Raw genomic sequence first — 114,918 nt, forward strand, 5'->3', positions numbered from 1 at the left:
GCCTGCTCACACAACAACCACAGTATGTCTTAAATGAGGCTCTTTTTAAGGCAGCTTTGCTAATCATTAACTAAATGAGGATGTAGATCAAAGAATGTTGCTTCAAAAGACAACAGATTTTATGATCACGGCAGAGGAACGCCGCAATAAAATAAAATCCTGCATCCCATGATGGACAATGGAAGTAGAAACTGGATCTTTTAATCATTTGAATTTACATTCCCATAGTATTTTTACACCCAAAGGTCGAGTTTATCTGGGCGATTATGCATATCTCTGTGTTTCAACCTGGGAGTGGAGCCCTCAAAATGATTGATAAGCTAAAGTGCCAAGCTGCTGGATCGCCCACCCTCAGACTGCAGCCTCTTGCTGCAGCCTGCTGCACTGAACCTTTCATGAGATGAAATTCTGTGCTTTGAACGGTCCTTCGTGCCAGCCAATAGCTGACAGGCATACTCTACGCAGCCACCAATCCCGTTCCTGTTGCTAGGGCTATAATAAGTATCCCACTGTTAGCACGGCTCCTTGCTGCACTGCTCAGACACCTATTGCATCCTGTAAAAAAATGAAAGCTCAAAGCACACAGGAGGCATTAGGATTCAGCACCAACCTGTCTTCCAGCCTGTGTTTTAATGCACTGCTACATTTTCAGGGACATTGGTGTCATCTTTATGAGTAAATGGTGACATTAAACATCCCCAAAAAACACTGGGGCCTGACATGCAATTGAAGCCCCAGCAGCTACAAATTCAAATTAGCACTTTTCATGTCAAATTAAACTAAAACTAAATAGATAATTCTCACGAAATAACGTAAAAATTCACGCTGTTTACATTAAACATACATATCCAGTCAAACCAGTTTATTTAATGGATGTAATCTACAAAGGCTGCATCTACAGGATATGTACAAAACAGAAAACCGCTCTGCCATGCTTCACTTCCACTTGTACAATACCGCCTCTGTCTGATCACTTTCATCACATGAAGCATTGAGTCCCTGAGTGGAGGCCAGGATGACAAGGCACAAGTGATCATCAGGCCATAATTACTGTATGTCAGCGGAAAGCGAATGCCCTCTCAATCCCTGCATCGAATGCCTCGTTAGCATCAGTGGACGGCCACTGTGATGCCACTGTTCAACAGCTTCTTGTTGAAAAGGTCCTGATGAAATAAAAGAAACTATTAAAAATAAACTGTGGAAGCCAGGTATATCTTGAAGATGAAACAGGTAGGTTATTTTTGTCCTCTGTCTCTGAATTTCATGAGCTTTTTATTTTTGTTGAAGAATAGTTGTGTACACCCCCCCACACACACACACCGCGCTCTTTTTAGGTAAGGTAGAGGATAAAGGATTCACTGTAGGAAAAATGAAGAGTCTATATGCACTGGATTTAAAAAAATAATTTGACATTTTGTCATATATGCTTATTTGCTTTCTTGCTCAGACTTAGATGAGAATATCGATACCAATTTCATGTCTGTCTGGTAGATAAGAGGCCACTGCCATCAGCCGGATAGCCTAGCTTAGCATAAAGACTCGAAACAAAGGGAAATAGCTAGCCAGGTTCAGTCCGACAGTAACAAAACCCACCTAGTAACACCTCAAGTGTTTGTTGTGTCTTTAAGGGACTAAGTGATTTTCTTGCCTTCTGGAAATAGTTAACAGTATTTAGTTGACAGCATGTCCAATTAGCGAGCTTTAGATGTGCTTGCACTCACATTTTGTTAGCCCTCCATTTCCAGTTTTTATGCTAAGCCTAGGCTAAGCGGCTGCGGGCTTTAGCTTTGTATTTATCATATAGACATGAGTGGTGTCAATCTTCTCAGGAAACTAGTGGCAAGAGAGCAAATGAGGGTTTTATAAAATGTCGAACTATTCCTTTAAGATGCATTGTGCTAGTCGGCAAACATCTAACCATCTGCTGAGCTAAGATGGTGAACATGGTAACCAACCTGCTAAACATCAACATGTTAGCATGCTGGTATTAGCTCAAAGCACCGCTGTGCCTAACAGCCTCACAGATCTGCTAACATGGCTATAGACTCTTAGTCTAGTTTGAATCCGATAAAGGCCTTAAGGACCTTTTTTCTTCTATCTTGGTTACCTCAGACTTAACATCATATTACCCGTTTTCATAAGTCCCGGGTTTGCTGGACTTCACTCAGACGACATGAGGTCAGTGACTTCTGTCAGAAGGACATCACATGGACTGAGCTTTGTTGTAGTCTGTTGGTTTTCTTTGTTAAATCCACACTGAATGCAGCATTTCTTGCTGTCTACAAATTCTGGCAAAAAAAGGGCATTCCAACTCCAGGAGTCAAAGCTGGATCACTGTAGGCAACTGCCCAGGGGCCATAATTTGGTTCTGCATAAATTGTTTAATTGCAAATTTGTAGGAAATTTGCACCATTGACGTACAATATCAACCGCGTTGGGTCCTCCATTGTCCATCTTTTGGCTCTTGTAGAGGGACTCTACCTAGTTTTAAGACTTTGAAGTTTTGTTTTATCAAATTGCTTCACTGTCAAGTAATTAACACACAGGAAACCTCATGCAAGGTAATAATAATTCCATCATAGAAGTACTGTAAGGCAATTATTTTCATTCCCAATATGTCTGACACTTGTTTTCCTTAATAATCGATTGATTGTTCAGTCGATTAAATATCAGAACATTGTGAAAAATGCTCATGATTATGCCCCGAAGCTCAAAGTGAACATATTCTAAGTGCCGGCTTTATCTAACTGGCTGTCAAAGCTGGATTTCTGGCATTTTTGATTAAAAATGATTCAAACAATAAATCAATTATCAAAAGTGTTTCCAGTTAGTTTTCTGTCAATCAACTATCGATTTAATCAACCAATCATTTCAGTCCCAGTTGGTTTCTGGTTGCCTGAAGCTGCCGTGCACTGGGGCTCAACAGGGGCTCAACAGCATATTTTTGCCCTGGGGCCCCTAAGAGGTTAATCCGACCGTGCCTGTGGTTCAAGCTTTTCACACTCATTGCCGACCCATTCATCATCAACCAAACCTCAAGGCTGTTGTGGCTAGCTTTGGGGCTCAGGGGCAGAAGTGGAAGCTGGATGGACTGGACACTGGATGGCAGCACCATGAGAACAAACACCCTGAAGTTTGACTTCACACGTTCCCCAAAAGAATATTTTGTCTAATTTCAAAACAGGATGAATAAAGATTGACCACTTTGTGAGTTCGGGCTCCTGGGGGTGAAACATGGCTGCTCACGACCGATCAGATGTTAGAAATAAAACCTTGGATTAACGCTTGATTCAATCCCTACTCTTCACTGCTGAGACCGGACATGATGTGATTATATTTCCACACAGCACACCACACAGATGAAACAGACAAACACGTCGGCTTTTGAAAAGTTTATGATCTGACTCAACGTGATCCGCACCTCAAAGATGCAAAGAAGATAATAGCTGCACAGCTCCAGAAATATCAACCCATTAGACGGAGGGAAAGAGGGAGAAAAGAGAGATGGACAGAAAGAGGGGACCGATGTAGAAGCAGAGAACAGAGACAGATCTATAAATAGGCCTCCCTGCAGCCTGTGAGTAGACAGTGAGTAGACCAGAGACATCAATGTGACAGCCTCTCCACTTTAGAGACTATCAGCTTCTGTATGGACCGTGAGAGTTCATATCTTCAGTTAAGAGAGGCTGATTCATCAGTTATACCTCCAGCTGATCAAACACACAAGATGACACGAAATTACACAGACAATACAAATATTCAACTCCGGTATCGACTGTTTTCCCAAAGTCCATGCTTATTTATATATATATTTTCTTCCCCGTTTTAAGTTATGATAAGACAAAGAGCGCTGCTGACTCTTTAAGGCACAAAGACAGCCGTTATGCATGACTGCTGCAAAATGAATTATTCAGACTAACATTTAGACTTTGTATTATTCATCAGAAAGTGCCACGACGTTCAGCTGAAGGTTTTAAGAGACTATTTTGGGGAACACTTGTCCCAAAACATTGCAGGATACGTTGCATCTGACAGAAAAGCTCTCCATCTGGCTGCAACATTACACTGCTGTCCTTTCTCTTAATTATTTGGTTACATCCTTTTTGCCCGATTACAGACTGTAGGTGAATATTCATAACTACAGAGGCTTATGTGATGAACAGAACTTTGTAATAGGTGAGTCTAAAATTAAGCCCACCCCCGGTCTCGCAGTCAAGTCACGTCACGCTGCATGTCCTTCCAAGGCCTCCCATTGCTGGAGAATCACCGTCACACCACATCCCCTGACAAAATACCACAAGAACGCTCAAACTCCATTATTTAAACTCTTATTTGATGTGTTTATTTAAAATCTTGGAATACATGAATCAATTCAGTATCAATCTCCTCCAAAATACACTTTCAGAGGATTTTTCCTCCCACAATACTTCTGTAAAATAAAGATCCACCTTCTAATTGATAAGCAGGCACAGAATTTCCACTCTAAATGGTTACGGGACAAAAACTATATATAATAAAGGCCAGGACAGGATGTAATTTTCCCTTTTTCCAGTGGTGGAATGTAACTAAGTACATTTATTTAAGTACTGCACTTGAGTACAACTTTGAGGTTCTTGTACTTTACTTGAGTATTTTCTGTTCATGCCACTTTATACTTCCTACTACACTACATTTATTTGAGCTTAAGTTACTCGTTACTTTGCAAATTAAGATTCTTGCATCCGAAAAAAGGAAGAGTTTACAAAGTATGATGCTTTGTTGTAGATTAAAGTTTTGTACCTTACAGTATATGTGAGCAGAGCTAAACTTATTCCTTGATTAACTGAAAATGAATGGCAACTATTTTGCTCATTAAGCAAAAATGACAAACATTTCATCGTTCCAGCCTCTCAAATGTGATGATTTGCTGCTTTTCCTTAAAATTATTTATGATAATTTTAATTTAGTTTTTAATAATTTTGAGGTATGGACAATTGGTTGGGGGGGGGCAGTTTGAAAGTGTCACTTTTTTATTAAATCTTAATAACAAAACAATCAATTGAATCGATTAATCAAGAAAATAATCAGAAGATTGATCCATAGGGAAAATAATCAGTTGCAGTCCTATATGCATTACCATATAGACATTAATGCATAATCGAATGATATACTGATATAACATTCACTGGATACGTTTTTCTCCATGTTGAGTGTTTTTACTTTTGATACTGTAAGTAATAGAATATTTAAGGGTGTCATTAAAGCTGTACAGATTGCTAAGCCCCTTTGAGGCAAATTTGTGATTTGTGGTATTGGGCTACATAAGTAAAATTTGAGTTGACTTGACTTGAGTACTTTTACTTAAGTAAAGGATGTAAAAACTTCCTCTAGCCTTTGTGAGTTCTTTCTAAAAGTCTGTGACATTTTAGATACTGAGACATAAACAAAACTACTTTTACTAAAGAAAAAATCCTAAAAATGTCGTTCAACACTGAATGTCATGGTAATAATGCTGTTCTTGGTATACAAAACTAGATGTGTTGAGCTTTATTACAACAAATCTGCATTGGACCTGCCCCTTCCGTTATTCTAACATTAACAGGAGGTACTGATGTTTGGTAAGTGACTTCTTGGAGCCCGTATTAAAGTGTCCAAAGCCTCCCTGGATACTCGTACAATCGGAGGATCCTCCACAGTCAGCTCACTGTCAGAGGAGGTGACCTATGTTTCCGACCTCCTCTGACAGAGAGCTGACCGCCACGGGGGGGGGTGTCTGCAGTGAGGAGACCTCACACAGTGAAACAGATATAATGTTGTGCTAAATTTAGCTGCATCTGTATTAGAAAGTGATTTTTTTTTTTTCAGCTGACCTGTTTTTACTCACAGTCGTGCTTGTCATGGATGTTTTTACACAGAGAAAAATTTAGGTGAGAACGAAATGATATCACTTGAATGACATGAAATGTAATATAGAGACTTTTGGGATTTTGAACTCGTCTGTTCATGCTGGGTTTGATAAAAGACTTCTGCATATCATCCTTAAGCAGCTGAATGCCTTTCTTGTTCTTCATTTCCAGTGTATACACTCCGGACAGAGTTACCGGTCTGCGTTGTGTGTTTCTTCTCCTGGTTGTGAGGTGTCTGTGTATTCTTTTACCTTGACAGTGTCAAGCCTGTCATGCCTTGTTTTACAATTATCTCCTCAGGTGCCAGCTGGTTGTCAAATTGCACCTTCCAGTGTTTGTGGGTCTGTCTGAGGTATGAGCTGGTGACTCATTATGTACAGTATGTGGGTACAGGGGATTCCTAACAGTGCAGTCAAAGAAGAAGATGGAGAAGAAGAAAAAAAGAAAAGCTTTCCTCCACTTTGCAGCCTTGAGGGGATGTACAGTTGAGTTGACAGAGGGTCAGTGGGGTCAGCTGTGGTGAATAGCAGGCACGGAAACGAAGAAGAGCGAGAGGGGATGGTGACGCGGAGCCAGCTCAGGCTAAAGGGGTGAAACGTGGCGTGGTGACAGCAACAGAGGGGTTAACAGTGAGATCCAAAGGTCAGTGTTTAGCTAAATATCTGAGGCTGAACTGCAGCTGGCGCTGGGTGTGGAAACTGAAGGGAGCCTGGGTGTGGAACCAGACGCTGAGGCAAAGTTTCCCCTGCCCATCGATGAAACAATGACACCACAGTTGCAGCCCAAAGAGAAAGACCTTATTATGCATTTGAACATACAGAAAATAGACTGGAATAGACTGGAATAGAATAGAATAGAATAGAATAGAATAGAATAGAATAAAATAGAATAGAATAGAATAGAATAGGACATTGCATTACTACTCAGGCACTGTGAGCCCAGGAAAAAGAGCAGTCATACAGTGAACTTACTACTCTCTATGATCGCAGTATTGTGCTGTTGCATGGCAACAGTTTCCACAGAAATCTTTGCTCAGAAACACTCCTCTTCGGTCTTCACATAACTGCAACGAGCAGAAAAATGGGCTGACTGCAGGAATACCAATGGTCTCCCCAACGATTTCAGCTTGCCGGGGCTAATGCGTGGTTTTTATTTTCGATGTAAATACAGCTACGGGGAAGCCGACACAGAAGATGTAACGTGCGGGTTCATGTAGTTCATTATATGTCAAAATCGAAACCTTTTTGTTTCGGGGCTGTCACAAGCTACAGGCCACCTCAGGATGCAGGAGATTTATCTGCGATAGAAAATGTGTACTCTTACAGCTTTTATACTGCCTTACAAGGTCAGAGGGCAGTAAGAGTGAAGTAGAGAAAAAGGGTTTGAAGATTGAAGGCTCTTAGTCAAACTGTATGACAGATATACAGTATAACCCGTGAAACCACAATATTATGCCTTTCACGCTGATTGTGAATTATCTGTCACAGACCCTACATTGAACCTCCAAAAGCATTTAGATACTGAAGTTACGCTTTATGTTTGGACAATCGAAAGGGAAAACGCACAACACTACGCAACAATGTGTTACGGTACATTTGAACTAATAAGCTAAATGAATCCAAAGCTCTTGAGTTCTGCCTTTTGTAGCGCAATATACAACAGGACTCCAAATGATGAGATTATAAAGGTAGTTTAGTACCAGCCCTGAAAGATACATATCAAACCTTGTGTACAGCTTTCCTCTGTATAACGCTATGTCATTCCTGCCACTTTGTGAATATGAAGCCAAAGCCTGTTAGCTTAGCTTAGCTTACTGCAAAGACCGAAAACAAAGAGAAACAGCCTGGCTGCGTTCAAATGTAACAATGTCCGACTACCAGCACTTTAGCGCTTTATATGTTGTATGTTTAACTGGTACAAAAGCCAGAGTGTAAAACGACGACGAGTCACTCGTATAGAGCTACCATTAGCTTAAAACCACAGCATGTTTGTTTGTTTGTTTGTTTGTTTACTTTCTGTTTTTTGTAAAAACTAAACAAACTAGATGGAGCTTGTCAATTTGTGAGCTTGAGGTCCTGGTGGCCACATTTCGTAACCTTCAGACAGAGCCTGTGAGCATGTGATGGTCTAACGTTTCAAACTGCTGCCACCAGGTAAGTGTCACATCGGTAAGTTTACATTGGCCTGGATCGGCTGTTCACCTGTAACCTCCAGAATTTTACTCTTCCACTGTTCTGCTAACTTCTCTTCCTCCCAAACGTCTATTACACTCAGAGCTTTGTGTTTTTCTCTTCACCAGCAACGGCACAGTATCATTCTGCTGTACCTGTGGAAAAAACAAACAAACAAACAAAAAAACAAAACCAAAACTCAGTGCTTGTTTCTCTTCCATATTGTACCATTGTCTCAGAGCATCAGAGATATCGTTCCACCCATAAACCTGAAATTTGTGCCGGTCAGGACACTGTGCGGACCGCGATGCTGTGACGGTGACTGGCAGCGGCAGCCTTGCTCAGGGATTTTACATTTTGCAGCATCATGCCTCCTCCTCATCCTCTGAACTGAAACATCTATTTTTGCAGCACAATCAAAGCAGAGACGAGAGCCGCATTGGGATACGGTTTGTATTGGGATAAAATATCCAGTACTACTACTTTGAGTATTTCCAATTTATGCCTTTATGCTTCTACTCCACTGCATTTCAGAGGCAAACACCTTTTACTCCATTACATTTATCTGACAGCAATAGTTGCTAGTTACTGCAGATTCAGCTTATTAATACAAAATACACTCTACGATACAACTGCAATTTAGATACCAGCCAGTATATGAAGTAGTTAAAATTAGCCCCACCTTTTCCAGCTGCATAATTAATGTGATGCTTACACATTAAGGCATCGGTAATTATAGTACAATTATAGTGTATATTACTGTGAAAGTATTCGTTCTGCGTAATGAGTATTTTTCCTTTTAGTACTTATATATATTTTGATGCTAAGACTGTACTTTTACTTACATAAGAATTTTGAATACAAGATTTGTACTTGTAACCGAGTATTTTTCTACATCGTGGTATTGCTACTTTTACTTAAGTTAAAGATCGGAGTACTTTTTCCTCCACTGTGAACGACTCTCTCGCTTAAAAAAAACACAAGAAAAAATAAAAAACTTTCAAAAATGAAACAATTTTCAAATTCGTAGCTTTGTCATGAAGAAAAAAACCTGCTAGGTATCAAAAAAAAATTTAAGAAAATGATACAATAAAGGGAAATCCAATTTCTCTGATACCTTACCCCTATAATACAGTGACATTTTATCATTTGACACATTTCCTTAGCTTTTTGTTAGTGTAGCTGTTTTGAATTGCCCCAATCTATTTTAAAGGTTCAAACACTGTGTACAAATAATAAATTACTGAATGATTATCGTTTTGAAAGAGCAACACGAGTCCTTCATATTTATTAAGGTGTTTGCATGAATAACTGTCAACAAATAAATAACCTGGAGCCGTTTGCACCGGCTGTTCGTAAATCCATTACTAAGTTTGAACGTTAAGTCCCTCAGTAAGTGCTTATAAACGACAAACAGGGAGACCGAGAGTGAAGCATTTCCCTTTTGTGAATCCAGTTTCCTTGTTACCGTACTGACTCATTTTTGCAATAACTTTTGGTCTAACTCTTGCTCATGGAACGTCATTGTTTTCCGATTTGTAATTTTGTAAACTCAATCGTTGAACTTGTTGTCCAGCGCTGTTTTCACAGTTTCACGTTTTCCAGCAATCCGTCGCCCTCAACCTTTATTCAGAGTGTGTTTAGCTCGCCTAGCATGGCCTAGCACCTTCAGTACAATCATGTCCAAAATGTAATGGACCATCAATGTGAGCATGTGCTGCAGTATGATGTTTATAATACTGAATTTCATCATAAATACAACAGGAAATCTAATTTAAAAGTGTGAAAGTTTTGTATGTCTTTTTTTTTTAACATTTTTGAACAGTTGTAAAAGAGAGAATTGTCAGAGGAGTGTGGGTCACTGCTGCTAACAAGGGCTCATACGCAGGGCCTCCTGGTAAACGGTTGATCTCTTTACTTGAGACACAATGCTGTCCTCTGCTGGTCTAGAGAATGAAGTGCATTTGATACTAAAACAGGCCTTAAAAATAAAATCAGGCCGCAGTTTCGGTGTTTCAGAGTGTGTTTAGAGACGTGAGTTGCTTGGAGTGGCCCCCGAGCATTTTTGTAGGCTCGAGAAGAATGAATGGTGATGCAGGAGTGTGTATTTATATGTGGATTAAGATAGCATTTTCAAGAAAGATTTACATGCTACCGATGGTAAAAATGCCACGAACCCCCTGGAAAGCAAAGCAGGAAGACTGTTGCTGAATGGGTAACTAACAGAGAGGCAATCCAAGGGAAGAACAAAGGGACAACAATACAGGGGTTGTCACAAGGCTGCCATCTAGTGTTTCAGCAATACCGCTGTGGTGCCGCATGTAATAGAAATCACGGTTACACAAACACATCAGTGGCCTTTTCTGCAATCATTCAAAGTCACTGTTTCAAATTCGACCTTTTATTATCTTCAACCGCTGTAGGAAAATGTAAAAATATCTTCTGTATGGAGCACATTTACATTTTAAAGAACAATCCAAAGTAAATAAATGACGGTACATTCATGAACAACATATGCCCTCAATCGTGCCATATGTAATGTAAATTTGAACAGAACAGCCAACAGACAGAGTGGACAGAATAAAATCTAATTTTACATGCTATCACTGTATGTGTTTAATGCACTAGCCACCTTTTTAATAATCAATATATCCCAGAGCTGTTTTTTTGCACTAAAGTGAGCAAAAGCGTGATGCAAGAGCAGGAGAAAAACTTTAAAACTTTAATTTAATCTGTGTCAGCGCATGTGTGAATTTAATCTGTACACTCTGTAAATGTGTCAACTTCATAGAGGTCCTCCAACTCTCCTTCTCTGCTCCCCTCGTTGCTGACTTTCCTGTGGGCAAAAACGCTCGATCATGTTGTTGAAGGCAGGAGGAAAAGGGGTGAGGGGTGGGGGTAACATCCAGACTGAAAATGTCAATGAGCACATGTCCTCCACAGCAAAGCTCATCGCTTTTTATCCACAACAACTCAAGAGGACACGAGACAAACAGGAAACACCAAGCGCCCGACAACAACCCTGTGTGTGTGTGTGTGTGTGTCCGTGTGTCTCCATTTATTTTAGGTACAGCTCGTTGTTGAGGGCTTGGCGCTGTCTCGTCTCTCTCTTAAATCCTCTTAAGGTTGAACGAATAACTGATGAGCTGTGCTGGGCGCGGAGCATGCGAGCTCAGCCTAAACACTTTTTAAAAAATTTACCTCAAGGAAGGATGAAGGTGAGGCGAAGACCCCAATAAGCCCCAAGAACCACTGCAAGAAGGAGATGTAATGTAAGAGGCCAGAATGTTTACTCCGTTGGCTGTCAACACGGTTAATGATAAGCACAGATTCGATCGGAGCAGGACTGTAGCACTTTAAAGGAATAGTCAGACATTTAGGGAAATAAGCTTATTCCCACTTCTTTGCAGAGTTAGATAAGAAAATTGTTTACCGTTTTTACAGTAAATATCCAGCTATAATATATCCAGCTATCTTAGCTTAGCATAGAAACTGTAAACAGGTGGGAAACGGCCAGCCTCGCTCTGTTTAAAGGTGATTAAATCCACCCACCAGCACCTCATAAGCTGGCTGGTTAACACTAAAGGCTACAGTATATCTCATTTCTTTAATCTGTGCAATCTGTGATTATACCCTATGTTTTTTTTTGCAGGAAATAAAAAAACAAAACAAAAACCAAAAGAGATAAACCATGTTAATTAGTGAGCTTTAGATTTTGTTGCCTTTGGACAGAGCCGGGCTAAGCTGTTTCCGGTCCTTATGCTAAGCTAAGCTAACAGGCCGCTGGCCGCTTTTGCTTCATATTCACTGCGCAGATATAAAAAGTGGCGTCAATCTTCTCATCCGAGTCTCGGGAAAGAAAGCGAATAAACGTATTTCCAAAGTGCCAGTTCCTTTAAGCTTCAGCATGTGAAACTTTACCGATGGTGCCTCCATCAGGAAATCTGTCATTTTTATTGTGGTGCCCTCATCGGGCCAATTGAACATATGGAGGGTCAAAGTGCTTGATATTAAATAATTTAAAAAGACTATGAAGTAAATAATTGTGAAAATATACAATATTTTTTTAAAACTCGGCTAAATATTGTGAAATGTTATTTCAACCTGCTTGTTTTCACAATAACAATGTTTACTGTATTATATATTGTATTTACTGTAGATTATTTTTATCTAATTCCAGTTTTTATTTGAAAACGATCTCTTCTAAATTTCACAATGCCACTGTCGACCAGTGACCATTTTATTACATAATGCCTTCTTTTCATCACAAGGTTTTGTCTGTTGATCAGGACAAACAGGGCTGAGCCAGTTGTGTAATTGGCTGTTGCTTGAACAGTTTTGCTTTGATGTTGAAATAAAAACTGCTAATAAACCTGCAATAAACTCCGAGGAATATATTTCATAATAATAATAATAATCATGAGCTGAGTTTAAAACAAATATCTGATATAACACATTTTTACTGTTGTATTCAATATTATGTCTCTATTTATTCACATCCACATTATTTCATGATGTCATGTTTAAGTATTCATTCGCTGAACACTTTGGGTCTCCGTACATAACGACCCCCAACTTCTGTCAAACTCAGGACGGAGATCCGATTTCGATACGAAGTCTAATCTTGAATCTAATTCTCCCTACTACTCTGGGCGGAAACGTCTATGTAATATGTCATCACTGGCACGCAATGCCACAATGCATCCTCCCTCCAAGAAGATCGAATCTAAACACTTCGATCACCTTCTTCAAGCCAGCTGCGCCCAGCTGCGCCTCTCAAATTGTGAAAAAAATCGTAACTCCGACTTTATTTTTTTTAGCGCCAAATACAACGTCGACATACCCATTGGTCAGCGACAGTTTTTTTTCCAGTGCCACCTGCTGTTGTCTCAGATCTCACCGTTTACATACAGCATCGCACGTGTCAGGTGGACGGACAGCCGGATCCCATCCGATTTCATCGTGTGGGAGACCGCGGCGCCGTGCACGGTGGCACCGGTGGTGGGTGTTTGTGTGGAGGAGGATGTAGCTGCGGCTCCACGTCCCTTCACAGGGAGGTGTAATTAGCTGTGCCTGCCCCCCCCCCCACACACACACAGACAGGAACCGGCTTGTTAATGGAAAACGAAAGCAGTGCAGCCATTATTACTGCTGCCGCGGGGGGGTTCCATTTATCTTAGCAGGGGAGGACAAATGGTTTTATCCGCCTGAGTGTGCAACTAATACAAGGACCAAAACAAAACAAACACCGTATAGGAGCTAGTCAGTATTCAAAGATTCATGGTCTAGATACGTTTAACGTGTTTTACAGGTGAGAGACGCACCACGCGTATAAGGTCAGTAACCGACTGATCTATTTTTATCCAAGCGTCTGCTCGCCGCTTTGTGTTGTTGGAGGCCTAATCGCAGAGCTGGCAGTTCAGCGGAGCGGAGCAGGCAGGATTTACAGGACAGGCTACTTACGTAAGTAGACCTCCAGGGGCAGACATGGACCTCTCAGCCCGTCTGACCTGACACTCAAAGGGATTACTGAAAGACCGCTTCCTCAGCATGGACTTCACAAGAATCTGCAACGGACATCAGAGAGAGTCTCAGCGAAAAGACATTTTCACGTTGCCAAAATATACACTTTAAAATCTCAAAATCTGTTTTGTTTTTCATTATTATTTTGAAATCCCATCGAAAATCCTGTTTATTTCAATTTCTGGTGAACTGAACTGTTGAGTGGTTGACCTTCATAGTTTTCATTTATCTAATACCATCATAGATTGTTTATTAATGTCCCCTTCACCCATCCTGTCATATAAATATTGCAGTGCCACAACTTCACAGGCAGCATGGTCAACAAAATGGTATTTTTTGTGTCCTCTACGAAGCACTCTTACGTCTGTTTCTGTCCTGCCTGCCAAGATTTAACGGTACCTCACCGATTTCTTGTGACTTTGAATTATATTTTCAAACGTTAAGCACCCCTATATGTTTTGAGATTCAAGGGCAAGAGTTTTGCAGATGTAAACGACAAAAAACAATCTTGTCCCAGTTTGTTAGTAGGACATTCACTGACTCATAAGGCGACAGAGGGAAAGGGGATCGTAAGGGAAGCCTTCACGCAGTCAGCTGAACGGAGCAAATTGTGAATGTTGCACCTGAGATATTTCCATTGGAACGCTCAAACCAGCAGCCAGTTTGGGGCAGTGCGGCCTTTGAAATGCTAACTAACGGCAACACAAGGGACGGTTTTGGACTCACCACGGCGGAAAGGCTGGGGATGAGTGTGACGCTGTTCTGCACCTCCTCCTCGGTGACCTCCACCGCCGTGCAGTGCTCCTCCTCCAGCGGGAGAGGGTTCGAGCCGTTCTGTGTCACCCACGGATGCAGCTGTAACGACACACTCAATTACACCTTCGATATGAAAAACGAACACAGATTGGTGTTATTTAACCCAATGTAGTAATTTGTCTTTTCTGTGACCTTAATTACTGGGATGGTGATTCTTGTTTCAGGGTTTTTATCCAGCATCCGTCCAATGAGCTCCTTCAGGTCATTAGTAATAAATGGCCTGTGAAAAAAGAAAAATGGCAAAATCATTTTACATTTTTACAGATACATATGTTTTGGGCTGCGGTTACATAACCTGGGTGTGGGTACATTTTTCATCCTGGGACAGGATCAGGAGGAAAAATGTGGAATGAAACTTTTTCACAGCAGACACTTTTACTTCAAACAGACATTTTTAATGTCAAACACTGATGCAACTGATAGCATTATTTATTTATTCTATTTGTTTTCTTGTGCATTGCATTGCAACGATTTCTGGTTTTCGAAGCTATTGTGAACGTGCTTTACCAGACGCCAGTAGCCACGTCGAGTAGGCTTGTTTTCAGAGGTAGAAGCCAAGGTTGAAAAAAGTGAAATCGCACTTTGAAATATGGCCAATGCAAAGAATGGCGAGGTTGATGGTGAAAACGTGCACTTAAAGATGAGTAGACTCAGGAACACTCATTCACACTGCATCCGAGCAAAGCCAGGACCGGTCTCCACACTTTTCAGAGACTCAGCCGACCATTATGAAGCATGCAGACAAGCTCGGCTCATTTTCCACCAAACTGTTTCTCCACAGTGTCAGAACCACAAAACTGAACCAGCCGAGTTATCATATCAAGCTACCTGCACAATAGTTGTAAAATCAATAACACAAGACCAGGCGGTGGAATCATTGTGAATCAACTATGTATACAGAACAAAAAAAGGAAACTCTGGACATCTAGGATTTGGAAACACAGTGAAGTTGCCACTTGCCACTAGTTCAAGAGCTTAAATATCACTTGCTTAATCCAACCTTCCTGGACCCATGGCACCATGGACATTTTGCAAGTGGATGCCTGCGACTAGTACCGCTGATATATAGTATATTACAGTGGCTATCACCATAGGACATGGAACAGAAATACAAAATCAGCGGATAGGGAACAGAAACTGCAAGTTCGTTTGCTGCTTTTATTACAATTACCATTATAACTCTCCACTTCCACCAACAATATATGTGGGTATTTCATCATTTTTTTTCCTTTCAAATTAAGAAAGATCTTTTTTAAAGCTAGTCTGTAAAGAATATTGTAATATTCGCGTCTACTTTAACACCTTTGCAAAGTCGCTTGGTGCCAGATGCTGTCATCTGCCCTCTGGAGACCTACTTAGACTACAGTAGTCTTAGAGTCTATGGTTTGAACCCAGGCTGATATTATGTTGTAGCTACACGAATCCTATTACATAACAAGTGATAATTATTAGCTATTCTGTTCTCTAAATGTTTCCTGATGTTTGCTTACGTCTCTGGAAAGTCCACGGGTTTGTTCTTGATTTTGTTGTGCAGAGAGATGATGTATTCATCATAAAAAGGGCACTGGAACAGGACAAACCAAAATTAAAATAACTGAAATGTTAAAAAATGAAATGTTGATCTGGCTTCTTACTCTACATGCGTTTTGCTGCGAACTTGCTTACCTTCCCAAAGACAAAACAGTACAGTGTGACTCCCATTGCCCACACGTCTAATGCCTGGTAAACAAACACACCAATTATGTGTCATTACTGAAAAGCTCTCAGTGGGAGGTTGGACGAAATTTCTTGATAATTTCTCTGATAGGATGAGTCACAGCTAAAACACGTGTGATTCAGCGATTGGCACTGTGTGTTCTCCACCGCACCGGCGGAAGACGCCTTGTCTCACCTTCCCGCTGAAGCTCTGCTCGTGTTCAGACATCATCTCGGGGGCCATGAAGGCCGGTGTCCCCGCCGTGCTCGACAGGAGGGCGTCCGTCCCCTCAAACTCGTTGCTCACACCGAAGTCGGCGATCTTGACGTGACCGTCGTCGCCCAGCAGCAGGTTGGACGGTTTGATGTCTCTGTGGATGATCTTGTGGTAGTGTACTGGACAAAGCAAGTGTTACGACAAGAGATGTCAGCTCGGCAGCGGTTTTAAGAGCAGCCACGAGGAACTGCGGTGCACTTTGGTGGAACTGTGGCAGTACATTGTTGCAATGAAAAGGAACAGTGAAGTTTCTTCGTCCTTAATGGTACAACATGTTCAACATGCCTGGAACTGTATATAAATAAAGCAGTCATTAAGCGATGTAGAATTAGACGTAACTTTCAGCTGGTTCAAGGCATCAAATTTTGGTGTCTTTAACAAAATAAATGTGTAGAACGAATTAAAATAGCATTATCAAAACTTTTTACTCTATCACTTCACGCTAAGTTCCCCTGTTTAGAATTTACAAGAAGGATATAAATATCTAATAAATGGTTTATAACACACTATAATGTAGTTGTACACAGCTATGAAAACATTTTAAGCCTTTATTAATATAGAGTATTTGCCAGTAATTATATCTTCTCTTATTGAGACATATTTCATATAATTATAGCTGTGTTTCTCTATATTGTCACTCTTTTTCTGTTTATACAGCAGCTTTCACTTATGTGTGTCCACAGAAGGAGTCAGAGTTGCTGACAACAAGCACATTATTTGACATTTATATCTGCTCACAACTACATTATAGTGTAATAATCATTTATTAAATGTTGTACATGTTGCTTATAAATGTTAAAATAGGGGATCTTCCAGTAAATTGATGCCATTTTACAAAGTGATATTTGTAAGTAAATCCTAACTCCAAACTTACAGTACTCTATGCCCAGGACGACGTCTCTGAAGTAAAAGCAAGCCTGCTCCTCTGTGAAAGGGTCGTCTTTAGGCACCTCCATCACCGGGCTGATCGACATGAGCGGCGGAGGAAGGCAGAAAAGCGATTGATTATTTATGCTGTATCTCATGGTGGCATTGCCAGCTCGTCAAACGCCCAACCGGCTACGCCGCTCGGAGTTTGACAGAATACACGAAGGCACAAAAAACATACCCTTTTGTCATCAGTTCGAAGGCTTGGAGAAAAAAATAACCACATTTTAATGACTTCTCTCCTGTGCACTGATATTGTATTGATACACGAGGAGCTAAATTCAGCTACTGCAAAATGGATAAATGAGTCCCTTACCCATATGAAGTCCATCTTCATCGGGATCATCAAGCACCTGAAAGACATGTTAATTCAGGGGTCTCATATTCTGTCCTTTTTTTTTTTTTTTTTTTTACACTATTCCAGTAATTTATCTGTACTAAAGGAATAATAATTATAGTGCTTTTGCAGGTTTTAAAGGGCCCTGCAAACCCGTGGTACACAAACCCAGGTGATTTCACTTGTTTTGGTTAATTAGAGCTCTTCTCAGCTCACTACACACAGTGTGGTGACAACATATAATTCCCAGTATAGCTTCACCACCATTAACCTAGGCAGAGGACTTATTAGCCACAACAATAATTAAAAGAAAAAAAAAAACTTGTGGGGGTTTTCAAGAGCTTTAATTCATTTTCTTTTCACATCTCTTTGGTTGTACTCTTCTGCTTTTGTTCAATTCCAGGTATAGATTAGAAACATGAATCTATGAAAACCACCCTTTTTTTTAATTTGCAGAATTTGTTTATTCACAAAAAAACTTGAGCATCTACCGTATTTTACCTACATCCCATCACCATATCATATTTCTTACAGAAACATGCCAAACCATCGCTAAAAATAAATCATTTAAATTAAACAAATTAGATAAAACATGCCGGTTGCATGTTTACATGCTTGTCAAACATGCTGTTATACAGAGCTGTCTGTTGAGCGCTGAGGCGTCTCACTGACCTCCACCAGTTTAACAACATTAGGATGGTCCAGTTTCTTCAGGATGGCGATCTCCTTGTAGACTCTGTCCAGAGGCAACATGGCTTTGGGGAAGGGATCCTGCTGCTGCGAGTTGGATCCCTGAGGAGGCAGGCGGCCTGAAAGCACACACACACACACACACACACACACACACACACACACACACACACACGCACACACACGCATGCACACACACACAGTATCACCAGTGGAATGACGAAAACTCATTACACATTTAGAAGGCTACTGGATATGGAGATTTTCACTCACGCAAAAATCCACACTGCCTCATCAGCTTCTTCTTTGAAACAACTTTCATTGCCTGAACAAATCAGACAGAGAAAATAATGGTTGGACAAACTGACGTGTGAATACTTTTAAGATAAATGCACAATCTATGACCTTCAACTTACATAGTACTGTTCAGAATCTTCATTATAAGCTAGCCTAACCACTCCATATGAACCCTGGGGAGTAAGACCAACAAACGTGAATGTCTTTATTAAAATCCTTGGTCATCACGTCTGTGTCATCTGGATTATTGGCTGATTACACGTTTATTAATCACCTTTCCAATCTCCTTCTTCAGCTTATACTGGTTGAGCTGGACACAGTCCTGCAGAGAGTGAAGGGAGAACTCAATCAGTGAGACATCTTAGGGGTAACATGTTGAATTACGCTTCTGTCAGCGCAGGACTCCTCACATCAGCGTCTGTGATGGACACACGCTTGGTCTCAATGGTGGGCTGTCGGGCCATGCGGCTCCCTCTCTCCTGCAGAGACAGCTTTCTGTCCAAGAGTCGAGCTCTGTGAGAGCCGGTGGTCCTCGGAGCCCCGGACCGGTAGCCGTTCGGCGGGGTCATGCGGTTCGCCGACACGTCCATGGCTGCGACCAAGTCGGCCAGCTCGCCTTGGTGCTCCGAGTCCACCTCTGCCCTGCCGACCGTGTCAGCGCTCATGGCGGTTTTGTCCTTGTTCACTCACAGCTGAAGGGTAGGAGTACCAGAGGGTGCATCACTTCACTGAAAGACACGGAAAGACACGAAATCACACACGCTGACCAGTAAGGAACCATACAGCTGGTTTTGCAGGGGTTAAAAACTTGTCCCACTAAGCTGGCTTTCTTTTTTTTTTTCCACATATATGAGGACACAAAATCCAGACTCCCAAGCCTGAGAGTCACCTACCAAATAGTGACCTTTTTTCATGCAAGAAAACAAACTCATAATATGAGTTGAGTTTCCACGTTGACTTGGGAGATTCCTCTGTCAAGTCTCAGCCCTCTGCGAACACAATCCTCACACCATACCGCATGAATGAAAACCACTGGCTGGCTGAAAGACAGGGAGTCAGTCTGAAAGACGTAGGGGTTACTAACAATATGTCCAGGGGCTCCGTTCTGTTAAGTGTCCCGGACATTCAGGTGTCCTATACAGTCGAGCTTTTCCTACCAAGTCAAATTTCTGCTGTAGAAAGGTCCGTTCCACCCAACAGAGCCACATAACAAATTGCGTAGGTGCTAAACCTCATGATGAAGAAGAAGAAAACAAAAGCTGTTCGGGCTATAAATAACTAGCCTAGCTTAGCGGCACTAACTGCCGTCCGAGCTTTTGACTCTTTGTGGGATTTGATATGGTTAACGTTCCCTTAAAACGTGTAAAATTAAGGCATTATAACCTTTCTATCTGATACACCGTTTGTCAGCCAGCCGGAAAACTTTAAACCCTTTTGGAACTACTTTTCACTGTTTGTGTAGTTACTTCTTTCTACAATCCACATATCCACACCGAAATATTGTTAACGGTTCGTAAGCTGAACCACTGACTTGACTTCACATTTTGAAATAGTAATGAATAGAAATCTCTTGTATTCTGTATATTTCATGTGTCTTGGCTACCAAACTGCAGACTGGAGCTTGAAAACTATCTGTTGTTTCTTCCTTACATTTTTTTTTTTTTTTAAACAGATGGCACGAGCCTCAGTGTTATATTAATTAAGGTGAACAGAGACAAAGACAAAGACACAGGAAATTAGAAATCTCATCCTCTTACAACAGTCTGGCAGCAGATAACGTTCACCACGACTCACTGTTGCCTACAATACGGAGAACTGAAAAGCTTCTTATGTAACAGTAGAAAGCTTTAACAGGCTAGTAAACTCTAAATACTTACACAATAAACAAGACTGACACAGTGTGTACATATATTTTCAAAAGAATCTATGCCTTTGCAATATATGAAGCTAAAAAAAATGGCATATTAAAACTGATAAACAGATTTGAAAGCCTACTATTCATCTGGATCCCCTTTAAAATATCACACAAACAAAATACTGTGCAAGGTTAAAATATGAGGTAAATTGTTGACTGTACTCACAAGGTGGAGGTGTCTTGTGTTGAGGGCAGTTGTGGTTAATCCGCATGTTGTCCCGCTGTTCTCAGGAGGGGCAACTCCTTCATGTCTGAGTGCTGGACTTTCACTGAGGAGCAGGGAGGGACGTCGGCAGCGACCGTCTTAGGGATTAACTGAGGCCACATATAGCCGAGGCAGAGTTATTCTGAGGGAGGCCGGGCGGCCGTCACCTGCGTAGGGAGGCTGTGTTGACTCTGCCAGGCTCCACCCCGGCCCGTACAGGACAAAACACTCGCGGGACAGCGCTGGACACCAGGAGAGATGCACATGGCCACAAACCCAGGGTCCCGGCTCCGAGACAGTCTGTCAAGAACACGCGTTAGATAGTTGGTTACAACCCTAATATCAAATGACAAAATTAAACGCTGTAAAGGAGAAATGATAAAAACTAGACCAATTGATAGTTACAGCCTATGACCATGGATGGATGACCGAAAAGACAGGGGCCTGAGAGGTCAGGGGGCCCCTGGGCCACACCCTCTGTATAGGTGTCAGTTAATTTTTTTGTTTTTTTTGTTTAAAAGTCCTAGAGCTCAGTGAAAAGAAAAAATATGTCCACAAAAACATGGAAAAACCCTCCTAAAAAAGAAAAAGGCAAAACAACCACAAAGAGACACAAAGTGTCTTCAAAAAGAATCAAAATGACCACAAAGAGACACAACTTTAAGTCTGGGGGTCTTATGTGGAGGGGGCTGGTGGCCTTTCCCCCGTCTGTGCCAAGGGGCCCATACTCTCATAATCCGTCCACGTCTCTGACTGCAGTTCGTGCTATTCAGTGAAAATGCAAAGCAACATAAAGCTCATGTGAATTGATTTATCAATACAGCTGCAGACTACCGTCAGCCTAATTTTTTCCAAAAGATGTGATATATCTCGGGGAAACACACTGAAAACACGAAACCTAACAGATGCCACCGCTCAGGGTCGCGCACGCTGCGCTCTGCTCGTCTATACCGCGAGTTTTTCCAGACAGCCCCTGAACGCAGCATCTACGGCTCACCCTGAGCCCCAGCGGGATGCGTCGGGTACCGTCGGGGCTCCGACGAACCGGGGCAGGGACGGCCGTCATGTCTCTGCCGGTGCAGCTCCTCCAGTTTCGGGGCTGTAGGACCAGAGAGCTGCGCGAGCTGCTCGAGGATGAAGACGAACTGAAACGCATCGTCCGGTGCAGTGAGAAGGTGAGTATTTGACAGAGGGACAACAACAAAAAACAAAAAAACAATATATATATCAAATCAGATTCCGGATGATCAGGTGAGCCTCCCGCTCTTAACACAAGTAACTTAACTTTGCAGAAAAAAAACAAAAACAAAATCCAAACTATTTTGAATATATGGAAATTAAATAACTTCTTGTCCCTTCCGTCAAACAAAACGGAAACGTAGCCTAATATATTGGCATATATGTAGAAAAGTGGTGAACGCATTCGAATATATTGGGAAACACATTTTCAAATTGCTTTAAACATGAATGAATTCATATCACACGTGTAAACGCGTGTGTTCATATACTGTGCGTGACCATACAGAGTAAAGTGAAGTCACAGTAAATGTAAAAAAGACAGGTCATTACTGTACTGTTCCGTTACTTGGCTTCACTGTCCGCATTTAAAAAGCTGTTTCCGTGGAGCCGGAGCTCCTATTGATGACTAGACAAAACTGTGTGTGTGTGTGTGTGTGTGTGCGTGTTTCGCACGTGTTTAACCCTTTTAACTCAGTCTGCAGGGGCGTTAAACCATGTGCGGTCAATTCCAGTTCCAGGCGCTGCAGAGGGCCGCGGAGAAGATGCTGGTTTCAAATCGGAGATTGGCAGAAGCCAGTCTCTCCCAAAGCCCCAAGTTCGGGGACGCCAGGCTGCTACTTGCAGTGAAGTACAGGGAGCTGGACCGACTCAGAGGCGTCATTCGGGCCAAACAAGAACAACTCGGTGAGTTTGGACATTTATTCTGATATATTTTATCCTGGCTGTCCTACACCTGCATCGCCATTTTCCTCTGTTTGGTCAGTTTTTGGGTTTTTTTTTTTCCCTGCCTCATTTGTAGCAGGAAAATACAGTGTCCACTGTGAACAGCTGTGTCTCCTGAAAAACGTCAATCGCGCAGAGGAGGAGTGTGAGGTGAGGATGCTCTTCTTTTTAAAAACCTCCATAGTCTTTTACTCTATTAAACTTAATAAATAGTGTTACCATACAGCATCTGTTGGATGACTTGGTAATAAGTTGTCTCGGCAGACGATGAGATGGTGCTTAAGAAAAATGATCCAGATCAGGGGACAGGAGAGAGAAGTGCATAAATAAAACACGCCAGCCTAGTTTTTTTCGCACTTAACAAAGCCAATGCCGACATCAAGTATCAGGAGCAGAGGGGAGGTCTGATCTGGCGATGGAAAACAATGAGATCTCTCTGCCAACAGCTGCTGTTTCAGAGCTTTGCCGAGGGGGAAACGCCGCTGGCGGATTTCCTGGACGGTTTCCTCAGCTCGCGGAAACGCCACCACAGCCGGTTGATCCTGGTGAGGAAGCTCCAGGAGGCGATTCGACTCGGCGCTCGCCCCAAGGATCGGGCTTTCCCGGCGGGCTCTCCCTGCCAGCCCGTCCGCGGTCCCACCGCGGTCGTCGCCTCGCCCCCGGGCTGCCGCCCGCCGTCCCTGCCCTTCGGCGACCTCGCCAACACTGCCCGCCGCCTGCCGCCTTTGCCACTTTGTGTGGACCACGGCGAGTCCCCTCGCCCGGGAGGGCTCGGACGCGGACCCAAATGGCCGACGGCACCCGAGCGTCTCAAGCCGCTGGGGGTGCGGCAGAGGAGGCATCGACAGGCGCCGCGATGAAGACCTCGTAGCATTACTCGGTGCAGAACATCTATCAGTTATATATTTAGTTTTGCAGCACAGAGCATTTTATGAGTTTATGAGTCTTTGAGTGAGGCAACTCGCTAATAGGAAAATCTAATCTGTCCCACAATCCTAAAAAAAAACAGTTAAAAGTGAAATTAAAACGAAAAAAACTTTAAAAACGTGTTTCCACTGCACCTGTAAAACAAAAAAGCTTTGGCCCCCGAATGAACAACGCGGGGAAAAAAACAAAAAACAAAAAACTGGTCCATGATTGAACTTAATTGCTGCAAAGTACATGTGGTCACTGATCTGTAGGAGCTTCTACACCAGAGAACTGAATGGAACCAGCGGTGCGAACTCCATCATCAGTCGCCGCTGGGTTTTGTCTTTTTTGCCGAGGTGACGTATCGCACGCGCACACACACACACACACACACACACACACACACACACACACACACACACACACAGTGAAGGGTTTCTCAACTGACCCCCCCCCCCCAGATGTTTATGCGTTTGTTCCTGTGAGCGCGAGAACTCGTTCCGCCCCGAGGACCCCCGGGGGACAAACGACACTGCGGACCGCGGACGGCTGACTGCACTAGAGCTCGAAACGCGCGTGTCGTCGCGTCCGTTGGGAGCAGACGCGCGTTTGCTCGGGTGACGGCTCGGTGAACCCGAACTGCTCGCCGACACCCGATATCTGGTCGTTGGCGCGCGGAGACTCCTGCCAAGGCCGGCAGCGGACCACGAACTCCGCTTCGCCGGCTCCCCTCTTCATCCTAACGTTTACCAGCACGCCTTTCGATCGAAGTCCAAGGGGGGCGACCTTGTGATTAATCGACCCATCGACTCGCGACCTGGGCGCTCGCGAGGGGTTAGCCAGAGGGCCGCGTGGCCCGGGAAAGCTCGCCGCACCGATTCGGCCGCGGAGAAACCCCGATGGCGCGACAGGGGATGGTTAGCGAGGTGGGGCGTGTTTCAGAGGCTCGTGTTACACCGCAGACTTCAGTTTCATCTTTGTCAGCGGCCTCTTTTGTCCCACAAGACTCAAACTGGGCAATTTTCTTGTCTGTCAGCCGGTTGTTTTGTGCTTCTCGCCCCATTCACCTCCGCGTCTCCGCATTGTTCGGTGGAGAAAACCTGGTTATTTTGGCACAGGGACAGGCCAAGATCCCTTTTCATGAGTTCCTATACACACTATTTAATTGTCAACGGTTATTAAAATGCTGCAACACAGCTGCCCTATGCTGAAAAATATATTTCATAAGCTCTGTACCATTAAACTGCTGCACACAACAAGCGTTTTCTGACCGAAGACCACGTTCCTAAAACGTGGCCGTTATAAAAATCCTGCCCGGGAAGCATTGTGTTGCCCTGTCACCTGTCAGAGTTGGGGGGGAGTTTCATCTTCTCTCTTTCCCCCCGAAAGCTCTCGTGTAGAAGGGGATTATGCGGCAGAGTATCTGTAACAGCACTGGTTAGTAGAGCAGGTACGGAGTGATGTGGGGTGGGCTGGGGGTCATTGTGTACAAATGGGGGTCAGTGTTTTGTTTTTTTTGTTTTTTTTGAATCTGCCCTTTCAAACAGACAAAAAAAACCACGAATGGATATGTTTTTGGTTTATTTCATTCATGCCTTTATCTCATTTGTGAAATGTGTCCTGTTTTTAAATTGTGTGATGCACCTGGAGAACAAATCCAAACTTGGTTATCTATATATTATGTATCATCCACATATTACATAGTATTAAAAAAAAAAATTGTGGTGTTTTTGGTATTAAAATGATTATTTTCCAGTGCAAAACCTAAAAATTGTGTTACCTAAATGTACCATTTTGGTACTTGATTAATCATTTCAGCCCCTTTTCTTCCAAAAAGAGTATATGCGCTAGTTGCAGGTTCTCAGTTGTGAGGATTTGCTGATTTTCTTTGTCTTGCGTGAAAAGTCAACTGGATATTTTCGGGTTATTTTGGCGCTAGTCATCTAAAACTTTTGTTCTGACATTTTAAAGAGCAAAAGACTGAGTCGTTAGTTGTAAAAAAAAAAAAATCAGCTGCAACCCCTAATTCCGAAATATGCATATAATAAAAGTGTGGATTTTTTTTTCGCATTGTCATAAAACAGGAAAAGTTTCACATGCAGTAAGACATTAGTAGACCCAACCAAGACCATCTAAAAACAAACAAACAAACAAACAGTCCGTTTCTGTGCTTAAAGGAACCACTGACTGACCCCATCCATACCTGAATTTACTCAGTAAATAGGCCTTTTTGCGCAGCAGACATTTTGACCTGGGATAATGGGAAAAGCACAGGTGTCACTAATGAGACCAACAACGGCTCTGTCCTACTCAGCGTCCCGGACGCGTCCCGGACTTTATCACACGTGCGAGACTAAGACTCACGCTACGCGTTTGGATCGGTCCTCCTGCGTGGCCAGAAACCTGCGACGTCTCTGCTCACACTGTACGCTGTAGGATGGGAAAAAAAGAAAAGAAAAGAAAAGAAAGGAAGAATAACACGGAGCTGCAGGTGCTGGACGATTCAAACAGCATCTCCAACGAGTTCGGCCCGATTCTCCAGAAATGAGTCTGGGGCGACCGATTCAGGGGCCGAAGTCGGGCCGAGTCCGTACAGTGCCAGCCTGCGTTGAACAATACCAGGACCCCGAAACCGGAGCAGCGGATTGGAAATTAAGCCACCATTCATTTGAGTATTTACACCTGCGCGTTATTGAGAAACGTCAAAATGTCCTCTGCGAAAAAGGCCTATTCGCAACCTTAGAAAACATCTTTAATATCGTGTGCAAGTCAGCAAAACTTCAACTTTAATCGTCACTGCAGTTAAATAGGATGCACAGTTTCCTCCCTGAGGGAGAACGGGTCCGGACCAGCAGCAGTCACAACCAGACCGTCTCTCCTAAAGGGCGCGCTGCCTCGCGCAGAGTCGTCCTGGCTTCGCCGCGGCGGCAGCTGCTGCAGCGGTCCAGTGCCAAACCGGGTGCGAGAGACGGGGGGGGGGGGGTGTCAGAGCGGAGACTCGCAGGACCGCTGAAATCTCGTCGCAGCTCTCTTCATCTGCTCGTAGCTCACAAACATCACAATGTTCCAGGAACCCAGACGAAGAAAGGAGGGCATAAATCTGAAAGAAAGAGAGAGAATCAGATGGACGAAGAAAAATGGAAACGTTCGTGCGCATGGCGCAGTGCGTACCCCTTGTAGAAAGCGGAGGGCCCCTCTTTGGTCAGCATGGTCAAGGCGCAGTCACTGGCACCGCTGTACTGCCGGGGCGCCGAGTTCATGAAGCGCGTTTTCACCACATCCACCGGGGACGCTACGAGCGTGGTGCACAGCCCCGCTGCGAAGGCTGCGGTGAAGTGGCACGGCGTGCTGTCTGTGGGAAACAGCGTGTTTGATTTCGCCAGGGGCCTCGGGGGAGACTGCGTGCAGTGCAGCTGGAGCCGTTTATTCACATCTTTGCACTGCGCTGTGACTTTACTGTCGCTACTTTCTACTGTTTTATCCCTTTTTCTCGTGTTTATTTTTCTCTTCAAATGCCCGTTTTTATATCGATTTGTTTTTTTTTTTGTTTTTTTTTGCAATGCCTTTTTTTAATGCCAGATAAACGTTGCCTTGCCTAGGAAAAAAAAAAAAAAAGGAGCAACAACGAGCTGAGACGAGGCGTCTGCGGTGTCGAGGGACCGTACCTGAAGCGGCGGGACTCACCTGTCATCAGGTGGTACTTCAGGATGAGCTCTTTGATGACGTCATAGGTCACCAGCTCGGAGCAGTTCACGATGGCATTGCGAGTTATGTTCGGCAGACAACCTGAAACAAAAAACAACAATAACAAAAAAAAAACAAAAGAGTTCAACCTTCTAAACAATAAAAGTCAACCCAGGGCACCGTGAAGGGGCAGTCCACCAATTTTGCTCTCCTACAACTTGAATCGGACGGGACAGTTCGAAAAGAAGTCGATGCCGGCGGCAGCGGATGCGCTGTCCTCCTTTCCCTCTTCGTCAAAAAGCCCGGGGGGGGGGCTACATCAGCCACAATGCAACTCTGACAACCGACGGTGCGGTCGGAGATCCGGGCGTGTCGTGCCAGTCGCGGCCGATGGAGCCTCAGGCGGAGACGAGGAGGGTAGGCTGCGGAGGTCGCGTAAGGTCACTGCTTTCTGACTCCACGCTGCCCAGGTTCTTTTCATTTCCATACTTGTGGTCTTTAGACCAAACCGAGGCTGTAATTCTGAATGCCTACTTTTAGTGTACAATTACTTATTAATTAATGAAATGCTTTATTACTATTTCCGCGACTCTTGTGGTCCTCCATGAATACCCACTATACAGTACAATTACAAATTTGTGTCATATTTCCCCATTTTCATTTACCCTTCCAGAGCCCTTTAACGCCCTCGTCCCTGGCAATGGTCCTGTAGGCGTCCATGGTGCTGCTGTATCTCCTCACAGGGCCGCTCTCGGGCAGGCGGACCTGAGCCTGGAACCTGACTTTGACCACGTCGGTGGGCTGGGCGAAGGCCACCGCCATCGCCCCCGTGGTGCAGCCTGCCAGGAGCCGAGTCTCGATTCCCGCATCTGTCGCACAAGCAGCTCGTATTAGACACATCCCTTCCTCTGCTGCCCCGAGCAGCTAAATGACCCGTGTAGTTTCTAGTGATTTACTGCGGCTGCAGTAACAGTTTTCCTTTGGGATTAATAAACTACTCTATCTATCTATCCATCCATCCATCCATCCATCCCTCTATCTCTCTCTATCTATCTATCTATCTATCTATCTATCTATCTATCTATCTATCTATCTATCTATCTATCTATCTATCCATCCATCTCTTTCTCTCTTTCTATCTCTCTCTATCCATCCATCCATCCATCCATCCCTCTATCTCTCTTTCTATCTATCCATCCATCTATCCATCCATCTCTCTATCTATCTATCTATCTATCTATCCATCCATCTCTTTCTCTCTTTCTATCTCTCTATCTATCTATCCATCCATCCATCCATCCACCCATCCATCTCTCTCTCTTTCTATCTATTTATCCATCCATCCATCCATCCATCCATCCATCCATCCATCTCTCTCCTTTCTCTCTTTTTATCTATCCATCCATCCATCCATCCATCCATCTCTCTATCTCTCTTTCTATCTCTCTAGCTATTTATCCATCCATCCATCCATCCATCCATCCATCTCTCCATCCATCCATCTCTCTTTCTATCTATCCATCCATCCAGCCCTCTCTCTATCTCTCTCTCTCTATCCATCCATCCATCCATCTATCCATCCATCCATCCATCCCTCTCTCTATCCATCCATCTATCCATCCATCCCTCTCTCTATCTCTATTTATCCATCCATCCATCCATCCATCCATCTCTATCTCTCTTTCTATCTCTAGCTATGTATCCATCCTTACATCTCTCTCTCTCTTTCTATCCATCCATCCATCTCTCTCTCTTTCTATCTATTTATCCATCCATCCATCCATCTCTCTCCCTTTCTCTCTTTTTATCTATCCATCCATCCATCCATCTCTCTATCTCTCTTTCTATCTCTCTAGCTATTTATCCATCCATCCATCCATCTCTCCATCTATCCATCCATCCATCCATCCATCTCTCTTTCTATCTATCTATCCATCCATCCAGCCCTCTCTCTATCTCTCTATCTCTATCCATCCATCTATCTCTCTATCTATCCATCCATCCATCCATCTCTCTCTCTATCTCTCTTTCTCTTTCTATCCATCCATCCATCCATCCATCTATCCATCCATCTCTCTATCCATCCATCCATCCATCTCTCTTTCTATTTATCCATCCATCCCTCTCTCTATCTCTCTATTTATCCATCCATCCATCCATCTCTCTATCTCTCTTTCTATCTCTCTAGCTATTTATCCATCCATCCATCCATCTCTCTCTCTTTCTATCTATCCATCCATCCATCCATCCCTCCCTCTCTCTTTCTATCTCTCTAGCTATTTATCCATCCATCCATCCATCCATCTATCTCTCTATCCATCCATCCATCCTTCCATCCATCCATCCATCCAGAGGGATGAAGCAGAAGTCTGGCTGTGGGTTTGGCTTTTCAAAATGTCTGCAGAACCAGTCGACAGCATGCGGCTCTTTCTGCTCTGGACACAAACACCAGGCTTCTTGTGCAGCGAAATCGTCTGTTGACAGTTATTTGATTTGTTTTTGTTTTTTTTTTTTGTTTTTTTTTTTAAATTTCGTTTACACCGTGGGTAATATTTTCTCACATTTTTGGCGGCAGTGCTTGAACGATCTCATTGCGCGGATCTCTTTCAAAAGGCTCAGCGCGAATTGACCTGATGGGTTGTCGTCGGAGCAACCTAAGGCATATTTCTATTTCCCGATCCTCTTTATTCTCCTGCACAATGTTTTTACTGTGTGTTCAAGATACCGCAGTAACCCGGTCTGACCCGCCACGCATGCGTTCACGTCTCCCAGCTGTCGTTTTGGTCTGGTCGTCGTTTTTAATGTTCGCAACTGCGGATCAGACTACGTTATAGTAAACTGAACAAGTTTGGCCCGTAGATAGAATTTTCCACAGGTTTTGATGTTTTATAGACCAAACTGAATCGGTTAATCGGGGGTTGACTAATATCACCAGGTTGATTGATAATGAAACCAATCATTAGTTTCAGCCTTAGTTATGACTGGATTTAACAAAGTCAATTAAAAAAAAAGGTCAATAATTTGCACAATATCCTATGAGAAATTTCACATCTGCCGTAAAAGCCAACTGGAATACGGATTTGAATGGAAGACGAGTACGGAAACAGAAACCGATTTCAGTGGCTCCACTGCTCGACTGTTCGATGACACGTTTTGGCACGTACTCTCCGATCCCGTGCTGTAGACCTGCTTTACGGTGTCGTACAGGCCGATGCGGACGGAGGCGAAGCTCATCTGCCTCTGCAGCCCTGCCACCAGGCCACCGTACAGGCTCCTCGGGCCCTCGGTTTTCACCATGGTGAGGATGGTGCCAAACACGCCTCTGTATCTTGCCCCCTGGCCCTCCGGCGCGGGCCTGGATTCACCTTGAATCTGGGGAAACCAGAAAAATTAGAGAAAGATCTGTCAAAGAGTCAAAGTCCTCAACTCAGGGTGAACCGGGATGGGTTTTTCCAGCTGCCTGCTGGGAGGACAAGGGCTGCTGTAGTCGGACAGACCGACCAGGCTACGTGCTGAAGCCAAATCAGTGTCTTCTGAAGTTTATAGTACCAGTTTCCTTTTCATGGGTTGTGAGTGTTCGGTCCTCGATTTGACACAAAATGAAAGTGATGGGGATTTAGTGTTTATGCAGAGTTATATCCTGGCATTGTGTCAAGTGCTTTGACAGCATTTAGACCATCATGCATGACTACATTTACAAAAAGTATGATATAACAGTTAAATATACAAAACAGACTTTAAAAAAAAATATACATGGTTTGTGTGGCTAATCTGAAGCACCACGGGGGGTTGGATGACCTGGCCATAAGGAGTGTATCCTCACCTGCAGTCTGACCTTGGCTGTGTCCAGGGGGAAAGTGACCAGGTCGGCCACGCAGCCAGCTGTTCCAGCTGCGAAGATCTTGACAGCGGCCGTAGGGCCCAGATCGGCAGTCCCACCACCAGCCATGATCAACGAGTCAGCTCAGACGATCCGCAAAAAAAACAACAACAAAAAAAACCCACTGAGGGCATCGAGCCCATAAATCAGAAAGAGACGGAGCAGCTTCTGTCCTCATAAAAACATTATACCCTGCAACGTATACATTTCTCCATTCTCTCGGGATCAGATCCAGGTGGGCCAGCTGCTGCAGCCAACGTCAGGTTTCAGGTAATGAAAAGTTTGTCTTTTGAAAACCAAGTCCTCCTGTTGTGCCATTAGCCATAAAAAAAGCTCCTAACTGTCATACCACGGAAAAATGTTTAAAACAAATAAAAAATAAATAAATGAATATAAGAACAACACTTCACCGGGCGGCTTCCCTCAAGTAACCGCACGGCGACACGAACACCTGGCTGCAGCGTCGGCGACATCAGCCTCCCCTGCACAGTTGTGGACTCGTTTTTTTTTTTGTTTTGTTTTGTTTTGTTTGTTTTAAAAGGGAGCTGCCGGTGCTGCACCGCCCCCGCACGAAAACCGGACGCGAGACATGCAAAGAAGTTGCTCAACCGGCCCTGGCGTAACGGAAGGGCTCTCGGATCACCGACAGGCAGCCTTCCGTGGCTCGTGAGTCGCCGGCCCCGGTGCCAGCAGGTGCCAGGCACCCCGACGTCTCGACTGAGGCTTAGACCGGTTGCTGTGCCGCACTCGTGTTCAAGGCGCTTGTTATTGTCGGGCAACCGCTTCCGTGACTAGCGATCGCTTGCCACGGTGAGTGCTACTTCAAAGCTTTGTCACGTCTGAAAAAAAAAAGCAACCCTGATGATATCAAGGTGTGTGGTCTTCAGCTCGGGCTTGGAGACGACAAAAACCCTGAGTTGCAAGCTTTGGTGCGTTTACCATCCAACCAAAGCTGCTATCAAGCTGCTCCAAATCCAGGGTTTTTAAGAGCACTACTCATACCAGGGTCTAAAAGTCAGGAGGTCTCTGCCTCTGCTGCACAGGCTGTGCATGACTTTTGCATGTACTCCAGCCCCATGAAAGCACGATGCTAAATTGCTGGAATACACTTGTTGCATGCTGTATTTTTAGGCCCTATCTGCAGGTTTGGAGGACTTCTGGTGCCATGACAAGAGAAGCAGAAAGAACAGCACACCACTGCTGGTAGTCCATTTTTACTCTATGCAGTCAAATATGACTGGAAACCCATATGAAAGGAAATTAACACGCAATGTTGTATTTTTCTGCAATGCAACTTCAACACCCTAAATACTTATAACTCACTTGGTTGTTTTCCGTCTTTGTACTCACTTTGGCATCTCTTTTTTAGATGTTTTTCATTTATCTTTGTGTCTCGTTTTAGCCATTTGATGGATTTTCCAACAAGAATTGTGAACAGTTATTTCATGCAGAGGTTCTGGTCCTAGGGGCCCCCTGACCCCTCGGGCCACTGGGCCTGCGCCCAGCAAGTACTTCCGTTGCGTAATCCGTCCATGCACGAACAACACCCTAATGCCTTGTTTGTGGTCTAGACTGGGAGTTTTCCAAGAAACAGGTTCTAGTAAAAAAAAAAAAAAAAAAAAAAAAAAAAAAAATCACATACACTATATCAGCAAAATACACAAAAGGCTTCCAGTGGTTAAATCACTAAACATTAAATATTTATTTATAAAAATACAAAATGTTACATTTAATTTACATAATCTTATCAGTCTGAAACCACTGAGAAGAAAAAATATGATCATAAATGTTTAGCAAACAAAACCATCACACACTACTGATTCTCATCAAAGTGAGCTGCAAATATTTTTGCTATTCTCTCAGTCTCTTTCTTCATGGACGACGGAGACATGTTGGGACGCTGTGGAGGACCTCGGCGATGAGGAAAGCTCTGAACTGGAGAGATCCGCCCCTGGAAAGATAAAAAAAAGTAAATAAAAATAAAACTGCAGAGACCGAGCTGCAGCAACAAAACCATGAGCCTAAGAGTACTACTCTGTGTTGTCATTAACATACAGAGCTTGAGATAATAAATGAGTAACAGCGCCTTATCGCACACTTACACAAGGCGTGGCTCTAAACAAACAAACACACTAATTCTTCAAATAATAATATCTGAGGTTAATAAGTGAGTCACAACTCAATCATGCACACACAAGACCTTCTTTGGGTAGTGTTCATGTTAATGGGCAGACTGTTGAAAAGGCTTGTCAGGCGTGTCCGTCTGTAGTACAGGGTGTAAAGTCCTCAGATCGGTAACAAGTAACTAGCTCAAACAGATTCTTTAAAAAGGTCCTAACCACATCACCCCCTCCCCACCTCAAAACTGCAACACCTACATGTGTGTCTCTTATCTCCACACGCTCCTTGAAACAGGATCCATTAAGCCTAGTGTGACGCAGAAATATCTTTCCATCTCTACAGCTGGCTGGGAGTCACCCAACCGAACTGTCTGACGCACACATTACGGAAAGACTGAGTGTGGACAAACCCAAAATCTGACGCATTTATTTTTTGACACTATGAAGTTTCTTTATCTGTGCCAGTGCATAATATGAAGCAGAGTCAACTGACGTAGTTTAAGGGTGAATATTTAAGGATGCAGCAATTTAAATGCGTGCAAATAGAGCTGCAACAATTAATCGATTACTCATTTTCATTCATTTTCAAGAAAAAAAAATTACAAATAATCTCAGGTTTCAGCATCTAAAATGTGGCTGCCCTTCTTTGTCATATATGAACGTATATGGTTTTTGACTGTAGGTTGAGGGCTTCGAAAAACTGTAATTGGCTTTTTTACTATTTTATTTTAACATTTTATAAACGACTAATCGATTCATCAAGAAAATAATCATGCAGATTGATCAGGGTAACTCATGATGTGAAATTTTTTTAAACACCTGTTATTACTCTTTTTATCTTAAGACTGTTCAAACTGCTTTGTCAACTTCTTTTCTAAAGCTAAGAAAAAAAAAACGGGTTGCTCCATTAACACTGCATAGAGCTTGAATAAAGGTAGACAGACGATACGTTTGCTTTTGCAGTTTAATGATTGGGTGGAGCAATGAACAGCCGGCTTACCTGGCTTCACTGATCCCATCAGGGGTAAGTAAATTTAGCTTGAGCCACGGCTAGCTGTGTATATCCCTTGCTGGTTTGACTGGATTTGTTGCTTTAGCTGTGTAGTTGACTGTTCGGCTTGTTTTTCTTTAGCTGGGTCTTGTATCTGCACCTTTAACCTGCTGATTTCATTTTATATGGCAAAATAAATTTCAGCCTGTCAGAGTCTGGTCTTAACAAAGTTTTGACTAAATATCTAGATACTGCATTTTGGTTTCGTAGATCAGTATAAAAAACGTGGACATGTTTAAATATGTCTTTAGTGTTTTTACTAGTTTACTTTTTTTTTTTTTTTTTTTTTTAAATGTGATGCAAAATATTTAGCAGTGTGGATTATTTTTACCGTCGGGAATGAAAGAAACTTGGAGCTTTTAAAATGCCGCTGTAATTTTCCTTATTTATCAGAGTCATTAGCTCTCCCTCCATTTGTTAGAGGCTCTATTTTAAAACAATTCCCCTACTCTATTAAAATATCCATTGCTCTGTGTTATTTCTAACTTTATTGTAATTATGTCTCTTTTTTCCAGTGATCTGGTCAGTAATCGGGCTGCTGGCAGATTTTAATCTTATCCTCTGAAGTTAACTTGAATATCACTAATAGGTCTTTCTTTTAGTTTTTGTAGCCCTGGGGTGCACATCTTTCTCTATACAACTAACATGAAATTCTATTTTGTGTGAACTCATCCACGGTAAAACTGTGTGTACAGCTTCTATTTGAAATATTTGTTCTGTATTATTTAACACTGGACGGACCTCAACCTGTTAATGCTGCACAAATGAGAGTTAAATTACAGTGAACTTAAGTTGGTACATGGTGTCACTATTCTTGACTGGCCTCTGTTCAGCATGCATCATGTGAAGTATGAGCTATTAATAACACAATGGTTTTGCTTGGCATTTGGGTAAAATTTTAACCGATTACAAATTTGTCAAAACTTCTGTGAGAAATGAGTAGAAGTAATAAGTTCTTCAAACAGGAGAGCATAAAATTCAGAAGTTATGATTAATACCAAGACATTCAGATATCCAGTGAGAGAGAGGAGTGAAAAGTAAAAGGGGTGAGCAAGTGAGTGTGATGCCAGAAGTAGAGTTGGTGACATACTCACTGGGTCACTGGGCGTCTGGGAGAAGGAAGGAGCTAGTTTTATGGCTCTCATAGAAGCCTCCAGTTGGTGAGAGGGGAGGAAGAAATTAGGGACCTCCACAGGGACTGAGCTTAGTGTAAAAAGTTAAAAGAAATAAAAAATAAAAAAAAGGAACAAAAAACATACATAGAAAGCATGATGGTATCATACAGTGCCAGTTAAGATAAAAGATTCATGAGAAGAAACTGGTAAATGCCAGAAAGAACATGTTAAAACTCACCTACAAGCAGAGGCCATTTTTACAATTTTCATGGACCTTTGTAGTGTCTCTCTCTGATCAGCAATAGTGTCATTCATGCAAATCACGACCACTGGGCTGGTTGTGCAGTCAGAAACATCCTAAGTACCGACTGTACAGATGTTAGCTGTAAGCGAACTGTGTGTTTACATGCATCTCAAATTTGCCACATGTTCTGTCTGAACAAACTGTTAAAATTTAGAGTTTCAAACTACAGTACTGTGCAAAAGTTTGAGGCACTTCAAATGTTTAGATTCTTATCCATCACACAATACCATCATGAAGGCGTCTCATCGGCCCCAAATACATTCTGCAGCGTGAGACAATGAGCTCGAACGTACAACTGGAGTCAGAAAGAACAATCTTACGCAAGAAGAAGAACATGGAGTCTTGCAACAGATGGTCTGGCCCCCCCAGAGCCCTGATCTTAACATCATGGACTCACATGAAGGGACAGAAGACACTGAGACAGTCTAAATCCACAGACAAACTGCGGCAAGTTCTTAAAGATGCTTGGAACAACCTATCTGCCAAGTACCTTGAAAAACATTGTGAAAGTGTACCGAGGAGAACTGGTGCTGTTTAAAGGCAAAGGGTGATCGCACCAAATATTGATTTAACTTTCCATTTACTGCACTTTGTATGAAGTTCCACGATAAATAAAAACTACTCATGGCATTATTTTTCAAAGCATACTCACTTTACTTTTCGTACCATAAACTTTTGCCCAGCAGTCTACATCGCCCATAGAACCAGTGACAGAGGTCGGCTACCTGCTTCTGTTCATGTAATTGTAGCTGCACGTCAAAAAGACACAAAAACGGATCTGGAGCGGACTATGAGTGCTGACTTTCACAGAAGATGGCAAAAGCAAATAGCCAAAGGTAACCCAACTGGAGTTGTCAAGTTCATTTACATTCCACTTAAAATACTGACATACAACAAATATATCACTATCATACAAACTCCAGTTTATTAGGTACACCGAGCTAAAGCTAATGCAGTCTTAAGATAACGGCTCTACAACAAATCCAACCTTCATAAAGGTTATAATGATCACTTTTTGCTGAATGTTTTAGAGAGGTGTTGATTCAACCGTATGATCATTTTGGAGGATGGAGTTTGTCGTGCTGTTGGACTGTATGGCATTATACAGAGAAGTGTTTCAGTTATTTAGCCTACCATCATTGATATAAATGGGGTGGACAAAATAAAATTCAGCAGCACCATAAACTCCATTTTAAAAGTCCCCGTGTGGCGTCTTGAACCCAAGACTGGGACACTAAGGATAATTCCCACACTGAACTAGATCTGTCATGAATCTTTGATCTGAACTGGCCTTCTAAAACAAATTAAGACAGCAAAACTAATGTGAGAGGCAGAAACACATCTTAAAATACCGATCAAGGATACGTTTGGAGCTGTGAATGTTGGTTGTCCAGCGATGGATCAGCGGTATCTGTGGTGTGCCGTACGGTGGGTGATGGACTTCTGTCACCTGACCCCTTGTTGGGGCTGTGGCGCCTTTTTGCTTGTTTCTCGTCTAAAGCTTGTATTGTCCTTTTATAATTTCTCTCTGTGCCTGAAGCGTTTCCTGCTGATCCATGAAAACTGTCACTCTCCCCTCGTCCTGTACATTTGTGTTTCCCACTGGAGTCACGAGTTTCCAGATTTACCATCTGGCTCTTCTCATCCTCGTCTTGGCTCAGGTCTGGCTCCTCTGGTGCCTCCAGGCTCTCCAAAGAAACCGTGTCGGGGTCTGACAGGATGCTGGTCCATGGACTGGTTTTGTCTGTTAAAGAGGTCACCTCATTCAAATGCCTCGGCTTCACCACAACCTCCTCATAATCTTCTTCTTCCCCTTCATCATCATTAGCTCCCTCGTCCCGTGTGCAGTCCATTTCATCTTCATCTTCATCTTCGTCTGTTCTTTCTTCGTTTTCGTCCTCGGACACAGTGACTTTGTAGTTTTGGCTGTCCTTTTCTTCCTCAGCCTCAGAGTCTGTATGGTCTTCAGACATCTTTGGAAGAGGCGACGGCAGAGGAGACACATCTTCTTGGGCAGAATTTGAAGCTATGTGTAGACTGGAGATGCTCTCAGGGATCGTTTGAAGGTTGTCTTCAACAGGGGAAGTTGTTGAGCTGCTCTGGGGGTTGGAGTGAATTGTTTCCAGGTGGTGTCCTCGTAGACCTGCATGAAGGGGACAGTGAAGATTATAGCTACACTGCTCTAGAGATAATCAGGCTTCTGTTTTTTTTTTTTTTTTTTATTGTATAATCTTTGCTTTGTCAGTTTTCATGAAGTGTTTTTCCTTCCACCATTCAAGGTTATACCTTTTAAGAACTATTGACTTGAGGGCGGTGTTTTGTACACGGCTTAAAAGTTAGATTACCATAAACCAATTTCGTCTGTGTCCGATGAGCTAACAAGTACTGTACAGCTGCTACAATTAGTTGATTAATCAATTAATCAATCAACAGAAAATGAATCACCTATTCTGATGATCAATTAATCAGTTTAGTCATTTTTCAAGCAAATACCAGAGGAAACATTTTTTCACAGCTTTTTTTAAAATGTGAGAATTTAATGCTTTTCTTTGTCGTTTACCAGTCAGATAAAACAAGCTATTTGAATACATCACCTTAGAAATAATACGGGGGAATAGTCACAATTGTCAGACATTTTATGGACAAAAGTGAGGTAGCAACTAATGATTATTTTCATAATTGATCAATCTTCCAATTATTTTTTCAATTATTAATATTTCCTATAAAATGACAATAAAAAGTGAAAAATGCCCATTACATCTTCCCACAGACCAAGGTGATATCTTCAAATGTTTTGTCCGACCAACTGTCCAAAACCATGTGACAGAGAAAAACATTAAATCCTCATATTTGAGAGGATGTGTAGTTGACTGTTTTGTTCGTTTTTTTAGCTGTGTTTTGTATCTGCACCTTTAACCTGCTGATTTCTTTGAAATTATATATTTCCATGGGATGAAAAAATTTTATATGGCACAATAAATGTCAACCTGTCAGAGTCTGATCTTAACAAAATTTTGATTTTTATGATTAATACCAAGACATTCAGATATCCAGTGAGAGAGAGGAGTGAAAAGTAAAAGGGGTGAGCAAGTGAGTGTGAATGCCAGAAGCAGAGTTGGTGACAAATACTTATCGTTTAGTCATTTTGGAGTTACTTAAAAAATGACTAAAATGATTATTCCATCATCAGTGGAAAAGCCGATTAATTTTCTGTTGATGGACTAATAGATTAATTGATTAATCACTGCAGCTCTAGACAAAACGATAAATTCATTTATCGAGAAAATGATCAGCAGATTAACTGATAATGAAAACAATCGTTATTTACAGCTCTAGAGTGCCGTATAATAAAACCTGATTTAAATAGCAGGAGCACTTTCTGAGTGACAGCAACGCAGTGTTGACTTTATTCCATTAGCTGACATTTCAACACCTCTGGTCCTTCTTCAGAGGACTGGAGAAGTCAGTCATGCTTCCTTTTATGGTAGCAGTGTGCAAGCTACACAGTAGACTGTGTCCGCAGTAAACTCTGGGGCAACTGCCAAGGTTAGGTAAACTAGAACAAAGTTTACATGCCGAGAATGATCTTTAAGTGCTAAAATGATTAATGGTCATTATGAAAAGAAATGTACCATCCATCCAGCCAATTTTAAATGCTGTAACTATGTTGTTGGAAAAATGTTGTTGCATTTTACACTTGTTGGCTGGTAATTTCAGAGCCATTAAGTGATCCACCTGGCGCATGGATGAGCAGCTCACCGCTAATGATATTGCTGACTTCGCCAACTAACTGGTTGGACTTGAGAAGAAGCTGACTTGTGTCTGTCTCTGACTGCCTCTGCTCCAAGGGTTTGGTGTGACAGTCCTGCTCAGTCACAGACGGGAACGTGGGAGTGGAAAGTTTACGACTGAAATATCTCTGGATGTTGTCTAGCTCGCTTAGTTTTTTCCTGTAAAGACAAATAGTCCCATTGAAAGCTCAGATGAAAAAAAAAAACAAAAATGCAAATAATCTACAAAGCAATGATGTCGGTCTGTCTGTCTAAGGACTGATACCTGAGTGCTGAAAACAGGAAAGAGCTGGAGGGATTGATGTCACTTGCACTGCTGCTGCAGACAGAGTGAGCTGCTGTTGGATCCTGCAGACTCTGATGGTAAAGACGGACTTTGTCCATGTGTTCAAAATGACGGTCGCTCTCGTTGGACCTGAACAGTTGTAAAGATGACAAATAAATACCGTGGTGGACAGTGTGTGTGGATACATTTTAAAATAACGGTTGAATTAAAAAGCTTGCTTTAAAAACCTTTCAGTGAACAGCTTGTCTGTGTGGTCAGGTGACGAGATCTTTTGCTCAGGGCATCGGCTGATTTGAGAGGGGAAGCTACTATAGGTGGCTGCAGTATGATAGCTGAGAGGAAGGGCCTGAAATAAAGCCTGTTCATCAAACACATTCATCATTATTAATCTTTAATAATTAGACACTTTTAGTGATAAGTTAATTTTTTCTGAAAGGTATTCTGTATGTATAAATGATTTCTCTCACCGATGAGTTTTTGGCAGCTTCCTCATTCAAAGTTTTTCTCTGTCCTCGGAGGTCTTGGACCCCCTTTAGAGGAGTGACGGACACTTTGAGCTGCCCGTGACACTGACCACTGAAGTCTGTGATGTTGTACCAACCACACACTGAGGGGAACCCACAGAGTAAGGGGGACAGGTCTACAGAAGCAAATCCAAGCACCCTCTCCATTTCTATGGAAGTAAAACAACCCAAGAGTAAATTAATGTATCAAGCAGATCACTGTAACACAAATCATGAATTGAAACTACCTCCTGTACCTCCTTTGTGCCAGACTTTGAACACGAGACATTGTTGTGGATCAACCAGTAGCTGCTTTGAAAGCCTGTAAATTTAAAAAAAAAAAAAAATAAAAAATCAGACTGCTATTGTCTTAGTGTACTCTACAATATCTTAAAAAGTCTGTTATATAACTTGACCTGCACTCATGTTGATGGTCCCACACGGGGCAGTCAGTGTTGGCTATGACAGCTGTGGACACTGGTTCAGCAGAGTCAGCAGTGACGTATGAAACACAGCAGCATGGTGTCCCTTCACTGCGCTCTGCTAGAGGACAGCCTGCCAGAGAGGGATATGTTTTACTTTACGTAAATAAGAAAAAGGAAAAAAAAATTAATAAATCTTGGGTCCTAGGCTCACCTTTCAGATTCAGGTGCATAGCCCGGTCCACTGCCACTGTGACGGGAAAAGATTCCTCCGTGCTCATTTCTGTATGCTGCACAGATGTGATGTCTGTAGTCGGACTGGAGGATTTGTTCTTGCTTCTGCTTTGTGTACGTTTTTTGGGGGTAGACGGCGAAGGGGGTTGATCTGCTGATTCCACCTCTTCTGATAAGAGCTCCCCCTGGCTGTCAGAGTCCACCTGGGTGTCAGCTCCAGCAGATGACTCCCTGGGGACAGAACCTGCTGTCAGGGTGATGTGCACCCTGAGAGCTGCCCCTTGTAGATCTGCTGCAGAGCGCCTGAACAGCGGGTACACACCTGCGAAACCACAGAACCGTGATCACACATAGCCATAGTTTTGCTAAAGCAATTATCATCAGTTAAATTAGAACACAAGTAATCCTTTCCTACCACTGAGAGTCAGTTTCTTCCTGGGCGTCTTTGCAAGAGAGGACAGATCGACAAATGCTGAGCCAACCAGACGGTCTGTGTCAGTGGGTCTTCTGGTTTTGTCCTTGTTGAAAGCAACCCACACCTGCACTTCGAGCCTCTCCTCTTGCAGATACCACATTAAAGGTTGAGTCCTCCTCAGCTCCACAGTTCTACTTCCTTCCAAACTCACTGTGGCCTGGCTGTCCTTCCCACCCTCTACGACAGATGGGTGTTTCATCTGAGAGCAGAAGGCCTCCTGGTCATAAAACTTGTACCTGAAGTAGCAATAGGTGGAGCGCTGAAGCTCACTGTGGCCTGGGAGAAGCAAACAGTGGACTGGTATCCATGCTCTAGGCAGAGACAAAGTCAGAGAGAGTTTCTTCATGCTTTCTTCCCAGACTTCATCATCATCCTGCATTTCGTACTCACTCTGGCCCATTACCCAGCCCAAACCCTGAGCAGCTTTAATGACTCTTTCTCTGTCTGAGTGGTGGGCAAAGCTGATGGAGATCTCTAGACCCCCGACCAAGACGTGCTGGTGCTGAGAAGAACTTGTTTCCTGAGGTAAATACACTCCAAACCAGCCAGAGATACCTTTAAGTTCGGAAAAGGAAAAAAAACAATAACTGTGTTTATCAGAAAATCTACTTTATCCAGCAGGATCTAAGAGTACAACATACCTGTTCTTTTATGGATGAGATCAGCTAGGGTATTTTCACTGTACCCAACATCACATCTTTAGGCCTGGAAACGTTCACTGCTGCAACCAATAGCACAAAATAAACTGTAGTATTACAGACAGTGAAAGTAAAAACTACTATTGAAAGTAAAAACTAAAAAAAAAACTTTCAGAAATACTGCTTCTTATGAACAAATTAAAAAAAATACATTACTGAGCAACTTGATATCATGATGCCAAAAACTAGAGTTAATACTTGTTCACCATCCTTGTAACAGCTCTGTTACATACTAACTATGTATACTAATATTCATTTGAATGTATCCTGTGCATTACAGAAGTATGTAGTGAAGTATTTATAAATTAGAGCAGCAACATTCATTCATCTAATCGGCAGATTGTTCGATCAATCAATCTTTTGGTCTACATAATATAGGAAAAAAGTGAAAAATGGCCATTACAATTTCCCAGAGCCCAAGTTGACATGTTTAAATTGCTGCGTTTGGTCCAAACATCAGTCCAAACACAAAGGGTTTTGCATTTACTATCATAGAAGACTAAAAAACCATTCACATGTGAGAGGCTTCAACCAATGGAAATTTGGCATTTTTAAACAATGACATGATAAACATGTTGATCATCGAATTTGTTTATGATTGATTTTCTTTCCATTGAATAATCAACTAATGGTCTCCGGTCTATATAAATAGGAAAAAATAAAACTGGCTGTCAAAAATTAAAATCATGCATGTTAAATGTTACTATTTTCAACATTTTCCTTAATCTGTAATAGCACTGAATAGGGCATAACAAGTTCTCTCAAACCTTTGCGATTGTCTCGGTTCCAAACAGTAAAGACAGTAGAAGCCTCTTGCAGCTGCTCAGCCAGGCTTCGGGTTTCTCCGCTGCTCCTCTGCACCAGCAGATCACAGGACACCTCCATGTGGTGGTCGAACTCGGGGCTGAAGGTCCTCGCAGCTATGCGGGTACACCTCCTCTCACTCTCGGGCAAGAAGGAGAGCTGAACTGTGACATATGTGTTCACCCCCACACTGGCAAAGTAGCTGAACCTTTCTTCTTGACCAGATATTACCCTGCGAAAGAAGATGCAAATACTTCAATTTTGATTCAGTAAAGTTTTGATATCTCTGTGACTGAGACACTTGCCAGAACAATTAATGGCGCTGAATGTCGTTTCACTTGTTGATTTCAGAACTTACAAATGAAAATTTAACAACGTCTCTTTCCAGCAACTATGTACTAGTCTGGTGACAGATGTCCCAGCAGCAGAGCTCAACAAATAACTCAACAAATAAAATATTAACCAAAATTACCTGATGGCTTTATGGCATGGCTTGATACCACCATTCAAAGAGTAACTGAACGATGTATTTTAGCCTGCACAACCCACCTTCACATATTCAAGAAGTGCATTCCAAACCCAAAACCTCCCCACCTGTCATCTCACCTATAAGAACTCACACACATTTACCAATGCAAATTTTCGAGAAAAAAAAAGTATATCTAATAACAGTGTTAAGAGGAGTTTCCTCTTTCAAAATAAATAAATAAATGAATAAAAAAAACACAGTGGTAGTGATGTACCTTGCTGCTGCCTGCAGACCTGATGCTCTGTGCACCTGAACCACAAGTGTCACAATGCGAGAGGCAGCTCCTCTACCGGTCTGTCCTTCAGGTCTCACAGGCCGGTGCTTGTACCGAATACACACATCTAGCAGGCCTGAGAAACAAAACAGACCAGCCCCAACATTAAAGATGCTAAATATGTGTCCATACATCTTATAATTGGTCTTTATGTCTGTATACCTGAGGGCTGGGGCTGTCGTCCCGTAGGACTATCTGTCCTGGGAATCAGGGGCAAGGAGAACATTTGGGCCTCATTAGGATGTTGTCTCTGCATGGTGATCATAGCACACAGCTTGGACAATGGAAGCAGTCCTTTGGCCACAAGCTGATCTCTGACATTTGGATAGTAATATCTGCAGAGATATGTTAATGATTCAAATAAAACAGGCATGTATTAAGTTAAATATTTTAGGATCGTAAGCTATTAAATCAAAACAAAATTAATATCACGGATAACTTTGACACTTAAGTTTTGCATCAAGTAGCAATGCCGTAGATGTGTTGTGTATTATCAGGCAATGTCGTACATTCATACCCAAAGTAATGATGTTTACATCCTTTCACATTCTAAGACAGTGACAATTGCAACAAGTAGAATGTCTGGACTAGAAATGGCTTTACTAGTTCAACAAAAACATTTATTCGTGTGGTGTTACTGAAAAGGGGACCATTTGTTTTTCTTCAAAACGCTCCATGTTGTAGTCACTGTCTAGAAAAAATTCCACTCCCAAAAGCAGTTAAGAAAAAATATGTATATTTTTGAGGAGGTAACATCAGTTAGAGTGGGACGCCCTACATATCTATCGCAAGTATTTGTAGACTTTGATGCAGAGGCATAATTCAGCACTATTCACCTCAGGAATAGTGCATTAATGTCAGTTATAGTCAACATTTTAGCTGTGAGATACAGTATGTCAAGTTCAAATTTTATTTAGATGGTTCAGAAAGTAACAACCACAAACCTGCACCACACTTCAAACTGGATGCCTCCACCACTGCTGAGGCCTTGAGTTGAAAGAGAGCTGAGCAGCAACCTCTGGACAGGCACTCCTTCAGGAGCCAGAAGCACGTGAGTCTCAGTGTGGCCAAACGTCGGGTCAGGCACACAGAGAGTAGTGGTCGTACGAAACGGCTTCAGGTTCACACCTGTTGAAGATGAGGTAAGAGTAATGCAGAAGAGAAAGAAGAGGAATAACACACTTCTTGGGTGTTTTTAGTCGTTGTTATAAACTAAAATTGACTTACTGCTCTCTATGAGGTTTTGGTCCACAGTTGCAGCAGGGTCACTGTCCTGACAGGGGAAACTGTACTGGACATAGCAGTCAGCTTCCCCCCACACTGTAGACTGCAGAGGTGTAAGCCCATTGACCTTCTCCACTCTTATCACAAACAGATGCTCTCTCATAGTTTCTTCTTGTGCTGACATCACCTGAGGGAGAAACACAAAGGTAATGGAGGTGGAAGCCTTAGCATGTATTCTTGTCCATGCGTGCATGAGTCAAAACTTGCTTCGCACACACTCTGTCTTTTTAAATGTCTGAATAAAAGCTGTGTTACACCTAATTTTCGCATTTGTGCATCAGTAAAAATTTTCTGGTAGAATCCCCCGGGAACTTTTCCATAAACAACCTGCAATCTATCTGCAATTATATTTGACAAGAACACAATAACAAAAAAAAAAAAAAAAAAAAAACAAATGCTCCAAGCATTATGTAGCCAAAATTAATACTGACCTTTGTTGGTGAATGTCGTGGGTGATCAAGCAGATGAACTGGTTTCACAAGATGAGACAAATAGTCATATTCCTCGTCCCTTGTGCGCTGGAGGGCAACTATCTGTTCTGATGTCCCCATAGCTAAAACAACCCTAAGGTTTCCTTTACAACTTCCTGAGAACACATCAATGACCGGCATGTAACAGTCCACCCCTAAAACAGGGTACTGCGCCTGGAGAAGAAGGTGGGCAATCTTTGGATCCCTAGACAGGAGGGGGGGAAAAAAAAAAAAAAAAAGACAGAAGGGATACAATAAGTTTTCCAAAACATAACAAACGGAAAGCAAAACATGACAACATATTACAGTAAGTAGTACTAAAAGGTAACAAACCAGCACCAAAAAAAAAAAAAAAAATAAATAAATAAATAAAAAAATCTCAGCACATACAGTAGCTCATCCAAAGAAAATAAGTGAAACCAATAAAATAAGGAAAAAATACAAAAGACAAGTAAAGGAGCAAAAGCATTAATAAAATACAACATAAATTTAGTTGGAACATTTCCATTACATCAAAAGTAGGAATATTTTCATGGTTATGTTATGTTGTTATGTTTCTTTATATACATTAAAAAATGAGACCAAACTTGATAAAACTTCCCTAGGTAATTATTAGTCCTTGTGATGGGGCAATGTCTGTCATTAATTTTAACCATTCAGCAGAAACAGACTTTGTCCGACTCTTCCAATGGCAGAGAACAATCCTTGAAACTCCAATAAAGCCTACCAGTGCAAGTTCAAATTTTTGTTTGGATATATCTGGTGGTAGGAGAGACCTGTCTACCCGCTATATTTGAATTAAGATCATTTTCCAAGATTTTTCTTAAATGTTCAGTTACCATACAGAGTATTTGCAATCATTTTATAAAAAACTGTGGCTCACTGTGCACTCCGGTGCAAATTAATATAGGATAACAGTTTGTTCTTCTTTTCACTTAAAGTAACCCCCAAACACTTTGTACTCACAGAGGGCAACTTAAAAATGAAAATGTTACAATCTCATTAGGAGCCGACATTGTTCAAAAAATAGCAAATAGCAAAGATATTCAATTTACTATCATAGAGCAAAAAGGAAACCAACAAATATTCACATTTGAGAAGATGGAACCAGTAAATTTTCTGTATTTTTGCACACAAAAAAAAAAAAAAAAAAAAAAAAAAAAAATCACTTTTTTTTTTTTTTTTTTAACTGAAAATGTGTTGTCTTTCCCTGACTTACCTAAATGACATGTAGAACTGGTGAAGAGGTAATTTAACAAGGCCCAGGAGTCGATCCTGCCCTGAGCTTCCAGTTTTCTGCCACACCTCGATTACCATCACATTATTCTTCATCCGCTGCAACAGCTTAGTTGTTAAGGCAACAGGAGTCACCTAACACAAAGGATGGAGAAAAGGTCTTGTGGGTCAATAGGATCCTGCATTCACATTTTCCTCGCTGTACTTTAGTTTAAACTTTGAGATATGGTTAAAAGATTCGATCTCCTTGACTAACCTGAACAAAGTTGAAAGAAGGGTTTGCCTGACCCCAGCTGACCACAGATCTCGCCATCTCATCGCACCAAAAGAGTTTACAGTTCAAGTACACATTTGGAGCCTGCATGAGTCCGCAGCTGAAGTTCCTTCCATCTGGTACCATGAGTAAAGTATGCAGCAGGACCTCGGGATCCTCCTCCACCTGCTGCCACAACTTATAAGGAGATGCGTGGAGGCCAGGATGAGGAGAGGGTTCTTTCGATGGTTTCTGAGGACTCCAAACATTTAGCCTGGAGTCTTCTAAAGAGCGAGCAGGTAACTCCTCTCCGCCAGTTTCAACAAGTTGAGATCTGGAGCTGGTCTCTCTCTGGGTGCTGGGACTGGGTGCAGTTTGTGAAGGCGAGGTGTCTCTGCAAGCCAGCTTGCTTTTGCTTTTTCCAGGGTAGAAATCTTGGCTGTCTGTTGCAAGTTCCAGTGACACCTGAAAATAATAATATTACTTCTATGAGAGTCACTGGGGTCACAAGTATCAGGCTTGCAAATATTAATTCCAAGGATAAAATAAACAGTATATTACCACGAGAGGTCCAATCTCCTGTGTTTCACAGTTTCCCTCCAGGCTCTGTACAGGTAATACGACAGACTGACTCAGCTGCTTGCTCTGCAGCAGACAACGCAGTGGGTGAACTGCTTTACCAGCGGGAACAGGCTGCATCAAGAGAAGACATGGTCATTAGTTCATATGGTGATGAGATTTATTGAATGCAGATCTGTGTTTCTGAGAATTTAACAGAAAAAGGAAGTTATTTTTTGTTATTTATGGAAGCTTTATTTCACAGAACAATGTTGGATCACAATAAAAGCAGCCATATTTTTAGCAGAGCTAAATTACAAAGCATATGTCCGAAATATAACAACAGACCCTTAAAATATGAAATTCAAAACCGTCAGTCACGGCCTTCTTCAGAAGAGAAAGAGCGTAAATGTCTACTAATGCTAAATGACACCAATGTCATGTTAGAGCTACAGTAATAGGTTTCTAAACTGTGTTGTGCATACACATGGACATTTCAATTTACTACTACCAGAACAACTTCCATTACAACCATTAAATTGAAGTAGACCCAGATGTAACCTTTAGGGTATACATTTGTCAAGGAACAGATACCCAAGAGTCAGTCACTCACTCTTAATCAACCACTATTACTAATTTCAACCAATCAAATGAGTAATGTTTAGTCCAGAGCTACTTACTTTCTTCTGGTTGCTCTTTCGTGAGTAAATCTTGAAAATCATATCAGTTTGCCACCACTGTTTAACTGCTGCTGTGCTGAAGTGGACAGGAAACACACAGTGATGGAGGAACTTCACCGCTTAAAAACAAAAAAGGAATATATGTCAGATACAGTCACAAACAGGTACCACAGACTGACAAAGACAGTGTTTTTCACTCAGGTGGGTTTCATAAAAGCAGGTTCAATCAGGTCACACCTCCTCCTTTGACTTTACTGGAAACAGCTCTGGTCACCTCTGCAACTCCAGCTTTACCATGATCACGTCGACTCGAAGTGGGTGCCATCGGGAACACATACTCAACAAAATAAGAGCTGAAAAAAAAAAAAAAAAAAAAAAGAGAGGAGATGTCACAGGCTTTTGTTAGTCAGAATACCAATGATGTTTTCAAATTAGATCAACATAATGTTATACGTTTTGCCTACCATTTTGTGCTGGTTAATGGTCGAGGAGGTTTCCCTTTACTGGAGGTCTTCCTGGGTGTGGTGGTTGCGCTTCCTGTGTGTATGCTCAGGGATTTGATGGTCACTCTCGCCACTCGGATCGAACTCAGCAAAGTCAACTTTTCTGCGCTGAGGCCAGGAAGAATACCACCTGCATCTGGAGACCCCCTAGGCTCTGAATTTGGACTGGACAGAGTAAAAATATGGTGAATAACTGTCCTAAAGGTACAAAAAGTAGTATGGTTATATCTAGTTTATTCTATATAGATACTGTACGTTTTATCTGTTCTATATGCTAACCTGGTACCTTGTGTGTATCCTATATATCCCATGCAACTGGTTTATTAACCTGTTCAATTTCCCTAAGGTGAAGACATGTACTTTTTAATCTTAAGAGTGGCAACCTTTAAAGATGGAGGGATTAAAATAAAAATTAAAAGAAACAAACAAACAAACAAAAAAACAAACAAACAAAAAAAACCAAAACACCCCTCACCCGAACTTCTGAAAGGACCCCTTCCTGTCCAAGCAGCATGGCTTAAAAAGCATGTAAAGGCCCTTACCCTCCACTTATCTTGGGTCCAGACCATGCCTGCTGTTTTGGTTGATTTTTACTCGAGGACACGGTTTCTTGACCCTCTGCCTCTGTGTCATCTAATCTGGTATCTGACATCTGGAAGAAGACAAGAATGACTTTAATGAACTCTCTGCCAGAAAATCAAGTAAACTGACACTGATATTACACATATCAGGGACAATCATCAGATATTCTTCAACTTACAGGAGTTTTGTAGAACAAATTTTCCAGTAAGCTCTGATCATATTGTGGATCATTGAGCTCACTATCCCCACAAACACTGCTGTGGCCAGATTCAGGGGAGAAGCCCTCTCCATTCCAGAGAGGCAGAGGAGATGTGTTTAAGCTAAAAAAAAAAAAAAAAAATTAATTAATTATTTAATTTTAAAAAAAATTGAAGGGCAAAAATCTTGGGAAATGACTGCTTACATTTTGACACATTTGGAAGTAAATGCACACATAGGTACCTGCCAAGGAGAAGATCCACAGCTCTGTTGTCCATGTCAGCAGGACAGTCTAAGCTGCAGTCTGAGACTTCAGCAACATCATCGGAGTGTTTGAGAGTTGAATCAACATCCAGAATATTTTGAAGAAGCATCCTAGAAGGAGAAGGAACAGGCCCACAGGTTTGGAAATTAAAGTACTATAAAATGTGCTTTATAAAGTTGTACATTAAAATACCGTCTTTTATAGATAATTTGAAACACTAACTTGGAAGATGGTAAGATGTTGTCCTTTGGGAGAGGCAGAGGAGTATCTTTCAGAGTGGAGGCAGAATCCATGTCACATGTCAAGGCTGATACTACCATAGCGTTTCTAAGCTTGTTTCCACGCTCTAAAATAACTGAGATGAAAGAAAATGTCAGATATTTGTTCAGAAACAGCCAAATTCATCCATTTGTAGATAAGATCATCTAATGTTTAGTAATCCTGAAACCAACCTGAGAGGATATCATTAGTTGTTTGTCCACAAGGCTCCCGACTTAAAGGATTCCCAGCTGTTTGACTGTTCTGAGATCTGTTTGTTGTCGGCACCTGATTCTCCAGCGACTTAACTTTGCCTTCATCTTTTTTGGCATTTTGGAAATATAAGTGGTCTTTCCCTCTGAAAATATTACAACCATACATGCACAGGACGCAATAATCATTATGCTCAGATTTAAACTTACGACTGGTGAGCACTTACAGCAAGATACAGGCATTTTTTTATGAACAGCAATGACACAACATCAACTTCTTCAAACCTTGGTGTGTTTGCTCTGCTGCTCCCAACTGATTCTTTCCCGCTGCCACCTGAGAGTGACTTGGGCTGTGAGGGCACAGTCAGTGTGGTGACTTGTGGTCCTTCAGCACTGATATCTGTGGTGGGACCTGAGCTGCTGCTGTCATAGGCTTCAGTCAGAGGCTCCAAATTAAGTGAAACCTGAGGGAGTAAAAGGAAAAGTTAAGATATGGATGGTCCTCAGAGTGCTTACTTGTCTATTGCTACTTTAACTTGACTGTCCATATCAAGATAACTCAGTCAGTTTGAGAGCGATAGCAGGCTTCAGTTTTAATGCTCGGCTTACCTGCTCGTATATTTATGGATTAGGTTTCTAAAGTTTTATTAGGCTACTTCTATAAAGTAACGTACTGGGCTTGCACTAGTTCTTAATGGATTTTTTGTATTATGAAATACAGTAAAAGAGTAATCCTTCCTGAGTGTAATAAGATGCCTTCTACTTGTGTCTTATGCTCAAAGTATAATGTAAACCTAAAAAAACTGTAATGTAAATAATGTTTTTTTAATATTCTTAAAGCTCACACTGAAAGGTTAGCACTGTAATGACAGTATGTTGAGAAAAGAGACTGAAATATATGAGTTTTCAGATTGTGCAAGGGGGCCCACCGAGATTGCATAGAGTATGTATGGGGGCCCAGATTTTTGTGCTACGCCGCTGCTCATACCTTTCTTTATTTTACTTTGACAACCTGCAGGCTGCCTGCTAGTCCCCAGTGTGCCTTGTTGCCAGATTGTAGACTGATTCCTCCCCTTAAACTCAGTGGCAGTATTTAGGAATTTAGTAAAAGCTCAAATATACATGAAAAAAATGCTTATTCAGTTCAGTGTAGTCTATATGTGTACTTTTTTTTTTTTTTTTTTTTTTAAATCACGCTAATGTTTGTACCCTATACTGCCATCTTGTGTATGAACAGTGTAGCTGTTTTGAGCATTTTAGAACTTATGTGTATAATGGCTGCATTATCATATAATTGTTTTCTGCCATGCGAGCTGCCGATTAACACTGTCATAAGGGAAAATTTAAATGTTTCTTCCAGTTTAAGTGGAGGAAACATAATTAGCTCTAGGAGTTTTCTTATTAACCATAGAGCTGCTAATCTATGCAGTGTTCATAAAGTCAGTATACATTTCTAAATCTAAGTATACCAAACATCAGTTGCAGGTGCTATTCCACAAAAGCAGTTTGCAGTTTGAATTGAATTCATGTTTCCACTCACCTGCAGTTCTCCCAGCTTTTCAGATGTTGGAGATACAAGGGTATAAAATCCACTAATGGGGTTTGACAGAGAGAGACGGGAGATGCCAGCAACTTGAGCCCGTGCGATTGGCAAATGATCCGATTTTGTCAGAACTTCCAGCACCAATGAGCCCATATCTGTTCACGAATGACAGGTTAGCTGCAGATTTAAAAATATATGTTTGCAGCATAGCCACCTTAAACATATCTTAGTCTTCTTAGTTACCTGTAAGATATGAGGTGAATTGCTTTGGCCCACAGCGGATGGCAAAGCAAGCTGCGGTCTTCAAGGTCTTCTGGGAGAGCTGCGATCCATCTCTTGGAAAGAAGTGTGTCCCATTGGAGGATTCTCCCCACCAGCGAACCCTGACGAACGTTGCAGACGGGGGCTTGTGGACTGTCCATAATACCCGGTTTATTGTCACCCGCAGAAAGCATCTCAACTGGCCCTCGACCAGAGGAGGGAGGCTGGTGGAGGGGGACACGTCGCTGGAGACTGCAAAAGAGTTACTTTGGATTGGAGCAAAGGCAAGATAAAAAGGCATGTACAGTTAACAGTAAAGTCAAAGGCCACCGTATAATGGAACAGGTAAGAGTGGTATTTGCTGCGGGTTTTAGCTCCATGTTGGCTGGTATAACAGTTTGTACTGCTCACTGGGACTGGGCAGTATTTTAAAAGTGTTGATTGACCTTCTGCAGAATATAATAATGATGTGATCTTATCATGTTTATATTAATGATAATGAGCGTGCTGAAATGAAAGACTAACAAAGTAAGTGACTAAAAGTTGATTCTTTTCTATGTGATTTTGCAGGCATTTGCTATATTGTGATATCTGAAAATATTCTTATTAATATTGTGATAACAATTTAAGCCATATCAACCAGCCTCATTATAGAAAGCCACAGATGAGAAGAAAGCTACTGAGAGCTACTGTATTTATCTCAGTTGCAATTAGACCTGCAACAATCAGTTGATTAATTGATTAGTCAGATAACAGAAAAGAAATTCACTAGTTCCAGCTTCTCAAATGTGAGGATTTGCTGCTTTTCTTTGTCATATATGACAGTAGACTGAATCTTTTGGGGTTCTGGACAGCTGATCAACTCAAACAAGCAATCAAATGCCATATATTTTCTGGTTCAAGCTTCTCAATTGTGAGACTTTATTGTATTTCCTAGTAGTTCTTAGAACGGGATTTTAAACTGAATATGTTTTGAGTTTTGGACAGGCGGCCAGACGAAACAAGACATTTGAAGACATGACCTTGGAATGAATCGAGAAAAATAATCTGCACATGAATTTATAATGAAAATAATCATTAGTTGCAGCCCCAGTTGCAATATTTTATTTTGAGTTAATACGTTAAAGAGTTTGATATTCTGGAAGAGTGTCTGAAACTGTCTGAAAGAAAAACAACTACAGCAAAAATAAAACCCCAATGCTTATAGTCAGGGTCTAATTACACCCCAGATATTAAAGAGTTTGATAAAAGTGTCTCATAATGAGATGGATTAATTAGTGTGAAAACAATACTTTGTGTAATTTATGCTTCATATTTGCAACTTCGCTGGAAAATGTAATGATCTATAAAATAAAATAAATAGGATAGATCAAAATGAACTTTTGGTGGGGCTTATAAAAATCTCTCTGTTCTGTTAGCTTAGGTCGTTTTTCCCGTTGAGTATTCTCTTTAAAGGCAATAAAGGATGTTGGTTTTCTAGGACGCTTTGGCAAAACCACAAACTGCTCCAAAACCTGAACAGCGTCAAAACATGAGGCACATACACAACGTTGGCAACACATGCGAAAACCGGCTACACAAAGCGAGGGAAAGCGAGAGAAAGCGAGTTTAGCGAACATAACATTCTCAAGTTAACTAGCATACGACGCTAACGCGACACTGACAGCTACCTAACAACATTAGCATTAGCGGCTAGCTGTGCTAACATCAGTTTACCTTTCCTTCTGCTGCTTCCAGCTTTGACTGCCCTCTGTTTTCTGCTCTTCATCCCTCAGTAAACACGGGCGCTGAATGACGGCCTGGCCAAAACAGTGTCTGAACCGCTGGCAGGCATGATTTTCTCATGCTCCGGCTAACATACAATCCTTTAAACAGAGCTGCCTGGGCTGCAAACACACACACACACACAGACGTACGTACACTTACAAACGGCAGCGCGCAAAACTGTTTCCGAGCAACAAAAGTACGACCGATAACTTTTGTCCCGCCTCCGCTGCCGCTCACAGTTGCATTCTGGGAAACCGAGTTCATTGTGTTGTTGTAAAATGCGAGTAGAAATTTTGAGTAATTTCTCTTCATTCAATGAATGCTACTCGGTGATAAAAGCAATTTTAACATTTTGGCAGGTTTATCTGTGATCTGAAGTTTCAAGTTTCCTCGGATCTAATCAGTTCTACCAAGTAAATAAATATATTTACTCATCTAGTGTACTTAAGTACCTAGGTACTTGTATTCTACTTGAATATTTCTTTATAATTCTGCTCCACCACAGTTCAGAGGCAAATATTTCACAATTTTTTTCCATCAAATTTATTTGACAGCTTTAGTTACTAGTTACTTTGCAGATTTAGATTAATAATACAAAATATAATCAACAAATAAATTATAATACACCATTATAGGTTAGGATAAGGTACGACTTTAATCATCCCTGGGAAGAAATTGACAAGTCACCCAGCAACATATAAAGTAATTAAAATGAGCTCCACCTTTACCAGCTGCAGCATTAAAGTGATGTACATATTAATGCATCAATAATTATGATCCACTGACATGATGTAGTATTCTGCAGAGCTAGTACTTTCACTTGGGGTATTCTAAGTATATTTTTAGGATAACACTTTTTTACTTTTACTTAAGTAACATTATGAAAAGCATGATTTTTACTTGTAACAAAGTATTTCTACACTGTGGTATTCCTACTTTTTCTTAAGTAAAAAATCTGATATGTCTTCCACTGCTGCACCTAATCAGTCTGATAACTTCCTGACCCAGAGGTGGAAGAACGCCTCAAGTCATTTTAGTTAGGTAACAGCGCCAATACATCGATGTAAAAATGCTCCATTATAAGTAAAAGTCCTACATACAAAGTTCTGTACAAAACATACAGAGGTATTATGAGCTAAATATACTTAAAGTATTGAAAGTAAGAGTACTCATTTCACAGAAAAATATTACCCCCGCGAGCTATACGTTAAAAGCTATCATTATTAGATTAATACCAATACAACTTCGCCTAAGCAGAACTGTTGTAGCTGCTAGAGGTTGTGCTACTTTTAACTACTTTATATACAGTTAGACTTAGTCCAGTGGTTAATCTTTGCTCTTCTGTGTTTCCATCTTTTGGGCTCAGTTGGTTATTTAAATGAAACCATGTGAGAAGATTAGCGGAGAAATGTCTCTTTGGTGGAACTGCTAACAACTCACAGACATCTGGAGCAGGGCAATGGGCCCCAGATAGCACTTCTTTTCTGTAACGGGTTCATGAGCCAAAAATGTTGGAAACCACTGTCTTAATCTTAAACAACAGATTGTGTTTTATAAGCTTATCATATGTGCTTTTATATAAAATCTTCATCTGTAAAGTCACTAGTACTTATAGTTGTCGAATAAATATAGTGGAGTAAAAAATGAAATTAAATGTAGTGGAGTAGAAGTAGAAAGTGGTGCAAAATGGAAATACTAGAAAAAGTAGATGTACCTTAAAATTGCACTTAAGTACAGTACTTGAACAAATGTACTTTCCACCACCGTCTTCACCCAAATTTGATTCAATTAATTTAGAATATTGTGGAGAATCATATTATATAGACAGTTCATAAATAATGTAATGGTGGAAATAATCAATTATAACAAATATCCCTCATTTATTTTAACAATAATGTATGGTTTGTATAGCTTAATTTTATGTCCTGAAATACTAAGCCACTTGTTTATTTGATGTCATTTTACTCCAATGTGCATTAGCAGCGGCTCATAATTTAGACAATCATTTTTTATTCATTGGATTCATATGTCACATTTGTTTGCAAGGGGAATAAATAGGCAATAAAATAAAACAGTAGAGTCAAAAATCCCCCAAAACAATAAAGCACAAGTGCAATTCCATTAAAAAATGTATTTACTAAATATCAGTATTATGGTTGCCCACACTGTGTGATGACAAATAAAAAATACAGCACACAGCATTGCAGAAGAATTCAGTTTAACCCAAATACAATAAAATAGATAAAAACAAATTAAACTGCTGTGAAACTTTAATTATTTACAATAAAAGCACAATAGACATTTTAACAGAATGAAAAACATTTCAACATCTCACTGACTCCATGCAGCCTTCTTTAACAACACCAGGAGAGGGAAGCACTGATCTTTCTATTACTGTTCCAGCTGCTTACTGACAGGACTAAGAAGTGATTGTCTTTCTTTCTTGAACCTGTTGTATTTCTGCTTTACTTATTTCTTCTGTTGCCGGGCAGCGTGTCTGTCTGTCAGTCACTCACTCAATGCCTCTATAACAAGTATAAGCCAATTCACAAGTTAGGAAGGTTCCCAAAGTGTTAAAAAAAAAAAGTCTGCCTTTTACTGTGCAGAATTACTGTATGAACTAGACAATGTGCTGAGTTCGACCTGTGATCTAGTCGCGCGTGCTTTAGGTAGTTTGGACGACGCTCTTGCTTAGCAACAGGTCCCTCTGCAGCCATGTTTGTTGTGGGGATCGTGGTAACAGGGAGGGCCACTGGGCGTGCATAGGAAGAGTGCAGAATGAAGCCCTTTGAATTCTGGGAAAAGTGAGGCTTCAAGTTTTAAGATGGTCTTGTGAAAAAATAAGTCACTTATCCAACTAGTAGGTACATTATGTGATTCTATCAATAAAGCCGAAGGAGTTGTAAACAATATTGTGTCAAATATTGTAATTAAATAAGCTTGTGGTCTCAAATACTTACTGTTTTGAGTTTAAACGTAGCTAAAACAGTGTTTTTAATTGTCAAATCTCATTAATAGTTGCAGTGAAACAGATTAGTAGGAGCTTCACAAAAGCGGAGCCCTCCTATCCATCATTCCCTGGGTAAATTATCAAGTCGTGCTGTTTAGTGTGGACCCAGGAATGTGCGATATGTATCCAGTATATGGCCTCAGCTTGTATTTTCTGTGTGTTAGTGTGTGTGTTGAGAGTGTGAGTCTGTTTGTGTACACTGTGGTGAGCTGGAGAGAAAACTTCTGTTGCTGTGGGCAAGGGGAGGTGTTATTCCTTCCCCATCTTTTTCACTTTCACCGATCGCTGCCACTAAAGCAGCAGGAAGTCCCAAAAAAGTTACTCATAGAGAGGCCTGCTGTTTCCTCTAGCTCATACAGTGAATTTTAATACTTTGTACGTCCCATCTCACTGTGTATTAAGATGGGTTATGACCTACTTAGACACAGATATCTGAGATATCTGAGTGGTATGCAGACAGCATTGTTTGTGTGAGTTCAGACATAAAGTCTGGAGCAGACGGGTTCACAATCACTGGGCAGATGAGCATGATTAATGATGACCAGCCCCTAAGCTCAATAAGAGGCTGACAGATCTGGTTCATTTGTTCCGTTAGAGAGCTAGTAACAGCAAATCAAATTGAGAGAGAGTCTCCCACAGGCAGCGATGACCACATCGTTCAGTCAGCTGGGGATAAACAGGCAATGGTCACAATGAGTGGTTCCTCTGATTCATAGCACCAGTCTGAAGTGCAGTCCTGAGGTCTGAGATGACCGAACACAGAAGAAATTCAACCAAAATCTCTGTAGATAAGTCATAAAGTACTTTTTTACTACTCTGTAGAACAAGTGTTCTGTATCTGCTTGTTCATTTCAGTGAAGTATTATTACTCGTACAGTTACAAATTTTCAAACCTAGAAGAGACATTTATTCTTGTCAACACCATCACACCTAATGGATATTTTTAAATGTCTAATGCATCAGTTTATACACATTCATCCTTGCATACGGATTATCTTTATACATTTGGCATTTACACATTTTAAAATAAAGTTCTGAGAGTCTGCACAAGGTTCAGCTTTGTTGATTTGTAACGACAGACCCTTGAGTGGGTCCATTGTGGGAAAAGAGCTGCATAAGATGTAAGTTTTTAAGAAAGCAAGAGGTAAAAAGCCTTGCACAGTTAACTGAAACCAGCACAGTGTGCAAAGTCAGAGGTCTCTCTCCATCTGCATGAACTGGCCAGTAGGAGCAAGAGAGCATTTGCCCTCTAGGGTCCGATTGCCAACTGCCCCATTCCTCTCTACCCCGCCTCTTGGCGTTGTGCTATCCAAGTCCACTGCAGCAGAGTCTGCTGTACGCTCCAGGCTCCCTGGGGCCCGGAGCTCAAATCACAGATGCAGGCTGCCCTTTCACGGCTCTCCCCTCCCCTGCCTGTGTGTTCACTTTTTGGCTGCCTCCTTTATCTTCGCCTGCAAGTGTGCCTCTCAATTGTAGAGGCTGGCTCTTGTACTCCAAGGGGCCCAGCTGATGTTCAAGCCCTCTCACTCTTCAGGATTCAGGCTGCAGGGATGTTGGAACTCTTGGCCATACTCATGGATCCATTTGTTTGCCACTGCAACAAACAGACAGATCCAAACTATGTTTAAATATAATATTTGAAACAGGAAAAAACAGCATAGATTAAAATTTTCTTCCCATTTTATCCTTTAAACCTTTGGATAGTTTAACACTTATAATTAGTTAAATAGTTTCTCTGCAGATAAAGATTGTGCATACAAAACCTATTACCATGTCTCTCAAATGTGTTGCATTTTTATAGGTTAAACTCTCTAACAGTGTAAACAGTTTTTTAAATTAGCTCCACCTCAACAAGCTGCAAAATTAAAATGCTGCCTACAATAAAAATAATACAATAATATAAAACATAATAATAATAAAACATGGCAATTCTGCAGAACGAGTACATTTACTTTTGATACTCTAAGTTCATTTTATTGTTTGGAAAACCTCCATACTTTTTGCTCAAGAAGAATTTTTAATGCAGGACTTTTACTTGTAACAAAGTTTTTTTTAGATTGTGGTATTGTTGATTTTACCAAAGGCCAGAATACTTCTTCCACCACTTCTCAAGTAAAGCCTTAACTTTCATTTCTGATAATATATATGGTTGCTATGAGCAGCACAGCCACTGAATGCTTCTGCAGCTGCTTTGTGATGATTAATATCCTTCTGTTAGTTTAACCAGGTCCCTAACACACGTTTCAACATTGGGAGTTTGATGGCCTGGGCCAACCAGCAGCAGATGTTCAGGTTCCAAGATGAGATCTCAGTGTCTGAACTGCGCTCTGTAACATCTCTAAATGCGTCATGCAACACAGATTGGGCCTAGCTGTTGTACATTAGCTCCAGTATAAGAGGAACATTGGAAAACATAGCATGATATTAATGCAAAAAAGCTTGATGCGTTTAAAAGAGACCAAGAGGTCTCATAAATTGCTGTGGCTTGCTGTTTTTTCTCCATATTTACATCACTGTTTGGCTTCTGTTGACAGCGTCATAACATCATACCCTGAATCTACTGAGTCTTACCCCATTTGTCCCCAATAAGCACAGGGCAGCCAGCATGCAGGGTGTCCACGTCTCCTCGGCCATTTCTGTGAAGATTCCACCAGAAGATGGCAGCTTTCTGTGTTATGAAAAAGGCATAAAGAAACACCACAATTGGTGGTTAGGTATAAACCAAGGTTGCAACTAACAATTATTTGCATTATTGATTCGTCTCACAGTTATTTTCCTGGTTTGGAGCGGTGAGCAGCATTAATCCATTAATTATTTGGTCTACAGAATATCAGAAAGTAGTGAGAAATGCCCATTTTTTCAGTTTCCTAAAGCCAAAGGTGATTTCATCAAATCTCTTGTTTTGTTTGACCAACAGTCCAAAAAAGTAGCAAATCCTCACTAATTGATTATCAAATGATTAATTACTTAACCTTTATTTATAAAAAGGGTAGGTTGGCTGAGCATAAATGCTCTTTTACAGCAATGCCTTGTTAATAGTTAAATGAAATCAAACGAAATTAAAAAAAAACAGAGTAACAAAGATGGACAGACACCTATTTAACACAGAAATCAGACGATATACAATGTGCAGGCTCAGTGAAAGCAGTCACAAGTGTGTGGAGAACGGTAAATGAGAGTGTTCTTGATGCTGTAGAGAGGTACAAGTGTAATGATAATTTTTCTGTGGATTACTAATTTAGCTTTAATCGACTAATCTAATCGACAGAGCTGAAGCATGAGAGTTGATTTTATCAGTTTATGAGGTTTGGGTATTTTTTGTATAAACAGCAAGTAAGTGAGGTGTCAGTAAATTGAAAGGTGAAAGGTTAAACCTCAGGGATAACCTGGTAAACCCTCCACTGCAGCGCAATTATCAACCCCAAAATAGTCCGACCTCCACCGACGCTCAGCTATGCAACAGCAGTATTGTGGTTAAACAGATCTCACGGCCGATGTTGCTATGATCTGACCTTTTTTGCATTTTGACAGCTGCACCAGAGAATGTGCGTGAGGTGAAAATAATCTGACATGAAGACAAAAGAGACTGCTTGTAGTTCATCTTAGACATTCGCCGTGTGTTTACCTCCACGACAGGAGCGCTGAAGTTGGCGTAGATGAAGGCTGTGGACCCACCTGCCTCGACAGAGCTGAGCTGTGGAAAAGGACATTCCTTCAGAGTTGTGTCTTGTGTTTACGTGCTCACGTTATGAAGAGCCACTCTGTCTGCTGCACTGTTTTCAAAGCCTCACAAAAACTAATTTTTGTTGTTATCACTATCCAATTTCAGATTGGATTCTTAATGATAATAATACAAAAAAGAACAAAATAAGAAATGAAATGGCAAAATTATAGATGAACACTGTTTAATGGAGGTCAGAGACAAAAATTTGAGCTTGGTTTACAGTTGTTGCATGACAGAAAATCTATAAAAGTGTAATTTAGGCCGTGAGGTCAGATCTAGTCTGAGTTTCTTAGGCAGGTTGTTCCAAAGTTTTGCAGCACTTGTGGCAAAAGCCTGACCTCTTTGTTTTTAATTTAGACTGTGGATCAACCAATGGGAGCCTGCCCAAGAACCTCTGGCTGCTGTCAGGTTCATACAGGCTCAGAGGTGGTCAGAGTAAGAGTTCACTCACATATATCATAAAGGTTGCCACTCGATTCCCAGTTTTCAGCTTGAACACGGGACTTGAAGGTGACTAGTTGCATGGAAATGTAAACAGACATTAGAAAGCAGCAGTATATCACTTTAAATGTAATAGTCAAGATGCAAACTCTATAGCAATATAAAAAGTGTTGGAACTTGTCAAACAATCAACTTACTGTAGCATGGTCAAAGTGAGGCTCATAATGGCCACCAATCCCATAATTCACCACTTGGAGGTACTCGCCGTATGGATGCTTCACATTCAGACCTGTGAGCATGGAGATCCTCTGGTCCAGCTTCCCAATAATGGAGTGTGCTGAGCCCTTCAGCCATGCACTATAAATAAGTAATATTTATAAAGTTATCTGTCATTTGTATGCTTGTTTTTTTTTCTGGAGCAAGAGTTATTACCCCTCCAAATGTGTGTAATTGGATTCTTACCAAGACTAATCCTCTAAACATGCTAATATGAATTAAATAACTGATAATAAACAACATGTCATAAACAAACTGTTAAGTAACTACGTATTGTAATTAATTTGTACCTCTTGCTGATGCGATAGTCTGCTGTTTCTTGTTTGTCTCCAGCTGCCACCACAGACCTTCTCAACTTGTTAGCAAAGACAGAAAAAAGCATCAGCACAGTTTGTGATTGTTAACGGAGCCAAGCTTTGATGTCCAGCTGCATGTCCTGAAAAAGTATGAAAATATGCTCCAATGACGTGTGCAAAATGAGAACTGAGAGTAGATAAGAGAAAATAATCCAAAACTGCAATGACTATGGACTTGCATTAATCCTCCTATCTTGCTTTGGATAATAAGTGATCATTCCTGAATGAAAACCAACAAGAAGGACGCACAAATGTACAGACTTGATAGATAGATACACTACTTTCCCAACAGATAACAGTTTCAAGTTTAATTTTGTCTTCCCACATAGCTTGTCAAAGTGGTCCTCAAAGTCTGAGTCTGGAAGGCAGTCTGGGGAAGGCCAGATGTTTTGGACCAAATATCCCCATCCTAAAATTGAGCCTCTGTGATTTATTTGGACAGCAGAATCGTCACACGGTGTTCTGCTCATACCATGCATGTTTTTCAATTTTCCCATAAACTGGCAAAAACGTTCTATGCAGAAAACTGGTAACACATATTTTTGCAGATCAAATCCCTGATAACATCCAGGAACCTTGTGACCACCAGAGACACTGTTTCATTCAAAACTAAAGGGCTTACAAAAACCATTTCAAAAGAGGTAAAATGCTAAAAAAAAAAAAAAAAGACTTAGTCAACTAATTATTTCACACATCGGTTAATCACAAAAACCTATACAATGGCAGATCTGTTAACTCAAAACAGAGCTGTGTTCTTGCTGGTTCCCAGGGCTCTGGGATCCAGCATGAAAAAAATGTAAACCCAGCTCATGGTTAACAAATGCTGCTCACTGCTCCAAACTAATACCATACCCTGGGCCTGTTTTCAATCAACCCACATGCTGACATAATGATGAAATAAGTACAGGGGTTTCCATCTGAGCAAAGGATGGAAAACTCATTGAACAATGCCAAAACCTAACAGAAACTATAGGGCAGCTGTTTAATATAGCCCACCAAATATTCCCTAAAGTAACTGAGTCAGCATACTGTGAGCAGTTCTGAGGACAAAGTACTGTAGCTTTCATTAAATTTTCATTTTCAGATAGTTGTGTTCAGATAGATGCTGAAGCTCATTGATAGTGGACTGAATATTTACCAGTGGAGCCCAGCAGGGTAATTTGGACAGTCTGAGACAGTCAGCCAAGTTTTCATAGTAATGTATCCGTCATTCCTTTAAGCTGTGCTCAATGTTTGGAAGCAGACCAACTCTTCCTCCATAGAGCCTTTCCAGGATCTTTCCAGGAGGAAAAGGTACACGGTTGGCTTAGACCCCAGTAGCCGGAGAGCCCCACAGCGGAGCACATTATCAGGAAATATATGCAAAAACAATATTCACAAAAAATCCCTTTTGATAGTCATCTTTCCTCCTGATACAATAAAAACGATTTTCACTTTTTCAACTTCAAGTTCATTTCCCTTTTCAATGCACATTACCACGGGAAGGTTTAATGAACAAATGTACTTGAAATATCACTAGAAAAAGTATTTGTCATGCAACATGGCTCCATCTAGACCATTTTATTATCATATGTGGTACAGTATTAGATTATTACAACAGATGCACTAACTTGTAAGAAACTACTTTATATACGGGCAGTTTAGGCTACAACTAATCATCATATTTTAGATGCTGATAATATGTTTTGTGTATTAAGTCTTAACTACAGCTGTCAGATAAATGTACAACACCTTCCTGTAGTGGAGTAGAACTAAAAGTTGCATAAAATGGAAATACTCAAGTAAAAGTAAATCAAAAGTGTACTTCATTACAGTACTTGAGTAAATGTCCAAGGACCACAAACTCCCAGGTGCGGGTAAATACACAGCTAATGTATCTTATTAGATCCTTCAAGTCAGAGAGCTAGAAAACATCAGACACAGTGACAGTGTTGAAGATATGGTGGATGACCAGTGACGCCTTGTGAGTATTGTTCTTATTTCAGTCAGCAGAAATAAACTGCTGGGTCCCTGCCAATCCACAGCTCATGTCAAAGGACACCAGTAGTTGCAATTGCATATACTGTACTGTGTGCGTTGTGGAAAGTAGTCCATAGATGACGGACTTAAAAAAAGGGGGAGGTCCACTTTAGGACAGGGGCCATGGTAAACATCTCCATTTGAGACTGCATTACAAGTGAAATGACAACTTTATAGTCCTGCTCAGAAGCTGCCGATTGAGAAGTAGAAAAAAAGTAGAAATAAATGTTCGAAAAGACCTGATTCATCAATGTGAGACTGAGGTACAAGGTGTTTAGATTGGCAATGGCAAAATATTAAATTGATTCTCTACCATGGTTCATCAATTTGCTGATTCCAACAAACTTTTTGGCAACTTGGCAACTGCTGTAACCAAGAAAATACTTTGCAGCTTTACTTTTTGTGAGTCCCATTAACATGGGATTACAAGACCATTTGAAGACTTTATTGGGTTAATTCCTGAAAAGCTGACATATTGGACATGTTTTTGTTTTTTTTTCACTCACAAGTCATGAGGTAAATACACAGTGCTAGCACTTACTCCTGGATGGGCGAGCCTCTTGATGTCTTCAGCCTCCGTGTCAGTGATGAAGTTGTGGTACAGGACAACATACGGTTGCAGGCTCAGAACTTCACGTCTTACTGGCAGCAATAGCAGCCCGGGATTGTCATTGGTGAAGTAGTCACAGAATAGTCTGGGGTTTTCAAAGTGCCTTGGCTGTTAGGAGAAACAGGCATCTGAAGTCAATTAACAAGATCAAAGCAAGAACTGTATTTCTTTTTCATCCACAAACAATTACTCTAAGCATTGTTCTGTCCCAACGAAAGCTTTTTATTGCCAAGGAAACTCCCATTACAAACTTGGATCTTGTTGACCTCTTGGATGAAGGATGAAACTTGAGAATTTTGTCAAATCTTTGATTAACTACTTGGAGATGTTTGAATGACATAAAAAATTCTTCTTTTTTTCAGGTTTTTTATATGTTTTTTGAGCCATGCCAGGGCTGAGGCTCTATGGATGGCAATGTAGGCCAGTGTACTACTTTGGTTCAGACTGAAATATCTAAATAACTACTGATGAATTCTTGTACAGACATTCATGGTACCAGGGGATGATTCCTACTGACTTTGGTGATCCCCTGACTTTTCCTCTTGCCCCAGTGACATTTCTGTTTTTTTGTAAAATTTTTAACAACTATTGGATCAATTGCCATGAAATTTGGCACAGAAATTCATGATGCTGAAAGAATTAATCCTAATTACATTGGTGGTCTCTTAACATTTCAACGCCATCCTCAGCTCAGAGTTTTAATTTGTCTAATACGTTGGTTTATGACCAAATATCTGCAAAAAATTCCCATAAGCCTCAGTTGCATTTTGTGTTGGGTGCTAGCTAGCAAAATTAGCCCGATAACACAGTAAACTAAAGATGGTGACCACCAACATAATAAACATCAACATTAGCATTTGGCTCGAAGAACCACTTTACCTAAGAGGCTAGAATGGCTGTAGAGTCTTGTTCGATCCAAATGTGATTTAAACAATCAAAAAGATTAGAAAAACTGCAGGAAAATAATTATTTTCTCACAGCCTCTTTCTACATGTATGTTTTACCCTATAACATTGCATATCCAGTGGCATAACTCACTGCTGGCTATAGCCTCGAAACATTTTCGTTAAACAGACTCAGCTGTACAATGACAAATAAACAGTTGAAAATTGGATTTATTGGTACAGGGTAATAGTCCATTAGCATTTGAGTTATGTTTTTCTTCTTTTCACAATGAAATACAAAATTTAACCCGGAGTGCCCAAACTTTTGGGTACAACTGTATGCCCCTTAAGGAATAAATGTGCCTTTGAAAAAGCACAATGCCATTACCCATTATCTTAGAATACTCTGGTTGTTGTATTAACTTATCCCTGATACCTCCCATATAACACGTGTCCAGAATGATTCATTGTGATAAATACCTGAGAGCCTTGGGTCTGGCAGAGTCTCTCATAAGTGTCCCTGGTCCTTAAATGATTGGATGTGGGTCTCCTCAACCCATTGCCCCTGGGTGGACTAGCAGCAAACAGCAGCTTCTCATATTTCTCGACATTCTGCAGAATTCTTCCATTCATTGGATCTGAGAAGAAACACATGTAGAGTAGCCAGAGAGACAAGTCACACTGTTCACTAAGGCAAAGACACAACCTGTAAATAGGGTTTTTCATGTACTGTTTGTGCGGCACAGGAAAGATTATGAGCAAAGGACAATTTCACTAAAAAGATTTACCGTAATGCAGTAATTCCTGAGATAGGCTCAGAGCGTAGGAGATGTTTCCTGTCTGGAAGAACGAGAGGAATTTAGAGCAGTCCAATCCATCAATCATCAATCATACAAATTTTCATTTTTAAGTGTCCTACTTTAAAGTGAGAGAAGGCCAGGTGATCCAGAGCATCCTCCAAAGTCCCTTCATTCTCAGGGCTCCACTCGCGTCCTGATCCTCTGAAGAGACGCACCGACTCCTCCAACCACTGCACTGAGTGGTAGTAGTCTTCCTGCTCGTAGGCCACCTGTGTAGAATCACACCTGGGTTACTTTTCACTACTGCTATTTGGCAATTTTAAAAGAAGTTGTAAATTTCACATGCAGGGCTGCCAGAGTTTTTGAAGTGTGGAAATGACTTTAGAGGGAACCGCATCCATTTTGTAGCAGTAAGGTTAGTTTGGAGCCGGCATCAGCAGCCAGTATCTGGCCAGTTTCTTCTGCCAATTCCATCACATCATTAAGTTGGCGTGCTGGATTTAGGCTGCATTTTCCACTGATGGCAGGTAGAAGGAATGCAGAAATGTGATGTGAAACACACTGGATAACCAGCATAGATATTATCAGACTTTAAAATTTCAAAGCATTCTTTTGGATGAATTTAACCTTTAAATTCTGGACCTTTTCAGAGATATCTATGATTGTTTATGATGCTTCATTAATGTGCGTTCATGTGGCTGGCTTGTGTTATCGCTCTTCTTAATTCTTGTGGTGTACCCAGGTCTCTCTTGTAAAAAAGCTCTGGATCTAAATAAAAGTGACTAAATAAAAGTTTTAACAAGAGCAGCATTACTTGACGTAAATGCTAATTACAAGATGTGATGTAACCATCAGTTGTGGTACTTTTGAGGGTCCTGTAACACTGAAGTCTTAATTTTCTACTCATTTTGACTCTAATGTCTTGGTCTTATCTACTGTGTGGCTGTAACTAACAATGATTTTCATTATTGATTAATCTCCTCATAGTTTGCTAAGTTATTTGTTGAATCATTTAGTTTAGAAAATGTGGGGGGAAAAAAAATAGTGAGCAATGCTCATTTCAATTTCCCTGAACTCAAAGTGAAAACTTAAAATTGCTTGTTTAGACTGACCAATAGTCCAAAACCCAAAGATATTTCATTTACTATTGTATAAGACAAAGAAAAGCCTTTTGTTTCTGCAGAGGGAGCCGCGTGAAATCTGATAAACTGCCTGAAGTGCCGTCACAAAAAAGAAAAATCTGGGGATGTGGAGTTAGAAAGAAGTGAGCTTACCATACTGGTGTTGCCCAATCCTCATCTCTGCTTGAGGCTAGGGGGCCTGAAGCTACATTAGCCACTTTTAACATAACACAGTCTACTTTACCTGGTTTCAAACCCTTTTTTGTAGCTGACCTGACTTGATTAAGTAGGTGCTGACTTAAGGCCTGACAGCACCCACATAGAAAGGGTGGCATGCGGCTCCTCCCGTCACAGATTATATCCCCAACCCCTCCAGACAGCACACAAACAAAAATTCCAGGGTAGCATTTAACCCCCCAAACACACACACAAAAACTCACCATTCAACTAATCAAACACCGAGGCCTATCTACCCTTCCACCTCACAGCATTACACCCCTTAATTTTGGAGCTGTTAGTCCCCACAGAAATGGCCTAAAGAACCGGTGAATTCTCAAAAGTAGTTCATATTCAGCCGATCTTCTCGTCGCCAGAGGGAAGCTTCGAATAGCTTTAAAATTCCTCCCAAAGAAACAGATAAACTACAAGTTTCTGTTGACACACCCCTGCTGGTTTCGAAAGAGCGGCTTAACTGCAATATAAAAGCACATGCAGGCACCTCTTTTACTAACAACACCCTAAAACGAAGCATCTCTGTTTACGCATTGCCTCAGATAATCTCGGCCTCAGTGCAAATGAAAGCAAGCTTTGCTCCTCACTCCAAACACTTCTTAGTGTCTGCTGCGTGAGATAATGTCTTTTCCATGCAAGAAAATGTCTCTCCCACACAGTGCCCTTCCCTCACACATCACCACTGTACATAAACAGTGGAATCTACTGTGGGGAAGCCTTTTTTCTTTCTTTCATAGAAAAGTATCTTCATCTTAACATTAAATGAATTCCCCAGGCACGAAATGGGAAGAATTCTTCTTCAGCTTTTTCCAGGCAGAGGATCTGGACTCCCACCACACAATGACTGACAGACCTTTGAAATGGGATAATCAGGAAAGGGATATTTTCACAGCAACATCTTCCAATATCTCTCTATTTCATTCATCTACACGAGCACTTGTACCTTATTCTACTCAGAAAAGTGACCCACAAGCATGACACACGTTCCAACACACTTACAGCACATGTCCTTTCCTATACTTTATGAAATACAGAGATATAAACAAATAAGCAGTGGTGGAAAGTAAAAAACTATATTTGCTCAAGTGCTGTACTTCAGTACAATTTTGAGGTACTTGTACTGTAATAGTTCCATTTTATGTTACTTTATACATCTACCTCATCATATTTAAGAGGGAAATATTATACGTTTGACTTCACTACATTTATTTGAGAGCCATAGTTACTAGTTACTTTGCAGCTTAAGATATTAAAAAACCTACGGGTTGGTTCCCAACTTTATTGGCTTGCGACCCCTTACAAAACAGCAGCATCTGGGTGGGGCTCCTCGTCACATTTCGTATGTCTATGAGTTGTTGCCAGTTTCAGCAATGAGTGATTTGCCCTCCAAACTTATCAGATGGTTTCAGTTAAATAACTGTTTGAGGGTCAAAAAGGTGAAAGAAACACAAAAAAAAAAAAAAAAAATGAACACACATTTTAGTATCAGAACCTTGTTTTTTTTCTGCCTTTCTTTTTCATTAATCATCTCACGACCCCTCAGATTTGTCTTGTGACTCTCTGGAGGGGCCCGACCCCAGGACTGGAGTCCGCTGTACTGACCTAGCTAACTGTATATAATGTAGTTAAACCTACCTCCACCTCGACCAGGTAGAGCATCTAAATGCTACTTACAGGTTGATGCATCAGTAAAAAATCTAATAGCATAATATATGATCAGTCAGATAGGACATTTTTCTGCAAAACAAGAACGGTTACTTCAGTTTGTGGTACTGTAAGTACATTTTGCTGTTAATACTTATGTTCTTTACATAGGTAGGATTTCGATTGTAGGACTTTTACTTGAGATGGAGTACTTTTAGATTGTTACATTGGTACTCTTTCTTAAGTAAAGGATCTGAGTACTTCTTCCACCATTAGAAATAGGTTAGACACAATGGGAGGAAGCATTAAAGACAGATAATGGATTGTGTACCTTTCCAACCAGAAAGCAGTCATCACCAGACAGTGGGACAGAGACGGCCGGTATGTAGATATCAATAGGCTTTCCATTACTGACTCTCTGGAAACGACCCCTTACGAGGCTCGCAACTTGGAGAGAATACACATCCTGAAGCCTCATCAGCCCTTTAGCGGCCCCTTGGAGGTCTTCCAGTTTGGGCAGATCGGCCTCTTCCTCCTCGTAACTGGACCTGAGGGCTGGACAGCAGAAGGCCAAAAGGTGAACTGGGGGGTTGGGTGGTGACTGCGGAGAATAGGGGGGTGTTTAGCTATCACCACCAGATGTGTCTGGGAAGAAGGCACTGAGCCAACCTTGTGCGTTCTCCAAGGCTTCGTTGCTGTAGACGACATTCAGCCACTCTGAATGCAGCCGCTTGATCAGGGTGAACGCCACCAGCGGGTTTGCCATCGCAGTCCCCGGGCCTTCGTAAAGTTCAGCGTGCAGGGCAGACACTTTGGCATGGAAGCTGTGAACACAGAGAACACAGGCTGTCGTTACAAAAAGAAAGAAGAGGCCAAGCGCTCAGTCATTTTCACATGTAGTAAGCGAGCCCTGGGAACCTCAAGGTGCCGCTGATGATCTAAAACCTGGTCCTTCTGGTAGAACATGGAGAGAAGCTATATTAGAACCCTTTATTCAGGCATGTATACTGGTTTTAAGAGGGAAAGGTTTTGACCTCACAGGGTCTTCATCTGGGTGGAAAGGGTAAAAAACACTTTGATTACCAGTGGTACTCAATATGGACAATACACTGGAAATAAACCGATTGCATCACATAATGACAAAACCAACAGATACAGAGGACACAGCTCTCGCAATGATACCAAAAATATTAGTATCCGAAAAATAGAGAAGAAATACCCTTAAAATCTTATCGCACAATATGATGCAGATCCATCAATTAGTACAGTTAAGAAGAAAGAATCTAAATGAAAAATGCAATAGGTTTCCCTTTGAAGCCGTTTTTCACAGGGTCACCCCCTCCAATGGACTGCTCAACGTAGGAAGTCAGGATTTTCAGACCAGAAGGATGGAAACCTGCATCCAATCACATGTATACATATTTATTTTTTTAAACTACCCAGAACTCATAAAATAGCTGCATTCCTTTGTAAATCTTGAACAACTCAGCGCACTCTACGGCAGCTCATTATCCTCCTGGACTGGCTTTTATTTGTTGCCTCCTCTATCTCTTTGCTTTATTTGGTTTTACTCCCCCTGCGTTATTCTCCTGTAACCATAGCGACCAGTGTAATATCTGCGTTGGGCTGGGAGGAGACGGCGTGCATCGCCCTGATGCAAGCGCAGCAGAAAGACTCGTATATAAAAAAAATGAGTCTCGAGTCCTAGTGTTTCCATTACCGTCATGGCACAACAGATCAATGAAGCCGATGCGTGACGTGACCCATTTTCCAACAACACACCACAAAAATAAATAAATAAATAAATAAGCCTCGGCAATTAAGCTACAGTTTTAATATTCATGGTCTCAGTGGCTCATTTCTACAGAGAAACTGTTGAATCGTGAGCACAAGCTGGCGGGAAGTGCCCTGATGAGTCGTGTTCCCCCACCGGTCATCCGGTCCAGTGAAGTCAAATATCTTGAGCCGTGCACCCGGGAACCCAGTTATGAGGTCTGGTCGCGGGATTCCCAGCCGTGCGTCTGAAAATGTGACCGCAGCCTGGTAAACCCTCCACATGTGCTCTCGTCATCGTGCTCCATTATTATTCGCTGCGTTGAGCAGCTCCGGGATTGGTCACTGGATGACATCACCCCCCCCCCAAACTGAAACACAGGTGTGAATTTGAGCGGATTTTTCCTTTAACCCTCCACCGACAGATTTGAGGTAGCGCCGTCGCCCTCGGGCTTCCTTAACTCCGGGATGTCACTTCGTAATTCGGTTTCAAGTGGGAAAAGTGTCTCGCGCGGTGTGTCAGCGGCGCACGTATGTCACTCACCGTCGGATGTCCTCCAGCCTCTCCAGCTCGCGCTCAATATAAGTCCCCAAGTGACCGATGAGCCTCCGCTCCACGCCGATCGCCTGCTGTACGTTCAGCAGCGACGTAAACATTTCTCCCGAGGACGCGCGGATCGCGGCTACGCTCAGGAGACCCCAGCCGAAGTAGACACGCGCGAGGTGATTCATCCCCACGGCCGAAAAATAAATAAAAAAATAAATAAATGAAGCCCTTGAGTGGGTCACTGGCTCCCGGAGCAGCTCCGGTGTCCGGGCCCCTCTCGCTCTTCCCGAGCAGCACTGAGGAATCCGCAGGACCCGACTCTCCCTGAGAGAGCCGAACGTGTCTCCGCAGCCCACACGGGGGGGAATCTCCCTCAGATCTGGGATCGGCTTTCACTGACCGGCCTGCGGGCCGAGTTCAGCCAGGGCAATTGGTTTGTCATTACTGCCTTCGCCCGACTGGTTTATTTGCCCTGTGATAACAACAGGGATATACGAAAACTCTATGGGGTTTGGGTCCAGCGCCCGGTTTGCGGAGGATGTTTCTGATTAAATGAGCTGCCCATTCAGTTTGAGCCTGGTAGCATGAGAATACATTATGTCATGGTGGTCTATCATTTATTTTCCATATATATATATATATATATATACTTTTTTATATATACTTTTTATTTATTTATCATTTTTATTTTAATGCTTTAAAGTGGGTGACTAATGTAAATCATTTGCCTCCTAAGGGAAACTAGGTGCAAGTTTGGAGACACCTGCCGGCGGCAGCCCCGTAACACAACTGAGCTGCCGTTTCGAAGCTCTACAGTACAGGACTTTTGACGAGAGAAATCTGTATTTTATTGCTGTAAGGAGGTTTTTAGTATTATCGTATGTGAGATGAAACCACCAGTGGCATCAGGGTGGGATGTGGTGTGCTGCGTACTAACAGAAATGACCATTATATGAGGGAATTTAGCGATATTTTAATATTTCCCCCCAAAAAACATGCTTTTACAATGAACTTTGTGATAGGAATTCACAAAAATGCGCGTCAAGAGAAAAAACAATACAAGTACTTTAAGTGGTCTATAAATATCTGTTCAGAATAGTTTCACTCCTCCGGACAGTGCAAGTATAAAACCAGTGCAAAAAATTAAATCCCTTTTATATAAACTTAAATTATGACACAAATGACACACATTCACGGTTTTAACTTGCATATTAGGGGCCCCTGAGGGAGACAGTGGCCCGCAGGGTTACATTCTGTATCACTATTTATTTTTAAGTAAATATAGTGTAAGTATTGTAAGTGTTATTTAAGTATTTTTTAAAAAAAAAGAACAAACATGAGACCAGTAACACATTTTTGACAAATTGTGACCAGCATCAAACAGGGTAATTTGTACTCCCATCAGCCACAAGATTAAAACTCGTCACTGGTATATTCATTGTGTGGCTGAGCAGTGTATATACTTGCATACGAGCATATGCATATGCAGCTGGGAACAGCATACGGATTCGTGCACGCAAACGTCAGTGTGCTAATCTGCAAAAGGGGCTTGAAGGGCAACATCCAAATTAATTTTTGTTATTTTAGGCTTTTGCATATCTGTAATAAAGTCTAATCAAAGTGGATTAGAGAAGGTCCAGAGCATTGGCTTGCATGCACCCCAGTCATGCAGTTAATCATAAATCCCGCATGATCAGCACTGCATGCCCAGTGACAGAATGAGAGGCTGAATCCCGGAGCAGTTGGCAGGCTAAGTGTATGATACCTTAAATTCACTCACACGGACGAGTAACCTTTACTAAAGCTGCTGGCACAGATTTGCCGGCACCGCCGGGCTTATATTCAACAGTGGTGACACAAGAGGTTTAATCAGTTCCTGATTTATTCTCGTTCAGAGCTCAGAGCTTGGCTGTTCTCTGAGTACGACAAATGTTTTAATAGCCTGTGAATCTTTAGATTAAAACACTATCACATCATTGTCCTCCCCCATTATGCACGAAGACAGTAAATATTCCAACAGGGTTGCTGCAGGTTTCACCGGGTTAAATTTACGACTTTTTAAGACCTTTTTAATACCACATAGAACACAATTTAATACCTGTCCCGTGATCATGCTGGCCCAAGTATGAAGGTATGATGGAAAACCAGTAAGGACGGTATGGCCTAGTATAAATTACTATTATCCCACATTTATTTTCAGTACTTCCCATCATTATATAACACCAATTTCTTCAGATATAGTTAATTCAATTAATGTGACCTGGATCCAGATAAAATGGATAGATGACTTAAACAATGAAAAATGATTAATTAATTTAAGTTCATGTAAGCGCCTGCTAAAAATGTTCCCATTATGAGACAATGAGCTTCCTATAGCTACTGTAGCGGCAGTAGTGACAGTATTTGCTACAGGTCTGATGGTGCAGACTGAACAGCCTCCTGCAGCACAGCCAACTGTTGCACCCACACCCCTTTTAGTTTAGCCCGCAATCAGATACAAAAATATCCTACAACTGAGACTTTTAATATCCTCTTAGGCCTTTTTTTTTTTTCAAAGAAATTGAATTCAGTGCTTTTTAAAGGATTGGTTCACAGTTTGTCAAATCTGTCTTAATTCAGTAGTCAGGTGTCCATAATTTTTAAAGGGAATTTTATCCAAAAAAGACTGTAACTTTGAAAGATACTGCCACTTATTTGTCTTAGACTACTGACGCCTCCCACTGTCTTACAGAAGTTTCAGATAAACTTTGAAATATGTTTTTACACAGAACAAGGACTGTGGATTTTGTCCACTTACACGTACAATGAATGTGCATTCTGAAGGGTCTCTTAATGGCCAGTATGAATAGGAGGAATAATTACAACTCGAAAGAACTGTTCAAATGTTTATATAGGCACTTGATTTTTGTTTTAAGACAGTCTTTAAAAATTGTGAACCTATCCTTTAAGACTTTTTAAAAACATGCAGGAGATACCCTGTTTAAACATCATACATACATATAACATTTGTGCTCAGTAAAAACTAAATCAGCCGGTTCAAGGGACAAACGAGTTCTCTGGCAGTTTGTCTCTGAGTCGGGGTTTGACTTTGTTTGAGCAGCAGAGGAATGTTTTCCCAATGTAGCTCTGGAGACTCTGATCTCTAAAGCCGTAAATGAGCGGGCTGAGAAAGCGCGGGAGTAGCATGAAACAGAAGTAATTAAAAAAGGCGATGTCTTCTGGAAGCCAGTTAGCGTGCAGCACTATGAGAGTTTCAGTGATGGGGTGAGTGAAAGCCAACATGCACAGCAGCAGCTGAAAGCCGTGCAGCAGCACAGTGTGCATGGCTTTGCTCACAGACACTCGGTCCTGTCTCAGCTTCCTGGTTTCGAACAGGATTCTCACGTATGTAAAGGAGATGATGACAGCCACTACTGCAAAGAAGAGCACACTTACAGCAGCTTTGAACAATGTCTGGAACTGAGAAGAGTTGACAACGCTCGTTTTGCAAAGCACAGGGGTAGAGAGGACGTCCACGGCAGTTGCACGTTCCCCGACGGAGTAGTCAATGACAGGGAAGATACAACTGATTAACCAGAGAAACAGAATAATGATCCAGATACGGTCTGAGCGCCAGGTGGCCGGGCATTGCAGGGGATAGAAGATGGCTACGTAACGCTCCAGTGACATGGTGGCCAGGATTAAGGGTGTGTTCTGGAAAGTGGCAGTGGATATGAACAGCAGAGGAAGACAGTATACGATAGCAAATTTCACCTGACCAATGACAAAGAGGAAGAGCAGCACAGAGGACAAGATCTGGACGGTGTCATTGATCAGCATGTAGGCAAACAGGATGTAACGGGACGTGTCCAGGAACTGCCTGTGGGACGCGAAGATGTGCAGCATGACGGCAATGCAGCACAGGAAGATGCAGAAGACGGGGATAACCACACACACCTTGATGATCACAGGCAGGCTTTTGTGGGATGTTGCGTTGGCTGGACGTTCTGTCAGATTCTGCATTTTGAAACCCTGCACTGGAGCACACCTGTTAAGGAAAAACATGAATTAAAGGTCCATAAACATACCGAGTAATAAAATAAACGCATAAAACATGCATATTAATTGTCAGAGCGGAATTTCAATGGGAACAAAAGTTGAAATTCCATACCCTCAGATTATGAACAACATAATAAATACCTGATAATTGAGAGAAAAATAAATATGCTTTGTCTTTAAAAGAGACTGTTTGTACTGTAACTGAATAAGCATCCTTTGTTCAATATAGAAGAGCATTTCACTCACCTAAGAATATCTTCATCATTCAGAAGAGTTCAGATTTCTATTCTTTTTATCATAAAACCTGTCTTCGAGGAGCAGCATCTCTGGGACGTTCTCTCCCTTATCACACGTGTTTGGCCTCATCCGTTTATGTTTAACTCGGGCCTGATTCCTCCAGAGATACATTAATTTCATGCTATCGTCACAAAGCATTATGTTTCCAATTATCGACCGATCTCAGTGGGGAGATGGACGAATAGGCCGACAGATTAATCAAAAAATATAATATATTGGTATCGCTTTCTGATACGGCATCATTTATAAAGAGTTCATAAGCTGTAATGAATGGATTTATAAATGTTCATTAATAAGACCAACTCTTGCCAGGTTGTGGAAATCCTCCTCCAGCACGGCGCTTTTGTCTTTGCAGCGCTTTCATTCAAGGGTTGAGACCTCTCCAGTGGACTGTATGACCGGGAACACTGCTGCAGGACATCTGGACCAAAATCCATTGGTGAACTTATTAACATTTACAGCCACAGACTTCATGGATTGTTCTGGAACTTTTTATTAATGATTTTATTGAAGTCGGCTCAAAATGTCTCTGATGACTTATTAGAAAGTGAAAAAACCCAAAGTACTTATTAATGGTTTACCAACATTCATAACTGCATTCTTACTGAACAGAAACCCAGAGACGTGTTGTTACCAAAACATTTTATGTAAACAGAGCACACTGCTGCAAGAGAGTCTGTATTCAAACAACAGAATGGGAACTTCCTCATTAAAAATTTTAAGGTAAACAGCTCTTTAACATTTACTGTATTGTCCTCTCTTCATTTGGACTATTTTAAGTCAACGGCTCATCAACCTTTATGTTTAAGTTTATAAATGGTTATACCAATAATAAGTCTGGAGTTATAAATGTTAATTTGTTTAAGTACATCACTTGCATTCATCCACTCAGGGGCAGAAGACCCTCCAAGCAAGCTGAAAGTCGCACTGTTTATGCTGAAGTATTAGCAAACGGGCTCACACTTACTTACACTTCCAACTGACAGGAGCAGCCCCGTCGTCCCCCTGAAGTCATGCTTCTGCCCTCTTGGTGAACGTAAGCTCAGTATTCATCCCATTCAAAATTCAGTTGAATTTAAAATGTCTTAAATATTTTTTTTCTAACAAGGTTCCAGACCCCTGATGTTATTTGGACTTTGAATAAACAGGCTTTTGTTTTCATTTCTTTTTTGAATTAGATAATCCTTTCATCCATTTATTCATAATTTTCTTCTTATCCAGGTCCAGGTTGCATCTAATGATTAATTAATGATATTGATAATGATAATGATAGGAATTACTGTTATATATAGCTTCGAAATGCTGGCAGAAATATGATATAAATGTAAATAAATCGATGCACTTGGTAAATAATCCTAGGCCTTATCTTTCCTACTTGTTTTCATTGATATCTTCCATACTTTGGCTGGTGACACAGGTATTAAATTAAAGTTGGGTGAAAATCTAGCAGTGCTTCCTAAATATTGATATCCTTACATGTTATAATGGTGCATGAGGACACTATGCAACAGAGCATATTTTTCTGTATAAATGAATGACACTGAACTGGTTATAGTTTAATAAATAGGCGGCTCTGGCACAGACTGGGCAACCACATTACTAGCAGCAAAATTTCCTTTTAGGCTTTTTTTTTTTTTTTTTTTTGGATGCAGTGCAGTCACTCAGCTGAGCTCTTTCCAGCTGGAAGGGGGAGCTCTCATATCGATTGTTGGCACAGCGATGATTCTGCCGAGTGGACATTTTCAGGTGAGCTGGGTCAGTTGATCCAGCTGTGTCTTGTCTAATGCAGTTTGTGAACCCTTTGAGCAAAGTGTTTTGGCAGCATCCCTCGGTGTCAATGTAGGGGACAGTTTGTGAGCTGTAGATGTCGCTGTTAGTAAAGGTACGTCTCTTTCAGGATGAGCCCATCGATGCAGGATTACTGAAAGAGGTCCTGGGCCTGATTACAGAACTGTCTGTGGAGTGGAGATTAGTAATTTATTTTTGTAATGGGTATCAATATTGCTGTACTGTAGTTCAACCCGAACGCAATGGGAGCATATCTTTGTGGTTTCACAAAGATATTTTACACTGGTCTGTAGAGTTAGGCCGGTCCCACTGACCAGTGGCATAAAAATAAAAAAAAATTGGGGGTTTGCTAACAATACTGTGGAGTGAGCAACGAGGTGGGAGAGGGTTTTCAGAATACACAGCACTGAGGACATGGTCAGTCATTTTGGTTTTCGCAAGGAAACTGTCGTGAGCCGGACGGGTTTGCACAAGCACTGAGCCCTGCCACAATGAGAGGCCGAAGCATCCCAGTTCTCAGATTTTATGCGACTGGAAGTTGTTTGTATTGTTACTCTCGTTGCTGCATTTCACCAGTAAAAGTGTCATGAACACTTTATAGTAAAGCCCACAATTTACAGTGAAGTTTCACTGCGGGAATTCAGTATCAATAAAATACACACTGGTTCCTACTGGTGCTTGAATGTAGGGACAGTGGAAGAAAACAAGACTTTGGGAGAACAAGGGAGTAACAACTACACAATTTAAAGGCGAAATAAATTATACTCTGGGAACCTACGAGGTGCAGTACTGGGAGACAAGACTGAAGTTTTGGAAAAATACTGTTTTTACTGTGTATTTTCTTCTGCACACCACAGTAATATTTATTAATGAGTGAAACCACAATGGGTTTTTTGAACTGCACAATAATTTTAAGGTGTGTAACATGATATAATGTGTGGCTGGTCTCCCTTTTTTCCTCTTTAATAAAAAACAATAAGAACAAGGTTATTAAAACTATGTCTTTTTTCCAAATTTTAGTTTTTCTTTCAGTAATGTATCCTGTAGGTACCCAGCATTTAAAAAATACTTAGTAAAATGTTGGCGGTTTGATGCAGTTTTTTTGCGAAGCCATGTTTTTTTAGTTTAAAAAGAGTCTTAATTTACCCAGAATTCACAGCAATCTAATGTGTTGAATATGCTATAAGAAGGGCTTGCTGAAATTACTATCAACAGACTCTTGATGTACATGGACTGGAATCTTGCAATGTTGGCTAAGGTGAAGATACAACTCAGACACATGAACAACATGGGTTACTGTCAGGTGCATGGCAGGACGATGGTTTAAAGGGTTAATGGATGTTTGGCTGCGTGGTAACATATGTTACCAGAGAAATGGGGCAAATGTTTTTACCAGTAGTTGTAAAGATCAGTACTGTACATTTCAGGGCTGTATATTTGTACTATTATCCCGGAATTATGCTTCTTGTACCATTACTACACGTAAAGGTTTTTGACTCAAAACTGACTAATAAACAGTCAGGTTGCTTGATGTTTCTGTTTGCTTGATGCTGATGTTTTTTGTAAAGAAACCTTTCGGTTAAATATACAAACCAAAAAAAAAAAGGAGATAACACTAATATTTGAAGCTTTATATCTGCGATTTCAGTCATAGAAAATGGGCCCTCTAAATTTCTATGTCAGCAATATTAACTGCAGCCGTGGGTTTCAGGTTTGTATGGACTGTAGACTCGAAAAACACTGATCTGACACAAACCTGATGACATTTTGCACAAACAACACGCACTGTTTAATCTTTTTTGACGATGTTCCAGTGTACACAACGCTATTGATGTCAGTAATCACAGGAGAAAGGTAATTTGCTGATGTAACGTCAGTGTTGTTTGATGAAACAGATGAAACACATAAAGAAATGTTTCTGTTGTTTAAATGACTTACATGCGCTGCACTGGGGTGAGGTACTGTACTGCGGGATATCTCCAGAGCACGATTAGAGAACGAGACCCATATCCCCTGTTTAGTAATTAACAGACTGGCTGATTATTAACGTAAAGCTCCTGAGTCTAATTGTGCAACCTGAAGTTTTCATTTGTTTGGCAAACAAGCTGACTCTATTGAGAGCAGCACACTGGGGCTCGTCAGCTCTTTACACAAGTTCTGCGTCAGTAATCAGGACTGCAGGGGATTGGAGAATCTGGGTCCAGAACGAACTTTCTGCTTTTGAACCACAGGGGATGCCAGCTCAGCAAATAACTTATTTGCGGGCTATCAGAAAGAATTAATGCCATTGCCAAACGTTTGGCATCAAGAGGTCAAGGCAGACCCACCATGAGCCAGGTTCTGTTCAGCATTTCTACCTGTTAAAAGGGAGTTTTCCCTTGCCACTGTTGCAAGGTGCTTGCTCACGGGTAATATTGGGTCTCTGTAAATTATATGGTAAAGAGTACAGTGTAGACCTGCTCTATATGAAAAGTGCCCTGAGGTAACATCTGTTATGATTGGGCGATATATAAATAAGAGTCTTAGTGAAATATTAAATGACCTTGAGAACTAAAAGGAGTTTGCATGTTTCCTTCCGCAGTCCAAAGACATGCAGAATAGGTGAATCAGGGACTGTGTGTGCGCTCCTGTAACATTACCAGATTCACCATGGACTGTTTAAAAAGTCATTCCATTTTTTTTATTCTTCCTTGTTAAAACCTTACCCAGAATGCAACTGGACTGCTGACACTTTGGTTGGCGATTCGGTTGTGTAATGCTGCACTCAAGGTAAGGTGGCCAGAAAGGGATTAAATAAATGAATAAACAGATAAATAAATAAACGAACATCTGTTATTCTGACTTGGGAGGGTTCACGCATTATTCCAATGTGTTTAGCCCTACTGCTAAGCTCGTAGTCGCACCAAATAAACAGCCCAAATTATCTACTTTTGTTGTGTTTGTGTGTATTTGTAGCAGTTTGTTACCAAGTGAAGCAAGATACAAATAGCGGAATCGTTTGAGTTGGGGTTAATGTTCGATTATATTGTGATTAATATGCCAGCAGTGGTGCATTTGCAGCCATTCTGCCAACAGTTTAATGACACGTCTATAGTTCTTTTTACCAAGTGGGAGATAAGGTTGGCGTCAGAATTTCCTGATGCCGCTGACTTGGAATTACAATTCGGAGGCTGACGTGAACGTTTTTTTTTCCCACCTGGCTGCTCAAAATTACGGTTTACATGATATGACGGGAACGACACAGCATCCTGCCAGTACAAGCTAATGTAGCCTCGAGCCACGAGCCCCAAGCAGAGATGAGGGGCGCTCACAGAGGTTTGGTGAGCTCACTGCTTTCTAAGTCCGCACCTGCGGACTTTTTTTCATTTTCAAATTTATAGTCTTCAGCCCCAACTATCGCTGCCTGAATTTTTTTTTTTTTCCACAAATACAGTAGTACTCCCCAAGACCTGTAAACGGACTTTGATGTTTAAAATCAGTGGAGTTCCCCTTTAACCTTGTGATAGACTAGCAACCTGTCCAGGGAGTAATTGTCCTCCCACCCGGTGAATGCTGGGTTGGGCTTTCTTCCCTGCTATGACATGAAAATGTCTGCTGTGAAAAAGGCCTGTAGACTCTAACCCCCCTACAACCCCTGAACAGGGTAGGTGACGATGGATGGGTTGATAGATATACAAAACATAAGACTATCTCATTTTATGGTGAGGAACATGATTGAGAAGACCAGACCAGACATGATGATTTACAAAGCTGGGAATCTTTTAAAGTCATTTGTGCTTTTGTAAATACAGGTTTAGGAAAACTTGGCCACAGCATGAGTCAGATGATTCAAAGGGGGAAAAATTAGAAACTGTGAAGGGGATTCAAAAAACAAGAGGCAGCTTTCATAGTACACCCTAAGATAACCGTGATGAACCAAAGCACTTATTGTTAGAACAGCTCTCTTTCTAACACGTGCCCAACATTAATCTGTATCTCGGTTATTTGCACCACAGATTAACAGCATTTAAGAAGCTCTGTGCAGCCGTCTGAGAGAGGGCTGTGCATGATGACTTGAAAGACCAGGACATCCGAAAATAACAGCAAATGAAACTTTGCTCACTACACTCGTCGTCGTCATCGCCACTCACTGCTAGTTGCCCTCACTGGCTGTCTGTTGTTAGTGCTGCAGAGAAGCGACCTCAAGGAGTGATCGTAACAGGACATGTTTTTACCAAAGGCCCAGTAATGTATTGTCTAATTGTAAATGTACAAGATGCACTGCTTCTTAAAAATGCAAATGCAAGTCAAGTAACTCTAACTACATAATGTTTGGTCTTGCGCCATGATGTCATGAAGTATAAACTACAATTTAACCTGGACACTTTTTTTATTCTTTCTTTTGTCCATTATACACGACTGTATTTAACAAGCCTTTGCCCCTTAAATGCTGCTACTCTGTGGTGCAAATAACCGAGATACAGATTAATGTTGGGCATGTGTTAAGAAGAGAGCTGTTCTAACAATAAGTGCTTATGGTTCATCGCGGTTATCGTAGGGTGTACTATGAAAGCTGCATCTTGCTTTTTGAATCCCCTTCACAGTTTCTCAGTTTCTCTGACTTTGAGTGATCTGACTCATGCTGTGTCCAGGTTTTCCTAAACCTGAATTTAAAAAAAAGCACAAATGACTGTAAAAGATTCCCAGACTGAAAGTAAAGACTGAAGACAGAAATCAAGCAAGAAGTGAGGATAGTTTTAAAGTCAAACTTTAATGTAATAAAATACTCCACATGTATGTTGTCTAGAGCATATGGCATATCTTCAGCTGTATTACATAGATATGGTTTGTAGCATTAGCACTTTCTGATTTTTAACTGAAGAATGAGTGCAGTGAAGCATTTTATGCATACAACGTACCTTGGGGTGCCAAATGTCAGTTTTTATGCCAAATGTCATGCAATGAGGAAAATGAATTAGTCATAGTCATTACTATACCATCATCATTTTGGATTGTAATTTTTGTTTTTTAAATAAGTCGTTGTATTATTTGTATGTAATTTGTAAAATATTTTTAATTTTATGCATGAAAGTCAAAAAAAAAAAAAAAGCAAATTTTGTGATCAATTTATTGTTCTCTTAATTACCCTAAATGTTTTTTTTCTGCCCTGACCTCCAACTGGTCCTCTTCCTCATGCAAACACACTCACACACACAATAGAGAGAGAGGGAGAGAGAGAGAGAGAACATATCGGTCAAACAACCAACGCATCAGGTTCTGCAACCTGTACGTAGTTTCTGTCTCTGGGGGCTTTTGCAGATAACGCCAAATACGCACATTGTCGAGCAGAGCAAACAGATCAATGCCTTTTACGCAATGAAATGGTGCTGGGGCCTTACAAATACCCACTGGACATGACAGTCAGTAGTCGTCGAGCAGACTGAAAGATCTCAACCAGCAAACAAAATTTTTCTCTGATTTTACAAAGACAAGGCAACAGTGAGTTGACAGCAGATTCGTTTTTTACTGCGGCAAATAGAAACGAGCAACTCGTACTCGTACTTACATACAGATCATATCAAAAACGATCTTCAAGTGCAGCAGATCTAATTAATCTGCAACATGCAAGCTGTTCGTCAGTGTTCAGTGTGTGCCAGCCGTGCTGCTGGGGGGTTTCTGCGAAATCAGACAGACATTTCACTGCTGCGGACCAGCAGGCCAGCGCTCAGGAGAGGAACAGCCTGCATTCGTGCCCTAAGGTTGGTTATGATCCATGGGAGATGTTATAGATTACACATAGAGCACTGCAAAACTTTGAACTGAATTGCCACTGGTCATGACTCTAATAACCCGCTCATATCTTTCCCTAATTTTTCTACAGCAGTTCTGACAGCGACCTATTCAGCAGCAGGAAGGCCGGAGTCCAGAAGTCAGGGAAATGGACAGACACTGTACACATGAGCATCGCGTCTTTAAGTGTTACCCATGGGCTTTGTGCTGTACCTTTTACACAGGTGGGTGAGTCTCCTATCAGAGATAACAGAAGATAGTGTGTGCGCAAAACTTGTGTCTCTTTGGAAAATCTTTCTTCTTGGTCTTCATATTCCGTACATGCAGAAATTGAAGGACGGTTTTAAAATAGTGAATTTACCCCCTGTTTTACCCCCTGGTTGTAGCAAGTGGAAAGCCTCTCTCACGACTCCCTGATCAGAAGAGCGGCCTCAGTGGTCACAGACAGTTCAAGTACTTTCCTCTCCCAGACCACCTTGGCTCTCATTGATGCCCTTACAGATTATTCAAAGGTAGGTTTTCATCTTACATGAAGCATTTCATCCATATCTGATAATTGCAAACCTCAGTCTAAGAGTTTAATTCACCATTGGGGAAAAAACAAAAAAACAAAACATGTTCTCACGCTACATGGGTATAGACCTGGTGCAATCATCATGGTTTGAATCTCTACATTCAGACATAATTTTATGGTGAGGATAGTGCCTCTAAGAAATGGCACAGGCTCAAGAGAGTGTGTTGATGTTTTTGCATCGATAAGAGATTGACCCATTTAAAAATCCAGAGTTTGGGCTGGAGTCAGGAGTAAAAAACTCAATCTGCTCAGGGCTACAACTTATAACACTTGACTGATCGTGTGTCATCAATCGTGTTTCACTGACATTCTGTCAGATAGACAAAAAGTAGGGCTATTATTTTAAAAGTGGCTCTGTGCTGTTTCTGACTTGCTCCTGTCTCTGTTTGCTAACAGGCTGTGCACACACGCATTGCTCTCCAGAGACGGTATTTGGCCTCATTGGGAAGACTGACCCCAGCAGAGGAGGATTCGCTCCAGCAGGCGATCAATGGCCAGCGTGCAGAGGTTAGCTTGTGTTGTCCTCTTTGGAGAACAGTTGTCGAAAACAAACCTAAACACGCTTAAGGCGTTCAGTTTTTTTTCCGACAAAAATAATGAGTTTGTCTCATCTCTCTGTCCCGACAGGTTAGCGACAGACTAGATGAATGCAAACGTTTTGAATCATCCTGGATCAATGCGGTCAACTTGTGTAAAATGGCAGCTGAGGCAGCGTACACTTCCGGTGAGTAAAACGTGCGCTTGAGTATAACTGGCTTCCTGAGGCTTGATGTAATGTTGAACACTGCTGTAGCACTTTATAATGATGGGATAATGAAATGATTAAAATCATATTTATCTGCTGACATTTTCGTCTGTGCTTTTCCAGGAGCTGAACATGCGTCAAACACAGTGAGGACAAACATTCAGGTGGCCCAGTCGCAGGTGGAGGAGGCACGGAAACTGTCAGTGGGTGCGGATAAGAAGCTGGCCGAGACTAAAGTGGAGGAGATCCAACGGATGGCCGAATATGCCGCCTCCTTAGAGGATGGGGAGGAGCATGAGGTGCACGAAGCTTACCTACGAGAGGACTAAGAGAAATAGACCGACTTTGGAAAACAGCACAAAAAAAAAAAAAGTGCACGACAAAGTGCTATTGATTTGATAGTGATGCAGATTCAACTTTGAAAGCTCAAAGCTTTCTACGTTTTATTTCCCTATCACGTCTCTCTTCCTTTCTGAGCCCGTAAGATGTTTTCATTTACACAATGTAAATACAATTTTGAAAAGGGAACAAAATAAATTGCTAACAAGTAATTCCTTACAAGCCTATTGCATAATTCATTATTTAAGACTACTTGTTCGATTAGTGAATGTCAACTGGTTTTTGAGTTTTTGGAAAATGATAATCAAATCTTCAGTATTTGTAAGACAGAGGGGCTTATCCAGCACTGGGACAAAATGTTGTTTATTTTATGTTTTGTTGTAACAAAGACCTTCTTTTTATAAAACTATATTTTGCATCTTTTTGTTTTTCACTGTTTACATAATAGTAAAAAATAAAATGAATCTATCTGTATTTAATTTAATATATATGTTGATGGCTCCTTGTTTTTTGCCTTATTATGTAATCCTGTGATATGACTGAGTGGTTAATATGGACCACTGTCAGTTCACATTGGGAAAGGGGTTTAAGCTATATCTTATCCATCTTTGAAAGGTTGCCCAAAGATGAATAACTTATGTGAAGCAGCATTTTATTTTGATTTACAGATAGTTATGTGGTTTTGCATAAAGCATAATCTCTGACAAGCTGTGTGGTTAAAGAAAAAGAAATGCACAACGCATAGCCTAATCACTACCAACAATCCACAAAAAGCACAGAAATACAGGAACAAAGCACTATTTGGGCAGGAGGTGCAGCAACTAATAAGTTGCAGCAACTAACGTTGGGACATAATTCTTATCTCTCTTTTCCGTTTTCTCTCTCCCTCCCTGTGTCACAGTCACGCGGACACTGTGCCGTCGCTGCGTCTCTCTCCATCACTATTGTCTTGCTTGTGACTACCTCTCAAGTCCTCTCTCCTTTCCCCCGCAGCTGTCCCTCAGACTCAAGGAATCAGCTTCATCGCAGCTAACGTTAGTTTAAAGTTCCTCCTCCAACCACTGTTCGATTCAGACATCCAGATTCACACAAATTTACATGAGAAGTTGAAACAAATTGTCTTCAAATCTCCCTTCACAAAATCTCTTCTCTTGCTGATTTTTTGTATATTGCAAATGGATGAGGTATCAGTTACATCAAACATGTTCACCTAAATTTTGATTTATTTCTGGTTTCAATATTCTTCAAATAAATAATCTCTTTCGCCTCTGATTAGTGCGGTGACACAACTCAGGTTGAACACAGAATTACAGATACTTCAAAATTGTTGGTATTTGATGATGAATGATTGGATTTGATCGTGTCTAAAAATTACAAAAGAATAAACAAACTGGTTGAAGAACATTTATGTAAGCGGCTCAGTCTAACAATATCTACTACGACTGTCATCTGTTAACATCAATATCTACACACAAAATTAATTTGGAAAAACAGTATCATAGCCAACTTAATCAAGTATGTTTTAATATACAGGGAATTTGTAAAGCCATTTGTATTAAGCTGTGGCAAACCTGAGGCATACATTACCTAAAAACAACAACCAAAGATGTGTAATTTACCTTTTTACGTTTTTAAATTTATAAGTATCTGTTAAAGTACGCAGAGAATATTAATTGGAGGAGTTTATGGTGTACTATTTTGGTAATATCATACAGATGCGATCACCATATATTACAGTATAAAAGGATTGGACTTACTATTTAGCAACTTGGAGATACTGTCTGTCCTACTCCAATTTACTCGGTTTGTATTAAAAAGTGTATTTGTACAAGCCTGAGCCAACACATGCATGCATTTGTACATCTGTCCATATTTGAGTGTCCTGATACCTGATATTGATATATTAAGAACTTCAGTTGCAAATTAACAATGTACTATCGGACATCATTGCGGTTTATGTACCATGTCCACCAAGCATTGTGTTGTTGAACGATCACTCAGCTTTCAGCATGTCAATATATCTGGCTTGATTTCTAAACAGAAACCATATAGTTTATGCGTACTTTACGTATATGAAACACTAGGTGTCCTTCTCTCTTTTTTTGCACAAATTAAAAAAGAGGAATCAGATTTTATTAAGAGCTCCCACAACTGTAAGAGACCTTCCTATATACTTAAAACTTCTACTTAAGTAAATTGTGTCTGAAAAGTAGACTGTGATTGCTTATTTGTGTATAGATAATAGACAAATTCAACTTTCCATGTTTTGCAAAACAAATAAAACATAAAACATTTCAAAATTTTAATATATTTATGTTACAAAATTATTACTCTAACTTGTTAAATAATATTTCTTTTATACAAACCGAAGGAAGCATAGATTTTCAGGGCTTGAAAAAATTTTTCATCGCTGAGGCCATAAATGAGAAGACTCAGACATCTTGGAGCAAGATAAAACATTATGTAGTTGAAATACCCAACATTTATGAATAATCTGATATTAATTGGAAATAAAGCAGCTTCTACGAATGGGCACCACAGCTGGCTGAGACAGAGCAGCAGCTGGAAACCATGAAGAACCACTGTTCTGAGCCCTTTCCTTGTTGACTTTTCATCCTCTCCTGATGCAGCTTTGGCCACTTTCATTATTTTAAAATAGCAGAACACAATAATGATACACATAATCAAAAACTGGAATTGATACAAAGCTGATCTACGATGATGCTGCCAAATGTAAAACATATACACCTTTACTTTTAATACAGCCTATTTATTTTAAAAAAAAAAAAAATTTATAGATTTTTTACCCACTGACTTTATTAAAATGCAGTTCCTATTGTCAACATTGGGTGTCACAGGAGACACTCTTTGCCAGAGCCAGTGATTTGTACCATGGTGAAAACCAACAGATGAAAATTAGCCTCTAGGGCTAACTCTGGCTCATTTGCCGTCGTTTTCTGTTGATTAATGAGCACTGTCCTCTATCAAATAAATAAATAAAAATATATTAATCTCATCTGACCAAGAGCGCTTAATCACCAGGACTTCTGGCTTTTTCTGTTGGAAATTGATGTGCTGTACAGGGACGTAATCCCTCACTCAGGTGTTTGCTGGCCTAGTTGTGGGAGAGTTCAGAAGTTCTCTATTTTCTGAGATTTTAAATTGACTGTAGCTCACGGCCTTGTTGAACTGACCACCTATGAGTCTTTTCAGTTGATTTCACTGGCCATCTGAATGCGTTGAACAAAAGCTTGCAATGAAGAGATGGGATGAATGAACACATGAAATCCTGCCATGGTCCTAATGCCAGCCCTTTTACCCTCCATGTGCTTCCAACTGGCGTTCCTCATTTCACCTTATTTACTCCTTATCCATCCAATCTGAGTGGGATGAGCTGAAGGGAAGGATGGAAATCCTACAAAATCAAATGAGAAAACACATATCAAGGCAGAATAAAAAAAAAGTATTTTGTTGCAATGGTTATCATTCTTACAACCTCCCTGTATTCAATATTGTGCCAGGCTGTTCTTGTGTAAAAGTTTACACGGGTTGATCAGCAACGTGGGCTGGTATGTTGCCGGTTCTGAGTGTTCTCTGGAGCAGGAGCACAGGCATCAGGTGTTGCAACTTCTTAGCCACAGGCTAGTCCCCAGCCTGGATCCCCTGAACCTGTATTGCCTACGAGCCTTCGATGGAAGAGTTAAGGGGCCACCCTGATTTCCAGCAGCCATCTTTCATTGGGTCTTGCCTAGCCATTTTCTGAAGGTCCCCCAGAGGAAAGAATTATCCCCATGGCTCCCACTGCCATCATCTGCCCAGCTCCGAGGTCTCTCTGCTGCCCAGTGTCATGGAGCCTCCGCTGCCCAGTACCACAGAACCTCTGATTGCTAAGCACCCCAGCCAACAGCCACTTGCTTTGTTTGCAAACAAAGCAAGTTTTTGCCCAGCATCCAAGCTGCCGGACGCCCACTCTGGTCTCCAGTCTTGTGTCCGTCCAGCACCCTGCCCTGAACTCAATCCCCGTCTTACCTTTCTGAGTGGCTTTCTGACGCCTCCAGTCTCAAGATCTAGACCCAGAAACTCCAGACCACCCTCCAAACGGTCCTACTTATGTTGCCAGCATCTGGGCCGCCCTCCAAAGTGGTCTCGCCTACATTGCTGGCTTCCAGGCCGCCCTGTAGGCCACCCTCCAGATTTGCTTTGCCTTCTGGTCATCCTCTGCCTAAGATTTATTTATTTATCTTCCAATCCCTGGCAACTTTCACTTCTTCCTCTCCAGTCTACTTTGTTAATCCCCCAACTTCATGTTCATGATAACAGTAACAAGGTAATGTGAGGTTTGACTTTATTTGGAAAGTGTTTCCAAGTGTTCCAAAAAATATCAGTTATTACATACTATACGTACAAACATCTGCATATCAACACAGATTACATTTTTTCATTAAGGGCAATGTATTTATGTTCCATATGCGTAATGCACACCGTAGTTAAATGAATGAACCCTCAGAATTGCAAACATATTAACCATCAATAAGCTTGAGTTTGGGAGACATAAAATGCTTGCAACTATTTATTTTCCCTTTCTTCTCAGTCAGTGTGGTCCAGTGCTAGTGCTTCAAAACAAATAAGACAGCTTCTGATTTCTCAGAGGTAACTATTTTTTCAGTCAAGCAAAGAAGCATGCTGCCTGAAAAATACAAAAGCAAACAAAAACAACAACAACAACCCTCAATAACTCCACCTTAAACACACAGTATGTAATTTTCTGCCACTAGGGGTCTCTCAATCAAAACAATAACAAAAGATGGAGTTTGGTGATGTTGCACAGCATTGCCATCATTGCAGTCAGCTTCTCCTGGTAAGGACTTTTAGTGCTTCAGGAGGTTTTTACCGGGAGCCGAATTATTCTCAGAGGTCTCCTCCTCTCCAATTAAACCGGTAAAAACACTGAATAGAGCAGTTTCATGTTAAAATAACCCCGGATAAGATCCAGACTAAAATTCTCTTTGACTGCTTCTGGCAGAAAACCAGAATGCTGACACATGCAGAAAGGGGATATGAAACCATTGATAAGCAACCAAATGAAACAGTCCTTGTTGACCAGACTTGATTGAAATTATGGATTTCTCTAGGTTGGAAAATTGCTGGAAACATTTGGGGTAATCTAAGTTCACAACTCAACAAAATCTATAACATAGGTGTAGTCATTTTTAAACATTTTAATGTGTAAATGTTACATATTATACCTGAAATTACATTCCTGCTTGAAGATGTTTGACTGATGTGCACTTAGACCAAGTTCACGAAGAAGTATGCGTATCATATGTGTCACTGCGGGACTGACAGTAAAATTATCCAATTTATCAGTCAATTCAGCAACGACATGAACAGAGTGACGCATTAGAGAATTAAATAATATGCTGCACTTTCCATCCAGCCATAAATGTGCTGCACTATGTATAAAGACTTTAGGACTGATGGCTGCCAAGCACCTCACTGAATATCATTACAATGTTATGCAGGACCTGATACTTATCCATCAGCACTGATGCTGTGGTTCATGGATACTGGATAATGAGCCTGCTGGCTCATTATCCATGAGCACTTTCCCATTAAGCCCAGTTCAACATCGACATTTGTTATAGAAAAAAACTTTCTTGCACACAGAAAGTGAATAATAATCAATCTAATTAGTCAAATAATATTTCTTTTATACAAGCCAAAGGAAGCATAGTCTTTCAGTGCATGAAAAAAAACTTCATCTCTGAGGCCATAAATGAGAGGACTCAGACATCTTGGTGCTAGATTAAACATTATGTAGTTAAAGTACCTGACATGTTTGAATAAATCCAAATTAATCTGAAGTAAAGCAGCTTCTATGAATGGGCACCACAGCTGGATGAGACAGAGCAGCAGCTGGAAACCATGAAGAACCACTGTTCTGAGCCCTTTCCTTGTGGACTTTTTATTCTCTCCTGATGCAGCTTTGGCCACTTTCATTATTTTCAAGTAGGACAAAACGATGATGATACACATAATCAAAAACTGGAATTGATATAAAGCTGATCTGAAATGTTGCTGCCATATGTAAAACATAAACATCTCCACTGAACATATCTGATATTGTTTGTAGAAGCTAAGAGATGCTGATACAAAGAAGGTGGAGAGAATAAGAAGGCAGGGCACAGAGCTGAGGCCATGAATGATGAGGATACAGTGCAGAGCGCTGCGTGTGGAGCACAGCTCCGCATGGCGCAGCGGCATGCAAATGGCCACGTAGCGCTCCAGGGTCATTGCTGTCAGAGTAACTGGTGTGACTGTAAGATACAAAAGTACCACAACAGAGATAACGACACACAACCAAACTTGAATGGTAAACACAAAATAGTTCATGATGAGCAGGAAATCTGACATGAATAAAAAAAAACTATCTGACAGTAATGTAACAGCAAATAAGATATAACGTGTTGTTTTGTAGAAGCACTCCTTTTTAAAAAAGGTCACGATGAGCATCAAGTTGATGCAAAGAAAAATCCCCACCAGGATCTGTACAATAATGAGCTTGACCTTTTGCTGCAAGAAATCGTCACCAGGCAATGAGTTGTTAGCAGCCATATATCTTCATATCTGTTCTTTAAGCAAATATACACATATTTGAGGCACTGCTAAAAATCCAGTAAAGTGTCTTTGTGTACTGAACCTGTCAATAGAAAATCAGATTCTTTTACAAAATGATCAAAGTTCATTTCCTCTGCATTGCTCAGATGCTGTGTTAAAGACGGCAATTTAACAAATCCTCCATGCTGCTCCAAAGAGTAATGTCTTCTGCTGAGCTCTCTGCGGCATTGTGAGACAGGGCTGTGCATGATGACTTTAAAGACCAGGACATCCAAAAATAACAGCAAAGGAAACTTCACTCACCGATGTCATCATTGCCACTTACAGCTGCAGTCTCCCTCATTTGCTGTCCATAATTGGATGGATGGAGCACTGCAGAGACTCTGACGTTAACTCAGATGTTGTACTCCTTCAAATTTGCTTCCAGTAGAATATTATTATTCAGTTGGCCCTGTTTTTCCAAAGTTATTCATCACAAGTAGTGACTAAGAGTAAAGGCCTACGCACATCTCCTATTTAAACGTGACCTGACACACTTTTGCAAACAAGCTTTATATCATGATCTGTGCCTCTTTGAGTGGAAGAGAATTTATCTAACTGATGATGTTGAGTTGGCCTGGAATTGCTTTTATGTAGGGTTTAATGGGATGAATAAACCGACATGCGCCGTTCCGCAAATTCAGGGTGAAAGGATAATGCAATCCCTGGTTTCCCCCTGAATTATTTTGTCTTCTTCTTCAAGAGAGGTGTAGCCTGGGTTAGGGCAAGGAAAACAAAATTAGAGTCTCGCGGTCTGTATTTCAGGTAACTCAGAAATTGCTGCACAAGTTCAGTGAGCTCCCATGACACACTGTTGATGGTTTCTGTATCCGGACTGATGAAGGAGATATTCTTAATCGTTTCTAACAAGCATTTTATTTCAGTGGATTCCTTATTTAAGACGTTTTCAACCCTTGATGTGGGAAAAAGTGAGATTCCCCATATTAATGGTGTGGAAAAAAAAGGTTTAGCCTAAAACTTTTTTCTGTTATAGAGGTTCATAAAGTGCTTAAAAAGCGTAACCCCAAACCATGGGGCCCTAACAATCAGGAACCATAATTGTCTAGACTGGCTGCAGATTTTACTGTCCAATAATAAACTCATATTTCAATCTAAAGGTGGCCTTGAATACGATCCCCTGTCTTGAATACTGCATTTTGGTACTTCCCCTCCAGAAAGGAGGAGACCTATCAATTCTGAATAACAGAATGCAGGCCGATATCTAAACATCCGAATGTAGCCAAAAGTTTAGAAACACTGGTGATCGAACAACTAAAGAAGTTCTTAAATTCAAATGACATTTTATTTTGTCTTCACTATGGTCTTAGAGTAAAACATAGCACACTCCCAGCAGCCAGGAGTTACTGAATAGCAAGCAACATTGTGCAGCATTGTTTATTGATGTTGGAAAAGTATTTGATACTATACACCACTCTATATTGCGAAGTAGGCTGGAGAACATTGGCCTGTATCAAAAGAAGGTCAGCTGGTTTCAAAACATCCTCCTTGGGGACATGGAAACCGAGCGGACCGTTTTTCAGAGCCTCCATTGTGGAGGTGGCTGTTTGGAGTTGCAGTCAGATGGTCGTAGGTGCCTGTCGTGGTGACAACCTGAGAACCCACTGATGGACACCAGTGGTGATGGAGGCAGTCAAGCTGGAGAAGTAAGGCTTTCGGGCATGGTTGGCCTGGGGGGCTCCTGAAGCAGCAGATGGGTACCAGAATGCCAGAACGGCTTAAGTGAACGCTGACGCAAAAAACCCGGATATGGAAGGAGTCTGGGTGGGTATGGAGAAGGACTTTGAGTTGGCCTCAAGCAAGTTCTGGCAAACCATCAGCCACCATCACCCCCCCCCCCTCAGGAAGGGAAAGAGGGGCTTGGCCCAAGCTGTGCTCAGCAGGGAAGGAGAACTGCCGAATCTGCCTGGGGATATTGTCAGAAAGAGCACTTTGAGGAACTGCTGTGGCTCTTTAAATAAATGTCCTACCATATTTGATTAGGGATTCACCAGTCTGATAGTGATATTGGATATCGGTCCGATACTGATTTAAAGAGCTGGATAGGGTATCAGTGACAATGGGACCGTTCTATTGAACTCAATTCTACGTTATTTTATGTTTAATTCCTGACCCATTTCTTGCTGAATTAAAAGTTTTACACTTGAATTGTAATCCCTGTTAATTTTGAAGATTTTTTTTACCAAGTTGCTGGTGCACAATTATTTCTTATTTTAATTATAAATAAACAATTCAGTAAATTTGTATATATGAATATTTGTTACATTTTATTTTACAAAGTTAGGAAAGCCATGTTTAAGTCAAGCCTGATGTTGCCTGGCACATAAAAGAATGATCCCAGTCTCTTCCACACAGTGAAGTATACAGTTTATTTATTATACACTGGTATCAGATCGGTACCCAAAGCCCAGTCATCAGTATCGGTATGAGGACTGAAAAAGTCGAATCAGTGCATTCCCTGGTTTGAATAAAGCTGCAATGAACATTAACATAAAGTCACCTAAGTCTGAGTGACAAAAACTGATCCCTACAGAGTTTGATGAAGCCTTGACGTTACTCCATGTCTGAAAAGAGCTTACACCTGATAGCTGTCTTTGTTGAGCCTGACCCCTTCGAGTCTTTGCAGCCACCTCAGCAATGTAAGCTTTGAACGTTGCCCAGCATGGGCAAAACAAATATGAGACACGGGAGTTACTTTTTGTACATTTATTGTAATAAAGTCCATCTTTTAACAAGTATGTCATATTTGTTGATACATGTAAATGTTACAATGGTCTATAATCAATACTATATACTATGTAACATGAAGGGCAGCAACAACCTGAAAAACATAGTCACCTCAAATGAACAATGATACATAAATACAAATACAGTATTAAGCCCGAAATGTCACTTAAATAGCAGTGTAATCATATTTATGATTGTGATAATAACCCAGAGAGAAAAAAAAATCTTGCATGCATATTTAAAAGATAACTGCAGACATGCTCAGTTTCATTTCTTCCCTGTGGATTTTTTTTTTTTTTTTTTTTTTGTATTTTGCAGTTTTCCTGTTGGAAAATTATGAATCTTCTTGTCAAATATTTCTTTTAAACAAGCCAAAAAAGACATTGTTTTTCAGGGCTTGAAAAAATGTTTCATCTCTGAGGCCATAAATGAGAGGACTCAGACATCTTGGAGCAAGATAAAACATTATGTAGTTAAAGTACCTGACCTGAATGAACAATATGAAATCCGTCTGGAGTACAGCACCTTCTATGAATGGGCACCACAGCTGGATGAGACAGAGCAGCAGCTGGAAACCATGAAGAACCACTGTTCTGAGCCCTTTCCTTGTTGACTTTTCATCCTCTCCTGATGCAGCTTTGGCCACTTTCATTATTTTAAAATAGCAGAACACAATGATTATGCACATAATCAAAAACTGGAACTGATACAAAGCTGATCTAAGATGATGCTGCCAAATGTAAAATATAAAAATCTCCACTGAACATAGCTGATATTGTTTGTAGAAACTAAGAGATGCTGATACAAAGAAGGAAGAAAGAACAACAATGCAGGGCACAGAGCTGAGGCCATGAATGATGAGGACACAGTGCAGACTGCTGCGTGTGGAGCACAGCTCCGCATGGCGCAGCGGCATGCAAATGGCCACGTAGCGCTCCAGGGTCATTGCTGTCAGAGTAACTGGTGTGACTGTAAGATACAGAAGTACCACAACAGAGATAACGACACACAACCAAACTTGCAGGGTAAACTGAAAAGAGGTCATGATGAGCAGGAAATCAGACATGAACAATAGCAAGCTATCAGACAGTAATGTAACAGCAAATAAGATGTAGCGAGCAGATGTGTAGAAGCACTCCTTTTTAAAGAAGGTCACGATGAGCAAAAAGTTGATGCAAAGAAAAATCATCACCAGGATCTGCACAATAATGACCCGGTCATTGATCTGCCGCCGCGATAAATCACCACCAACCAAGGAGTTGTTATCTGCCATCTCTTTTCTTTACAAATACGCAAGTTTCTGAAGTACTGCCAAATGTTAAATCTCCATTATTAAATGTGTCTGTCAAAGAAAAATGATATTCCTTCCACAAAACAACAAAAGCTAAGGTCAAGCGTCTCTTTGGTCCTAAAATAATGATTTATCTACAGCAGTTTACCAAACCCTCCCTCCAGTGGCATAGCATTGTGGCAGTCATTTCCAAAGAGGAATGTCGATATCTTTGCAGTGCTCTGAGACAGGGCTGTGCACGGAGACTTTATAGGAGCGACTAGAATATAAGCAGAGTTTAGTCACCAAACCTAACCTGCCTGCCATGGCAACTTTCTTCTGCTAACCTCCCTCAGGAGCTTAATGAATCCAGGCTGCAAGATATTTGTTGTTTAAGTTATATAGCCAGCAAACACCATTGATGCAGAAAGGGTTAATTTTCCAAATATTTCAAATTTCTATAGACTACTCAGGTTCTGTTTAGCCTTGAGCGGCATGCTGAACAGTTACTGGGGACCACAAAAGACCCAGCAAACTGACTATACAGGGCCAAGGATGAACCACCACTGCACACATCTTTTGCTGGTTTGGTGTCATGTGTTTCACCTTTTTTTTTTTTTTCTTTTCCCCCAGTTCTTGGGTTTTAACCAACATTTTTGTCATCTCTCAAAGCATTGTTGGTTGCTTGATTTTCAGCTGACTGTTTTTTTTTTTGGAGCTGTTTTTAAATGACACAGGTTTGAGCTTGTAAGGGAGCTGGTGATGAGGTATCTATAATAATCCATGAGGCCAAGAAAAGCATGCACCTGTCTTACTGTAGAGAGAAGAGGACAGTCTCCCACAGCCTCAGCCTTGTTTGGGTTTGGATCAACTCCTCGGTGGCTGACCAAAGGACAAGTGGCTCGCCTCTGTGTAGAGTAATGAACATTTCTTGGTTTGGAGCTTTTGTCCACGTTTATGAAGTTTCTGACGCACTCTCTTGGTGAGTCAAACGCATGTCAGAACTCCGAGAATCCTCTCAGCATCATAAATCTCAAAAGGAGTGGGGGAATGCAGTCTTTTCCTTGTCGGTCTAGCTCATCTCTACTCGTCAGTAACCACTGGTAAGGTCCACTGGTGGTAAGGCAGATAACTCATTATTTTGAGATGCTACAGTGCCTGAGGTCTCCTGCTTCTCTGCTGCTGTTCATTGCCCAGGTGTTCAGCCTGAGGAGTCCAGCTCCACTGTTCGTTAGACTCCAAGCCATCCCTGATTTTCTGCCTGAAGTCTGCTACCTGTATTCTGATTTGCTGCCTGCTTGTGACCAGCCTGCCTTGCCCTCTGGATTGTTTGGACTGCCTTCACATTCCTCAATGTCGGCCTGTTAATTTGAACACCGATTGTGTAAAGTAGTAGCTCACCACCTTGGAAAAAGAAACAAGAAGTTAAACTGATGTATAGTGGACTTAAGATGACTCTGCAAAATAAACTCTTCTTGCCACTGAACATATCCTATATTGTTTGTAGAAGCTAAGGGATGCTGATCTTCTGCAACAATGCAGGGCACAGAGCTGAGGCCGTCAATGATAGTTCATGATAAGAGTAAGGTAATGTGAAGTTCGACTTTATTTGGAAAGTGTTTCCAAGTGTTCCAAAAAATATCAGTTATTACATACTATACGTACAAACATCTGCATATCAACACAGATTACATTTTTTCATTAAGGGCAATGTATTTAGGTTCCATATGCCTAATACACACCGTAGTTAAATGAATGAACCCTCAGAATTGCAAACATATTAACCATCAATAAGCTTGAGTTTGGGAGACATAAAATGCTTGCAACTATTTATTTTCCCTTTCTTCTCAGTCAGTGTGGTCCAGTGCCAGTGCTTCAAAACAAATAAGACAGCTTCTGATTTCTCAGAGGTAACTATTTTTTCAGTCAAGCAAAGAAGCGTGCTGCCTGAAAAATACAAAAGCAAACAACAACAACAACAACCCTCAATAACTCCACCTTAAACACACAGTATGTAATTTTCTGCCACTAGGGGTCCCTCAATCAAAACAATAACAAAAGATGGAGTTTGGTGATGTTGCACAGCATTGCCATCATTGCAGTCAGCTTCTCCTGGTAAGGACTTTTAGTGCTTCAGGAGGTTTTTACCGGGAGCCGAATTATTCTCAGAGGTCTCCTCCTCTCCAATTAAACCGGTAAAAACACTGAATAGAGCAGTTTCATGTTAAAATAACCCCGGATAAGATCCAGACTAAAATTCTCCATCCGGTTAAAATATATAGTTAAAAAAAAGTGTATCATAAAAATGTGTCTTAAAATTGGGTATGAAGTACATTTTGACTACATCCTTAAGGTTAGAGGACCCTTGTCATCTTGGTTACAATAATAAACATGCAGTCAAGTCATGCGGTCATGGCTAAAACAAACAACACTGATTTTCAGTTTGACACAGGAAACAAACAGCGGTCTCCTGTTTAGAGAAGTGGTGAGAGATTTTCCACTGAAGTAATTTTTGAATGAATGGGTCTTTGATTTCAGATCGGAGTAGACAAAAACAGGTTTCACACCGACCGTCATTTTTCTGTCTGCTGAATCTACAACTGTAGGTGTCAGATTTTATCAGCTGTAGCAAGGTAGTTAATAAATGTAAACCCCAAGTATTGATTGGAACCAGTATGTCAGCCAAATTTAATGTTTACAGTTCAGTTATCTGAAAATGAGAACCCTGCGAAAGGGTCCTAAATGTGCATTAGATGGCTACATATGCGATATCGCGCTAACTCGCTACCATGTGATGATATAAAAAACACTGAGGCTAAAGCTGCCCCAGGCGAAAAGTCCACATCTTCACCAGTTGTTAATCCTTACAGCAGTAAATACAGTGTAAGGATTTAGACCTTCTTCACAAAGAAATTGTGGCACAAGACATAGAGAAAAATGACGGACTTGTGCTACTATCTCATCAGACATGACACGACTTTTGGGGAGTTTGTCTGATCGATAAGCACTGTATCTGTGGACCCTAGACTGTAAGCCGTTGTGAGACCTTTTCAGTATTTTCACAATATTAATACGAAGCCATAAATGTGGGTTTCTCGATGTCCCGGTACATATGCTGATATCAACATGCGACAACGCTCCTTATGATTTCTCTCCAGTATACTGTACCAAAGCCATTGTGTGCCATTTATGTTCCAATGTAGAAACTTGATGTTAGTGTACTCTGAAAATACTAAAAACTACACAATGCTGGTCAAGGGCCCTCATGAGAGTGGCATAGTGGTTAAAATTAATTTCATCAAAAAGGTGATAAGCTGTATTACTACATATAAAGTCAGAAACTCAAAGCAGCATGCTGTTTATTTTCTAGACATTCCTACTCATAACAAGTAAATAATATGTATCAATAATATGGAGTTTTGAACACTGCTGTTTATCTAAAAAATATACCGCCCACATATAAATTACAGTAGCAAAGATGATAAGGATAATGTTGTACAACTCGGGTATGTAGTTTAAATTTTCATCCACATTTGATTTTCTTGATCAAAAGCCATCACTTATTGCCCAGCAGATGTCCATTTTAGCTATGTAACATTCATAATCAACTGGGTCATACCTATTCAGAAAAAGGCAAAACATAATGTTGTAGAATGACTAACAAGTGCATGAGGAAGGTTGATGAAGAGTAATATATTTCACATATTTTTATTAAATAAGAATATCAATAAATAATAGCATTTAATGAAAAATAATAGCAACAGATCATAACAAAAATTTGTCAAATGAAAGAAATCTGCACATTACTTTTTACAAAGTGAAATTCAAAAGGGACATTGTGTTTCAGTGCAAGAAAAAACTTTTCATCCCTGAGGCCATAAATGAGAGGACTCAGACATCTTGGGGCAAGAATAAAAAATATGTAGTTAAAGTACCTGACATTAATAAATAACTTGAAATTAATCTGAAGTACACTAGTTTCAATGAATGGGCACCACAGCTGGATGAGACAGAGCAGCAGCTGGAAACCATGAAGAACCACTGTTCTGAGCCCTTTCCTTGTGGACTTTTTATCCTCTCCTGATGCAGCTTTGGCCACTTTCAATATTTCAATGTAGGAAAAAATGATGATGACAGACATGATCAAGAAGTAGCACTGATATACAGCTAATTTAACATTATCCTGCCATTGGAGAAAGACAAACAGGTCCATGGAGCACATGCTGTATTCGGTATATAAGCTATGCGGGGCTGATGCAAAGAAGTTCGAGAGAATGACAGTGATTGGTACACAGCTGAGGCTTTGAATGATGAGGACACAGTGCAGACTGCTGTGTGTGGAGCACAGCTCGCCATGCCGAAGCGGCATGCAAATGGCCACGTAGCGCTCCAGGGTCATTGCTGTCAGAGTAACTGGTGTGACAAAAGTGCATAAAACCAAAAGAATGTAGATAATGACACACAAGCCAAATTGCATAGTGATATGAAAATAGCTCAAGATGACAAGGATATCAGACATTAATAATATCAAGCTATCAGAGAACAGTGTAACAGCAAATAAGATGTAACGCATGGTTGTGTAGAAGAAGACCTTTGAAAAAAAGGTTACAATGAGCGACAAGTTGATGCAAAGGAAAATCAACACCAGAAGCTGCACTATAATGACCCGTTCATTGATCTGCCGCCGCAAGGACCCATCACCAGCCACTGAGTCGTTATCGGCCATACATATATATAATGTTTTGAGTACTACCACAAGTCAAACAATATACCTTCTAATATCAAAAACACAGTGAGATGACAGTCCTAGCCATGTCCAAATATAAAGCTTCTTTTAAGCAATAAGAATTTGGTTAAAGTACAGCCATTTACCAAATCCTCTATGCAGTAACATGGCGTTGTGACATGTTATTCTGCTGTCCTGAGCTCAGTGCAGCCTTCTGAGAGAGGATTGTGCATGATGACTTTATAGGAGTGACTAGAACATCCCAGAATAACACCAAATGAAAAAAATTGCTCACCACATTGTCCTCATTGCTCCTACACTGCCGTTGTCTCTCATTGGCTATTTTACACTCTTGGTTGAAATGATTGGCACCCCTGAATTTTAAGTACAGAATCTTCAGAAATAAATGCAAATTGACCAATTTTTTTTGTAATCAGAATATTTAATAAAATGTCCAAAGTTACTGAACAACACCAACAAAGAAAAATGCTTTGCTAGAGTGAAATAAAAAAGTGCAGACATAAAATGTATGCTTGACACGGTTATCGGTACCTTTTGATGAATTTAAATTAGTTCCTCAAACAAAATAAAAAACAAATAAGACTCACCTTTTAATTTTCAGTGTTCACTTGAACACTGAATATTCTGATTACACAAAATTGGTTAATTTGCATTCATTTCTGAATATATTCTAAATTCTGTACTTAAAATTCAGGGGTGCTAATGATTCAACCACGACTGTATAGTTAGATACAATGAGTGCAGGAGAGTTAACTCAGTAGGTCTACCAAATAAGTTTTCGAACAGAGTTATTATATGAGCTTTTGTTTTGTTTTTTTTAATTGTCCATCCATGTGTTAAAGTCAGGTTGGTGAATGGGGACATTGCACCTCTGACTTTCATGGAGTTCTTGCCCCATCACAGACATGTATGTAACCACTATTTTTTTTCGTTAACCCTAACAAGACTTATATCTTATCATGCCACAAAATGGCATACATAAACCAGCAAGTTAACTATGCTATGCTATACTATACCAAACAAAACCACCAAGAAAGCCTCCAAAGAGGAATCACTTTTGTGCATTTAATGGAAAATGGCAGTTTTCTTTGTTGATAATTTAATAACTGAATACGCTGTATAATGTTGGCAGGATTTCTTGGTGAGGTGTGTGTCATGCTTTAAGTTAATTTGCAGTTAATCCAGTAGGCGTCGTAGGGCTGGTAGAAATGTATAGGTTTACTACTGGTGTTGCGTCCTTGCACCAAATCTACATGTGACTACCAGCCGTGCTGCAGAGAGAGAATACAAAGAAACACTAAGATAGACTCTCAAGCTGCCGAGAGCAGAAAGTCAAGTTTGGTTGCCTGAGGATTTCATGTATGTTCTTTGCAGCTGTTATGGTCCTTCTGGCTGTAACGTCCATTGAACACTGTGGCCGTCAACAGCTGAGTGAAAGCCCTGGGTTGAGTCATTTCAGGTCTGTTGTGGTAAAACACAAGACTAAGAGTAATGCAGCCACAACAGTAGCTCTGTGAGGCTATACTTAGCATGGCTGTGATCTGAGCTAAAGGCCAACATGCTCACAGTGACAATGCTAACATGCTTGACTCATTATTTCTACACCTACACGTTTCTCCCCGCTTCATTATACAATAAATGGGTTCATGTGTAAATGATAGATAGACTGTGCTGTGTAACAGGTATGCAAACTGTATTTAACACACTGTCCAAAGGTCAGCGTATATTGCTGAGGGTCATTTCGGGGGGAGAACCACTGCAAAAACATCTGAGTTGCATCAGCAAGGAGGTGACGGGGGGATTGAAGTGTATAAGAACTGGCTGACCAACAGGCTGAGTGAGGAATGTTGTGTAACAAAGGCTGTTTTAAAATGCCCTTGCAGTCTATGCGGTGGAAAAGTGGTGCCAGTGCAGTTGTGCCTGCTGGAGGCTTCACCATTAATCATGCAGGCACACATCCAAAATATGGAGCATAAGAGCATTTATTTTCAAGATAGATATCACTGTAACAAATAAATTATATATATTTTTTGGAACTGGTTTTAAATGTTTGTACAATGACATGACATTTAGTATAACAAAGAATGTTTTAGCACACAATTTAAACAAACATCTTTAAGTTTGTTGGCAGTAGGAAGTGATATCAAATGATCAAATCAATCAAAAATAAATGAGATTATTGTTTCTTATACAAACCACAGAGAGCATAGCTTTTCAGTGCATGAAAAAACATTTCATCTCTGAGGCCATAAATGAGAGGACTCAGACATCTTGGAGAAAGATAAAACATTATGTAGTTAAAGTACCTGACATTAATAAATAACATTACATTCATCTGAAGTACAGCAGCTTCTATGACTGGGCACCACAGCTGGATGAGGCAGAGCAGCAGCTGGAAACCATGAAGTACCACTGTTCTGAGCCCTTTCCATGTTGACTTTTTATTATCCCCTGATGCAGCTTTGGCCACTTTCATTATTTTAACATAGGAGAACACAATGGCGATACACATGATCAAGAAGTAAAACTGACTCATAGCTGACCTAAGGTGACCCTGCCAAGTATGAAAGATGAAGATTTCCACGGAGCATACTCTGTCCTGGGTATAGAAGCTGTGGGTTGCCGATGCAAAGAAGATGGAGAGAACAACAATGCAGGGCACAGAACTGAGGCCATGAATGATGAGGATACAGTGCAGAGTGCTGCGTGTGGAGCACAGCTCTGCATGGCGCAGCGGCATGCAAATGGCCACGTAGCGCTCCAGGGTCATTGCTGTCAGAGTAACTGGTGTGACAAAAGTGCATAAAGCCAAAAGAATGTAGATAATGACACACAAGCCAAATTGCATAGTGAAATGAAAATAGCTCAAGATGAGCAGGATATCAGACACGAATAATATCAAGCTATCAGACAACAGTGTAACAGCAAATAAGATGTAACGCATGGTTGTGTAGAAGAAGACCTTTGAAAAAAAGGTTACAATGAGCAACAAGTTGATGCAAAGGAAAATCAACACCAGAAGCTGCACTATAATGACCTGTTCATTGATCTGCCGCCGCAAGGACCCATCACCAGCCACTGAGTCGTTATCGGCCATACATATATATAATGTTTTGAGTACCACCACAAGTCAAACAATATACCTTCTAATATCAAAAACACAGTAAGATGACAGTCCTAGCCATGTCCAAATATAAAGCTTCTTTTAAGCAATAAGAATTTGGTTAAAGTACAGCCATTTACCAAATCCTCTCTGCAGAAACATGGCGTTGTGACATGTTATTCTGCTGTCCTGAGCTCAGTGCAGCCTTCTGAGAGAGGATTGTGCATGATGACTTTATAGGAGTGACTAGAACATCCCAGAATAACACCAAATGAAAAAAATTGCTCACCACAATGTCCTCATTGCTCCTACACTGCCGTTGTCTCTCATTGGCTATTTTACACTCTTGGTTGAAATGATTGGCACCCCTGAATTTTAAGTACAGAATCTTCAGAAATAAATGCAAATTGACCAATTTTTTTGTAATCAGAATATTTAATAAAATGTCCAAAGTTACTGAACAACACCAACAAAGAAAAATGCTTTGCTAGAGTGAAATAAAAAAATACAGACATAAAATGTATGCTTGACATGGTTATCGGTACCTTTTGTTGAATTTAAATTAGTTCCTCAAACAAAATAAAAAACAAATAAGACTAACCTGTTAATTTTCAGTGTTCACTTGAACACTGAATATTCTGATTACACAAAATTGGTTAATTTGCATTCATTTCTGAAGATATTCTAAATTCTGTACCTAAAATTCAGGGGTGCTAATGATTCAACCACGACTGTATAGTTAGATACAATGAGTGCAGGAGAGTTAACTCAGTAGGTCTACCAAATAAGTTTTCGAACAGAGTTATTGTATGAGCTTTTGTTATGTTTTTTTTAATTGTCCATCCATGTGTTAAAGTCAGGTTGGTGGATGGGGACATTGCACCTCTGACTTTCATGGAGTTCTTGCCCCATCACAGACATGTATGTAACCACTATTTTTTTTCGTTAACCCCAACAAGATTTATATCTTATCATGCCACAAAATGGCATACATAAACCAGCAAGTTAACTATGCTATACTATACTATACCAAACAAAACCACGAAGAAAGCCTCCAAAGAGGAATCACTTTTGTGCATTTAATGGAAAATGGCAGTTTTCTTTGTTGATAATTTAATAACTGAATACGCTGTATAATGTTGGCAGGATTTCTTGGTGAGGTGTGTGTCATGCTTTAAGTTAATTTGCAGTTAATCCAGTAGGCGTCGTAGGGCTGGTAGAAATGTATAGGTTTACTACTGGTGTTGCGTCCTTGCACCAAATCTACATGTGACTACCAGCCGTGCTGCAGAGAGAGAATACAAAGAAACACTAAGATAGACTCTCAAGCTGCCGAGAGCAGAAAGTCAAGTTTGGTTGCCTGAGGATTTCATGTATGTTCTTTGCAGCTGTTATGGTCCTTCTGGCTGTAACGTCCATTGAACACTGTGGCTGTCAACAGCTGAGTGAAAGCCCTGGGTTGAGTCATTTCAGGTCTGTAGTGGTAAAACACAAGACTGAGAGTAATGCAGCCACAACAGTAGCTCTGTGAGGCTATACTTAGCATGGCTGTGATCTGAGCTAAAGGCCAACATGCTCACAGTGACAATGCTAACATGCTTGACTCATTATTTCTACACCTACACGTTTCTCCCCGCTTCATTATACAATAAATGGGTTCATGTGTAAATGATAGATAGACTGTGCTGTGTAACAGGTATGCAAACTGTATTTAACACACTGTCCAAAGGTCAGCGTATATTGCTGAGGGTCATTTCGGGGGGAGGACCGCTGCAAAAACATCTGAGTTGCATCAGCAAGGAGGTGACGGGGGGATTGAAGTGTATAAGAACTGGCTGACCAACAGGCTGAGTGAGGAATGTTGTGTAACAAAGGCTGTTTTAAAATGCCCTTGCAGTCTATGCGGTGGAAAAGTGGTGCCAGTGCAGTTGTGCCTGCTGGAGGCTTCACCATTAATCATGCAGGCACACATCCAAAATATGGAGCATAAGAGCATTTATTTTCAAGATAGATATCACTGTAACAAATAAATTATATATATTTTTTGGAACTGGTTTTAAATGTTTGTACAATGACATTACATTTAGTATAACAAAGACTGTTTTAGCACACGATTTAAACAAACATCATTAAGTTTGTTGGCAGTAGGAAGTGATATCAAATGATCAAATCAATCAAAAATAAATGAGATTATTGTTTCTTATACAAACCACAGAGAGCATAGCTTTTCAGTGCATGAAAAAAGATTTCATCTCTGAGACCATAAATGAGAGGACTCAGACATCTTGGAGAAAGATAAAACATTATGTAGTTAAAGTACCTGATCTGAATGAACAATATGAAATCCATCTGAAATACAGCACCTTCTATGAATGGGCACCATAGCTGGATGAGACAGAGCAGCAGCTGGAAACCATGAAGTACCACTGTTCTGAGCCCTTTCCTTGTTGACCTTTTATTATCCCCCGACGCAGCTTTGGCCACTTTCATTATTTTAACATAGGAGAACACAATGGTGATACACATGATCAAGAAGTAAAACTGACTCATAGCTGACCTAAGGTGACCCTGCCAAGTATGAAAGATGAAGATTTCCACGGAGCATTTTCTTTCCTGGGTATAGAAGCTGTGGGTTGCAGATGCAAAGAAGAAGGAGAGAAAAACAATGCAGGGCACAGAACTGAGGCCATGAATGATGAGGATACAGTGCAGAGTGCTGCGTGTGGAGCACAGCTCTGCATGGCGCAGCGGCATGCAAATGGCCACGTAGCGCTCCAGGGTCATTGCTGTCAGAGTAACTGGTGTGACAAAAGTGCATAAAGACAAAAGAATGTAGATAATGACACACAAGCCAAATTGCATAGTGATATGAAAATAGCTCAAGATGACAAGGATATCAGACATTAATAATATCAAGCTATCAGACAACAGTGTAACAGCAAATAAGATGTAACGCATGGTTGTGTAGAAGAAGACCTTTGAAAAAAAGGTTACAATGAGCAACAAGTTGATGCAAAGGAAAATCAACACCAGAAGCTGCACTATAATGACCTGTTCATTGATCTGCCGCCGCAAGGACCCACCACCAGCCACTGAGTCGTTATCGGCCATACATATATATAATGTTTTGAGTACTACCACAAGTCAAACAATATACCTTCTAATATCAAAAACACAGTGAGATGACAGTCCTAGCCATGTCCAAATATAAAGCTTCTTTTAAGCAATAAGAATTTGGTTAAAGTACAGCCATTTACCAAATCCTCTATGCAGTAACATGGCGTTGTGACATGTTATTCTGCTGTCCTGAGCTCAGTGCAGCCTTCTGAGAGAGGATTGTGCATGATGACTTTATAGGAGTGACTAGAACATCCCAGAATAACACCAAATGAAAAAAATTGCTCACCACATTGTCCTCATTGCTCCTACACTGCCGTTGTCTCTCATTGGCTATTTTACACTCTTGGTTGAAATGATTGGCACCCCTGAATTTTAAGTACAGAATCTTCAGAAATAAATGCAAATTGACCAATTTTTTTTGACATCAGAATATTTAATAAAATGTCCAAAGTTACTGAACAACACCAACAAAGAAAAATGCTTTGCTAGAGTGAAATAAAAAAGTACAGACATAAAATGTATGCTTGACACGGTTATCGGTACCTTTTGATGAATTTAAATTAGTTCCTCAAACAAAATAGAAAACAAATAAGACTAACCTGTTAATTTTCAGTGTTCACTTGAACACTGAATATTCTGATTGTACAAAATTGGTTAATTTGCATTCATTTCTGAAGATATTCTAAATTCTGTACCTAAAATTCAGGGGTGCTAATGATTCAACCACGACTGTATAGTTAGATACAATGAGTGCAGGAGAGTTAACTCAGTAGGTCTACCAAATAAGTTTTCGAACAGAGTTATTGTATGAGCTTTTGTTTTTGTTTTTTTAATTGTCCATCCATGTGTTAAAGTCAGGTTGGTGGATGGCGACATTGCACCTCTGACTTTCATGGAGTTCTTGCCCCATCACAGACATGTATGTAACCACTATTTTTTTTCGTTAACCCTAACAAGACTTATATCTTATCATGCCACAAAATGGCATACATAAACCAGCAAGTTAACTATGCTATACTATACTATACCAAACAAAACCACGAAGAAAGCCTCCAAAGAGGAATCACTTTTGTGCATTTAATGGAAAATGGCAGTTTTCTTTGTTGATAATTTAATAACTGAATACGCTGTATAATGTTGGCAGGATTTCTTGGTGAGGTGTGTGTCATGCTTTAAGTTAATTTGCAGTTAATCCAGTAGGCGTCGTAGGGCTGGTAGAAATGTATAGGTTTACTACTGGTGTTGCGTCCTTGCACCAAATCTACATGTGACTACCAGCCGTGCTGCAGAGAGAGAATACAAAGAAACACTAAGATAGACTCTCAAGCTGCCGAGAGCAGAAAGTCAAGTTTGGTTGCCTGAGGATTTCATGTATGTTCTTTGCAGCTGTTATGGTCCTTCTGGCTGTAACGTCCATTGAACACTGTGGCCGTCAACAGCTGAGTGAAAGCCCTGGGTTGAGTCATTTCAGGTCTGTTGTGGTAAAACACAAGACTAAGAGTAATGCAGCCACAACAGTAGCTCTGTGAGGCTATACTTAGCATGGCTGTGATCTGAGCTAAAGGCCAACATGCTCACAGTGACAATGCTAACATGCTTGACTCATTATTTCTACACCTACACGTTTCTCCCCGCTTCATTATACAATAAATGGGTTCATGTGTAAATGATAGATAGACTGTGCTGTGTAACAGGTATGCAAACTGTATTTAACACACTGTCCAAAGGTCAGCGTATATTGCTGAGGGTCATTTCGGGGGGAGGACCGCTGCAAAAACATCTGAGTTGCATCAGCAAGGAGGTGACGGGGGGATTGAAGTGTATAAGAACTGGCTGACCAACAGGCTGAGTGAGGAATGTTGTGTAACAAAGGCTGTTTTAAAATGCCCTTGCAGTCTATGCGGTGGAAAAGTGGTGCCAGTGCAGTTGTGCCTGCTGGAGGCTTCACCATTAATCATGCAGGCACACATCCAAAATATGGAGCATAAGAGCATTTATTTTCAAGATAGATATCACTGTAACAAATAAATTATATATTTTTTGGAACTGGTTTTAAATGTTTGTACAATGACATGACATTTAGTATAACAAAGAATGTTTTAGCACACGATTTAAACAAACATCATTAAGTTTGTTGGCAGTATGAAAGTGATATCAAATGATCAAATCACTCAAAAATAAATGAGATTATTGTTTCTTATACAAACCACAGAGAGCATAGCTTTTCAGTGCATGAAAAAAGATTTCATCTCTGAGACCATAAATGAGAGGACTCAGACATCTTGGAGAAAGAATAAAAAATATGTAGTTTAAGTACCTGACATTAATAAATAACATAACATTAATCTGAAGTACAGCAGCTTCTATGAATGGGCACCATAGCTGGATGAGGCAGAGCAGCAGCTGGAAACCATGAAGTACCACTGTTCTGAGCCCTTTCCATGTTGACTTTTTATTATCCCCTGATGCAGCTTTGGCCACTTTCATTATTTTAACATAGGAGAACACAATGGCGATACACATGATCAAGAAGTAAAACTGACTTATAGCTGACCTAAGGTGACCCTGCCAAGTATGAAAGATGAAGATTTCCACGGAGCATATTCTGTCCTGGGTATAGAAGCTGTGGGTTGCGGATGCAAAGAAAGTGGAAAGAACAACAATGCAGGGCACAGAACTGAGGCCATGAATGATGAGGATACAGTGCAGAGCGCTGCGTGTGGAGCACAGCTCTGCATGGCGCAGCGGCATGCAAATGGCCACGTAGCGCTCCAGGGTCATTGCTGTCAGAGTAACTGGTGTGACAAAAGTGTACATAGACATTACAATATATATACTAAGGCACAGCCAAATTTGCGTGGTAAAGCGAAAATAGTTCATAATGAGCAGGATATTAGTCAGGATTAAAAAGAGAGAATCAGACAACAGTGTAACAGCAAATAAGATGTAGCGCATAGTTGTGTGGAAGAGATCCTTCATAAAAAAGTTTGTGATCAGCAAAAAGTTGATGCAAAGGAAAAGTCCTACAAAAATCTGAACTAAAATGACCCTATCGTTGATATTGTACACTGAAGAGTTATTGGCCGCCATATATTTCTCTCTTATATCCAAAATGCACAAAGGTTTTAGACAATGCCACAATTAATTTAGCTCTAAAGACAGATCCAAAAGAACTCAAGAACTCATCTGTGACTAAACCTTCCCATAAAAAAAATATAACCTAAAATATTTGTATTAGTCAGATGCCAAGATTTTCTGTGGCACACGGCTCAAATAATTTCAGTTTTAATCAACAGGTGGAATTTATGTGGACAAAAACAAGCAGATATACATCATTACAGTATCACATGTTCCACAGTAAATTAGAAAGAAACAAATCAACAAGTCAAACGACGTACGACTCAGTTTACCAAACCATGCCTGGAGTGGCGTAGCGTTGTGGCACACGTTTCCATTGACGGATGTCTTCTGCTGAGCTCTTGGCAGCCTTTTGTGCAAGGGCTGTGTATGAAGACTTTATAGGGGCAACTATAACACAAGGAACGTCAAATGAAAGTTTACTCATTAGAGTGTTGTCATTGCCGACTTTTGCAAACACCACACCTCATAGCCATAGTAACTATAGTTACTCACTTTGTGCGTTGGAGAGATGCGACACATGAAAAGTGTTGTTCACATGAAAAGTGACAGATATAGTTGTGTAAAGAAGGAAGAAAAAGAGGTAGAGAGAGAAGTTCAAACCCTATCAACTTTCTCACCTCCACGAACCTGTCCAGTCATTGTTTTGAAGCTGGTGAGAATGTGGGACTGTCTGTTCTGGAAAGTCACAAAAATTGTCGAATGCAGCCCCTCCAAACGCTGCAGCACTGGAAAGGTGTAGGGGTTTCCGAAGCTACCGGACCATCGGACAAGAGCTTCTCATGGAGTATACTGCTGCCTTTAGACTGGTTTGATAAGCCTCTATCACTCAGTCTTACTGTCTCACAAATTTATAGATATATGAGAAACACACAAACAAATAAAAAATGGGTATATTGTATACCTCAATTTTTCCAGTTGTTTGTTTTTTGTTACTTAAATTTACATAGTGTAATGTCTTGGTGTACTGTATTGAGGGATTAGAACAAATACATAATAAAGACTTTTTTCTTTTAAATCATGGAATTTTAAATCCTAAATTTAATCAAAATTTTTGACTCATTCAGCAGCCAAAAACACATGTGATATTCTTTCTACAAGGGAAATGAAACATTGTTCAGAAAGTTCATCCCAACGCTGTTGCAGTAGTTATCAAAAATGTTTTGCACTTGTAGGTTGCTTTGCTTTCAGCTTCTGTCCAGTTCATCCCAAATCAGATCCTGGGGGGTTTAAGTCTGGAGACTGTGCTGGTCTTCCATCATGTGAAGCCACTGTCTGGTTCTTTTCTTCTAATTTTTGGTGTCATCATAGGTAGGATGAAACCCTGACCAGCCAGTTTGTCCTCCTTTGTTAACAACGCTGCCTTTGTACAGATGGAGGGTTTGTGAGTAATCAACAAACGTTGGGCCTCCTGTAGGAATTGTTTCCATTAACCTTCAAGGTTTCATTTACTTCCATTGCTTCAGGAAAGCTGTAAGTTGACCAGTTTCTTAAATGCCTGAAAAAGCCTGTTTTCTATCAAATTAACATGATTTTTCAGTTTTTGGTGACCTAAACTTTTTTTTTTTTTTTACTGCTTACTTTTGTACCATTTACAGTTATCCATTGGACTTGAGCCACTTATATTTCAATAACAACTGGAAAAATGGGGGTGTTCTAAAACTTTTGACCAGTAATGTACATTCTCTCATTCTCTCCTCATGCAAATTTCTAAAGGCCCATTCATTTTGTGTTTAAAGAATTCCAAGAGGATGTACGTTTTAAGTAGCTGTGATGGAAATGTTGGCATAAAATCTGCCTTCAGATAAGACTATTTTATCATAGGCAAATATTATGGGATATAGTAGTTTTCGTGTAAAAAATACATTCAATATTAAAAATGGTGCTGAGAGTGAACCGAAACGTAAGGTAAAGTTGCGGGCCGGACAGCTAAACAACGAGCTGAAACTCACTATGTAGCATTGTAAAGCAGAGTGGACTTGCAGATTCGGGTGGTCATTATTTTGTAGGGTCATCACAACGAGCGACCCCTTTTCGCATTGTAGCATTGATTTCGCTTTGTCATCTGACACATCTAAACGTTATACCCGCTAGACATCGTCATTTAGCTCCAAGCACTAATTGCTTAAAGCTGACTTGTAATAGGGAGAAAGGCTCCTCTCTCATTCCCACTTGGTGCCCTGAACGCCCGTTCTTGCACTCGGTAACATGGGTTGAGCAGGTACAATCTCCCGTGAGAAGTGCATGAAGCTTTACGCACTACGTCACACACCAACAACTATGAGTCTTCAGCTAACTATAAGAAAAAAGCTAGCTCAGCAACTCTTTATTTCATTTATCAACCCTTTCAAATAATTATGTAACTCATTGGTGCAGTGATTGCAGGTTTGTAGGGAGATGATGATTTTGTGTTTGTTGCCGGAGTGATTGATGGGCTTTGTTTTCTGTACATGAGCTGTTAGCCTCTAGGGGTACGCAGCTTCCAGTACCCGTGACCGCTCAGACTCAAAGCCCAACAGAAGTTAACGCACCAGCGTCCTGTAATTACAACTTGTGGCCGCAGAGTCTGCTGTTGCCGCTGCTAAGCAAAAGATACATAGTCTTGCTTTAAGTACCTCTTCACAGAGACTCTAGCGCAGCTGTAGACCCCGGGGGGGGGCTCTGTGTCTGACCATCTCTGTTACTTTCCAAAACCAACAATCCAACACTTCGGACCCACTTCACGTTTTGACTGGCCAGCTTGTGCAGAGGCGAGAAAATAGTCAGTGTTTTAACTTTTCTCTCGAGCTCTCTTTTTTTTCAGTCTTTATACTACGAATGTCATCCTGAGGAGACCGTCTGAAAATGCAATATTGCTTCTCCCCGACTCCACGATGGTCAGCTTTTTACTCAGCCTTTAAGTGTTGCTGTCCTAAACAGCTATAGACACTTTTACATTCTGACATGTTCAAGCAACTCATCATGCAAACTAGTTTTTGTCTGTCACGCCAAATAGGACTAATACTTTTTTGGGGGGGAGGGAGATACAGTATATGGCCATGCTTTGTGTTTTACACTTAACATAGTATCTTTGATATTCTTTATATGTGTTTTATATTGTAACAAACTGTTCCTTAATTCGTGCTCACGAATCACTGAGTCAAGGAAACAAACTGAGTTCAAACAGTGTTTAACACTGCTCCCAGTTTAGCCATATTATCTGAAGCACCTATCTAGACATGAAAGTAAGAGTCAGTGACATACTGCTTTGAAACTTTGCACAACAGCACTGACTATCTCTGTATCATTTGTGTGACATTTGTTTTTTTTGCAGTCAAAGTTTAGATTTGTTGTCATTGTCTGGTCTGTGCACTCAGCAACCGGCAGCAGGCGACGCAGAGGTATCATCAGGGAATATGGTCTTTCTCCATGTGGATTTAGAATCCAAAAAGAACAGTGATGTTTATGAGCTAATCATTGTTATTCTCTTATGGCAAATAAACCCCAGTGAAACTCATTAAATTAATTGGTTCATTATTTATGTAAACTGTCCGCTGTTGATTTTGGCTCTGAGTAAAGATGGATGACACAACAGGTTAAAAAAAGTTAATTGTTGGAAAACTATTGATATTTCTTGAATTTTCTGTAAGATTTCAGATTCGGCATTGTCATCAAAATTATGATAAACACGCTTTTCTTCAATTATTCATTTTACACTGTAAGATGTAATTACACTTAATTGTACAACCAGCACCAAAATAACACATTATTTAAAACATCCTGTAGCATATTCTTCTTTCCAATGATCTATTTAGCATAATTGCTGAACTATCAAATAAGACAGAAGGAAATTCATAATCTTTGATCCATGATATGACTCTGTTACTCTGTGACTCTGTTACTCTTCAACTCTGTAACTCTGTGTCTCTGTTCATCTTGGACCCTGTCACTTAGTGACTGTGACTCTGTTACTCTGCAACTCTTGTTCTGTTACTCTGTGATTCTGTGACTGTTACTCTATTAGTATGTTACTCTTTGACTGTGCAACTCTGTTACTCCGTGACTCTGTGACTCCGTTACTCTTCGACTCTGTAACTCTGTTACTCTGTGGCTCTGTTAATCTTTGACCCTGTTACTTAGTGACTGTGACTCTGTCACTCTGCGTCTCTGTTACTCTGTGACTTGCGACTGTTACTCTGTGACTCCGTTATTCTGTTCGTCTGTCACTCTGTAACTCTGTCACTGTGTGACTGACTGTGTGACTCTGTTACTCCGTGACTGTTACTGTGTTAGTATGTTACTCTCTTAATCTGTTGTTCTTTGACCCTGTGACTCATTCTTTTGAACACAATAACTAAAGGACAGTACGTAGTAGAAACTTCATATTCACACCGCAGGTACCCCATCTGGAGTAGTACACATATATAATTAAATTAACTGAAGAGAATTGAAATGTAATAAATGCACTTGTATTAGTAGCGTCTGTATGCATGACACATTGCAAACTGACCCGTGTGTATGGCATATACTCAATCACACACACAAAAAAATGTTTAGAAAAATAATATATAATATAAATGTATAAATGTATCGTTAACTTTCAGATACCACCAATATGACGCTGGTAGTCTGGAGTCTTGCCCTGTTTTTCATCAGATAATGTTTTCTTAAAGTAGTGATGATGATAATTAGCTAGTTATCTGTATTCCTGTGTGTAATCATAAACTCCAGTAAAACTAATTAAAAGCGATGGTTAATGGCTTCATTAATTATTTAAAGATTGTTTTGTTGATGCTGGCTCTTACTGAATACATCCGTAATATTTCGAAAACAATGTCACAGTGAATTTAAAAAAAAAAAAAAACTACTAGTTTAACACTGTTTCAAAAACTTTAAACAAAATGTTTGTATTTAACAGGAAATAGCAGACATTCACCTATAGCGGAATGAAAGCAGAATGTGACGAGAACGTTAGAAGGGACGAAATCTTCTTTATGCAACTTTTGCCACAGTGTCATTTGAATCAGGACATGAATTATTTCACTGGTATAATAAAATACAGTAAATAGATGATATATCTATACACCACAGTCCACATTAACACAGTAATCCTGGATACTGGCAAGAGACCTCTTACATCTTTCAGCTACCACATTGCACTTTGTGGATTAATCTCAGCAGAGTGCCTTATGGTTAATGCTTCTATAATACTGCTTATCATAACAGATATAGGTGGAAGGTGTGGTTGATTGATTACTGTTATATGGAATATATTTTAAACTGTTTTATAATTTATTAGAGTTGGTTACTTATATGTAGTTATT

The 114,918-nt window shown here is 40.8% G+C and overlaps 13 protein-coding genes across 16 annotated transcripts; 2 read left to right on the plus strand and 11 right to left on the minus strand.

The window, feature by feature from the left end:
- Positions 1-10,710: 10,710 nt before the first annotated feature.
- camkk1b (calcium/calmodulin-dependent protein kinase kinase 1, alpha b) lies at positions 10,711-19,283 on the minus strand. The gene is made up of 16 exons (XM_040131170.1): positions 19,029-19,283; positions 18,893-18,940; positions 18,738-18,791; positions 18,595-18,646; positions 18,304-18,440; positions 17,611-17,647; positions 17,476-17,497; positions 17,242-17,330; positions 16,287-16,486; positions 16,061-16,114; positions 15,886-15,959; positions 14,528-14,615; positions 14,306-14,434; positions 13,520-13,623; positions 11,258-11,308; positions 10,711-10,892 (listed from the first exon to the last, which is right to left on the minus strand). Exons 1-16 carry the CDS (start codon positions 19,281-19,283, stop codon positions 10,811-10,813), a joined length of 1,476 nt encoding a protein of 491 aa, XP_039987104.1. The 3' UTR covers positions 10,711-10,810.
- A 2,519-nt stretch (positions 19,284-21,802) lies between these two features.
- LOC120792210 (vacuolar protein sorting-associated protein 37D-like) lies at positions 21,803-23,560 on the plus strand. Its single transcript, XM_040131285.1, has 4 exons — positions 21,803-21,913; positions 22,490-22,661; positions 22,777-22,850; positions 23,147-23,560. The coding sequence occupies exons 1-4, from the start codon at positions 21,803-21,805 to the stop codon at positions 23,558-23,560; spliced, it is 771 nt and encodes a 256-aa protein (XP_039987219.1).
- Positions 23,561-26,417: 2,857 nt separating this feature from the next.
- On the minus strand, positions 26,418-31,890 carry LOC120791758 (mitochondrial uncoupling protein 2-like). Its single transcript, XM_040130411.1, has 6 exons — positions 31,117-31,890; positions 30,458-30,665; positions 27,959-28,162; positions 27,294-27,395; positions 26,781-26,961; positions 26,418-26,709 (listed from the first exon to the last, which is right to left on the minus strand). Exons 1-6 carry the CDS (start codon positions 31,240-31,242, stop codon positions 26,595-26,597), a joined length of 936 nt encoding a protein of 311 aa, XP_039986345.1. The 5' UTR covers positions 31,243-31,890; the 3' UTR covers positions 26,418-26,594.
- Positions 31,891-32,909: 1,019 nt separating this feature from the next.
- c2cd3 (C2 domain containing 3 centriole elongation regulator) lies at positions 32,910-54,021 on the minus strand. The gene is given in 34 exon segments (XM_040130410.1): positions 32,910-33,124; positions 35,439-35,547; positions 37,129-37,906; positions 39,523-39,713; positions 39,820-39,969; positions 40,068-40,198; positions 40,308-40,513; positions 40,601-40,665; positions 40,760-40,898; positions 40,980-41,321; positions 41,415-42,029; positions 42,116-42,142; positions 42,145-42,195; positions 42,940-43,208; positions 43,720-43,855; positions 43,942-44,114; positions 44,724-44,907; positions 45,007-45,190; positions 45,495-45,738; positions 46,753-46,904; positions 47,026-47,487; positions 47,584-47,715; positions 48,261-48,379; positions 48,498-48,613; positions 48,725-48,928; positions 49,306-49,415; positions 49,524-49,665; positions 49,787-49,918; positions 50,031-50,163; positions 50,261-50,424; positions 50,564-50,742; positions 51,819-51,976; positions 52,065-52,334; positions 53,799-54,021. Coding segments are annotated over 34 exon segments (6,657 nt in total). The 5' UTR covers positions 53,851-54,021; the 3' UTR covers positions 32,910-32,986.
- Positions 54,022-57,648: 3,627 nt separating this feature from the next.
- Positions 57,649-71,446, minus strand: p4ha3 (prolyl 4-hydroxylase, alpha polypeptide III). Its single transcript, XM_040129975.1, has 13 exons — positions 71,283-71,446; positions 69,635-69,789; positions 69,297-69,520; positions 66,089-66,238; positions 65,958-66,009; positions 65,650-65,807; positions 64,217-64,393; positions 61,591-61,655; positions 61,222-61,381; positions 61,035-61,097; positions 60,485-60,553; positions 59,431-59,527; positions 57,649-58,453 (listed from the first exon to the last, which is right to left on the minus strand). The coding sequence occupies exons 1-13, from the start codon at positions 71,393-71,395 to the stop codon at positions 58,383-58,385; spliced, it is 1,554 nt and encodes a 517-aa protein (XP_039985909.1). The 5' UTR covers positions 71,396-71,446; the 3' UTR covers positions 57,649-58,382.
- A 2,691-nt stretch (positions 71,447-74,137) lies between these two features.
- Positions 74,138-75,287, minus strand: or95a1 (odorant receptor, family 95, subfamily A, member 1). The gene has a single exon (XM_040131611.1). It carries the CDS (start codon positions 75,285-75,287, stop codon positions 74,322-74,324), a length of 966 nt encoding a protein of 321 aa, XP_039987545.1. The 3' UTR covers positions 74,138-74,321.
- Positions 75,288-80,136: 4,849 nt separating this feature from the next.
- LOC120791544 (diablo homolog, mitochondrial-like) lies at positions 80,137-84,868 on the plus strand. Of its 4 annotated transcripts, XM_040129987.1 has the most exons (7): positions 80,137-80,177; positions 82,960-83,146; positions 83,269-83,401; positions 83,564-83,689; positions 84,148-84,258; positions 84,379-84,475; positions 84,620-84,868. In XM_040129987.1, the coding sequence occupies exons 2-7, from the start codon at positions 83,010-83,012 to the stop codon at positions 84,823-84,825; spliced, it is 810 nt and encodes a 269-aa protein (XP_039985921.1). In that variant the 5' UTR covers positions 80,137-80,177; positions 82,960-83,009; the 3' UTR covers positions 84,826-84,868. The 4 variants fall into 4 exon arrangements, with proteins under 4 accessions (XP_039985921.1, XP_039985920.1, XP_039985922.1 ...); XM_040129986.1 differs by lacking the exon at positions 80,137-80,177 and having other exon boundaries at positions 82,659-83,146; XM_040129988.1 differs by lacking the exon at positions 80,137-80,177 and having other exon boundaries at positions 82,659-83,146; positions 83,272-83,401.
- A 5,661-nt stretch (positions 84,869-90,529) lies between these two features.
- LOC120792211 (odorant receptor 131-2-like) lies at positions 90,530-91,450 on the minus strand. The gene has a single exon (XM_040131286.1). The coding sequence runs from the start codon at positions 91,448-91,450 to the stop codon at positions 90,530-90,532; it is 921 nt and encodes a 306-aa protein (XP_039987220.1).
- A 3,136-nt stretch (positions 91,451-94,586) lies between these two features.
- LOC120792322 (odorant receptor 131-2-like) lies at positions 94,587-95,510 on the minus strand. The gene has a single exon (XM_040131431.1). It carries the CDS (start codon positions 95,508-95,510, stop codon positions 94,587-94,589), a length of 924 nt encoding a protein of 307 aa, XP_039987365.1.
- A 3,778-nt stretch (positions 95,511-99,288) lies between these two features.
- Positions 99,289-100,233, minus strand: LOC120792213 (odorant receptor 131-2-like). Its single transcript, XM_040131287.1, has one exon. It carries the CDS (start codon positions 100,231-100,233, stop codon positions 99,289-99,291), a length of 945 nt encoding a protein of 314 aa, XP_039987221.1.
- Positions 100,234-102,430: 2,197 nt separating this feature from the next.
- On the minus strand, positions 102,431-103,351 carry LOC120792321 (odorant receptor 131-2-like). The gene has a single exon (XM_040131429.1). The coding sequence runs from the start codon at positions 103,349-103,351 to the stop codon at positions 102,431-102,433; it is 921 nt and encodes a 306-aa protein (XP_039987363.1).
- Positions 103,352-105,547: 2,196 nt separating this feature from the next.
- Positions 105,548-106,468, minus strand: LOC120792320 (odorant receptor 131-2-like). The gene has a single exon (XM_040131428.1). It carries the CDS (start codon positions 106,466-106,468, stop codon positions 105,548-105,550), a length of 921 nt encoding a protein of 306 aa, XP_039987362.1.
- Positions 106,469-108,664: 2,196 nt separating this feature from the next.
- LOC120792215 (odorant receptor 131-2-like) lies at positions 108,665-109,567 on the minus strand. The gene has a single exon (XM_040131288.1). It carries the CDS (start codon positions 109,565-109,567, stop codon positions 108,665-108,667), a length of 903 nt encoding a protein of 300 aa, XP_039987222.1.
- Positions 109,568-114,918: the final 5,351 nt, after the last annotated feature.

Source organism: Xiphias gladius, chromosome 7 (genome assembly GCF_016859285.1).
Source record: "Xiphias gladius isolate SHS-SW01 ecotype Sanya breed wild chromosome 7, ASM1685928v1, whole genome shotgun sequence".
Taxonomy (NCBI): domain Eukaryota; kingdom Metazoa; phylum Chordata; class Actinopteri; order Istiophoriformes; family Xiphiidae; genus Xiphias; species Xiphias gladius.

Excerpts from the sequence above, each read along its gene's own strand:
- LOC120791758 (XM_040130411.1), bottom strand. The coding sequence starts at position 31,242 with ATGGCTGGTGGTGGGACTGCCGATCTGGGCCCTACGGCCGCTGTCAAG. Across the intron at positions 30,666-31,116 it reads CAGCCAAGGTCAGACTGCAG|ATTCAAGGTGAATCCAGGCC; the intron begins GTGAGGATACAC and ends TGGTTTCCCCAG. Across the intron at positions 27,396-27,958 it reads CGTTAAAGGGCTCTGGAAGG|GTTGTCTGCCGAACATAACT; the intron begins GTAAATGAAAAT and ends TTTTTGTTTCAG.
- LOC120792213 (XM_040131287.1), bottom strand. The coding sequence starts at position 100,233 with ATGGCCGATAACGACTCAGTGGCTGGTGATGGGTCCTTGCGGCGGCAG.
- LOC120792321 (XM_040131429.1), bottom strand. The coding sequence starts at position 103,351 with ATGGCCGATAACGACTCAGTGGCTGGTGATGGGTCCTTGCGGCGGCAG.
- or95a1 (XM_040131611.1), bottom strand. The coding sequence starts at position 75,287 with ATGCAGAATCTGACAGAACGTCCAGCCAACGCAACATCCCACAAAAGC.
- p4ha3 (XM_040129975.1), bottom strand. The coding sequence starts at position 71,395 with ATGTTTACGTCGCTGCTGAACGTACAGCAGGCGATCGGCGTGGAGCGG. Across the intron at positions 69,521-69,634 it reads AGCCTTGGAGAACGCACAAG|CCCTCAGGTCCAGTTACGAG; the intron begins GTTGGCTCAGTG and ends TCTGCTGTCCAG. Across the intron at positions 60,554-61,034 it reads TGGCAACCTTTATGATATAT|CTCAGCTCTGTCGAGGCAGG; the intron begins GTGAGTGAACTC and ends CCTTTTCCACAG.
- LOC120792210 (XM_040131285.1), top strand. The coding sequence starts at position 21,803 with ATGTCTCTGCCGGTGCAGCTCCTCCAGTTTCGGGGCTGTAGGACCAGA. Across the intron at positions 21,914-22,489 it reads TCGTCCGGTGCAGTGAGAAG|TTCCAGGCGCTGCAGAGGGC; the intron begins GTGAGTATTTGA and ends GGTCAATTCCAG. Across the intron at positions 22,662-22,776 it reads GGCCAAACAAGAACAACTCG|CAGGAAAATACAGTGTCCAC; the intron begins GTGAGTTTGGAC and ends CCTCATTTGTAG.
- LOC120792215 (XM_040131288.1), bottom strand. The coding sequence starts at position 109,567 with ATGGCGGCCAATAACTCTTCAGTGTACAATATCAACGATAGGGTCATT.
- LOC120791544 (XM_040129987.1), top strand. The coding sequence starts at position 83,010 with ATGCAAGCTGTTCGTCAGTGTTCAGTGTGTGCCAGCCGTGCTGCTGGG. Across the intron at positions 83,147-83,268 it reads GCCTGCATTCGTGCCCTAAG|CAGTTCTGACAGCGACCTAT; the intron begins GTTGGTTATGAT and ends ATTTTTCTACAG. Across the intron at positions 83,402-83,563 it reads GTGCTGTACCTTTTACACAG|CAAGTGGAAAGCCTCTCTCA; the intron begins GTGGGTGAGTCT and ends CCCTGGTTGTAG.
- LOC120792211 (XM_040131286.1), bottom strand. The coding sequence starts at position 91,450 with ATGGCTGCTAACAACTCATTGCCTGGTGACGATTTCTTGCAGCAAAAG.
- LOC120792320 (XM_040131428.1), bottom strand. The coding sequence starts at position 106,468 with ATGGCCGATAACGACTCAGTGGCTGGTGGTGGGTCCTTGCGGCGGCAG.
- camkk1b (XM_040131170.1), bottom strand. The coding sequence starts at position 19,283 with ATGAGCGCTGACACGGTCGGCAGGGCAGAGGTGGACTCGGAGCACCAA. Across the intron at positions 14,435-14,527 it reads TCACCATCCCAGTAATTAAG|CTGCATCCGTGGGTGACACA; the intron begins GTCACAGAAAAG and ends GTGTCGTTACAG. Across the intron at positions 11,309-13,519 it reads GCCCCTGGAGGTCTACTTAC|TGGTTCTTGGGGCTTATTGG; the intron begins GTAAGTAGCCTG and ends TCCTTCTTGCAG.
- LOC120792322 (XM_040131431.1), bottom strand. The coding sequence starts at position 95,510 with ATGGCAGATAACAACTCCTTGGTTGGTGGTGATTTATCGCGGCGGCAG.